We start from the raw sequence: 144179 nt of genomic DNA, 5'->3' as shown, positions 1-144179 counted from the left end.
CAAAAGAAAATGGAAAAGTGCATCCCGCTGCAAAAGGGAACATTTGATAAATATCAATTTAATTTTAGGAGATTGTGCTTGCCACGAGAAATACCAGCTTACAGGCACACATTGCTAAACCCCATCTGTTCAGTCAGCATTTTCCTCCTGTTCTTTAAGAGGAAGCATGATGCTTAAATAGGTGCAGTTGGCCACTGGGCCATTAGAGGGTACCATCGTTCCATAGAAACCTGTGCTAAGCAGTTCTGATCAGCAGGCCTGAGGCTTGCTACCAGTAAAGGCATTTGAACTGATGGTGGAGCACTTGCTCTGCCTGTAGCGATGGCAGACTTTCTCTGCAGAGGCTGGCAATTTGTGCCTTTGCATGCATCTCTCTCTCTCTCCCCTTCTCTCCCCTTCTCTCCCCTTCTCTCCCCTTCTCTCTCTCTCTCTCTCTCTCTCTCTCTCTCTCTCTCTCTCTCTCTCTCTCTCTCTAATTGTGACAATAAACCAGCAAAAGACAAAAAGCAATTTATCAATGACAAAAACATGACATACATTTCATTGGATAGCATCCAATTATTGTTCCCAATACCGGAGATAAAATAAATATTCTGGTGTGTGTGTGTGTGTGTTTTTTATTTGGGCATTTATAGCTTGTTATTTATTGCTCAGGAGTATATATGCACACGGGCACACACACACACACACACACACACACCAAACAAACAAACAAACAAACAAACATATATGGCTTAAATCAGAAACACTCCTGCATTAAAGACATGCATTGAAATGAGAGATTACCATACCTTAATGGCTTTGGCCATGGCTATTTTTCAACAGGAACTCACTGGAACTCAGGTCCAGCACCTCTCAGGGGGGCACCATTGCCATTCTAAGAGAACAAGGGAGGTGTTCAGTTGTGAGTTCCGGCACCTCTTTTTCTAGAAAAATAGAGCTGATTAATAGCACCTTAAATCCTCATAAAGAATTTTATAACCTGGGCTTGTGGGAATGTGCTTTAAATACATAGTGCGTATGCAGCCTAATAACACGTTAACTCAAAGACTGGTCCACCACCATCTTTCCCTAACCTGGTGCAGCTCTGCCAGTTGCTGGAAACCATAGATAAGTTCTTATGCTCGAATCCTGCTTGCTGGTTTCCCACAGACATCTGGTCAGCCACTGTGAGAACAGAATGCTAGATGAGATGGGTCATTGGCCTGATCCAGAAGGCCCTTCCCATGTTATTATGTTCTCTACCTAAGAAGAGCTAGTAAGTGAGCTGAATAGACCCCCACCGCTTGGGAATGGAGATAAACCAGTGTCTGGCTGGAGCCAATGAATCTTTAAGCAACCAAGTTCAGTACCCAACCTGGAGATGCTGACATCTTCTGATTTCTTTACTTGTGCTCTTTTCTAATTAAGACACAAATAACAACACATTTTCTGCCTTGCAAGACAGGCACACTGTACTAGGTTGGTACGAATGCCTACTCTTATCTGTCTGCTCAGCCCCCGTAATTTCAGCAGTGGAGAAGATCAAGCAGCTTCTCCAAGCCAAATCATTAAGGGAGATTAGAATTTTGCTTTCAAAGGAAATAGCAGAAGAGCTCAGTGGTTGCATCCAGAAATTCTGTTGCCTAAACTTGTCAGCTAGAGGGGACGTATATTCCTCCCCTTTCTCCCTACTAAATAGAAGCTGTCAGTTTTCACAAAGGTTTTTTTTTGGGGGGGGGGGAAGCTAGGAATGGCGGGGAGCAAGGTTCACACCTCCAGATCCTAGCCCACCTCAGCAACCACTTGCTCGTGGGAAAAATGTGTTCCTTGTGCTTTGGCAGTTGCATTGCTGCCACCTTAACTAGAATACAAAAACCTGGCCTCCTCATGTATCTTTAAATGCTAGCTTGATCTGTAGAAATCAGTAGGGGAACCTTCCATACAATAGACAGAAGCTAACTGAGGAAGCTGCTTTTATAGCTTCAGGAACAATGCTGTTAATGGGGCAGGAGGGAGGGAGCTATACAATATACAGAAAACCAGATCAGAATAATGATCACGATGGATGGGGGAGAAGTGCAGCTGAGTTCACATTTAAATGTGGAACTCACTTCATTTGCATTTTCCAACACGAAAACACAGCCGTCCTTCAAAGTTTGCACCTCTACAAATTTCGCAATCAGTTCTTCAGCCATGTAAAAAAACACATATACTTAAGTAACAGTTGCATAAAAATGCATATATTCGTGTAAATAACACACAAAACTGCATTAGATTAGGGGAAATTGCTGTGCAAAAATGTGCATATTAGGGTAAGTTCATCCTAAAGTGCTGATGAATTTTCTAAATGACTTGTTTTAATTCAAACTGATGTGGACTGAAGTTAAGATCGGATAAATCTGAAACTGAGAAAAATGAAAATTGGCAGTTGGGATACCAGAGATGTTTCCTTAAAGGGGAGGGTCTGCTATATAAGTCCGGGACATGGGTGGTGCTATGGATTAAACCACAGAGCCTAGGGCTTGCCGATCAGAAGGTCGGCGGTTTGAATCCCTGCAATGGGATGGGCTCCCATTGCTCGGTCCCAGCTCCTGCCAAACTAGCAGTTCAAAAGCACGTCAAAGTGCAAGTAGATAAATAGATACCGCTACAACAGCGTTTCAGTGTGCTGCTCTGGTTCGCCAGAAGTGGCTTAGTCATGCTGGCCACGTGACCTGGAAGCTGTACGCCAGCTCCCTCGGCCAGTAAAGCGAGATGAGCGCCACAACCCCAGAGTCGTCCGCGACTGGACCTAATGGTCAGGGGTCCCTTTACCTTTTGCCTGCTATATAAAAAATGTATTCAGCATGTGAGAGTTTGGGCATTTACTTTTGCAAAAGGTGGCTTCATCACAAGAAATAATTGTTGCTATTGAATTTTACTTATCACAAAAATTGTGTTGGATTTGGAGAGTCCTGCTTCACCCAAACCATGGATTTTGAGGGAAGCAAACAGACTTCTTGATAATGTTAGCCCACTTTTCATCATATTTCTGTTTCTGCACATCTGTAATAGCAAAGTCCACTAAACATACTTTTTTATTCCTGGAGCCTTCAGTTTGATAAGTTCTGTTGCCTCAATGTTTCGACAGCCAAGGGGCCTCCATTAATCTTGGTTGTGTTGTTTTTGATGCTATACTTTTGTTTATTGCATTGCTCTGTGCTGCTCGCTAAAACTTCACGCAGGCTACATTGTAAGGGTTTCTTATTTTCTGCTGCTGATCTGTGCTGCAAGCTAATAATGATTGGTGGCCAAAATTATTTGTACAGATGAGATGTTCGGCATAAGCTTTAGTGCTGACCTGCCATCCTGTCTTTGGCTTCAACTGGGAAAAATAAGCCTTCAAAAAACTGCAGAGATGTTTATTCTAAAGTCTCTGAGACAGAGCTTCCCTTCTGCATTTATTGGCACGTGTTACGTGTTAAGATGAAAGAAAGGCACTCCAAATTCCACCAAGGCTTCGCGAATCGGACTGCTACAATTAATGTGGTTTTAAGGGGAAAATATTTTTCAGACAGGTCAATCTATAATTACTTGTATTGAAACTGGCTACCTTCCCACTCACCATCCCTCCAGAAAAGTAAAGAAAAAAACTTTATTAGCTAGGTTGTAGCTTAAGGCAGTGTGACATTTTGGACTAGTTATTTCTTCAGCAGAAGAAACTGCTGTGGACTAAATATCAACAGAGTGTATATATGTGTGTGTTAATCCATACACACACACACACACACACACACACACACACACACACACAATGATTAATAATGGAACATTGCTCTGTTGATGAAGGAAATCAGACTCTGCTAGCCTAGCCAGCGTCATATGTTGTTGTTGTTGTTGTTGTTTAGTCGTTTAGTTGTGTCCGACTCTTCGTGACCCCATGGACCAGAGCACGGCAGGCACTCCTGTCTTCCACTGCCTCCCGCAGTTTGGTCAAACTCCTGTGTCAATTCCATGTTCCATTTCCCCACCATCAAATGGAACATGCAACATTTCATGACATCACAGTAGCCCAGCCAATAGCTTTAGATGGGGTGAGCTTGTAGGTGATAGGCAGGCAGGCTGCTTTAACTTACAGTGGTACCTCGACTTACGAACGACTCGACAACCGAATTTTTCGACTTACGAATGGGGGTAATGGCAGTGCGCTTACAAATGTCTCGACATCCGAAAGAAAACCGCGGCAGTTTTAGGTAGGGATTTTTCGACTTACGAATTTTTAGATAGGGTTGCTTTGACTTACGAAATTTTCCGTTTCCAATGCATTCCTAAGGGAAATCGCGTTTCCAATGGCGTTTTTCGACTTACGAATTTTTTGACTTACGAAGGTGCCTTCGGAACGGATTAAATTCGTAAGTCAAGGCACCACTGTACTTAACTATTAATAAAATGTATTGTCTTGAAATTGACCGGTAATAAACAGGGATGGACTCATGCCAAGGTCAAAGAATTCTGCACTGCTACTTATTCTTGTGTGATATAAGGAGGCCTTTAGGCCCTTGCTCTTTTCTACAGAACAAAGTCTCTGTAATTTCAGCCTTGCCACAAATCCTCGGATTGTCCAGAATGGCACTTCTGAGCATGTGTATGTGTCATATTTTATCTGTCTCAAACTGAGAAAAGAAAAGAAAAACCCTGCTATTTTTGTTTGTGTTGGCAGCGCCATCATTCGCTGTCCTCATTTCGCACTCCCGTTTGTACCCAGGGCAGCTGACTTGTATGCTCTCATCACCACAAAGCAGCCTTATCAGGGTGCACAAATATGCTTGTCTTCCTCCCTCCCGTTCCCCATAACTTCTGTTTTGCAACACATTTGCTTTAGCATTAATGCTTGCTTCAAAGCTGCACTTCATTTTGTAGCTATATTAATAGATCAGTTTAGCTGTCAAAGAGACATAAGCAACCTGAGGCACTCAACAACAAAAGTTGAGAAGACCACAGCACTGCCCTGATGCTCCAATCAGACATTATCAGTAATAGTTGGACATATTGTTGTGTTCTAGGATTATTTTGCCACCTTAGGATGAGATTTTATTTTTATTATCTCATACCACCAAGTTTGAAACCCTTGCAATATTCTCATCCTAAATTTTCTTGCAAATTCAAAATGACAGAATAGAACCTATCATTATTATTATTATTTCACTGTTGTTGTTGTTGTTGTTGTTGTTGTTGTTGTTGTCATAGATTATTTTAACAGCAATGGGGCCCCCCCAAAAAAAATATATCTGGGAGTTGTAGTTTGTTAAAGGTGTTGAGATCCGCAAGGAGACTCCTATTCCTGTCATAGAGCTGCAATTCCCAGAGATAAATCAATCAGATGTGCGGAAAAGCAGAAGTGAGATTTTGCTTAACTGAACATCTAATTCAGAAAGTAAGATTGGATTTTCACAAGGCCCAGCCACAGAACAAAGCCTCTCAGACCCAAGAGAATTAATTGGTGCACAATGCAATCAAGATACGGGTCAAGCAAAAATGTGGATGAGCCCCTAGTCTGAAGTCACACAGCCTGCTGGTGAAAAGCAACAGATAAAATTTTGCTCATCAACTTCACTGCAATGGGGTTACTGAGTTAAAGTGAACCTCTTGTTACTTTTACAGCACATTGTAAGTCTGATGTGGATGAGTGCTTTGGAGGAAAACAGAACTGGCGGCCTTTTTTTCTCATTCAAAATGGCATGGGTAAGAATGCTTTATAAGAAAGTGACATTCCCAAGGCCACTAGCAGGTCGAGAACCAAAAGAGTGATAACAAACAGCGGCTGCATCGTTGCTGCTGTTTCTGTTTAATTTTACATGACTTTAACAGGATTTAAAAGTCAGATATGAGATGCCTTCTACTGGCCTGTAGCTTCTGAACTATCCCCATTGTGTTGGCTTCCTTTCTTTCACGTGCTCCTCCATTCCAGGAAATCATGTTGTGATCAGGGCAGCGGTGGTTTTATGGACAGGAGAGTTAGAGCTGTAAAAGAAGGCTGTTGCTGCCTTTGTGTTAGGGAGTCTGGTACTGCTGTGATGAGTGACCTTATAAAATTCTATACAAGCGAAAATATCAACTCTCATATTGCTGAGGGCACCTTCATGAGTGAAGCACTTTGTCCTTTGCTTTAACACACACCAGTCCACCCTTTCCCTGCTTCTGTCCTGTTTCTTAACGTACAAAAAGGTCACAGGCTCAGTGAAGAGAAAGAAAGGGCATTTGTATAAAAACATAAGAGGAGGCCTGCTGGATCAGACCAACAGCATATCTGGTCCAGTATTCGGTTCCCATTCTGGTCAACCTGATGTCTCTGGGAAGCTCCAAGCAGGACATGAAGGCAATAGTGTTGTCATGCTTGTGGCCTCCAGCAAGTGCCATTCATAAGAAGACTGCTTCTAATAATGGAAGCAAAAGAGAGCCATTTTGATCGGTAGCCATTGAGCGACTTGTCCTCCATGAATTTGTCTCATTCCACTTTGAAGATGCTCGCTTCATAGTGGCCCAAGCAGGAGACGCTGCATATCTCTCCCCAATGTGGTGGTGAAAAATGGACCGGGGGGGGGGGATTCACAGGTACGGAGCATTAATAGAACGTCATCAGTCAAACCTTTTACCTGTATTTAGTTTTTTAATCATATTCATAACCTGATTGTCAACCCCAAAATTCCAAGGGCAGAAATAAATAAAATTAAAACTAAAGTCAAACGATAATATCAAACCAGGCCAACATAAATTCCATACAAATGAAACGACAACAGTGATTTAAAAAATCAAAACAAAACATTTTATAGCCATGTTTAGAGTCCTGGGATAGCATTATGGGCGTGAGTCACTGTCCTTGGTGCTGAAATAGTACAGCAAGGCATGGCAACGTCACCCTTCTGAATGCACCCTAGTCAACTGAATCCAGCAGCCCATTGTGCACACAGGATTTCTGGTATGCACATGAATCTCATGCATGCAAGGCTTTCCCCATTCATTTCAAAGGAGGGAAAGGGTTTCCTGTGAAGTTTGTAAGGACATGTTTTCTATGTGCCCCAAGGCAAAGCCAGTAGCTGCATGATTCACTGAAGGTTGATATCAGGCTCTTTGGTTTTGAGTTAGGATTCCATGTGTAGTTTGTTGGTTTGCTTGATTGCATTTGTATGCAATCCTTTTCTCTAAGGAGCTCAAGGCAGCATTCATTTAATCCCCTCTTCCTCATCTTACTGTATCTTCACAGCAAGCCTTTGAAGTAGGTTAGGCTGAGAGAGTGTCTCAAGTTAACCAACTGAGCTTCATGGCTGAGTGGGGATTTGAACCCTGGTCTCATAGGTCCCTGTGTGACACTCTAACCATCTAGCCTGCCCTCTTCTGAGATGGTTGCAAAGTCAATCTGGAGGCACATGAAACATTTGGTTTGTCCGTTTACTGTAAAGTGGATTAAAGCATTCTTCCATTGCCACACAACAAAAAAAGGAGGAAGGAGCACTTGAAACAGACTTTTTGCAGATTGGAAAGTGATGGATAAATGTATTGGAAAGTGTGCAATGCATGAAAGACTCATGAACAAATCAGGATGAATGCCTGATGGATGTCCATTGTCATATAACCTGTAAACAAAGCAGAATGAATGCTCAGTGAAGACTGGATATAGTCTAAAGGTTTGTGAAAGCAAATCGGAATGAAAGCTGGAAAAACATCTCATATGGAGGAGCATTAGAGAGACTACATTAAATGGTGAGAGCACACAAAAGGAGGAGGCGGCAAAACCTACCTAATTTTAGTTCCTCCCCCCCCCCTACTACTTTTGCTGATCAATATACTGATGTTACCGGCTGTAAAAACTCTCACATATTCAGGATGTCTCTTCCTGATTCATGAGCTCCTTTGGGAAGGATTAAAATAATAATAACTAATATTTAATAATAAATATCATTGGTCTTAAACTCCATTTGAAAATTTCCCAGAAGCCTCTGTTTAGAAGAAACAAAATGGAGGATGACATCTTTGGTCAATCAGGAAGAGCAGGCAGCACAATTTGCATCCAGCTCCAAGCCCATTAGACACCTTGGGAATCCCTTGTGGTGTGGATAAGATCCTTCCTGGGGCCGATTTTTGCTTACCTATAGCATCAGACCCTCTGTTCATTGTTCAGCATCTTTCATCCATCCTTCTGAAGCAGCAAGGATATGTGCATCAGGGCAGTGATTGGAAGACAAAGTTTGCCCAGGAAACAGGAAATAGCATCCAGGAAAGAAGATTTTATTTATGAGCCCACTTCTCGGCAGTAGCCCAGCTGAACACATCGCAACTACGAATGAGTTCACCTCACGCCATGGGCTACAAAGCACCACGAGCTCATTTCACAGCTAGAGAAAGTGAGTCATAGTCTGAAGCTTCGATGAGAAGGTTGAAGGAAGTGAACCAAACTTTCCTAAGCACTGAGCTGATGATACGTTAGCCAACAGACAATGTCTCTTGGGGGGCTTGTACATGATAGGATGAAATAAAAGAAGTAGGTTATGCCATAGCTGAGGTAAGCATTACCACAAAAAGGCCTTGTACATGCCAGTCTTCTTAGCAGAATATGGAAATTGCATCAGGTTTCTGGGAGTGGGGTGGAATGGCTGCAGCATCAGAATGTCACGTTTTTCTCTAGAAAGAGACACAAAATTGCTAGCCAGTCTAGCATACTCCAACCACAGGTTTTCTCTCAACATTGGGAGAACAGTAACAGCAGCAGCCTGAATGTGACTTCGTGGAGTACTATGGTTGCTGAATCTGAGTTTTCTGCTAGCAGAGTTATGAATGCAAGGGGTGGTGATGGATGTAGAACTGTGCTGGACTTAATACTGAAATATGACCTGCTTTCCACTTACCCTTGAATCTGAGTTTCTAGTATACTGGCTGGGGTCCCAAATGGATTTCCACACAGCGGTAATTTAGTGAAGGCTCAAATTAATTTAGAAGTCCCAAATTAAAAGTACCGAAAGGTACACTCCTAGTTTGCACTTGTTCTAACACAACTGGCACAGGGAACCTGTGGCATTCTAGATGTTGCCGGGCTGAAACTCACATCTTCCCTGACCACTGGCCATGCTGAGTCCAACAACATTGGGGCACCAAATCCCCAATCCATGCCCAAAATATTGTGGTTTCCCAAGCCATATAGCGAACATGAGCACTGCCGCAAGAGTTACACAGGAACACATTGCAATATTATTTTTTGCAGTAGAAAAATGCATCTCCCTTTTTTTGATATTGGTAAAAAAGCTCTGCTACAGGTGGAAAATCGTTTTGCCCCATTTTCCATCTTTGAAAGTAAAGCAGATTCTCATTTGGTTCATTTCTCTGAAGGACTCAGGTACTATTTGAAAAGGTGTTAAATGCATCTCTGTGCAGCTGAGAAGTTGTTTTGGGTCTAGGAGAAGTAAATTGCACCTCTTTTTTGGTTTTGCCAAAAAGTTATATCTAAAAGCAGCATAATGGTATGCCTTTAAAGGAGGAGGAGGAGGAGGAGGAGGAGGAGGAGGAGGAGGAGGAGGAGGAGGGATGGCCTAACATGCCCCCAATTAAAATAGTACACTGTCATATTTTCAGAGTCTCAAGGGCTCTGACTAAGTAATCTATCTTAAGAAAACTTTTCACTTTTAGCTGGGATGCTTCATGACTGTCAACATATTAACATATTAAACATATTAAATCACTATCACTAACACACACAAAAAATCCAGCTCCATAGGTAATGTGGATGTCATTGCTAAACACTATTGCATGTTTTGCAAATTTCCAAGTTTAAAGGCAATCTCAATGACTTTTCTTGCTCTCCTTACAGTAACAGCATTTTTTAATTTTTGCCTTCTGTTGAAAAAAGCAATATGGTTTGCTTGCTCAAGTCATCTAAATGTTAACGATGTTACTGTTTCACAATCACCTCTTCAACCAGACTTCCCCAACCAGGTATCCTCCAGATGAGGGAAAGTCCTCTGAGCCTTTTGTGGCAGGGAGTTCCACAAGCTGGGAGCTGCAACGGAAAAGGCCCTGTCGACATTTAAAAACAAAACAAAAAACATTTTCTTATTTATAGACTGCATAAATACTTTTAAAATTCCTTTTATGGGTCAGGGAAAGTCCAGGCAAAAAGATAAGTGTTTATAAAACTTCTGAAGCAACTGATGGTTGGCATTCACATATTGGAGAGGGAAGGGGAGTTCCACAGAACAGGGATGACTGCAGAAATTGCCTGTTCAGTTTCCTTGCTCTGTTACTATACATTTGCAGGCTGGACTAAGAGATAGCTGCTTGTGCAGCAGGAAGGGATCTTAGGACAAACCTTACTGTGAAGCAGTGGTGGCCAAACTCGGCCCTTCAGCTGTTTTGGGACTACCATTCCCACCATCCCTGACCACTGGTTAGCTAGGGATGATGGGAGTTGTAGTTCAAAAACAGCTGGAGGGCCACGTTTGGCCACCGCTGTTGTAAAGGTAAGGTAAAGGTAAAGGACCCCTGGATGGTTAAGTCCAGTCAAAGGCGACTATGGGGTTGCAGCGCTCATTTCACTTTCAGGCCAAAGGAGCTGGCATTTGTCCACCAACAGCTTTCTGGGTCATGTGGCCAGCCATGACTAAACTGCTTCTGGCGCAACAGGACACTGTGACAGAAGCCAGAGTGCATGGAAACACCATTTACCTTACCCTCCCACCACAGCAATACCTATTTATCTACTTTCACTGGTGTGCTTTTCAACTTCTAGGTTGGCAGGAACTGGGACAGAGCAACGGGAGCTCACTCCGTTGCAGGGATTTGAACTGCCAGCCTTCTGATCGGCAAGCCCAAGAGGCTTAGGTTTAGACCACAGTGCCACCCACACTGAATACAGTGCCAAATGAACAACATTGTGGTTTAGTGATTTGGTTGTATTCATGGCAAGGACAGTGTGTATGGACACTATGCAGAACCAGGGATTTGACCTATGTGATAAAAGAGGAAGAAACTATAGTTTGCCAAATTAGATATGCAGTGTGATTTTATTACAGACCACTATCTATTTCTGCTGTCAGTCAAAGGATCTCTCTAGGACTAAATGGTTGTGGGTTTCCTCATCAATTTATATTCATGACCCACTAGCATCTCTTTGTGCATCTGTCATTCAAAACCAAGATTCCCCCCTCCCAAGTGTTAGAAGTGGTATATAAATGTTTTATGTTAATAAATGGATTATACACACAGGGCTTCTTGGAAGCTGAGGAAGAGAAACAGAGCATGTAGTTGGAAGCTGAATTTATTATTTACAAGATTGATTAGACAGCTTTCCCAAAAGATCAAGGCAATATATGACAATTCAATAAAACAATCAGATTAGAAACAACCTTTAAAAATTAAAACATGAGAGGTTATGTGCAGCAAATGTCAAAAACATAAGCTTTCAAAGGAAGGACTTGAAAGACTCTAGTATCGTTCGCAGCAAAACAGACACACTGTCAAGTCTTGTTTATTCCTTGTATACAGGATTAATTATACTGGACGTATAGCAAGTCATTTATGAAAGACGGCCTCTTATCCCGAAATGGTGTGTTAGATTTCTATTTCCCCCCTACAAAACTGTTTGTACATAAATAGATACTCATACTGGAAGACATACTGCAACATTAAGTTCAGCAATAAGATGTGAAACAGACTCCCACGAGAGGTGGTGGACTCTCCTTCCTTGGAGGTTTTTAAGCAGGGGTTGGGTGGCCATCCGTCATGTATAATCTAGTTGAGATGCCTGCATTGCAGGGGGTTGGACTGGATGACCCTTGGGGTCCCTCCCAACTATCCAATTCTATGATTCTAGGTGAGGAAATTACACGTTCAAAGTATGATAGGGAAGGTTTTTAATGTTATACTATGTTTTTATATATGTTGGGAACTGCCCAGAGTGGCTGGGGCAACCCAATCAGATGGGCAGGGTACAAATAATAAATTATGGTGATGATAAAAATCTCCCACATTAGCATGACTAGAAGAGGCTCTATCGTAACAGAGTTCTACTGTGAAGTTATTCTGAAGGGCCATAGCTCATTGGTAGAGCTCCTATTTTGCATGCAGAAGGTCCCTCTATGCAGGACTGATAGAAAATCTAGAAAATCACTCGATGTAAGGCAGGTTCTTGAGAATGTGTAAGCTGCCACAAACATTAGATTGCCCAGGAGGAGTTGTTGTGCATTGTTCACAGCTTGCTAGACTTGGAGGTCATGGAAACCAGCAGCAAAGTCCATTTTGTGACCAACACTGTGCAATGTTGGCTGCTGTTTCCATGACATGTAAATACTCAGAATATACATTTCCAAAAAGACACTCTAAGGACTCGGCTACATTAGTAAAAATAAAACATTATAAATATGTTATAACACTGTGACACCAAATGGCGCTGTAGAGCTGAAATTGGAACTCGGTGAAATTTTCCATTGTGAGCTTTAAAACGTTTTTTTTTTCATAGCAATTTTTTATAGCTGTGTAGATGCGGCCTAAATCCTCAGTTGGTCTTCTCTTCTCCTAAACAAGCAGACCCCACAAAGGCTGATAGAAATCCATTCTGCTTGAGAAAGGAGGGAGGTGATATTGGGCTGGATTACAACTCCGTTAGTTGGAATTAGTTCCTATTGAAATCAATCAGAAGAACTTGTGATCCAACAACTAACTTACTCTGGATCAAGCCCACCAGAGGTGCCCACTTGAATAAAATATTGGGGGGGCTAGGTAAGCACCACCTCACATAATTAATCACATGACACAACACACACTATTTGAATGGCAATGCCCGTCAACTTGGGGGAGCTCTCAAATATTTTATGGGGGGTGGGGGTGGCGAAGACACCTGGGCCCCTAGGAGTTGGCTCCTATGCAGCCAATTGTTTCCTTATGATATATCTTTATAATGATTCAGACCAAAAAAGTCACCATCCATCTACCTGAACACGTTTTTCAGCATTTAAAAAAAAAAGATGAAAGTGGAACATCTCCACTTTGCCCATGGAGTTAAATATATTCCATTATATTCAGGCCCATTTAAATGCTCCTCACTCAATTATATATGCATGTGTATTTATATATATGTAAAATATAAATGGTGTTAGTTCTTCTGCATCACTTATCCAGCGAAGTGTTTCCTCACTTGTCCACACATTGCCAAAGGTTCACTCTGCAATTTCTCTGTACTCCAACACTTGGTGTTAAGTAGAGGGGAGGAGGAGATAAATAATGCTGTTATTGACACAGTGCAGAGCTAGAGGATCTTTAGATCTGAACTTTTCTGATGTTTAAATAAGTGTTACAGACACAGAAGCACACCCCCTGTGGCTAAGTTCTGAAGCTTTTAAGAGTTCCCAAAGGAAACAAATTCTAAATAGCTGAACTGCACTTAACTATGAAAAAGAGCATGTGGCTATGGTCATGTAAATGATGCTCTTTGAGTGTGGAGCTAATGTGGATGCCAACTAATTGTGAGAGGGGACCAATCCACATGTCAGGTTCCCTTGCTCCGTTGGACACATGAATACTAAACCCGAGCTATGGTAAAACATGTTGAGAAAAGGCACATCTAACTACACACCTGATGTCTGCGGCTGCTGCAGGGAGGGCCGATAGAATGGACACAGGAGACTTGTATTGGGTTGAATTAGGCCACAACTTTATCGATTACAGGATAGAGCAGGTTTGGCTAAGACATTGAGCATGTATCCTGCATCAAGCTGCCTAATAGCAGGCATAGGCAAACTCCGGCCCTCCAGATGTTTGGGACTAGCAATTCCCATCATCCCTGACCACTGACCCTGTTAGCTAGGGATGATGGGAGTTGTAGTCCCAAACATCTGGAGGGCCAGAGTTTGCTAATAGGAGCCAAGTGAGGTTGACCCTGTACTGGGGAGTCATTCCTGACATGGATTGGGTGCCACGACACCACTGTGGGCCAATACACCTCTCCCAATGGCAACCTGTGTTGCAACCCATGGGGACTCCCAGAGAGTGTCACCCCTCCTGGCCCCTCTAACAGGGTACCCCCACAACTAAGGATCCAGCCCAATGCCTACCAAAGTTGTGGCAGTTGCTACAAGGTAGGTGAAAACCTGCAAGACAGCCAATTTGCTTTCTCCTTGGCCATGCACACACGCACACACACACACACAGACACACACACACAGACACAGTATCACAGGAAGATGGAATGTCTCCTAACATTGTGGTGCAATTCTCTGACCAAAGACATGGACAGAAATATGTGCATTAAGCATGCATATATATTTGTGGAAATAACATACAAAAATATTATGGAGAATTGTGGCTGAACTGTATACTAGGAGAAACTGTGTACAAAAGAATGTGTACATTAGGAGAGATGTGCAGTGAAATGCTGACAAATTTTCACGAGGACTGTTATGGTTTTTCTAAACTACGAACTGGAAATGTGCTGAACTGAATATTGTTTCATTTATCCCTTGTTGGGAGTCAACTGGCTGTTGAGTTAGCAGATGAAATGAATTTAAAAGTGAAGTGTTTAGTAGTTAAAATCACAAGTTGGAACGGATACATATAAATCTGTAATTTATCAAAAAACAAAACAAAACAAGAACCCACAGCTGCATAAACCAGAAGCAAAAGGACAACCTTTAGAGGCAGTAAAGAAAGACATGACTGGCCTTTTTTTTGCTGCAGAACAGGCTTTAAATAATATACCAAGCTGTTGGTTACTGCTGTGGAAGTTAACAAGCCCTATTCTGTCTCCAAATACATTGGAGGGCTTTTCTAAATTCATGCAAATGTGAGAGTATATGCTTGAGAGAATATGCACAAATAAATCCACATGCTTAAGTTGAATATGGTGGATGAACTTTTATCCTATCTGGTCGAACCCTGAGGAACCAGATGGCTGGTCTGAATCGTCCAACAGGGCCAGCTGCTTTTAGATGCAGCTGGGCTTCAGCTAATGCCCTGGACGAGGTTTTCCAGGGAGAGTAAAATAATGGTCTCTCAGGAGGGCATCAGCTGAAAAAAGAACAGTTGGCATGAGAGAGGAGGATGAGAGTAGAAGCAGCAGAGGGAGCGACTCATTCACATTATGCCAGTCAGCCAGAACTATCCTTACAAGGCATTTTCAATGTCAACGCAGCGGTGGGAAGTGTCACAAATTGAGAATAGACTTCAGACAGGATTGGGGATAAAGAAATAGCTTTATTTCCATGGCTGTGACTGTGAGCAATACTAGATCATCCCAGAAAGGAATTATATTGAAAAATAGAATGAACTGGAGCCTCCATAGGCATATTTTTGGCTGTTTCTGCATTGCACATTGACCAGATATATTAAAAAACATTATGGTCTATATTTCTGTGATGGTTGCAGTTGCACGCCCTGCGAAGGCTGAAATAACCAACCAACCAATCTGAAAAGGACTTTTTGTGAAGAATTTCTCTGTCTTCTATTTCTGAAGGACAAGGACCAGCAGGTTGAAGAGGGTCTTGCCTATCCAGTAGCCGGGATGGAATAGAATTGTCAAACTGAATCGTCAAACTGTAGAGTTGGAAGGGACCCCCGAGGGACATCCAGTCCAACCCCCTGCAATACATAGCTATCATCACACATTAGAAATAGCTTGCAGCAAAACGGCACACACATACACACAAACTAGAATCTCTGTTTCTCGTGACATAAATTATCAATTGTCCAATTGGAAATGTTCAGCCGTTCTGATGCAAACCTTTGCAGCTTCTTCCCTGCAGCAAGAGGTGTTGAGCGCCTTTATTGAATAGGAACTGGCAACCTTTTTAAATAAATAAATAAATAAATAAATTGTAATGTTTCTCCCAAATATGTCATACTGATGGTTTTGTAATAGAATGTCAGATTATGTTTACCGCTGTATTTATGGGGGGCTAGAGAATGTGGGTGGGAGAGCCTCTTTAGAAGTGCAATAAAGAATCCATGAACATTATTATATTATAATCCCATATAAGTTAAGCATCAAAATTACTTAAAAGCATACTGAATGCTTTTTGTGTACCTAATAGGGGTTTTGGTGTTTTGTTTTTTTAAAAAAATGTTTAGACAGAACCATCAAACTATAAGCTCCTCATACATAAACATTTCAGGAAACCTGATACACACATACAGTATATACTTAGCCTTAGAGAAGAGATCTGTAAATTTGTATTCAATTTAAAACCTATTCAATGTGATTTCAGCAACTTCCAGTGATAATTTAATCAGTGCCAGAGTGTTTTTTAATATCCCCAAAGCCTTAAATGTAACTTGAATATTTTGCTTTGGGTATTGCAAGAGCTGATTCTCTGTAATGGATCTTTGGGCTTCAAAGCTAACCTGCTTCTATCTGTTTGTAAAAGAAAGTAAATGTTTGCCCGAAATGCTGTAATCATATAGCTGGCATTGAACCTGTAGACACGGACAGCATTTTGTACATATTTAACTCTCAGTCCAAAGAATTACCAGTATCTTCCATTTTGAAGGCAAAATGAGATGCATTTACTGGTAAGTCTCCACTGGATTTCAGCCATACTCTACAGACTTTAGGATACTGTGCAACAATATCGAGCCATTGAAAGTGCCAAGATGGTTTCAGCTTAATTTGTTGACTGTGTTCATTTCACTGATTGGAATATTAGGGCCATATTTATTATTTATTTATTTATTTATTTATTTATTTATTTCGTAAAACGTATACAGCACTTGATTGAAAAGAAAAGAAACCTAAAAGCAGTTCATAAAAAAGAAAAAATTGAAAAAATCAAGAAAAAATTTCAACAGCACTTTAAAACATACAGAAGTTGAAATACTAAAACAGATTAAAATGACCTCAAGTTGCTAAGCACCAGAGTAAAAAGGTAAAGGTAAAGGCCCCCCTGACCATCAGGTCCAGCCGTGTCCGACTCTGGGGTTGCGGCGCTCACCTCGCTTTATAGGCCGAGGGAGCCGGCGTTTGTCCACAGACAGCTTCCGGGTCATGTGGCCAGCATGACAAAGCTGCTTCTGGCGAACCAGAGCAGCGCACGGAAACGCTGTTTACCTTCCCGCTGTAGCGGTACCTATTTATCTACTTGCACTTTGACATGCTTTCGAACTGCTAGGTTGGCAGGAGCTGGGACTGAGCAACGGGAGCTCACCCCATTGCAGGGATTCGAACCGCCGACCTTCTCATCAGCAAGCCCTAGGCTCTGTGGTTTAACCCACAGCGCCACCTGGGTCCCATAAGCACCTGAGTAGGTTTATCTAAATAAGTATGTTTTTAGCAGGCACCAAAAAGGGTACGGCGAAGGTGTCTGCTTGATCTCAATAGGCAGGGAGTTCCAAAGTTTAGTTGCTGCCACACTAAACAATTGAGGTCTTACAAATGCAGATTACTGGGCTTGGTTAAGGAAAACACATGGGCAGACAGATTTCCTGTGTTCTGATGAAATACCTCTTAGAAATGTCTAAAGAAATAAATGACAAATAGGTTAATCTATAATTTTATTTATTAATTTGGGAAATGTTTAAGTTGTTTTGCAGCACAAGGCTGTTAGGGCAGATCACACTTAAAAACTGTTGATTTACAGGCCATAACCCAATGAGAAAATCAGAAGACAGCAGGTTGGCGTGCTAGAATGCATGGGCAAGTAAAGCATTTCTCAACTGGCACCAATATGACATCAGGGTTGGTGCCAAGTGAGTTTCTCTGGGTAGGGCATTCCAGATACAAGTTACCACAAGTGAGAAATCCCTGCCTACTTGACTTCTTGTGCTGAGAGAACTCAGTAAAACCTCTGCTGGTGACCATGAGGTTTGGGCAGGAATATGTGGTAGGAGACAGCGCTTCTGTATCCCAGACATGAGTAGTGGCGGCCAACCCCAAAAATGTCATCGCTCTGTGTGCTTGTAAAGCTGACTGCAGAGCAGAGTTGGAAGGGGCATGATAAAGGGTGACCGTAGGGGGAAAAAAAACCCATTTACAAGGATACCAGGAACATAGCTGCCAGGTTTTCCCTTTTCTCACGAGGAAGCCTATTCAGCATAAGGGAATTTCCCTTAAAAAAAGGGAGAACTTGGCAGCTATGACCAGGAAGGATACCAGGAAAATTGATTGGCAGATAAAGAGGAACCTTGGAAAGCTGCCCCTCCTGAGTGATTAGAAAGCTCAGAAATGGTTATCAATGCCCTTTCTAACAAGACCGAATTGCAGAAATTTGTCTCTTCGTAATGAGGAGATACTACACCAACATGAGGCCACTGATATCCTTTAATTCAGCTCTATTGTGGACTTTTCTACAGCTGAAAAAGCTGCACTGTAATTAATGGTTTGCCTTGGCCCTGATATAGCCAAAATAATAATCACATCCTGTATTTTCTCGAAGGCAACATGAAAGCCTGTTTGGATACCGGTCCCAGACTCCTGGATGCTCAGTACAGGTTAAACGCAGCAGAGTTCCCTGTATCACGTTAGTGGTGTTTCATTTTATTCTCTAAAGTTGAATCTGTATCCTGAGTCATAAGCACAAATATAACCCATTAGCTTTCTCGGCAACACTGATGGCAGCAGCAGCAAAACCATATGTTCTCCATTTGATTTACCATCAGCAGCAACTGCCTGGCTGCCCACAGTTATTCTCTGCTTAATAATATTGGCTCATAATAAGTGAATATCTGCTATTAACTAGCATGTGAAGAATTTTTAATAGGAATCATGATGCCTCCAGTTTTGCGCTTCTACAAATCTCTTCCTCCAGTGCTGCACTGTTGGAAAACTAAAAGAATTTCCCCAGTATGTGAAAACAGAATGGCTTTGACTTCAAGTGATGTCAATTACTGAGCAAGCTTGAGGGTGGGGGGATGAAACGGAGCATCTAACTGCATATACTCTTTGATTTTTGTGCAGTGATCAGTGATAGACTTTGCTAAGCTGCTTCTCTGGATTATTATTTTTTGATGCTGCTACATCAATAAAAACTTCAGCTGTAATTTATCCACTTCATCTCTGTTGCACTGTGGTCAAAATGAATGTGTCATCTATGCCTTAGATTTTACCATCAGTTACTTTATGCTTGTCTTACTGCTATTACAGGCCAGTCTTCTACTTTCCATTCTTTTTGTGTACTCTTCTCCTATCTAGTTCATCTCGTCTCAATACAAGCCTGCATTACCTAAATGTATTGCCTGTCCTGGCAAGCAGGGAACTGTGTACTTCAACAGCATGGCTATGTACCCACAGGAAAGCTAGGCCATATTTTAACTATATATGCATGAACTTTCTCGTGCACTACCCTCTCATCTCTTTTGGCACAGCTGTGAGATAAAAGGCATTTGCTTCCCGTTTCAACTAACCAAGGTTTGTTGTTGCATCCAAACCTAGACAAACTGTGGTTAGTGTTAAAAATGGTTTCTTGAACAAAGCTTTGAATCATGGCCAGTGAAATACTATTGAATAAACTGACTTGTTTGTGAATGTTTCTGTTTTGTGGTTCTAGAAAAGCCTTTGGCGAATGAAAGGCAGAAACCTTGCTCAGTGAGTGACTCCAGGTCTTGAAATGAGATCTGTGTGGGATGGTAGTAGGAAAATGGGGCAAAGAAAAGGCAACAGGAAAAAAGGGAAACATAGACTTAATGTTTCTTTCTTATTTTTTAGGAATGCTGTGGAAGAAAACAAAAAACTCTATGCAATTTATGACACAAGGTAAGTCATAAAAATGTGCAAAAACAAAAAAGTGCAAAAAACAAAAACAAAACTGAAATATAAAAGTTTGAGATTCTTTAGTCACTTAAGAAAAATCAATTCAATCATTTAATAATTCCAACGGTTCCAAATATTTTCAAATTTTGGGGCTCCAATTTGGAAGGTTTTTAATGCTTCTCTTTTTTCAAAAGATAATAAATAGATAATCTGAGGTCTAGAAGAACTGTTTGCATCTTATATACAGGTAGATATAAAAATAAATATTGCCTTGGAAATCTGCATGTCTGGCTAAATAAAACATGGAAGAAGGAGATGATTTACCCTACCAAGGAACTTAAAGTATTTTATTCTGAGCTACTCTCTCCCCCACCCCCCACCCCCCACCGGTAAAATTATGGGTGGAAAAGTTGAAGAAGGAAAAAAAATTGAGCAGAAAACTCAGAGGATAGGGTTAAATAGATCCTGTCCACTTTGATTTTATTTGATTTACTGTATTTCTCACTTACTTTTCATTCAAATGAATCCCAAAGTGGCTTACAAACAATGAATAATAATAACAGAACAGAACATAATAGAACAAACACAGTTAAATCAGATAAAATAACTAACAAATCACCAATGAAACAATCACAATCTATTAAACACTATTAACAACACCACAATTAAAAATAATCTGAACACCACAATTACAGCAACTCTATGATTGAAAAAATCAATACAGATTTTAATATATATCAAACAATATTAACATTAACAAAATAGCAGCTAAAAAAACAGTCTAAGCACTGTTCAGTTCATACACAGACTGTATTTTGAATTACTCAACTTATTTATTCCCTCTTCCTCTTCTCCAGCTCACAAACTCCGAAACTTCTTTCTAAGTTCGAACCAGTTTAAAAGCTGGTTTATTGTTTCGTAGTGCCAAATAACAATAAAACCCACCCACTTTCTCCCGCCACTGTTCCTGCTCAAACTTTCAGACTCCCGAGGCAGCTTTTGATTAAAAACAAAACTGGGGGAAAGAAATGCACAGCTGTATATCATGTCTAGTTTGGCCTTAGGGGGGGTGGGGCGGGAATCTTGAAAATGATGTATGGTTTTTGTTTTTTAATCAGAGCACATGGCTATTCATAGAAGGTGGCACTTTGCTTTCCTGAGAACTTGTATCTGTGACTGATAGGTTTTGGGCAACTTACCAAAATGGGGTTTATAACATATTGGCTTATCAGACATAGCAATGTCTTAAGTCTAAAAGAAGGAGGGGGTGGGTATTGTTGCAGGAGTACCACGCATGTTCTGACGAGATACATTCTTTATTTGACCATAAAGTGCACACCTAGGCATAGTTCAGTTCTACAGGCACAGTAATATTCTACGTAATAAAGTTATGACACTGACACCTGTCATACCATATGCTCTAGAGAATATTAAGACTGCAGTGGAAAATTCCATTTATGATCTGAGTGTACAACTGTACTGATTAATTTCCCAGGCCTGAAAAGCAAATGCAGTCTTCATCAACAGCCATGAAATTACCATAATGTAACAGAGTGCAGGGATGGTGGGGGGGGGGAATGAAACCCAGCAAACTTAAAACAAAACCCCCCACCGCTGGTCAGCAACTGGTTTTCTTGGGGGGGGGTAGGGAGTTTGAGGTAGGAGTAGCTGGTGAGGCAGCATCTCTGCTAGCATCTTTCAAAGCAGAGGTGGAGAACCGCAGGCCTAGTGACAAAATGCGGCCCTCCAAGTCTTTCCATCTGGCCCTCAGAACTCTCACTTTGCCAGGCTCCAGCCCTCCAGATGTTTGGGACTACAATTCCCATCACCCCTGACCACTGGTCCTGTTAGCTAGGGATGATGGGAATTGTAGTCCCAAACATCTGGAGGGCCGGAGTTTGCATATGCCTGCACTAGGTCATTTCCTCTTCCCAGGCCACACCCTTCACTGGCCCCATTCTACACTATACGTGGCCCATGCATTAGCACAGATCAGTGTGTTAGAGCATGGTGCTGATAATGGCAAGGTTGCAGGTTCAATCCCCGTATGGGACACCTGAATTGCAAGGGGTTGGACTAGATGATCCTAAGGATCCCTTACAACTCTATGAATGTTTCTAGCTGGTTGGACTATGTCCTTGAATTTGATACCTTAAGGAACAAACACCAAAGAAATCACAATTCATTTTTTCAGTACTTTTTTCACAGCAGTTTTATTTATTCACTGAAGTAACTTTGTAATGCATTTTTAATTTCGAACGATTTTCAAAAACCGAACGTCTGGTGTGGCTTCCATGGCTTCCGATTGGCTGCAGAGGCTTCCTGCAGCCAATCAGAAGCCATGGTTTGGGTTCAAAACATTTTGGAAGTCGAATGTACTTCTGGAACGGATTCCATTTGACTTCCAAGGTACAACTGTATGTGTTTTTAAAGCATTGCTTTCTCCCCTGCAATTTAATGCTTAGTAAGCTTTTTGTTGATAACCAAGTCTTCTCCCACCCACTAATCAGTACCTCATACCACTTTTCTCCTCACTAGTGAAATCTGTCATGGTGCACACAATGTGTACCTCCTCTTTCACAAATTGTTTTACATTGTTTCCTTGGAGAGAAAAACACACAAGCATGGCAGTTTGCCAAAAGAGAATAGGCAAAGACCTGGAAATGAGAATTAGCCAGCTGAATTGATAAGAGTAACAAGATTCAGTTTCCACCAGAGAAGCAAACAAATGCTACATAGCCATAATAAATTAAACCTCCCCCCCACTATCAGCAAGCAAACAGAAATTTCACAGCAAAGCTAAATGGGAGAAATAACCTTATAATTATAACAGATTTTACACATCTTACACAAGTGTTGATTTGTTCACACCTTACATTTCCTTCCAATTTGCCTATATAGGGCATTACTCAGAAACACAATGTCCGATGATGATGTATATTTCCTTAATAAGAAATCTCATTCTTTTTTTAAACAAGAAAAAAAAATATTTCCAATGCATTATAGATTTTAAAGAGAAAGCTGAATATGCATGAGCTGGAAACTATGCAGAAGCCTGGGCAAGTGGAGCCAAGATAGTCACATCTCAGTTTAGCCTTATTCCAGGTCAGCAGGATAGGGCAGAACAGCTGCTCTAGTAGGCATATGATCCCTGAAGTCAGGCAGATGCGTGATTATTTAATGTTATTGTTATATCTCCGAGAGCTGAGGCCCCAGGTCCCTTTTGGGTTGCCAGAGGAGCTATGGAACAAAACTTGACAGTACCACAGATTATAGTGACCACAAGGAGAACTATCCAGCCTGTTAAGTATTCGACCACTCTTTGTGGGCCAATTCATACACAACAGGCTTGTGGCCAAAGCTCAGTGGTGCCAATGGAAGCTTCCCTGCCTTGCCCAAATAGCAACTTGGAGGGAGGGCTATTTTTTGGGGGGGGGGTATGGTGCAGGAGAAAAGAGTTAAACCCACCTCCCCATGTGGTACAATCCTAATCCTGCCTGGGGCCACAATAGTTGCTATTGACACTTCTGCAAACAAGAAAAATGCAACTTCAAAGTTGTATTTACATGTTAAACATGTGAAGGTGCTTTCTGTAAGTCAGAGCAGAGCAGAGCAGAGCAGAGCAGAGCAGAGCAGAGCAGAGCAGAGCAGAGCAGAGATTCAGGCATGTAGCAGGACCTTGGAGAGCTCCAAGTAGAACCAAAGCCAAATCTAGGCCTGGAGAGGAGCATACTATAAAGGCAATAACCATTGGTTGCTAGAGATGTCTTGTAAAGACAGATCTTTGGCCCAGCCTTTCCATGACTGGACCCTGTTTTATATGTTTGAATCCCCTGAATCCCTGTTTTATTTGGTTTTATATACTTTTATATGTTTTTATGCTATTGTTTCATCGGCTTTATGTTGCAGTTTTGTTTTGATGGTATTGTTTGTTTTGTATTGTATACAAATAAAGAGTTCAAAAAAATATTAAGCAACTTATAAATGCTTTAAAATAAATTAAACTGGCTACAGTAAAAAAACAAAAAACAAAACAAAAAAACCACCCAAAGAGGCCTACCGGTGACACATTGAACACTTTGCTCTCAATGCTGAGAACTAGGGAGTTGTGCCAAGGGCTTCTTGAGGCGGAGAGGGTTTTGAGAGGTGGCACCATCCATAGAAGGAAGTGCCAAGCCTATGGGGCAAGAATGCAGAAAGGACAGAGCAGGCAACCTTTTGAATGCCCAGGATGGTGGAGCTAGAGAAGCAAAAATATCATAAAAAGATCATAAAAAGATCAGAAAGGCCTACAGGGCAAAGCCATGGGAGGGGGTTGAAGGTAAAGTGAAGGCAGGAGTGCCAACTTGGCCCTGTGACCATGGGTGCATGGCCCTGGTACCAAAATTTGTGGGTGCCCAGCCCCTTCATGGGGAGTTTTGTGAGAGCTCGGGCACCCAGGGAGTTGGCACCTATGAGAGAAGAAGCTTGCACTGCATACAGGAAGAGGGCTGCTGAAAGAAGGGTTGCTGCTGGACTCACCTTTGGGCTGCCCTCCCATGGCTGCCATCACCGACCTTTCATGTGGGGAAACCTGTCCCAAGAAAGGACACCTCTGCAGACTTCCTGGACTCAGGAAGGAAGGAGGGAGGGAAATGAAGGGCATGAGGACTGATGGATGGCGCATGAAGTCCTTGCAGGTTCATTTATTGTCAGCCTGTGGGAAAAGCAGGGTATAAAAGCCTAGAACAGAAAGAAATCTTAGCACAGAATCCTAGGCAGAGTTGGTCATCTAGTCCAACCCCCTGCAATGCAGGACCCTCAACTATAGCATCCATTCCCTGGTGGTCTAGTGGTTAGGATTCCGCACTCTCACTGCTGCGGCTCGAGTTTGATTCTCGGTCAGGGGAAAGAAAGAAAAACTATAACATCCATGACAGACAGACAGATGGCCCATCCAACCTCTGCTAGAAAACCTCCAGGCAAGGAAAGTCCCCAACCTCCCAGCAGATGCATAAGAGGAGCAGTTTATGAGGGGGAACTTCCGTAGCCTAGCCCCAACCCAGCCCCTGAGAAAGCGACCCAAACTTGGGCTGCTTTCCTAGGCGCTTCAAGACAAGACCCATAGCCACTGGCAGCCATTTGCGCTGAGGGCGGCTCTCCTCCGAGGGCCTAGCTAGCCCCTCGGCTCCCCGCCATGCCCTCGCTCCGTCCGCACACGCCCCTCTAGGTGGCCCCGCGCTGCCATTCTGAGGAGAAGTTGCACCTGTGGCTGCCGCCGCCTGTCCCACGCCTGCTTTGGCGCGCGAGGCTCCACCCGGCTCGCGCCTGAATGCGCGCCCGGCATTGGCGCTGTCGCCAGCCGCCGCCGCCGCCGCCGCCGCCTCAGTGGAGGCAGCAGTAAGCGGAGAAGGGTGGGAAGGCGGCTGCTGCTGGTGGTGGTTCCTACCGAGGTGGCCTCAGCTTGGGCTTGGCCCGAGGTGCCCGGCCACAAGGGCTCTCTGGGGGTGCCTGCGTGGCATGGACGGCGCCCAGAGGAGCCGAGCAGAGTCTCCTCGCGGGAGAAGGCGGCGGCGGCGCCCGTCCGAGCTCGGCGCCCGCAGTTCGCCGGTGCCCTGAGCGCCAAGTCCCAGCCGCGGCGCTCCCTCCCTGGGCTAGGCGTGTGGGGAGGGGGGGAGAGGACCGGGCGACGCGGGGTGGGGGTGTTGGGGGGGCAGTTCTCCTCAGCTGCCTCTCTCTCGCTCTCCTCAAGAGCTTCGCCTCAGCCTCCTGAGCTGGGCGGGAGGGGTGGGCGGGGGGAGCGTCGGAGGGGAGAGAGAGAGAGAGAGGCAGGCGAGGGGACTGTCGCCTCCGCCTCTTCCTCGGCGGCTCTCGGGCAGCCGGAACCGCACGCGGTCGCGGCGGCAGCTGCTGCTGCTGCTGCTGCGGCGGGAAGGGAGCCCGGAGCGGAGGGATGTGGGGCTTGGGACGAGGCAGGATCTTCGGCGTCTTCTCCGCTCCGGTCCTGGTGGCCGTGGTCTGCTGCGCCCAGAGGTAGGAGCGGCTCCTGGCGGGGAGGGGAGGGGAGGGAGGGGACGCCGCGAGGGGGGGGGAGAGGGCTGCGGCTCGACCAGCCACCCGAACTGACCAGAGCTTCTTTTTCTGCCCCCCTTGCCGACCTCTCTCTCCTCCTTCGCCTTTCTTTCCCTCGTCCATCCTTGTCGCCGATTTATATCTCTTCTCCTTTATCGCTTCACTTTTCCTCACCCCTTTTTAAAAAAAACAAAAACCCTCACATCTTTTCGGACTTTTCTTATCCCTCTCACCCTTTTCAATCCCCCCCCCTTCAAACATCTCCTCAAACTCCTCCTTTCCCCACAGTGTGAGCGATCATGGGAACATGTCCTTCGTGAAAGAAACGGTGGATAAATTGCTGAAAGGCTACGACATTCGCCTCAGACCGGATTTTGGAGGTGAGACTCTGGTTTGGTGTCTCTGTTCTTGTCTGTCTCGGATTCTGTACGGGGTTTTTTTTTTTTCCCTTGGTTGGTGGGGGGGATATTTTTGAGAGAGGAGGAAAAAGAAACATGTTTCTACCAAGTGTGGGGCCAAGTGACACCGTCTCCTGTTCTCCATTAGGCCCCCCAGTGAACGTCGGGATGAACATAGACATTGCCAGCATCGACATGGTGTCAGAAGTCAACATGGTGAGTAGGTCTCGGTGACTTCGGCATGGACATGGCTGGCAACTTACTGTGTTGGGTGTAAGGCTTTTTCAATGGTCCTGAATCTCAGTTTTGGTGATCACGCTCAGAGGCAGAGGAATCATGGAATTGTAGAGTTGGAAGGGACCCCAGGGTCACCTATTCTAGTCTGCGTCCCCCTCCAGGAAGCTGGAGTGTGCTTAGGAGGGGCAGTAGGTGGAAGGGTGTTGAATAAGAGGCCCTTTCAGCCAGAGAGCACCTGGGCTGAAAGTTTCCACAAGTGCCAGAAACAAGCAGTTGCTAATCTTCAGCATTTTCTGTCGGTGACCCTGGCCCCTGTTATAACTATAGCCTACACTGAGCCTTCCTATAATGGTTTGTGAGGCTACTCTTTGCTGCTTGGCAAGGACCGCTTGTTGATTTGAGAAGTTGTAATGCAGCAAAAGCCGGTCTAATGGCTGGCTTGGGTGTGTCATATGCAGTTAGTACTTGCATGTGGGGGTGTTCAGTTGATGGCAGCAGAGTAGACTGCATGCTGAAGGGGATAAAGCAGGATTTCAGAGTGCTGTCTCAGGTGCTGAAAGGGAACTTCTGTTGCCCAGATGCATCTGTTGTTCCTGCTGCTTGCTGGGATTGCAGATGTCACCCTAATCAGAGTTTTAAAACTGCACTGCTTGTATTGTGTGTGAAGGAGGCATTGCACTGTCTAAATCATGACCTGGTTCCACTTAAAAAACCCATGCTGCTTGTCACCGCTGTAGAGCATGTAACATTTCAAATAATAAGTGCAAATAACATTGAACCAAGTAACAAATGTGTGGCTTTGCCATGCGGCAAACGTTTTTGGCACATGAGAACTTACGCTGCATCCTATTCCCACTTTCCTAGGAGTAAACCTCAATGACGTTAATGGGGCTTACTTCCATGTGTACGTTTGCACTGTTAAATATCACAATAGAGCTGGGATCTCACTAATGACCTGGGTAGGGAAACTTTCCCCCCAATATTAAATAGGATATATGTACAAGCACTTTATCGTATTTTACACTCCTAAATATACCTTGTTGAAATGCTTCATTTACAAAAAGATATCTAGAAGACTTATTGTAAAAACTATGGCATAAATATCAAACCTATCTAAAAGTCTCAAGTTGGGTATTAATATATTATACTAATGGGGGTTTTGCTTTTATTTATACAGATAGTAGAAATAGTAATACTATCTGTATAAATAGTAATAATATCTTTAGTAATAAACATGTTGGTTGCTATGCTATTTTAAAATAAATAAAAGACAATGTATCGACAATGTTTTAAAGAATAAACAGAATAGAGGAAATATTAGAGAGAAACAATTTTAAGATGCTTCCTAATCCTCTACAAAACTGGATAATGTTGTTTTCTAAAATCCCATTTGTTGTGCTTCATTGTATGTTTAGAATGCGTTGTATAGATTGAGTTTATTTGACCCAATAGATTACTGTATTCTTAATACAATTATGAACAGAATACTGTAAAATACTTTTTGTGTTTGGTTGTTTGGAAAATCTTAAAAGGTGTGGCTTCTACAGAAGAAACAGCTTGATTAAAATATGTTGACATATTAGAAGTTAAAAAAATCACAGTTATTTACTATTGAACCCAATACCTTTACAGTCGCTAAATGATTTTGATTGTCAGATTTATTAAGTTTGGAAGTTATTTGTGTTTCTATAGTTCTTTGGTGATTCATGATGGTCTGAAATAATACAAGAGGCAGGTGATTCTGTTTCCTGTTCTCAGATGGGACACTGGTTCTTAACACAATATTGAACACATTACTTATCTGCCCTGGAAAATATCAAATGTGGTTTTTCCTTTTTTCCTCTTATGCTGTTTTCTATTTAGTACTCCAATCCTAACCAAATTTTCTGGGGAATAAGATTCCTTTTGGATGTGATAGAGAAGTGCAGTGAACAGGAAACACAAATTAAATGTACTTCCTGTCTTTCTGTATATTATCAAATTAGAAACAGCTTCGCATTCCAATGGGTACTTTCCAGTATTAATCATGCTTAGATAAGACCTATTGAAATTATCTACTGTGAGTATGACTTATTTGGAGTACCACCCATTGATTTTAATGGGCCTTGTTTCTAAGTACAGTGGTACCTCGGGTTACAGACGCTTCAGGTTACAGACGCTTCAGGTTACAGATTCCGCTAACCCAGAAATAGTACCTCGGGTTAAGAACTTTGCTTCAGGATGAGAACAGAAATTGTGCAGTGGCGGCGCAGTGGCAGCGGGAGGCCCCATTAGCTAAAGTGGTACCTCAGGTTAAGAACAGTTTCAGGTTAAGAATGGACCTCCAGAACGAATTAAGTTCTTAACCCAAGGTACCACTGTACTTCTGTGTAGGACTGTATCCTAATGCTTTCACAGCTTAACCTGTTATCTACACTTCTTTTTGAGTAGGTGTTTACTGTTTTTCAACTTCAGGAAACGCTGGTGGATATTTTCAGAGTTTTTTTCTTCAAAGGGTGTTAGCGAAAAATAGCTGAGGAAGCTGCAAATGAAATTAGAAGGAAACAGAACACACGAGTCATTGTTTTGTGATACAATGCAAACTTAAAACACGTGTTCTGTACCCTCAGTTACTGTCAACTCAGGGCAGAGAGCTGGCTGTTATCTCAGCAGACACGTGGTCCCAACTCTGTGTTTTGAGATAATGAGGATTCTGGAGGAAGAACATCCAGAAGGTTAGCCAGGTTTGTCTTATGGCACCTTGAAGACTAACCATTTTATGATGGCATAAACTTTTGTGGACTACAGTACATTATCTGGAGTTACAGTATGTTATCGAGAGTTGCAGATACAGGTATACATAGTGGCGAGGGTGATGATTGTAAACAGTGAGGTCAGAAGGAAATTAAACTCAGGAAAGTTCTGCAGTCCATTTCCTTAATTCTTAAGGTTTTATGGTGCCACAAGTCTCTTTGTTGTTTCTGGAGCAAGAAGCCACTTGGAGCAACACCTTCCTAAGTACACCAATTCATAGCTGCAGATGTCTTGTCCAAAGTTTTCCCCCCACTCTCACAACTGGGGAAATAATGGGAAGCTGTTAGGGCCAGGGTGATATTTTCAGGGAAGACACTAGCTGCTCCTGCTAAATTCATAAGCAGGATGTGATGAAAACATATATTGTATATCCTCAGCATCTACTCCAATAAAAGTAGTCAGGACTAGAGATTTTTTCAGGCTGGCAAATTGGAATAGCCATAAGTTGAATTGGCCTTAAGTTGCCTAAACTCTGCTGCTGCAACTAGTTATAATAAAATGTCTATACTGCCTTCCCTGCCTCCAGTATTTGCAGAGAGTGCATGGAAGAAAAGACCTCATTGCTCAATTATGGCCCTTCCCCATAGTAATTGGTAAACAACTCTGGAATCTACTGCTGTTTTATATAGTCTGCCGCAAAGTGCCTATAATTGGAAGAATATATTTAGTTTTAAATCTGTACCTTCGTATGCCCAGTACTTAATCACATTTATTCCTCAGTGGGTCCTGAAATATTGCAGGGTTCTGATTTATTAGGCCTCGTCACATGATGAATGGGATGTTTAAAATAAACAGCTTAAGTAATGAATACAAGCATGACAGGGACAGAACATATATTCCATCTAGTCTGGTACCCAGTTAATTGATTATCCTAAGAATCCCTTGACAGCTACAGATGTAGGTTGAAACGTCTCGCGCAAATGGCTATCTACTTCATGTTATATGTCCTGATTCTTGAGACACAGATTTGAGCTCAGGGACTGACTTCATAGCAGGGCTTATGGTAATGTCCCCAAAGAAGCAATTGGTGGCATTTAATTTCTGCGGTTGTGCACTCTGTTCTACATACATACAAGTGAGGTTAGTAATTTGTTAAGAAAATAGGAAAATGCCAGTCATGGTTGAGGGGTGGTTCTGCTGTTGCTGGGTGAGAAGTGGATCTGAGCAATGCAATACAGGGTGTTGGGGTCTTCAAACCCATTCTGCTGTTAAAACCACCATATTAGGTTGTGGAAAGGGGGTACAGTGAGAGTTCCCCAGCCTATGTCCTGTTAAAGGTGTTGGGGGCCATGGCTTCATAGAGAGAGAATTAAACCATGTGGAAATCTTAATTCACAGCTAGAGTGTGCAAAGAGGGGAGGCAGAAACTGACTTTTATGATAGATGGGATGAATGCTAGGGGTCATTGCAAGGACCCCTAGCAATGAGATGCACAGTACTGTACATCCTTGTGGTATTCCTGTTACCATTTTCGTTCCAACCACAATTGTGCTCCCTTCGCAAGTGTAGTACTTCTCTACACTGGAGTAAATGGTAACTAGGGGTGAAATCCAACAGTGCAATAAGTTTCAGCTGTGCAATGGAACTTCCCTGCACTCTCCTCTACCTGTGTGCCCCCTGTGCCCCCTATAAAATGGGTTGGGGAAACTTCCAGAATAGATTTAGGGGAGGCACAGGGAGGGGAAGTTCCACTGCACAGCTGAAACGCCGTGTGCTAGCGGAACTACTTTCCCATTTGCTTATATGGGAGAAAAATAAACAATACAGATGGTAGCCCATTTCCTTTGTGGCATGGAACTTGATGGAAACTACTGGGAAACAGATCTGCTCCTTTCTGCCTCTTTGTATAATGCATAAGCCACTTGCATTTATTTAAGTGTGTGATGAAACTCTGGGAGCTGTCCTTTTCTATGTCAGGGGTTCCCAAACTTTGGTTGCTGGACCACCAATGGTCTACAAGCTTCATTCCACTGGTCTGCAGCATATCTGTGTATTTGTGGTTGAAGACGGGAGACAACACGGCCATTGCATTAAATATTCATATAGTGGGGTTTCTTTTGTAATTTTATTGCTTCTTTCATTTCTTATATTGTATTTTATTCTATTGCAATTCGAATTCTATGGAATTCAAATTGCGCTGCAATAAAGTACACTGTATATGAAATAAAACAAGCAATTAAAATCATACAGCATCTAGCACAACACATTACAAATGCTACCACAGGCAGTAAAACCATTAAGAAGTCCAACAAGACGATCAGCAATTTTCAGGTGATCTGTGGCAGGAAAAGTTTTTGAACCACCGTTCTGTGGTATCTCTGGCAAATAAAATTTATTAATTACAGGCAATCTGATTTTACCACAAACCTCGTTAAAATGTGCACCACTAATATTTACTGTGGCTTGTATTTGATGAAATCATGGTCATGTTGGACCCTTTGAAATCATTCGTCTTAAACATGGCTAACTTAAATTTGTTGGTTTTAATGTGTCTAGATGAAGCTGTTTTCATAACTAAAGTGTGTTTCATCATCCTGTTGGGACTCTCTGCTTGTCAGACTATATTTTCATACAATTAAGCTTCAGGATACGCCAGAATGTAAAGATTAGTGCTTGATTTAAAACAACATCTTTTTTTTACGTAACATAATTCTGAAATGAATAATATAAGCGGTAGATCAACTATCATATTGGTTGTCCACATTAGAATTATTAATCAGATGCATGTAATATCAAGATGATACTGTGATTTTTAAAATTTTAACCTCAGTAATTATTAAAGCATTTCAGGCACACTCTTTAAACCTGGTAGTGGTAATGATACTAATTTATTTGATTTAAACCTAGACATTGGAATCAGCTTTTTGCATAATTGGTCTATTAAAACCTGAACTCTACCTTAAAGATAGAGGATTAAAATTCAGCGAATGTATTCAAATAAATCAAATTACTAGAACTGTTTTTACCATAGTACCTTAAAGGCAGCACACAATTTGACTGTCAATTATATTATAGGCTTTGTTACAAGTATTGTAGCACAGCATATATAATCAAATCCAATTCTTAGCATATATATATATATCCCAGACTGTTATAAAGCTGCAAATGTAAACTTGAATTAAGTAAAATGCTAGCTTATGGAGTTCTATATGCTCAACAGGATTTTCATTTTAGAAATTTGCCTCCTTATGTTGAAATGGATAAAGATAGGACATTTTCTCTAAGGAATTGTCTGCTACTAGATATGATTTATGGAGTAAGAAAAGAGTGTTTTGAGTGGGCCTGTACTAAGTGTCTTCAATTGAGGTTTCTTGTCCCCAAAAAGATGTCCAGAGTTATATTGAACTTCTGCTAGGGATCAAAAGGTAGCTTTAAATAGCCGCTCTGGCCTTCCAAGCTCCTCTACAACATCTCTCAAGTTTCTATACATCCTAGCATAGCTGCCAAGTTATCCCTTTTTTACAGGGATTTTCCCTTATGCTGAATAGGCTTCCTCGCGAGAAAAGGGAAAACTTGGCAACTATGCATCCTAGTAATACTCCAACTACTGTATTTGTTGTTGTTTAGTCATTTAGTCGTGTCCCACTCTTTGTGACCCCATGGATCAGAGCACACCAGACACTCCTGTCTTCCACTGTCTAATGTGCCATCGAATCTAATGCACACCTCAATTTTCAGAACCTTGAAACCCCCAAAAGTATTTGCTGGTGAATGTAAATGCACCACCAAGTCTAATGTGTTCCTTAATTTTCGCAATGTAATTTGGCCAAAAAAAAGAGGTGAGCATTAGATTCAAGTAAATATGGTCTATGACAATCAGCTGACGGTTAGGAGGTCCAGCAGACTTGGTAAAGCTTTTGTTACATATCTAGCTCCATCATCAAGAAAGAACAGAGTAGCACCTTATTACTTGTGGTTCCATGCCCTGTTTTAACCTCCCCACTGAACCAAAATGATGTTCAGAGATTAGGCTGTGTTTTTTGGGTGTCTCCTTCCTCTTTTCAGATTTGAGGCATTGAGCATGCTAATAACGTATCTGTTTCTGAGTAAATGCAGTCTGATTCGTACATTCAGTAACCAATGTAAAATTGAACGTAATTAGGGTTTGCAAAAGTAAGGTTGATTTGCAGTTGAGAATCAATTCTTAGTAGCTGGCTTAATTTGTCTTAGAATGTCTGTTCAGCTTGCTTAGAATCCTTTGGAGACTGCACTTAGTCTAGAAGATTAATGTGTTTCCTGATCTATACCAGAGCAAGCATATAGGACATACATTTTATACAAGCATCTCTCAGCACACTAAAATGCATTAATAAGGTTATGCTACTAATCTAGGCAATGGTGAAAATTTAAGATAATTTATATGGAAGTTTATCTTCAGCAAAAGAGTCTTAATTTGGTGGGAGGGGAGGCACTATGGGTTTTCCAACATTTGCTAGCTTCTCCCAGGTCAGGTCGACTTGTTGCAAAGCCTGACACTGAAGACTCAGGGGAGCTGTTCACAGCTATCTGAGTACATTTTTGCTGTAAAGTTAGTGAAGATGGTGAGGTTAAGTGTGCTTTGCTGCAGAAACAAAATCTGGCAAATCTAGATCAACCAGACTGTTTGAAACTGGTGTAGCTATGTGTTTCTGAGAAACATATATGAGGAGCTTGCTTATGCACCCCCCATACTGTGCTACAGCACTGGCTTTGCTTGTATTAAAAACAGAAAGAGTGAAGTAGCATGAGCTGTGACCCATGTTATTTATATATTTGTTTTCAGAATTTATATATACTGCCCTTCACCTAGAAGTCACAGAGCAAGCCACAACATAATAAAATCCACTTCTTTAAAATGAAACATGCAGGTCCCACTATACGAAACTAATTCGTTCCTGAAAAATAGTTCATAAGGCAACTGTTTGTAGAGTGACCTGAACATTTCCATTATTTAAGGGGGAAATTCCATTGAGTTTCTGACCCAGAACAGTTTTGCCCCAAAAATAAAAACAAACAAAATAAAAAGCATAGATTGGTGAAGGATGGCAGATCAGATGACAAGCAAACTTCTATTTCTCCCCATGTTGATTTAACTTGTTTCCAAGTTCAGACATGTAATATGAATGTTCTCCTTACAAAGGAACAGTCAGATTGACTTCCTCTTCATTCGAATCACAAAATTGTAGACTTGGAAGGGACCCAGAGGGTCTTCTAGTCCAACCTCCTGCAATGCAGGAATCTCAAGTAGATTATACATGATGGATGACCATCCAACCTCTGCTTAAAAACCTCCAAGGAAGGAGAGTCTATAGCCTCTCATGAGGGTCTGTTCTACTGTCAGACATCTCTTACTGTCAGAAAGTTCTTCCTGGTGTTTAGTTGGAATCTCCTTTCTTGAATCCATTGCTTTGGGTCCTAGCTTCTGGAGCAGGAGAAAACAAGCATTTGGCAGGCCACAGATTGCCCATGTCTGAGTTAAGGAATGCCTTCATTTTGTTACATGGGTCATGGTGTGAATTTACCTCTCTGCCATTTGGCTAGAACCTTAAGAAAAAATTTATCCACCTTCATTTCCCCCCAAACACTTCAAGGTGCCCAGGAATTATTGCCCCAGCCTGAACGCAGCTCATTTCCTAATTACGGAGAGGGTGAGAAAGAGAATATCCAAGGATTAAAGTAAGAAAAGAAAATGTAGGGTTATTTCTAGCTCTCACATCCTTTCCAAATGTTTCAGCTTTAAGGCATCTCCAAAACATGTGAACTAAATTGGCAGAAAGTTCCTAGGCACACACAGGCATCATTATCACTAAGTCCAAAATGGTACAATTTGACAGAGCACCAGTGTATTCTTAACAGAGTGTTTGTGTTCCAGAGCTGCACATGTAAGGTAGTTAAATTAATAGGGGGAAAACAGGGTGGGTTTTTTTGGGAATTTGAATACTTTAAATCTAAATTCCACCTTCCAGTTTATTTATTTACTTTATATATAAGAGTTCGCCAGAAGCAGCTTTGTCATGCTGGCCACATGACCCGGAAGCTGTCTGCGGACAAATGCCGGCTCCCTCGGCCTATAGAGCGAGATGAACGCTGCAACCCCAAAGTCAGACACGACTGGACCTGATGGTCAGGGGCCCCTTTACCTTTATAAGAGTAATTATGAACAGCAAATTGAAGAAAAAAATATCAAGATGGTGTACAGTAAAAGAGAAGTTCCAAGTTTACCAAGCCCTGGGTGTGTAATTCCAATTCCAAATGCTGTAACACTCATAATGTAATCACTTTGGTTCCGATACTGTACATTTTTCCATACAGTTGTATGTTTCCTACCCTGTTTTATTTGGAATGTTAGAAACAGATTTAACCAAAGAAGTTAAACATGGTCTTAATAGAGAAAAGTTCATGTTTGTGAAGTATGTGGTTGGCTTCAAAAGGGATGGGTGAGAAAATTGCCAGATCCACTACTCATAGGATCATAGAATTGTAGAGTTGGAAGGGATTCATGAGGATCATCTAGTCCAACCCCCTGCAGTGCAGGAATAGGCAGCTGAGCCATATGGGGATCAAACCTGCAACCTTGGCATTATCAGCACCACACTCTAACCAGCTGATCTATCATTCCTCTGAAGCATGGAAAGGGGAAGGCAAGCATGGTCCCATTACATACTGTACTTCTCTGTGTATAAGACATTTTTTTTTTACCTTAAAACAATGCTTAAAAATTGGTCATCTTATATATGGGTAGTGCAGAGCGTGGACGGTGGAAATGATTTCTGTCTTGAGTAGTAGATTGTCACTAGCATTATTGCAGGTGATAGGCTGCAGCCTGTGGCAATGTCTGCTTGCGATTGGGCACTGCTATGGCAATGTCTGCTTGTGATCAGTCGCTGCTGTGAGAATGTCCGCTTGCGATTGGGCGTTGCTGCGGCAATGTGCGCTTGCGATTGGTCGCTGCTGCGAGAATGTCCGCTGGCGATTGGTCACTGCTGCAGCAATGGCTGCTGGTGATTGGGCTCTGCTGCAGCAATTGGGTGCATGATTGGGGGCTGCTGGTGTCGATCGGAAATAGGATAGGAGGCTTCTGCGTTGCGTTCGATCGCAAGCGTTTGGAATTTGGGTGAGCTTTTGGGGGGCATTCCTCCCATTCTGGACAATCTCCCCCCATTTTCTTAATATTGAGTCCCCAAAATTAGGGGGCGTCTTATAGATGGAAAAGTATGGTAATGTTAGTTACATCATGTCCATAAAGCATCTTCACCAGCATTTATTGTCACCCTAAGCTAGTATATTCATAAATCAATAGATCACCAGCTATTATTGTTTTAATATTTTAGTGCCAACAGTGTGCTAGATTTGGTACTGCATGTACATCATCATCTAATTGATATGTTAACACTCAACCTTGACAGCAACCTTAGCAATATTTTAGGAGTCTGTCTCCCTGTTGGTACAGCTGCTGAGATCTCTGCTCAAACTCGGTGCCAGCTTAAATGTGTGATGGTGAGAAAATGTTATGCATTTCCCCTTTTAATTTTGTTGTTCCCGCAAAGGTTGATGCTGGATACTGATTCCAGAGGATAGTCTGCTAACAGTTTATATGTTTACTGATAGTTATGGATTCATTTAATTAAACGCCTACATTCCTGCATTTTCAGAAATAGTAAAGTCATTAAGGTTGAGCCAAATATAGAAGATCTAATAACATAGCTTAATAATTAGTATATTAGATATAGCATGGTGATACAACTTTAAGAAAGTTCAGAGTTAATCACATCACACTGATAGATTACCCTGAACATTGGAGGGAATTGGGAGTTACATATGGGAATTAATAGGAGGCTGGTTAGTTTTTTACATTGGAGCAAGCTTACATGTCACTTCTTCTCTTATGATTTTGTTGGCTTTAACTGTATTTTGTATCACTTATTAATCAACACCACAGTAGCCTACACGAGAGGAGGAAAACAGAGTGCTTGATCTGAGAGTTTGAGTCTTGTAGCATTTCTGCTTCAGTAGCCTACCAGAACATCTATGTATTTCTGTACATGAACAATTATTCCAGTGCTCTCATAAGAGAGCTCCACTTTGGGCCTTGGGGTTGTTGTAAATCCCACCAATGGTAGTTCAGCCTGCTTGAATATTTGGCAAATGGACTGGAGCCCCTTCCCATCTCTGCCAAATCCACCTCTCCTTTCCAGTCCAGTGCAAGGGGATTTTAGATTGTGCTGTAAATCTTTTAAATGTTGGTGCCCCTGGGTTACAACATTTTAAAATGTTGGCCCAGGGAACATGATAACAGCCACCCAAAGCAGCAATTTAAAACATTCTCCAAGGATAATGTTCCTTGTATGTTGACAGTTAGCACCAAATTCCTTAGCACCAATTCTCACCTGCATGACTAAACTCTTTAACATATGTCAGGAGTTTCAGTCAGGTGGCAACAAAAGAATGGACTCTTGAAAGTGCATTCTTGCTCTTAAGATATTTGAGCATTACCTGAGCAAAGTTCTTTCAACAATGGAATGAGAGAGCAAAAGAGAACTCTGGATAACTTTGGATAACTCTGGATATGATCTCAGACACAAATCCTGTACATTACGTGAATTTGGGCATATATTTCTTACTAACTCTTTCAAGAATACCTAAGCTATATAGCCATTGTGCATACAGATATAGCTTGTGATAATTTGAAAGGCACTACATTTTTGAAGGTGCTCTATGTTGACGCTTATGTCTGATTGCTGATTTTGGTGTTTCATTGTAGGGTATTGGGTTGTTTTTTTTTTTGGAGGAATCTTTTATCCTTTGAAAACGTAATGATACTAGGAACCACTTAATGCTGCAAATTCTGATTTAGTAAAGATGATTTCTTTTGCTGCAGCTTTTGTATAGGGTATATTTTATGTAGAATCATAAAATTGTAGAGTTAGAAGGGACTCTGTGGGTCATCTAGTCCAGCCCTCTGCAGTACAGGAATCTCAACTCGATCATACATGGTTATCCAAGCTATGCTTAAAAATCTCCAAGGATCTCCAAGGAAGGAGAGTCCACAGCCTCTCATGGGAATCAATTCCACTGTTGAACACCTCTTACTGCCAGAAGGTTCTTCCTGATGTATTTCACATTCACTATTCAGTGCATACAGCAGCCAATCTTTGTTGCAAATGAGGGCTGTGTATAGAGAATGGCACATTATTAATTTGCTGCTTTGTGATCTGAACTATTACAGAAAATGATCAGATCTTGTAAGGGTGAAGGAACACTAACAAAGTATGCCATCTCTGTTTCACTGCCATGTAGTCTGGCTGTCAGCCTGCCTGTCATTTGCCAGAATTATGCAAAAAGGAAAAAGAGAGAGAGATGAGTTAGGTATCCATATAAGAATAGACTGTACAGATGATTGGAAGTTGCTAGTTGCTTTTTCGCCTTGGGATGGGACGCGGGTGGTGCTGTGGTCTAAACCACTGAGCCTAAGGCTTGCCGATCAGAATATCGGCGGTTCGAATCCCTGCGACGGAGTGAGCTCCTGTTGCTCAGTCCCAGCTCCTGCCCACCTAGCAGTTTGAAAGCATGTCAAAGTGCAAGTAGATAAATAGGTACCACTCTGGCGGGAAGGTAAATGGCGTTTCCATGCACTGCTCTGGTTCGCCAGAAGCAGCTTAGTCATGCTGGCCACATGACCTGGAGGCTGTACGCTGGCTCCCTCGGCCAGTAAAGCAAGATGAGTGCCGCAACCCCAGAGTCACCCGCAACTAAACCTTATGGTCAGGGGTCCCTTTATGGGCAGTGGCAGATGTGGCAGTGATTGCGGAAGACACTAGAATCAAACAGGATTTTCTGAAACTCATAGAATTTGCAACACCAGGCAGTTCCAATGTAATATTTAGAACAGAACCGGGGGGGGGGGGAATCCCTAAAATGGTTGTTATCACTCAAAAAGTTACCACCTCAAAAAGGTTTTGCTAGCACTCTTGGTATTTGAATACCTCAGATAAACCCAAACTGTCTGTTCATCCGTAAAAAGGTAGCACCACACAGTGTTTAAGCATGGGTAGGCATAAAGAGTTTTAAATCCCTAGCCACATTATGCAATAGATAAAAATAGACTTATCCATTAGGATATTAGAATCACTAGGCATCCAGACGTAAAAGATAATAATGTATTTCTAAAACTGTCTGAGCTGTCTTTCTTTATCCTAAGAAGGTATGAAAAGACAAGGCATATAAAGGGTGAGTCCTTTAAAAGAGGCCCCGTGGATACAGAGTACACATGTTCCACGGGGCCTCTTTTGAAAGTACTCACCCTGTACTTGCATAGTTACCAATTCTTAGAAGTCCATTTCTTCCAAAGAGGCCTGGGAACCAAGGAATCTCCATGGGGCCTGCGACTGTGGCAGCCAAAGAGAGCAAGAAATTACTCAACAGCAGGAAACTCCATCTCAGTCTGGATTCTGAATCTTCCAGGAAATAGGGGTGCCACCACTTGGCCAAAGGGAGTCCATTGGAACATGAACCAGTCAACGCTATAGTACAAGGCAGCAAGATTCAGGACTTTGTTGAAAAGGGAATAATATATGATAATATATGGCCGCAACTTGGAAAGACTTGGTTAGGGTCAAAGATGCAAAGGTCCTGTCCTGTGTGTGACAAAACACACCCATACTACTTTTCTGACTCCCCCAACTGTTGTACTTGACATTTTAAAATGGAAGACAGAATATTAAACAGGGCAGTAAACACTGGTTACACGGGGGAACAGGGTTTAGCTGCTATAGCCAGCATGTTCTATCATCCGTTTGAAATGCAGTTATTCAGGCAGGACAATTTTGTGTGTGCGTAGTTGTTTATTTATTTTAAATGAGTTCTGTTTGTAGCTACAAGTCATAGGAGCTGGAAATATTATTTTTTTTAAAAAATATTCCCTTCAGTTCTGCTTTGTGAGCAGCAGAGTTCTGTGATTACCATATTTTTCCATGTATAAGACTAGGCTTTTTTTTAACCAAAAAATTAGGTTTAAAATTGGGGCTCATCTTATACATGGGTAGTGCTGAAAAAATACAGTAATTTAAGAACCCAAGTCCTGCTTCGGTTTCCTGTGAAAACAGTTTTGCGGAATTTCCAACATTAATAGATTTCTATTGCTGGCTTCATGAACCCAGTAATGTGGGACTTTTACTTCTCTGGTGCTATGAGAGGTTTTATATTAGGGTTACTTGTATCTGACTGCAAGGGGAAGAATCAAACAGCACCCTCCCTCCTTTGACGGTCTCAGTTCTTGCCCTTTCTTGCCCAGGAGTCACTTAAGCTCATCCTGCAACATGGGCACGCCTCATATCAGCATCCTGTAAGCCAAATACCAGGCCCCATTGGCCCATCAACAGGATTTTTAAAATTATTCCTCCTTTCCAAACCTGGCTGTGGATACTAAGCCATCTATAAATGGACTAAATGTAAATGGACTAGATAAGGACTTCCGGTTTGCCACTAGCAATGGAGGGGGGTGGTGACACTTTGAGGAGTGTGCTGGATGGGGGTTTAAGGGGCATGCATGTGAGCAATGTGCTCCCCAAAGATTCCAGGGTGAACCTGGAGATCCAGAAGATCCATGGTGACTGAAGAGAGCCCCCCAGAGACCAAGTTGCTCCAGAATCCCTCATCGACTAAGCGGCAGGCTTCCCCCCCCCCCCAAGAAAAGCCAAAATCAGAAAGAACCAATTCGAGAATATTGGAGAAAGAAGGGGGGCAACTTTGGAGTTAAAAAAGGGAGTCCACTCCAGAATTGGTCTAAACAAGCTGCATGGGGGGGGGGGATGACTGAGGAAGACAAGGTAAAAAAATTAAGAGCCTGCTATGAAACCAAGTAATAGGGAGAGGTCTGAAAACGGAGACCAAACTGTATAAAGTGAAATCAGGATTTAAAGACCTCTGATCCCTGTAAAAGACTGAAAATTCCAGAGATAAGAAAAATAAACAGTAATAATTTATGGGAAAAAGAAAACTGGCGGTGTGTAACTATCTCTCCTCCTTCTCATTCCTTTCCCTCTTTCCATACTTCTCATTTAGCAGTGGATTAGAATCAGCACACCATGCATAACCACACACTGGAGAAATAACTTGTCCGTTGTAATCTGCATCTCATGTGCCTCATCACACGCTGAGCAAATATTCATTTGAAGAGATGATGGTCCAAAAGAGAACAAGTGTCAGGGAAGTGCCTGTGTTACCTGCAATAGAAATATAAATTAGTTGAGATGGAGGGTCATCAGCAACTGAGGAACGAGGAGGAGCAGGGGAACAGGATGAAGAATTAAAAGTATTTAGCATTATGTAGTTGCTGGCGTCCATAGCATTCCTCCATCCTCGCTTTCTAGCTCCCTGCCTAGCTGCCTGTCTGCAACAGAAACTATGTCTACTGATGGGGCTTGCTCACACCATCCTTTCCCCAGAACCATGTGGAGACGTTACATGAAGAAGCCAAGAGTCGAGTCAACAGCATTCCCTGCAATGAGGCCAGTTAGCAACACTGCTGTTGAAGATGTCTAAAAACATTTAAAAACAAAAAATGAAGAGGGCAACAAATAGCAGCACTAGCACTCATGCAAATCATCTTAAAGTTAAGATGGTGAGGTGACCCATTATGCTTAAATCTCCAGCAGTGATGATAGTTTGTTTGGGTGAAGTGAGTTCTGCATAGTGAAGGACGATGATTTAACATTCTTGTATCCCAACTATGAAAAACAATGAGTAAACCTATGTTCACTCCAGCTGTGTATAGGATTGTCCCAGTCAGTTTCCAATATCATAGTTTGCAGAGGGCATAGGCCAAAAGTCAAAAATACTTCTTTTGCATAAAAATCAAAATAATGCTCAGTAATTAGAAAGTGCATTGAAGTTTAATCAGCTGATCTTTACTTGGGGTGACCAAGCTCTGAGTCTTGGAATGGAATTTCCAGAAAACAGGCACCAGGTCCTTTGATGTTATTGTAAAGTGGCTCCCTCAAAATCCCCCCCCCCCCGGCATGTCTGCCCATGTAGCATTGTAAATTGCTTTTAAAATTACATAAAGGAGCTTATGCTTCAAAATAGAAATCAAGAGCTTGCATAAATAATGTTCTTATCCATTAACAAGAGATGTGTTCTTTATCTTTGCATTTAGAAAAGCTATAGTGCTTCATCTTGAAAGTAGAAGACCCATTTGCAGTCACTCGATGATCTTGCCCTCCTATCTATCACAGGAGGAGAGAGAGTTTTTCTGTAGGGTGGATAGGTGCTGTCCTCCCCCCCCCCCCATTTTAGAATAAAAAAGGGAGATAAAATGCATTGATTCATGGGAAACTGAGAATCACACAGGAACAAGCTAGTTTTCCTTAGAAAGGAGAGAAACATAATAATGTCCCTTGTGGAAGAATGGTGGACCATTTCCAATGCTGTCTCCCCTCTTCTCTCCTTGAGCCTACAAAAGGGCTTCCATGCCTTTGCTGTGGGATATGGGACTGTTTAGGGCATAAAAGCATTAATGGACAATTACTGCTTTAGGAACTCAAAAAATGATGTGGGTTGGACTGAAATGATGAGCAAAATGCTGCCTATGGAATGGGATTTACCTGCCTCTCTCTTTCCTGCTGCATCACACAACCCAACTTCCAAATATTCCAAGGCTTGAGGAACTTTGGGATATGATGTGGGGTATGGTTTGAGGGCGGTGACTGCAGGCAGAGGGGAAGTTGGTGGAAATCACAGACTCCCCATTGCCTAAGTGCAGTGGCGCTCCAGGCACTGCTGGATTCACAGTCCCTATGTTAGGGGGAAGTATTGCCCATCACCAATGCAATAACAGTTCATTAGCAGGGACTTGTCCGAGGACAGATGATGCTATTATATTTTTAAAGCTAAGTAAGCCTTGGTTTGGTCAGTGCCTGAATGTGAAAGTTCCTAGGCGCATAAGGCGCACCGTGGTCCAATGGAGATATACAGTGATTAATAAAACACAGGAAAAAATTTAATGGGGTGAAATAGGCCAGAACATTTTTTGATTACTGATGTAAAGTGGTTTGGCATAGGCATTGGGTAAGTATACAGGATGCCCTCAACCAACCCACTTGCTGGTTGAACCTGGTGATGGGTCAGCGCTGGTACCCCTTGGCATAGATAAAGTGTGACATTCCTGCCAGTGCCATCTCTTGGAAGGGATGTCATGGCCCATTAGCTCCACATAGATCCCTCAACATCAGTGCTTCTCCCTGAACCCTTTTAATGAGGTACCTTTATGATAAAGGATACCACCCAATGCACTATCTGCCAAAGTCATGACATTTGCTATGAGGCACGTGAAAATCTGCTGATGGGAAAATTAGCATCCCAGGGGGAGGGGAATCCTCCCCTGGCCCCTGGAAAGCAGTGGTGAAGTTTTCCACAGTCTTTTAGTTGTGTCCAACTCTTCGTGACCCCATGGACCCGAGCATGCCAGTCACTCCTGTCTTCCACTGCCTCCCGCAGTTTGGTCAGACTCATGTTGGTGGCTTCGAGAACACTGTCCAACCATCTCGTCCTCTGTCGTCCCCTTCTCCTTGTGCCCTCCATCTTTCCCAGCATCAGGGTATTTTCCAGGGAGTCTTCTCTTATCATGAGGTGGCCAAAGTATTGAAGCCTCAGCTTCACAATCTGTCCTTCCAGTGAGCACTCAGGGCTGAATTCCTTAAGAATGGATAGGTTTGATCTTCTTGCCATCCATGGGATTCTCAAGAGTCTCCTCCAGCACCATAATTCAAAAGCATGAATTCTTCGGCGATCAGCCTTCTTTATGGTCCAGCTCTCACTGCCATACATCACTACTGGGAAAACCATAGCTTTAACTATACGGACCTTTGTAGGCAAGGTGATGTCTCTGCTTTTTAAGATGCTGTCTAGGTTTGTCATTACTTTTCTCCCAAGAAGCAGGCGTCTTTTAATTTTGTGACTGCTGTCACCATCTGCAGTGATCAAGGAGCCCAAGAAAGTAAAATCTCTCACCGCCTCCATTTCTTCCCCTTCTATTTGCCAGGAGGTGATGGGACCAGTGGCCATGATCTTGGTTTTTTTGATGTTGAGCTTCAGACCATATTTTGTGCTCTCCTCTTTCACCCTCATTAAAAGGTTCTTCAATTCCTCCTCACTTTCTGCCATCAAGGTTGTGTCATCAGCATATACTACATTGCACTAAATCCCCACAGCAACTGGTCCTTATCTTGCAATTACTGGTAAATCCAGTAATGGCAATACTTCCAGATGTGGTGAGCTTCCAGAAGATGAAATGAAACAGGCTTCCTATGCATCCATATTATGCTGACAACAGTATGGCTGTGACAGCATTGGGGAGAAGGGAACAAAATGGGATGGAGTAGAGGCAAGATTGAGTCTTAAGGAGAAAGAACTGGAGCCGAAGAGGTGTGCAGAGGAAAGGTATGGAGCAAACTATGGACTGGAACGCACCCATCTCCCAACACCAGTGCTTTTCTTTCTGGGGTTACTCAAGGATACGGCGTATCGGCAGCGTTTTTTCTAGAAGACAAGCACTGCCTAGTGGGACAACTGGGCAAAAGTAGATTGGAAAAGAGTGGTGGTGAGTGGATTAGGAGAAATGGGTATGAGGATTATGAGTGGAGAGAGGTTGAGTATACCACATGGGAGAAACAGCAAGAGTTGGAGTTTTCCATCACTCCCCTCTCTTCCAAAATTATGCCAAGTGTGAAATTTCTCTGGTCGATGACTAATAATACACAAAACATTGCTTAGTAATATATCTAATATGATTGCCCAGTAATGCATATTCATTGTCAGTTGTATAGTGCTAGATAGTAATATGTAGTAGAATGGAATTGCTTGCTGGAGGGAGGAAATCACATTTTTCCACTGACAAAATAATGCATTTTGATTTCTGAGATAATGTGATATTGTCGCATTAAAAGCATATTCTCAGGGAAAGATACCAGGATTCCCCGCTGCAACTAACGGTTGTTCATTTATAACCCAGCTACTACAATACACTCCCATTTTCTGAAAGGGGACAAAATTGATTCTGAAGCTAGCAATAGACTCGGATCATATTGTCCTTTTTGTCAGTTAAAATATTTTGTCTTATCTCACCTCAGTTTACTTACTCTTAAAGTTTGAAGTCACTTTAATAATGGGCTTATATATAGATGCCTGGCTTTGCTTTTTTGTTAACTGCAAAGGAAAAAATGCAGTTCAGGCTGGCTACTATTAATCTTAATTTGACCCTTGTTAGCTGAGCACATCTAGTAATAATTCAGATGCATAACTGCTTACTATTGCCTTCTTCACATTGCTGAAATGGACTTTTTAAGAGCTTAAGGAAGCACTTGGATATTTTATTTCAACTGAATTTGACAAATGCAATTATTTTTTTCTGTTGACAATCCATTCCATTTTTTTCTTCCTTTGCAGCATGATGCTGGAGAAACAATTTAGAGCCCTGTGTGCATTCCAAAGCATGCAGACCTTTTGTCTGACTAGGATTTCTCATTTTATTTAGCAGACTGGGCAGTTTCAGATGGAGAAATGAACAGAGAGGTCACTGTAGCTGGGAGAGCTGCTTGGGTCGTTCAATGGAGCTCCTGTGCTCATAAGAGATTACTAGTGTCTGGTGTGTGAGAGGGTATACGCTGAGTGTTGTGAAGCCTCCCATTACACATATGCCATGAATTGTAAAATGAGCTTATGCATATACATCGGCTACACACCTTCTACTTAAGAAAAGGTGTGTCCATATCATGCATATTGGACCAGTGTGTCAAGGAATTGTACGTGCATAGGCCAAATTAACATGTTATGCATATATTAAGTCAGAACACACAATTTCACTGCCCATTTACACATTCAGTATACATTGTTCGGCAAAAATGTAAATAGACCTTGGGCTTGTCAATACATTCATTTTAGTCATTGTCTGCAGAACAATGTGGTTAAAGAAACCTGTTTCTCCTTGCCAGATTTAAAAGTAGAAAATGGTTGATTCTTGTATGTTTTACCACCCCCTGAAATAAATTCAGACAAGACTCAAATTTAAGTTTGGTTTTTGGCAGAATTTAGGCCACAACTTTATTGGTTACAATCAAGTGAGTTGTTGCATAGGCTCTGGTTCGACTAGCTCCTTGCACCCTTGCAGGCAGTGCTGACCCTGGGCACCAACCATAGGTCAGCCTCGGGTGAACACCTGGGACAGACGGCAAGCAGGGGCGTCTGCTAGGCCTCCACCCAGATGTCCCCTAGACTCAGGCTCCGGGCCCTCACAGGGAAGACCAACAATGAGTCCTTGGATTCCTTTTAGAGGAATACCCAACACACAGGGATGGCTAGGCATCCTGCCACCCCTATCCACCTGAACCAGAGCCTATCCGCAACCTTACAAGTTGTGATGATTTGCTACGCAGCAGGCGAAACCCAAGTGGCACCAGCCAATCAGCCAAATGGGGAAAATTCCTGCCATGCCCCTGTCCCAACAACAGGCGACACACGACGGCATAGCAAGGTCAAGCGCAAGCCCTAAATATAGGGAGAGGTGGGCGGGTGTTCTGATGCACAGAACCCAAAAAAGGAAGCTCAGGGACACATGCATCAGCTTAAATAGAGGTCCCTCGATTGCGTTGACTGGCATCCCTCTTGCCCAATTGCTCCCCAGTTCGAGGGACCACCAATAGGGTGTTGTGGCTATCCAAACGTTCCCACCCACAACACAGGGTCTGGTTGCCAGGTCCCACCGCAACACGTGCCCTCTTGTTAGGGAGGACCCAATTTGCCACAGGGACAGTTCTGTCTGATACATTCACTTTGAACTAATCTGATATTTGATAGAAATTGCATTTTAATGTAATGCACTGTGAAGAGTGTGTTTAAAATCCTTCCACTTTTGCTACATAACCTGTATTTAGTCATTCATCATCTTGGACACTATACAGAACCCAGAGAAGACGAACTCTCTGCCTATGAGCTTCTCATATATAGATATCATACTTTGTCAGCTGAGAAGGTTGTAAGCTTGTGTGTGTGTGTTTAGATTGCTGCTTTCCCCTTTAAGAGTACACAGAAGTGCATTTCAAAGAGGAACGTGGCAGATCACACATGTGTGCACTTCATAGTAGTACAGTATGCATGCAGTTTGTTCTTGGGTATCTGCAATGAAATACAAAGCATAGCATAAGAAGCCACCCTTGAAGATTTGTTGTAGTGTTCTTTGTCCACTGTTGCCACTGAACTGTGGGCATCCTCAGCAGACACATAGCACTGAGCTATCTCTTCCAGCGTAAGATAAATAGCGGAACCAAAAATAGAATATTATGATGAAGTATGTAGCTTGTGACAGACCACTTCTGAGGACTACAGTTAATGCTCAGAGACATTATGGTTCCTGTACTGAGAATTTGCAAGATGGATGTTATCAATTAATATTACTGGTACATGCCAACTGAAAAATGGTTTATCTTTCAGAAAAGACAAATCGTTGGGATGATAAATAATTGGATGTGATGTTGATGAAGGCAATCAAAGTACAGAAGAGCTAGCCCAGCAAATAATGATAAAAATGTATAAAACGGTTTTTATTGTGTATAATTACATTTTTGACCATGTTTTCACAAGGATTACATCTTTCACGTTCTTCTTTATTTAGTAATCCTTTTTGTTAAAAAAAAGAAATAAAAATGTTACTGCTGCTTGCAGTGTGAACTTTTTTTTTTTTAGTTTTGCTTTTATCTCCAAGATGCCATTTCAGTTCACACCTCCTTAATTCAGTCAATGTAGCCTTTAGTATTTTTGGAATTCATATGTGAGCATGTGTGCGCACAGCAGCCAGATGTGTAGGTTGTACAAGCATCAGGAATTGCTGTGAACAAAACTAAGGCAGTGAAGTACATTATTCAGATGTAAGATGCTTCTGCTAATGGAAACAGGGGCTGATTCCTACAGAAAATACGACATTTCTTGTGGCTTTAAGGACGCCTGTCAATCATCATATTACAGTTCTGTGGCTACTATGGTTTTGCTTATGTGCATGTTATGTATCGCCTTGCATTTCCTAGCTCCTCACTTTGGCAACAGTCCTAGAACCTCCTATACCAGAACAACTGAATATATCCATCTCTATACGAAATATAAATACATCTCTAGGGAGGCTTAGAGCCTAATAGGGCTGCTTACCCGCATTAACACCTTACTGCCCAAGCCGAGCCTTATTTCGAACCTGTAAGGTTTAAATAGAACTTTGATTCATTGCTTCCCATCCTCTCCTTTTATATCACTATTAGATCCTCTCCAGATGCTGATGGAATCCCATTAGGCATTAGCCCCAGACAGCATGGTCGGTGGCCAGGGATGATGAGAGAGATAGCCCCAAACACCTGAAGGGCACCAGGATGGGGAAGGCTGCTCAATTATGTATGCTTTTCCTTTGTTGTACTGTATATGAATCCTTGTGATTTATCCCTGTGCAGATGTTTAATCTCTGAACAGGTGGGGGTGATATTGGGATTGTCCCTGCTGTGGCCCTACCTCTAACCTAACAACAACAACAACAACAACAACAACAACAACAACAATTAAAAGCCTCCCTAAACAGGGCTGCCTTCAGATGTCTTCTAAAAGTCTGGTAGTTGTTTTTCTCTTTGACATCTGATGGGAGGGCGGCTGCCACTACCGAGAAGGCCCTCTGCCTGGTTCCCTGTAACTTGGCTTCTCACAACGAGGGAACCGCCAGAAGGCCCTCGGTGCTGGGCCTCAGTGTCTGGGCAGAACGATGGGGGTGGAGATGCTCCTTCAGGTATACTGGACCAAGGCCATTTAGGGATTTAAAAGTCAGCACCAACACTTTGAATTGTGCTCAGAAACGTACTGGGAGCCAATGTAGGTCTTTCAAGACCGGTGTTATGTGGTCTTGGTGGCCGCTCCCAGTCATATGTCTGAGATCCTGTTTGCAGAGGACCTTATATGCAGATATCGAAACCTGTGTAAGTTTTGTGCATGTGTCCTGAGCCCCCCACTTTATGCAATCAGAGAGCTGATGTCAGGATCATCCCATCATGGCTGGGGCGGATGGGAGTTGGAGTCAACAATATCTGCAAGGCAACACATTGCCTCTGACTTATACATACTGTACTGGGATGGATATGTGTTGGGTATATTTGAGTAACAGCTGGCACTCAAGCAGGTTGGTGTGGTAGAAATAGCAAGTGCTGTCCTCATCCTTCTCCCCATGTTCATTTGTCCACTGAGTAATTATAAACTTGTGAACAGGATTTATTGAATTAAGTTACAAACTCCTTAAGGGTTGTTGCGTGGGCAAAATGATGTCAAAGACAATGCCAATTTCTGGGTTGTTGTTTTTTCCAGCATTAGCTTTTGGCAAATGTCAACTAAAATAACTCTCACTGATACACTACTTATTATTCTTGAAAAATGTGTTAAACATTTGGTTTGAGTAAATAAGGATTTTCAGAACTTGCTATGTTTGTAGAAGCAACAAGAACCAGCTACTTGCTCCACAGCCTATGGACTTTGCAATGTTGAGTGGTAAAAATAATAATCTGCATTTCTCAGTCATGAGGAGAAAGCACTGTACAAATGACTTCGAGTTATACTCTCCTTTGTTCACTGAGGCAACATTTTATATATAATATCCCTTGTACCTTACCTTCATTTATATTTTATCACTACTGTGTTCTTGAAACCTACCAAAAGCAAGCCAGTGCTCAGGTCTATTACATCCCCTTTTATTTTTACTTCCACTAATTCTTCCTCTCAGCCTTTGGCTTCCATTCATTTCCCCCCCTGATTACGATATTAGCTTCAATTCCCCCTCCCCAATTAAAAAAATTATTCTGCCCAAAGGAGTGTCTAGTCACTTGTTTTGACCACTGGTGCTTATATAAAGATTTCATTTTTTTTTAAACATAATTTTTATTGATTTTACAAATTACAAAAGATGGTACATACATATACACCTTTTCCACCTTCTTCCCACCCCCCTCCATGGGTCCTCCCCTGCCACAGAAGTATCCCACGCAGGTGAACAGTCAGAAGTGGTCCATTTTATGATTGGGTTTCTGTCCTCCTCCCCCTCCCCTGCCCCCGAAGCCCCCCCCTGCCACCAGGGAGCTCCAGTGAACCAGGGCAGTACGCAGGAGTTCATCCATCCAACCATCTATTGTCATACCAAAAAAAAAAGAAAATACAAAAAGAGAAAAAGAGAAAAAAGAGAAGAAAAAAAAAGACAAAAAGGAAAAAAGACAAAAAAAAATTCATCATAATTGTTAAATTCATAATTGTTAAACCATATTTTGTGGGCTTCCCCACCCTCCCCCCTTCCCCGGTTTTCCTCCCTTATTTATCATCTTCAACAGTTTCATAGTTCATATTTTATAACATACACCTTTATATCTTGTACCACTTTTAAACTAACTATTATCATTTTCGCCTATTGTCCAATCACTGAGAAATCAAACTCCCATTTTTTCTTCCCGTGCCTAATTTTTACCCCTCTATAGGCCTCCATATTTTCACCTTTTTCCAGAATCAATTCACTTTTTAAACCTATAATTATTCCCAAACTAACCTTACACCCCCCCGAGTACTGGCTCCACCCCACCAATCCAGCAAGTTCCATAGTCAGCAGTCCAGTTATAGTCCTATTGACCCATCCTTACAATCACAACTTCACTTTCCCTTCACCCCACCCCCTGTTTACAGTCTTTTGCCATCCAGGCCTCCATATCAGACCCCTGAGCTTCTTCTCTTCTCTGCTTAATTTTTCCTTCTTCCCTGTGGTCATTCTGGAGTTCCAGTAAGTCCAATCGTGCCCCCCTCGAAGGGGAGGCACTCCATCCAACTTTTTGTAGAGTAAAATCATCATTTTTTTCGTGATGGGCTTCATTTTGTGTTAAGTCATCACAGTCCTCATCATTGTCATTCTCACATTCGTCTTCTTCAGTTTCAAAAGCTTCATCTTCTAAGAAATCATATTCTGCCATCATCATCTGGAATTGTTGCTGTAACACTTGCCGTTGTGTCTCCTCTTGACATAGTTCTATTCTTGCTTCCCACATTAAGGTCAAAACAGTCCGCTGAAACTCAGGCGGGTACCTTTTTGTTGACATAGTTCAGTCCTGTCAAGGTCAAAACTTGTCACATGGGGTGGAATATAATCGCAGTCTATTTTCTCGACTCCATTTTAACAAGCTGGCTGCATTCTTAAAAATAAAGTTCGAACTCACATTTCAAAAGTATATAAACCAAAAAAGAATTTCCAAAAAGTCCAGAGATAAAGATAGAAATAGAATTTAACTATAAATCCTGATCAACTCACTGGATTGTCTGGGCTGCCGGCTCCCGAGGAACAGAAAGGTCTTTCTTAGTCTTAACTTCTTTCTGCAGGGCAATCACAACCACAGTCTCTCTCCCCTTTTACCCTGCATTTAGGGGAGATTCTCTTTGATGCCTTTGAGGAATCCTTTTAAGTTGAAATCTTCTGTTTACGGCTTCGGGTTTCTGTTTACTGTCTCTTATGTTACCGTAGGGGGGGGGGGTGGCTTCCTCTTTTCCCCTCTCTCCCAGGTCCAAATTGTTGCCTTAATTTACATTCCAAAGAATCCAAATTACTCACAGTCTATTCATTTGCTGAATGTTCTTTGAAGAATTGGCCACCTCCACTTCCCAGACTCGCAGCTTCGCACTCTCAGAGCAGCAATGTCAGCCTGTCCGCCGCGGTTCACCTCCTCGCTCTCGGGGGCTTAAACAAAGCCGATCCGGGGAGGAGAGAGCCCGCTTTTGGCGCCGCCAGGCAAAATCTGTCCCCAAAAAGCTCGATTTGGGGCTTTTAAGGAGGTTTCGCTTCGCTGGAACGATTCCCTCCACCTCTGAAGCGCCGAGGTCCGCTCCGCTGTGCGGACCCCCGTCTGAGCAAGATGGCGTGGTCAACCGGAAGCCCCATTATATAAAGATTTCAAATGAATGGTAAGATTACATATTCTTCACCAAGTAGATGTTACTGCTCAGAGTGATTTCTTGTCATTCTCTCTTAACAGTTGCATGTGCTGAAGCTTGAGGATTAAATACTTTCTGATACAGATGGATTTGTAGCTTTATGTTTGCAACTTCAAAACCAGCAGATCAGTTTGACTTTATGGAAAGCAGATCTCCCAAGGTTCTTCTGTTCCTTTCCCCAAACTTTCTTGTCATTAAAATTTAAACAATTGTTAAAATGCCTAGAGAAATATGAAATTTTTTGACTCGGCACTGGGAGGCACGAAGCAAAGTTGTCAGCCACGAAAGTGAAGCCTGTTCCAGTTTTATTACCACAGTAGAATAATTTGATGTGCAGGGAAGCTCTTGGAGGAGAAAATGCTCCTTGAAGTATTATTTATTCATTAACAGATGTATTTTCAAGAAATATTTCAAGAAAAATTCTTTCCAAAGTGGTTTACAAAACACATCTCAAAGCATCGTGAATAAAATATAAATTAAAACTGTATTTAAAACAACTACTTTAAAATATCCCCGAAAAGCCAAGGTGATACAAATATAATATTCCAATATAACATAAATAAAAATGACCACAGCACCATTACTATGGAAAAGTGAACCACCAATCATTGCAGGCTGTAGCTGAAAAAAACCGAACCAGCCTGTAAGGCTCATTGGATTGAATTTTACAATTGAATGCTGACCCTAAGGTATTTAGCATAATAAAAATGCTCCCCACCGAAAAGCAGCACACTGAAAACCATTTAAATTTTTATTTATTAAATTTATATACCACCCTACACCCAAAGAGCTCAGGGTGATTCACAAGATATAAATACAGAAGCACAAATAAACAATTAAAACAAAAATGTAACAAAATAACTCCCCATCCCACAAACACATTTATAAGGCTGTAGAATCTAAATCAGCCCAAGGCTTGGTGGAAGAAGAACGTTTTTGCCTGGTGCCTAAAGATGTATAATAAAGGCACCAGACGAACCTTCCTGGGGAGAGCATTCCACAAATGGGGAGCTGCTACAGAAAAGGCCTGTTCTCATCTTTTGCTACCCTCCAGACCTCTCATGTATTAGGCACATGAAGGAGGACCTCAGATGAGGATCTCAAAGTCTGGGTCAGTTTATTGGGGAGAGATTTTATATTGCCGAATTTTCAGTTTTAATGCAATAATAGGTGTTACAAGCCATAATTATATCTACAGGTGAGCTGCCACGTGTTTCATGAGTGACAGTTTTCTAACTACTTATCAGTACAGGTGCACATATTGTATGTTACACAGGAATTCAACCCTGGATGTACCAAGGCATGCATTATTTTGTCAAGGTTGTTTTATGTCTCCTGGTAAGAGCACAGTCAGCATATAGGGCAGAAATAAACATCTGGCCACAGCTGCAAACTGGGTCTCTAGAAATAAAACCAGGGGCAAGCCCCAGGCTGTGAGCAATTTCAAAAGATAGAATCATTTCACTGTTGTTGTTGTTTTTTATTTTCACACACACACACACACAATCACTTGGGCACTGTTTAACCCTGGGGTGGGGACCCCCCCCCCCATGTTGCTAGACTCCTACTTCCATAATCCCTGGTTGGAGTTGAAGTCTAACAATGTATGCAAGGCCACAGATTGTCCATCACTGGTTTAGAAAAATGCCTGCCCCCCAAATGCTGTTATTTCACCCACTTTCCTTGACCCATCTCCATTGACTTTACACATTGAAGGTTAGCTACTTCATACTTCTTGTCACTTGAGTCCAGTCACAGGAAAAATAATGGTGTCTACTGTACTGGAAAGTACGTCCTATGTTTTCCTCAACACAGAGCTTCATCAGCTGGCCAAGGCTTCCCTCTTGAGGTGGGAGGTACCTTATTGTCGATAACAGAGCTCTTAACTGCCTCTGGTCTCCTCAGTGAACTTTGTTTAGACTTGGAGACTTATGGTAGGGGTATGGCGTTCAGTGGGTGGATTGGATTGTGTGGTGTTAGATGTGAACCTGAGAAATGTTGAGATGTAAGCAACATGAGCCATGTGAGAGAAATGGGAGGTGGTCACTGTGCTTTACACAGATGCTTTCTATTTCCGGCTTCTGTTTAGAGGTTCAAGAAGGCATAGTTTTCCATTCCACCCTTTTTTCACTGCATGTTTCTGTTCCACTACGGTACAGTTTGTCTTCCATCAAAAACTATGTTATTCATCTTGATGTCCACTGTGGCAAACTTTACGCAATTAAGTTGTGATTATGTTATTCCACCCCATTCATTTTAATAAACAGGAAGCACTATGCAAATAGGAGGAAATTCAATCAATTATGTATTGTTTGTGCGTAGAAAACAACAAAAACAGCAAATACCAGTCCTATCCACTAAACTGATTTCCATTCTGGACATGGGATGAAGAGCCAAACATTGGCAGTTTCCCCACCCGTTTCCATTTTCATCAGGATTCTCCAACATCCTACTTGTGCATCTGTGTCTGCCAGTGGACCAACTGTGTTAGCATCCAAAAGTACATTATAACATTGGTTAGAAGATATTAAGGTAAGGCGGCATTGTCCAATGTTCTCAGTTCTCGTGGATGAAATGTGCAGAGCTCTTTTGAAAAGATAAGGAAGTGAAATCACCTTTAAAGCAACTGCCAAGGATCCCATGCACGCCATGTCATGCTCAAACTCTTTGAAAATCAAGCCACATAGAATAATGATGCATTTTCTTGATGGTCAGTTCTGCAGCTTTATTTTCCAGGAGGGAGACAGATTAAGATTTCTTTAGACTTCTTCTCTGAAGCTTGCGGTAGAACTACAGTACAATACAGCCAGGTGCAAAGAAGCTGCAGCATGCAATTCCTACAGTTGACTTTGTTGCTTCTCCCACTAAGTAACTTTTACTATGCCTGCGGGAGAAGAGCTGGAAAATGCTCCAATAAACACTAACTGTGACAAAATATAGGCTTGTAAAATATGCAGCGACACGGATTTATCAGAAGAGGTGATTTAATACCACATATAATCTGCAGTGCAGTGCTGTATTTTAACAAAAGAGGAATAGTAGCCATTAGGATAACTTGGGTTATAGATAGGTAAGGCTCCACACACCCACACCCCACCCCCAGTTCTTTCTTCCGCTGGACACTTCTTTATAAATTGATGAAACACACATGGCTTCATAACCATTATAAATCTGGAATATGTGCCCCTGGGGTTGAAAGAGGAATTGAAGAGGGCATGATTCTTAAACCGGGATTGAAAGTCAATTATTGAACATTTTCAAAATTAGGTTACAAAATAGTTGGGGTTTTAAGAGGATATTCATTGTTGCTTTTTATTGCCTCAAGGACACACATAAATAGTGCTTCTGCTTAAACTTTTTGTGTGTGTGTGGAAGAGAATTTAGATATGCAACCTTCAGCTGGAGTGCCATTCAAATGTCAGGAAAAAGCCATACCACTTGAATCTCCTGAAATTGTGAAGGACATCCTAATTACTACAAACTGAAATGATTGGTTTGTAGTCCTTGATAGCTTTGAATCCAGCTGTGCATATGAGCATTTTGGGGATGAGAAAGGAGATTTGGTGCCATACAATGTCTCCTGACCGCCGCCCCCCATTCATTTTTCTATGGTTGTTCGTAGTGAATATGTGTTCATTCTCCCTGCTGCTCCCCTTAAACCCTTTTTCTTTTACTGCATGATCACCACCAATCATGAAACATGTACAGACGGGGGTGGCAACATAATGCTATATAGCCACTCAGATCTGGCTACGTAACACATTCCCTGATAGCAAATGAAACAGTTTCCCCTCTTATTCAGGAAGGCAGAAACACATCTCTGCATTGCAAAGGCGGTGATAATGTTCCCTGTGTTTTTTTGTGTGCTGTGCTCTGGTGCTTTCATTGCCTTCCTTAAAGAAGTATGTAGCAAGGCAGGGAGCATCAATAAGTTGGCTTGGAAACGAGGACACATTTCCGAGCTTTTCTTGCACTACACTTCAAATCTGGGCAGTTAAACTACTGTAGTGCATCATGGGAAGAAACAGAACATTCCCTAGGTGCTTTAGCAACACAGGGACATATTCCCTTCCTACACCCCCCCCCCCGCCGCAGAATGGGTAAATCCATGGGCCTCTGTTTGAACTCCTGTCCTAGCACCTTATGAAAAATGACTTCTGTGCCTGAAATTTAAGCTCAAGACATTTTTTCAAATGTAATTAAAGTTCCAAGCATTCCATCACATTCCCCCCCCCCAGCCTAAATCTAGCAAATCTTTGCACGTATGCTTGCAAAATACATGATTTAACTGAATGACTGTAAAAATAAAATAATAAATGTCTTAAAGGTAAAGGTAAACTCTGGGGTTGTGGTGCTCATCTTGCTCTATAGGCCGAGGGAGCCAGCATTTGTCTGCAGACAGCTTCCGGGTCATGTGGCTAGCATGACAAAAGCCGCTTCTGGTGAACCAGAGCAGCGCACGGAAACTTTCCCCTAAACTAAGATTTTGCTACCTTCCAATATCTCTCTGATAAAGTAGAGGGCCGAGTCTTTTTTGGCAATGGCATTCGTAATTCACCACAGTGGAAATAATCTGCGAAATGGGAAAGGATTGCCATGCACTTCTGTAGAAACAGATTGGAAGCCACTTGGGTCTCAGAATGGGAGTCACCTGAGCCCAGTGACGCTCATGACAAATATATAGTGCTTTCCCCTTATTGTCAAGGAATCCTATCCTGTGTTAAATATAGAAGGGTTCTAGGCACAAGTAATACTTTTCATTGAAGCTTACAAATAGAATAATATCTCATTAGAATGGCATATGTGTCTATTTCCTAGTTTGCTCCCTTCTTTTCATCCAACTCGAAAAAGTCTGTACCAGCTTAACCTGAAAGCATATCCTAATCCTTTTATTGTTGGCTCTCTGTCTGCTTTTTCTTCATTTTGAAAATAAAATAAATGTTCATGCTTGATCACCAGGTGATTATATTTCTGTGGTTCGTGATCTGCGTTTCAGAGAAGACATTTTTGGCTTTTGGTTTTCAAGAGTTTTCAGATGTATGTTTGGGATATCCTCTTGTTGCATAGCTGCCAAGTTATCCCTTTTTTACAGGGATTTTCCCTTATGCTGAATAGGCTTCCTCACGAGAAAAGGGAAAACTTGGCAGCTATGTCTTGTTGTTGCTGTAATGTTTTTCTGTTGCTAAGTGTTGCTCTGGTGCAGCTACAGTGTAGTTCTGCTTCAGGATATATATGACGAACAACAACATTATGGCATCATTTAAGGACAGAAAACAACATTAGCCCCTGTAGAATAAAGAAGGCCATTGAGCAATTCAAAGGTCCCAGCATCTACTTTTTCATTATCTATGAAGCAGTGGGTCAAATCCCTACAGTTCCATAGAAGTAGACTACACTAAATATAAATAAACAAATCGTGAGGGACGGAGAGGAAATAAACCACAAGATTAACCAGTAGAAAAGAATTACCTGAAAATGTGGGTTTTCATATGCTTGTGGAATACATTAGGAAAAATGTAAATACATTTCTCCTCATCTGCTGAAAATATTACTGTCTCTGAATCTTTTAATATGACAACTCATTCTTCTTTTAAAAAAGATTCCATCTACTTGATGTGTGACTTTTTTTTCACCTCCAGAGTACAATAACTGCTCTCATGGAGATCCAATTAACAGTTTCAAAGAGCAAGGCTGCCATTAAGTTTCTAACTTTACATGAGCACAGTAATGATAGCTAAGGTAGTTCTACAGCACTCTTTATATACTTGGCTGAATAATTTGTATGTTTATGCTGACACACAATTAAATTTTAATAGGCTGGAGTAAAAGTTCATATTGAAAAGTCTCTAGTGTAAGTGAAGCAGTCTGCCGTTTACTTGTCTGCTTCCTCCCACCACCGGCTGTGTTTACTTTCAAGATTTTAATCTGATCGAAATGTCTTCTTCTTTTTTTCTGCAAAGAATTAAACTTATTCTTTCACCTCAACTCTTACTTCAGGTCTCAAGCTTGATATTATTTCACCATTATAATAGATCAGGCATCCCCAAACTTCGGCCCTCCAGATGTTTTGGCCTACAACTCCCATGATCCCTAGCTAAGAGGACCAGTGGTCAGGGATTATGGGAATTGCAGTCCAAAACATCTGGAGGGCTGAAGTTTGGGGATGCCTGTAATAAATCATACTCAAAAGGAACAGAACTAGCTGAAGCACAAGGGATTTTGTAAGTGCTTTGCATCTATTAACAACATAAAGTTGAAAAACAAGTGTGTGGATTTTTTTGTTATTGAAATGCATCAATGTAATGGCTCTGAAGACCTCCCCACAAATTTTTAAACTGTCTTCTGCTCATGAAAGGACTCACCTCACTCTACAGCCGTATTTCCCAACCTTTTGCCTCCAGCTGTTTTCGGACTACAATTCCCATCATTCCTGACCACTGGTCTTGCTAGCTAGGGATGATGGGAGTTGTAGTCCCAAAACATCTGGAGGCACAAGGTTGGGAAACACTGCTCTAGAGCACTGCCTGAGAATTGCTGCCTTACAAAGTTATCTGGAAAGATGCAGGGCATTATAAGTGTTGTCTGTGTGATAGCACAGCATACAGTATGTCTGGCAGCAGCTATATTTGCATGCAAGCACTGTCTGTGTTTTTGGGCCAATGCATACTGTAAGATCCTTTCAAATGCTGTGTCCACAATGTGCTGTGAATCTGCCAGCCCATGACATACTTTTCAGGGTAATTATGTTTTGGCTGCCTCAAATTGAAACTCATCGGTTTGAGAATAGTGAAAATACAGCAGTGTTCTAGCGAATCCTGCCTTGACTTCTTTACTGCTGGCAGGCTCTCTGTTAAAGAAGAATGCTAAGAGACTACATCGGCCTAATATGTAGTCACAATGCCTTCAGAGCAGTGCAAAGCATACAGGAGAAGACTCCAAATTATGCCAAAGAAGCAATTATACTGTTGGCCTGCATTGGTAATGCAATATATATTTGTGCTCTAGTCTCATTAAAGTCAAAGTCAGTGATATCTAAGTGCATACCTAAAGTCGGAAATAAGATTTCGATCTGCTTCTCTCAAGCTGGATTTGTGGGTCTGGCTGCAGACTTGATGGCGTTTGTGCCAAGAGAACCGATGCCTATGTTTAAAATTCTACTACTCCAGATAAAATGTGTTTAGACCTTGGTCAGCGACTGATTGCTGAATTGAACAAGTGCTGAACGACTAGCAGTGTTTACCCTGTCCACTGATTCACTCCTATGCAAGCAGAATGTCCCTAAATTACAGTCACGACACTGCTACCTCCTCAAAATTTTAATCAAATTGTGCCCCTCTGTATTTGGAATGTAACCTCCACATAAGTTGCAGGCTTACTGCATAGTAAGCATGTTTATTGTACATATGGTTGCAGTAATGTTGAATCATACATATTCTGGAAGACATGCCCAAGTCTCCCTGTCTTACCCACATGTACAGTAGTTTTAGATTGGCCACAGTTTGAATTGCTTCCAGGGGTGTTAGCTTCCAGGGGTGTAACCTAGGGGGTTAGCGAAACAGGCCACTGCCGGGGGCACAGACCCAGGATGGGTGAAAAAAACCACCCCAGATTGCTCCAACCAAGGAGAAAGAGTTAGTTGCATAGGGTGAGACACAGATTGCCTGGATGGCAACTGAGATTGTGGAGTGGGTGGGTTGAAAGGACAGCTGGGGTAACAACTGCCATCTTCTTTGCACTCATTGCCAGCAGGGGATGTTAACTTCTCCCAACTCCTGTGTGTGTGTGCTTGTGCGGCCCTCAAAGCCCCCCTGATTCCCTGGAGATCTAATTAAGCCCTGCCTGCCTGCTTCGTTCCGTGCTTGCCCCTCTTGTGCAGGACTCACTCGTCTGGTGACTATTGTGGTAAAGTGATTTTTGGGGAAGGGAAGGAGGTTGCTGATACAGCTCCCTGCCAAGGGTGCAAGGGACCGTAGGTACACCTCCGACTGGTTATTAAGTTTGGCTTACAAACTCGAATACAGGAGGTCTGTATATGCTGCAACATCGAGCCTATGTACTTACCCATGAGAAGTCCATGTATGTTTCTTTGCCACATGATCTGGGTTCCCATAACAAACACTTTTTGAGATATAGTTGGTTGCACATTAGATCACAGATAAGGTGGGATAGCATGCATGCCTGGACCCATTGCTTCTCGGTATGTTTATATGACTGATGTAGTAATTGGCCCCATTTCTGCATGCAAGCTTGCCCAATGGAACAATCTCCCTCTCCTCCTCCTCCTCCTCCTCCACCACCACCACCACCACCACCACACAGTTCTGGGGAGTTCTCAGGATTCCCTGCAAGCCGATGCAGGGGGTATGCAGTGGGAAAAGGGGACATTCTCATTGTGCAAGTGGAAGTCCTTCCGCAGGGCTTCCGCTGACAGGTTGCATTAGGTGAATCCCACTCATTGTAACTTAATCCATATGAAATATAGCCAAAATGGAAAGAAGCAAATATTTAAAATAAAACCATCTCTCTTTTTGCTGATGTTTGTAAAGGGAGAAATCAGGGTCTGTTTTTTAATGGAGTCAGTACTTGAGTTTCAAATGCAAATATTAGGAAAGATTTCTTACACGAGAAGTTGATAAAATCAAAATTTTGTTGGTTAGATAATTTTATTTATTTCAAAAGGATGGCACACAGTAGGAAGATAGTACAGTCCAGGGGTGGTTGGAAGATAGATTAGTTGCAGGGGTTTCTGACTCCCAGTTGTCTTAAAAAAGGAACAAAAGGATGGCTTTCCCCCGCATCTCAAAGTAGGTTGCTGAAATGTGTGGGGAAGCCAGGAGTGGATTTTTGTGTGAAAATACTTATGAGCTCAGAGCCTACACCATACATTTAAAACACATGGTTCCCACCCCCTGCCAAATCATGGGAACTGCAGCTTACCCTTTACAATCATAGCAACAATTCCCAGCACCCTAACAGTTTTGCATCTGCTGGCAGCTGGCAGACCTCAGTGGTTCTAGTGGAAAAACCAAACCAGATTCCAGAAGCATAAAGCCTGCCCAACCCTGGGATAGTCAAGATATGTTTAGAGCAAAGTATCTAAAGATTTATTAACAAATGCTGCAGTAGCCTTCCAGATGATAGATCTACGTAGGATTAGAGTACCAAAGCCCACTAAAGTAGAGAAAGGGGGGGGGAAACATCATTGGATTACAACAGCTCAGTGCCAGGTATTTAATGTGGAGCACTACATGGAAAAACACACACGAGATAGTTCACTCAAATAGAGTTATTCCTGACTGTAATTTGTAAGGCAATAATACTTTTGAAACCTCATAGATTCCAAAGTGACTGTCTTACTACAATTCTGGAATTTGTGGCTTGCAGTTTGCAGCCCTCTAAATCATATTCACCTAATATAAATATTCACTGTCCTCAGAATACTCTATTAATTTTCTGCTTAAACTGTTTCTTTCCCTTAACATTAATCACTTTAGTGGAATATTTACTCACTGCAAGAGAACAACCAGAGCACAAAAAATAGCATGTGGCATATATGACCATCCATGACCTATCAAACTGCTGAGGTTAAATAAGTAGTTAACAACCTGAGTAGTAGATAATAAATATAATAGATATAAATACAAATTTTCATATAAATCGGGAAAGTGAAAAATTATTATTATTTGTGCATAAAAATGACAAATATAGTGCAGTCATACCATTACCTCGTGTTGCGTTTGCTGTAGGTTGCGGGTTTTTTGTGTTACTGCTGCATGCGCGGAAGCATTCTGCGCATGCGCAGAAGCACTCTATCGTGCTTTCGCGCATTCACAAAAGCGCCGCTCGGGTTGCGGACTTTTCGAGGTGCGAATGGCACCCCGGAACGGATCAGGTCCGCAACCCGAGGTACCACTGTTACCACTGTAGTGGGATTGTGAAATATTAATGCCCATTGATGATGATGATGATAATAATAATAATAATAATAATAATAATAATAATTTATTATTTATACCCCGCCCATCTGGCCAGGTTCCCCCAGCCACTCTGGGCGGCTTCCAACAAAACACTAAAATACAGAAATCCATCAAACATTAAAAGCTTCCCTAAACAGGGCTGCCTTGAGATGCCTTCTAAAGGTCTGGTAATTGTTGTTCTCTTTGACCTCTGGTGGGAGGGCATTCCACAGGGTGGGTGCCACTACCGAGAAGGCCCTCTGCCTGGTTCCCTGTAACTTGGCTTCTCGTAGTGAGGGAACCGCCAGAAGGCCCTCGGAGCAATTCGCTTAGGACAAGTATTGAATTGTCGTTGTGGTGTGGCGGATAGACTAGTGCTTACCTTGGCCCAACAAGACCTTGGTTCAAATCCTTGGGTGATCGTGAAACTCATTGATAGCGTTGTGGACCAGTCACAGTCTTTCAGTCTAATCTGCCCCACATAGGTTGTTGTGACGATGAAATATTGGTGAACCCAGGGGTGCCAACTAGAATAAAATATTTGGGGGTGCAGGTAAGCCCCACCCCCACATAACTGAAGACATGACACGGTGCACGTGTCCCATTTGAATGGCAATACCCATGAACTTTGGGGGTCCTAGCGCTCTCTAATATTTTATTGGGGGAGCCGAAGGGACTTCAGTTGCTAGGAATCTGCTCCTGTGAATGAACCACCAACACCCCCCTCAGCTCTTTGTGGAGCTGCTGCTACGACTACTAAAAAGAATAATTGTCATAAACACTTTTCCTTGACATTATCACCCCTAGAGATGTTTTAGTGATGTGCAAGTATATTTTTGTACTCACCCCACTTCCTCTCATACACATTTAGTTTTTCTGTAGGTTTCATTGTTGGGAAAATGAAGTTTCCTAGAATATTACAGTTTAGTTTTAAGTACCCAAATTAAGCTGTCAAACCCCTTTCCTGCATGTCCTTGTCTTGGATATGCTGAAATCTTTCTGAACTCCGCATTTTGCATTTTCGTGTTTAAAAGTATTGCTCATACCTTAGTTCCTTATTTGATGTACCTTCTGCTCAACTGAACAGTTCACTGCAAAAGGGTCAGAAACCATGTCTCTAGTATTTTTTGATGTAAACAATGTGTGCTGCCTTCAGTTCTGGTAATCCTGCCTGCATATTACTATGAATTCAATAATATTGTTTAAAAGTGTCACTAAAGTAAGTATTCCAGGAACTCCAGTTTTCAAAGAGGAAGTGATTAGTGAGAATGGGTGGTAAAAAGCAGCAGAACCTAAATATCATGGCTGGATAACTATCTGACTACTGAAACAGGCTATCAACATACCGGTACAGTGGTACCTTGGTTTATAAACACAATTGGTTCCGGAAGTCTGTACTTAACCTGAAGCGTACTTAACCTGAAGCGAACTTTCCAATTGAAAGTAATGGAAAGTGGATTAATCTGTTCCAGGCGGTCCGTGGAGTACTTAAACTGAAGTGTTTTTTAACCTGAAGCGAACTTTCCCATTGAAAGTAATGGAAAGTGGATTAATCTGTTCCAGCCAGGTCCACGGAGTACTCAACCTGAAGCGTACTTAACCCAAGGTATGAGTGTAATTGGTTCCGGAAGTCTGTACTTAACCTGAAGCGCACTTAACCTGAAGCAAACTTTCCCATTGAAAGTAATGGAAAGTGAATTAATCCGTTCCAGACGGGTCCGCGGAGTACTTAAACTGAAAATACTCAAACCAAGGCGTACTTAAACGGAGGTATGACCATACTTCAGTGGAATCAGGACTCATCAAAACTTAGTGGCAAATGCCATTTAATTTAAAAACATAGTGCCTGCTGAATCAAGCCAGTAGCCAGTCTAGTCCAGCATCCTGGTCTCACAAAGGCCAACCACATGCTTATGGGAAACCTGCAGGGCAGGCCTGGATAAAAAGGTTTTTTTAAAAAAAGTAAAGGACCCCTGGACGGTTAAGTCCAGTCTAAGGTGACTATGGGGTTGCGGCGCTCATCTCACTTTCAAGCCGAGGGAGCCGGTCATGTGGCCAGTATGACTGAACTGTTTCTGGCACAACAAAACATCTTGATGGAAACCAGAGCACATGGAAATGCTGTTTACCTTCCCGTCACAGCGGTACCTATTTATCTACTTGCACTGGGGTGCTTTCGAATTGCTAGGTTGGCAGGAGCTGGAACAGCACAACCGGAGCTCACCCTGTCACAGGGATTTGAACCGCCGACCATCTAATCAACAAGCCCAAGAGGCTCAGTGGTTTAGACCACAGCGCCACCCTGGGTACAACAGCACTCTCACCTCCAGCCATTTCCAGAAATGCATTCCCAAGCATACTGCCTGTAGGCAGAGTACCATGATAGCTAGTAGCCAATGGATAGTCTTATTCTCCATTTACTTGTCTAACTGCCTTTTAAACCAAGTTCCATAGTTCATGCACTGTATGAACTTGGTTTCGTCTGTTCCTTTCTAACATTCACTGTATGTTCAGTTTCTCCATGCCATTCTTAATTATAATATACTTTATAGTACACTATAATTATAATGTTTGTTTGTTTTATTAGATTTATATACCGCCCTTCATCATAAGATTTCAGGGTAGTTCACAGAATAAAATGCAGGATAAAAACAGGTATAAAATTAAGGGGGGCAGCAATACAATAACCCCCTCTCTCCACAGACACATTTAAAAGGCTTTAGAATATTAATCGCTCAAAGGTCTGGTTGAAGAGAAGTGTTTTTGCCTAAAATATATATAATTAAGGTGCCAGGCGAATCTCTCTGGGGAGAGCATTACACAAATGGGGAGCAACTACAGAGAAGGCCCGTTCTCATGTTGCCACCCTGTGGACCTCTTGCAGAGGAGGCACACGGAGAAGGGTCTCAGATGATGAATGCAGAGTCCGGGATGGTTTATCTGGGGAGAGGTGGTCCATTTAAGGCTTTATAGGTCAAAAACAGCACTTTGAATTGGGCCTGAAAGCTAATTGGCAGCCAGTGCAGTTGGGCCAGGATCGGTGTAATATGCTGCTGAAACTGCATTGTCCCAATGAGCAACCTGGCCACTGAATTCTGCACCAGCTGAATTCTTCCAAACCGTCTTCAGTGGCAGCCTTACCGGTACATATAAAGCATTGCAGTAATCCTACCTAGAGAGGTTAGGCTGCCTCTTACTCACCTTTGCACTAGACTAAAACGCTCCAAATTCTGTAACCTTTCTTCGCAGGGAATTTCTCCAGACTGTTGATCATTTTGGTTGCCCTTGTCTGAACCCATTTCAACTCTACAATCCCTTCTGTGAGGTGAGGTGACTAGAACTGTATGCGGTACTCCAAACATGGTCACACCATAGATATGTATAATGGCATTATTTATATTGGCAGCTTTATTTTCAATTCCTCTCTTAGCTTGGAATTCACCTTTTTCACAGCTGCTGCAAACTGGGTTGATGCTTTCACTATGACCCTACTAAGGTCTTGCTCTTGGTCATTCACTGCCAATTCAGACCCCATGAACAAACAGGAAATTAAGGTATTTTGCCATTACATCCATCACTTGTTTACACTGAATTGCCTTTGTCATTTTAACGCCCATTCACCCTGTTTGTAGAGGACCTTTTGCAGCTCTTTGAGGTGCATCATCCATGAGAACAATCACAATTTAACTCATGCTTATTCACACAAAACTACGTTTTCTATTAAAAAATAAAAGTGCATGTAGTGGATCACATGATGAAAATGCACCCGGTAAAAAGGCATGATCACTTATCAGAAACAACAAACTAGACATAGGATTCACCCAATTTCCTACATGGAAGTGTGAAATTCATCTTGTGTGAAACAGTCCTAAATGACTGTTTAGGTTACAGGGTGAATCTTAAAGTCTTTAGCTCTTTTTTAGCTATTCAGAAGTTCAGGGATAATGAATGTGCATGGGGGAGGAAGCAGCTGACATATGTGACTTTCCAAGGCAATTAGGGACCAATGGAATGTAAGTAAATCTCCAAAGGTTATGCTCATAAGAAAGCACACACTTCATCTAAATTTCCTGAACTTCCTGCTATATGGGGAACAGGGCAAAACAGTGTTGTGTGGTTATCTGTAGTAGTAAAATCCTACGTATTGCCGGCTATCAGAGCACAAACTGTGTAAATCAGTAGGTTCATGTTTGGTGGGACCATCCTCTTTACACTGACATCGCCACATCGTACTTGGTCAAGAATGAGAAAGTGGCAAGGTTGGGGCTGCATGGCTGTGGTGGCAAAGCCAATCTGGTGGTTCGGCTGGTTTGTTCTCAAAGTACCACCCTTACTGCTGCTCTTCCCAATCCCAACCCCAACCAGATAAGCTGCTCCAATGCTAATGTCAGGAGAATGGTTCTGTGGCTCTGTCCAATCATTCTGACCGCTATTTGTAAGAATCATGTGAAGAGCTGTCACCACATTCTACCTAGGACTCAGCTATACAGCTGCAAATAAAATGTTTTAAGTGCAGTATACAATGTTACACTAGATGGCAATGGTGAGCCTTATGGGAAATTCAATGATTTTTTTTTTTAAAAAATGCTTAAAAACATTTTCACAGCTTTTTTAAATATGTGTGTAGATTGCTAGACCTACCTTTTACCTAGTGGGTTTTATTTTATTTTATTTTGTTTTGTTTTAAGAAACATTATGGAAGAGAAGAGACCTTAATTTAGTAAACCCATAAAAATTAAACCCACCTTCCAAAATCCATATTAGGGCAATACCTGTCAAGGACCACATAACACCAGTCCTGAGAGATCTACACTAGCTCCCAGTACATTTCCGAGCACAATTCAAAGTGTTGGTGTTGACCTTTAAAGCCCTAAACGGCCTCGGTCCTATATACCTGAAGGAGTGTCACCACCCCCACCGTTCAGCCCGGACATTGAGATCCAGCACCAAGGGACTTCTGGCGGTTCCCTCGCTACGAGAAGCCAAGTTACAGGGAACCAGGCAGAGGGCCTTCTCGGTAGTGGCACCCACCCTGTGGAATGCCCTCCCACCAGAGGTCAAAGAGAACAACAATTACCAGACCTTTAGAAGGCATCTCAAGGCAGCCCTGTTTAGGGAAGCTTTTAATGTTTGATGGATTTCAGTATTTTAGTATTTTGTTGGAAGCCGCCCAGGAGTGGCTGGGGGAACCCGGCCAGATGGGTGGGGTATAAATAATAAATTATTATTATTATTATTATTATTATTATTATTATTATTATTATTATTATTAGCTGGACAAAGAGGAGTGGTGGGAGGCAGCAGCCGGGGAACCCTCAAGGGAAAACCCAGAGTAGGAAGGCTCAGAACCAAGGGATTGGTGGTGGGACACAGAGGAGTGACCAGAGGGAAAAGATTGGTGGGAGGAGGTGTCAGAAACTGAAGGGTTTAGTGAGCAAGAAGAACCTGTGACAGGGAGCTGTTCAGACTCCAAGGCTGAAGCAGAGGAGGTTGCTCAAGAGGCTGCTGAAGAAGCCAGGGACTCTCCCCCTCCTGCTGTGACAAGCTCCCCTCCCCACCCCTGGCTCCAAGAACGAGCAGAGTAATGCAAAGAGCAGAAAAGAGATCAGAGGTGCACTGACACAATTTGAGACTGCTTGGAAAACATCTGGGAGAGGCGGAGCCTTAAGGCCTCCAGCCCTGACAACTGTTCCAGATAGGCAAGACCTCCTGGGAAGTGTTGCTGAGACCACTGGGCCGAGTTTATGTCTGTTTCCTTGAATAAATAGTTAACTTCACTGAAAATGGACATCTGGTTCTTTAAGTGCTGAACTGTGTCTGACTCCAGACCTGACAATACCTTTCTTTGGCAAGTCAAAATACAGCGCAAGTTTTTGAGTTTTTTATTGGTATGTGGCGTTTGCCTATGAAGAGAGTGATGTCGTCCCCAGTATGTGTGTGAAAGGGTTTAAATGTAAAGCCAATGAGAATCCAGGGGGCGGAGTCAGCGAGAGTATAAGACAAGCTCGGGGGGGGGGAGTTGAGGGGGAGAGATTTAGATGAGAGAAGAGAGAGAGAAGAGCTGAGAGTGGAAAGAGTTGTGGTTGTTGAGCTGAGGGGAGTCTGTGGGTTGGTTTAAGCTGTGTGAGAAAGTAAATCTGAGTCAGTGACAGTCAGCATCTGAAAGGAACAGATAAGAACCTAAGCAGTTCTGGTTGAGAACTGGGAGGAGGTTGGTTGAATTGTGAACTTGAGGGTGGAAGGTATAGGCCGGTATAGGAATTAAGCTAATATTGACTAAACACCATCTTTGAAACCATATGCTTGTTATACTTGTAATAAATAAACTGAAGTTTGTGTTCACTTTAACAACCCTGACTGCACTCAGTGATTATCAGGAAGTACCTGGTTGGTGGCAGCGAGTTACCGTGGTGTCACAGGGATCAATTGACCGTGAAAAGTCTGGGGGTCCCTGTGTGATCGCCACATATGCTAGATAGAAAACAAAACAGGGGGGAAGGGAACAGCTGGCTTATATGTTCCCAAGGATGTGAGGTCAACCATTCTTTGCTGATTCTGCCCAGCAGCCTCTGGTGGTAGCTGTGAAACCTGCATAAAGGTAAAGGGACCCCTGACCATTAGGTCCAGTCGTGACCAACTCTGGGGTTGCGGCGCTCATCTAGCGTTATTGGCCGAGGGAGCCGGCGTACAGCTTCCAGGTCATGTGGCCAGCATGACAAAGCCGCTTCTGGCGAACCAGAGCAGTGCACGGAAACACCGTTTACCTTCCCGCTGTAGCGGTACCTATTTATCTACTTGCACTTTGACGTGCTTTCGAACTGCTGGGTTGGCAGAAGCAGGGACCGAGCAACGGGGCTCACCCCATCGCGGGGATTCGAACCGCTGACCTTCTGATCGGCAAGCCCTATGCTCTGTGGTTTAACCCACAGCGCCACCCGCATGGGTAGCACCTAATAAATCCTCATTTGAATGTCTGCTACATACCCCACCCCGCCAATTCCATACTGAGACCGAGATCCCTTTTCCATGTTCCCCTCCCTTTCTCTGTTTACCATGATGGAGCGTTCTGGAGAACTCAAAAGCATATAATAATAATAATAATAATAATAATAATAATAATAATAATAATAATAAATAATTTATTATTTATACCCCGCCCATCTGGCCGGGTTCCCCCAGCCACTCTGGGCGGCTTCCAAAAAAATACTAAAATACAGAAATCCATCAAACATTAAAAGCTTCCCTAAACAGGGCTGCCTTACTATCTGACATTTTCGTTGGCCTAATATGGTTTGGTGTAGTATTTCATGGTGCATTTTTTAATAGCGAGATTGGCATGCACAAGGTGGAAGAGGGAGTGTGTTAATTTATAGCAAGTCCTACCTCTCCTCAGGGAAGTATGGAGAAAATTGTCTGTTAACAAGCCTTGCCTGCTAGGACTATTGCTATAGGTGATTCAGTTTAATCATTGTTTCTGGCCCTGGGCATTGCCTAAATGCTCATGCCAGTTCTAGAACAGCTCTGCTAAGAATAACTTGCTTTCAGTCAGAAGTGGGAAATTAAACACAGCGAGGGAAGAAGCATCATGGTAAACAGAGCAGCAGAATGCTAATAGGATAGGTCATGTGATAATTATTCCTAAAAACAAAAACACAGCACAGTGCCTTCAGCTTAATCAGAGATTAAAATACCAGAAACCTTGAGGGTTCTCTGTGGTAATCTCTGCAGCGCAGCGCGACTAAAGAAAATGGTTATGTAGCTTCAACAAGCGTTGCATGTAATTGCTGTTTTACTATGCAAGAAATTTTTGCTTATTTTGTGCTGCCTCAACACTTCTCAGAGTAAAGCTTCTATTTAAAATATGAATTGACGTTTTAGAGGATAAACAACATACTAGATACTGTTTAATTAAATGCATTGGCCCAAAGTCGCCCTTCATATAGCTCTGCTGACTGACTTCATAGCAATTTTAGCATGAATTAATTGGGGGTCTTGTTTCTATATCATGATATTGTTATGCATGTTGCTGTTTTACTCTGACTGGCAAAAGCTATTAATGGAAAGAAAAACAGCTTGCCCAGCCCCATACGATAAATGTGTTAGTGGAATAATATTTTTAGCCATTCTGTTAGCACAGCATATTTCCTGGAATACGCAGTCTGAAGAGGATATAATATACAGTAACACTATTGCCATTTATTTTAGCTCATTTCCATAATCTATTGATCATGCTAATTCTCTCTGTTTTCCCAGAGTCAATTGCTAAGTTTGAAAAATTCTATATTTCTGGAAAATTCGGCTGCCTTCCCTTCATAGAATCATAGAGTTGGAAGAGACCACAAGGGCCATCCAGTCCAACCCCCTGCCAAGCAAGAAACACCATCAAAGCATTCCTGACATGTGGCTGTCAAGCCTCTGCTTAAAGACCTCCAAAGAAGGAGACTCCACCACACTCCTTGTCAGCAAATTCCACTGCGGAATGGCTCTTACTGTCAGGAATTTCTTCCGAATGTTTAGGTGGAATCTTCTTTCTTGTAGTTTGAATCCATTGCTCCGTGTCCGCTTCTCTGGAGCAGCAGAAAACAACCTTTCTCCCTCCTCTATATGACATCCTTTTATATATTTGAACATGACTATCATATCACCCCTTAACCTTCTCTTCTCCAGGCTAAACATACCCAGCTCCCTAAGCCGTTCTTCATAAGGCATCATTTGCAACCTCATTTTGGTTGCCCTCCTCTGGACACGTTCCAGCTTGTCAATATCCTTCTTGAACTGTGATGCCCCAAACTGGACACAGTACTCCAGGTGAGGTCTGACCAGTGCAGAATACAGTGGTCCTATTACTTCCCTTGATCTAGATGCTTTACTCCTATTGATGCAGCCCAGAATTTCATTGGCTTTTTTAGCTGCTGCATCACACTGTTGACTCATGTCAAGTTTGTGGTCTACCAAGACTCCTAGATCCTTTTCACATGTACTGCTCTCAGCCAGGTGTCTTCCATCCTGTATTTGTGCCTTTCTTTCTTTCTCTCTCTCTCTCTCTCTCTCTCTCTCTCTCTCTCTCTTTCTTTCTTTCTTTCTTTCTTTCTTTCTTTTGCCCAAGTGTAGTACTTTACATTTCTCCCTGTTAAAATTCATCTTGTTTGCTTTGGCCCAGTTGTCTAATCTGTTAAGTTCATTTTGAAGTGTGATCCTGTCCTCTGGGGTTTTAGCCACCCCTCCCAATCTGGTGTCATCTGCAAACTTGCTCAGGATGCCCTCAAGCCCATCATCTAAGTCATTGATAAAGATGCTGAATAAGACTGGGCCCAAGAGAGAACCCTGTGGCACCCCACTAGTCACTTCTCTCCAGGATGAGAATCTTTTTTCTTTTCTGGTTTGTAAACTTTTACACTTCACTGGTGCAGAAATGTACCAAAGAATTGCAGGGTTCTTACAGCTGTTCACCAAATGTTTTAAGCCAGAATTCATTTCCACTTTAATCTTAAAATCATCATAATCAGGAATGGAATTTGAAGGCAAACATTTACAAGTTGCAAAACCTCAGATTGTGTAGAGTACAGGGAAGAAAGAGGTAACCAATGGTTGGCGATCCTTGTGGTGACTTGATGGTGAGTGGGATTGCCTGTTGATAATGGAACTAACACTCTTCCTAAATTAGCAGGTTTTCAGTCTAAGGTTGCTCTGTACTCTGCTTTTGTTCCTGTCCTATGCCAAGTCCATCTACCTCAGTACTGTCTGCGCCAGGGTTTGCCAATGTTTTTGGACTCATGAGTACATTTTGTTGACATCCATGACTTTCCAGAGTGCTTGTGGGTGCCAGTCACAAAATGGCAGCCAGGCACATGTGGCATAAGCTGTGGCATAAGCTGTATTGGCTGCTGTGGAAGCATTACATGACACAAAATTAGACAATACAGCTATGGTTAAGCTTTCCCCATAATATTGGGCAGTATTCAGTGAAGCTTTACACAGAGTAGACCTATTGAAATTAATAGACCTAACTTAGGTGGAATATACACACATATTAAAAAATTCTGTGAAAATGCTTTTAAAAAACATTATGAAAAATACATTGAATATTGCATAGCTCAGTTTCGCCATCTAGTGTCATATTTGTATATTGTACTTTACAACACATTTAAAATGTTTTATTTGCAGCTGTATAGCTGAGTCCTTAGTCATTAATGTAAATTGGTTTACTCTGAGCAAAAATTACTTTAATGCCACCTTGTATTTCCATGCTAGAAAAGGCGTGCTGTTGAATTCCTGCCTGTCATATAGCTGTTGAAGTCACAAGAACCTTGTTTTTCCACAGTGCCAACTCAAAACCAAAGCCTAGACTGCCCCATAAAACAGGGAGATGCTTACTTCTGAGTGGACATATATGCCATTGTATAAGTTATCTATGCAATGAATTCTTAATGAGTACTTGGTCTTCAGCTCCTGTACAGCATGAAGCCTCTTTGCAAAGTTTTCTCATTTGTCTTTTGGAGGGAGGGGTGATTCTTTAACATCCACCCATAATTAACTGTGTAACAGTCTTTACAGAAAATAATTTCTGAGGACTACCTGATCTCAGGCGAACCCAGCACAGGAAAGCTGCATCCTGGTTGCTAGGGAGAAGGGAAGGGAGATTCCGTGGTCTATTAGATATGGAGATTCCGTGGTCTATTAGAAAATAAAACAGGAGCAGGTAAAGTACAGCAAAAGGGAGAGCAGCTCTTTAGGACTCCAAGCATTCCTATTGCCTGGTGTCCAGACAACTCATTTATCAACCCCAGCTTTGACTGCACTCATTGGCTAAAAGCACAAACAGGTGGAAGCAGCCAGGCTGGCTCATTTCATAGAAACTGTTTAGAAGGGCATTTATACATTTTGTTTCACAGCTTTCTTTCTAGGAGGGCTAGAGACTGCTTTAACAAAATGAAATCTCAGTCTGGAACTACTGCCTGGAGGTGCCAGTGAAGGCCAGCAGGCACCAAGTTGGTGACCCCTGGTGCTTTGGGCTCAGCAGTCTTTCCCAGGAGTCTTTTCCAGGCTCTGTGGAAATAGGAGAGATTGAACCTGGGACCCTCTTCCAAATATTAATTGCAGGCACTATCCCTAGATGCAGTGCTATTTTTCTAGAAAAAGAGGTACTAGAACTCACCACAAACATCTCCCATGTTCTCTTAGAATGCCAATGACACCCACCTGAGCATAACTGTCAAGTTTTCCCTTTCCTCACAAGGAATCCTATTTGGAATAAGGGGATTTCCCTTTAAAAAGGGGGGGGGGGTGTTTGGAATTGACAGCTATGCACCTGAGAGGTGCCGGAACTGAGTTCTGGCGAGTTCCAGCTCAAGAATTTTTTTGCCCAAATCTAGCTCCCTACACCAATTAATTTTGTTTCTGTGTTATATTCTGCAACAGACTGAAGTAACTATCAGATGAGTTACCCACTGGTCTAAAAGCAGAGTGGTAGACTAGCCTCGGGAGAACTAGACTATGCTCTACTGACTTCATTGAAGGTACTCTGGCAACATGTAGTAGCAGATTCAAGAACATGGCCTGGAGGCTGTGGAAGGAAGTTTTAGATAAAAGGGAAGCTTAAGAAGAAATCGTGATATATTCAGCTAAAGTGAAAGGCTGATTATGGGGTGGTTTTTTAAGAAAAAAAGTTTTCGGGTGGAGGAGTCAGAATTAGGTGCATCTGCACGACAGCTGAAATACATTTTGTATTTTTTCTCAGTCAAACCTACGTACCCATTTGTAACTTCCATGCAATTATTTTATGAGGGTTTATTAGTCTTCTTTTTTAAAAACAACAACAACAACAACAACAACAAGACTTTGCCTTTACTAATATAAAATTGTGTAGTTCTGAAGGGAAATTATGTTCCTTTTAGTACAAGCTGCTGTTCTTACGACAGCAGTTGCCAATGAGTTAAAGCCCTTGCTCTCCAAGCCAGGTATCAGGCAGTGTCAGGCGTGGAGAGTCCTTCCCTTGCTTCGGTAACTTCACAGACAAGAATTAACTAATTAATTATTCAGTCATCAGGTTGCAAGCAAAAATTCACAATCCTCCCCCTTCCGTCTCCAGCAACATCCTGGGCGCCAACAGGAAGTTCCTCCTCCTCCTCTCTGCATTCCATGTTCTCTAATACGGACAGACCTCCTAGTTCTTGGGGAGGGAGGGTCCCCTAAACTCTAATGATGTCTCTGCTGGCTGTTCCCTCCCTTCTGTTTCTCTTCCCATTATCTCGTAACTAGGTAACTCCTGTCTAAGCTGTTCAGTGTCTGTGTCTCTCTCTGCTCCTGAAACTGCTGGAAATGGGGGGGGCATCTGTATGAGAATGCATTGCCCAATCAGATCCAGCCCATTCCCTGACAGGCCCCCTGCACTGGTAATTTGTGAAACGGAAATCTTGTACTCAAGAGCAAACCACAGAATTGAAGTGATTAACATAGTGTATCCTTTGGCTGTAAGAGAAGATAGCATGGCTTTAGCTTCCAGCTTGGAAAGCACTACCCCGGGAACTCTTAATACTGGCTGCGATTGTTTCCAACTGTGAGCTGGTTCAGATGTTTAACTCTCTTGTCTTGGTCTGCTTGCATGATCAGTGTTATTGCAATGGAGAGGTCAGTGGGCAGGGATTTGCGGCTTTGAAGTTCTACATCCACAGAGTCCGAATTCTAGATGATTTAAGTCCCTTTCTCTAGGGCTACTGTGCATGCATGCTTGTTGGTAAGATTTAATGTATTAACTTTCTAATATGCTGGGGGTGGGGAGAGAAATTACTGTGTTTGGCACTAGAAAGGTTTCACAGAAGGTGCTAGGCAAGCTTTCTTGGGGGCAAGGGTGAGGATATATTATTAGGTGTGCTTTCTTGTTGCCCTCCTCTGAGCTTGTGATGGAGGGGTACCCTGAAAAAGTTATCCACAATGTATCTTACGGTCCAGGTCAGCTCACATGGTAGAGGCATTCCTTCAGGTGTTGGTGCCCCAAATCCATTTTATAGGTTAATACCAGAACCTGGAAATGGGGGTTAGACTTGCAGGCAAGCAAGGGCCAGCATAATATGTTAAGAATGCCTGACCCCCCTATTAGAAACCTTGCTGATTTTGCACCATCTTCAAGGGCAGCCCAGTGTGTAATGGAGTGGTAACCTAGATGGGAGGTTAACAGAGCGTAGACCACTGATGCGAAGGCAGCAGTTGAGAAACCAGTGTGAGATGCTGAAGCACGCTTTATACCACAGAGGCCACCTTTGCTTCCAGTTGCAACAATGGCTCTAGGAGTAATTCCAAGCTCTGGACCTTTCCCTTCCAGTGAAGTGCAACCGCTTCAGAATGGGACGAACACCAGTCATCCAGGCTGAGCAAACAGCATCCACAAATGGCACCTCTGCCTTGTCTGGATTTAGACTCAGTTTATTGGTCAGGGACCCAGGTGGCGCTGTGGTTAAACCACTGAGCCTAGGGCTTGCTGATCAGAAGGTCGGCGGTTCGAATCCCTGTGACGGGGTGAGCTCCCATTGCTTGGTCCCAGCTCCTGCCAACCTAGCAGTTTGAAAGCACGCCAAAATGCAAGTAGATAAATAGGAACCGCTACAGCGGGAAGGTAAACGGTGTTTCCATGTGCTGCTCTGGTTTGCCAGAAGCAGCTTTGTCATGCTGGCCACATGACCTGGAAGCTATACGCCGGCTCCCTCGGCCAATAATGCGAGATGAGCGCGCAACCCCAGAGTCGGTCACGGCTGGACCTAATGGTCAGGGGTCCCTTTACCTTTACCTTTATTGGCTCTTAACCTGACTGTTACCACGGTTAGGCACTTACCTAACATCTTGTTCACTAATGCGTTTCATGATGCAAGGAAGCCGAGATAAAAACAATGTACGGATAATAAATCAAGCAAGCAAGCATGAGGCTAGGAAAACCTGCTGAAGTCCACACAAACAACTGCCAAAAGGTACACTACTTCTCAGTACACAACAGAAACTTTGAGTGGGTGAACTTGCTTGCCAAAGACAGCTACAGTTGTGTGAGTCACAAGCAAGCAGTGATAACCTTGTTCCCCGTTTGTTCCAATAGGGTAAAAAGTAAGAGTAAATAAGCCCTGCAGTAATAAAGCAATCTCACAAATGCAAAGGAAGCCTGTCAGCCTTTGACTTTCCTTGTGAAAAGTTTTTCTGGAGAGGAAGAGTAACCAGCTCAGAGGAACATTGCATGTGCTTTTAATGAAAGGGCTGGTGTCATGCTGTTTTTATTGTAATTATTTGTATGGTTTTTAATAGATTTTTATATATGTATATAGTTTTGCTTCTAACAATGTTTAATTTTTTTATTGATTTTTTCTCTCTATTAAAACCATACAAATAGTTACAATAAAAACAGCATGGCACCAGCTCTTAAGCAGCCACTTTCCAAAAGCCTTTTGGAACAAAAAAACCTGTCACTTGTTGGCAGAAAGGTGGCAAGGAGGGACCCAGTTTAGCTTCTTTAGGGAGGGAGTTCCAGAATCTGGGAGCAGCCACTGAGAAGGTCCTCTCCCATGTCTTTTATATTATTATTTTATGTCAACTAGTTAGAAAGAGTTTTTAAAAGAAAAGGAGCAGTCTGTAAAGCTTGTTATTAAACCTATATATGTGTGTGTGTGTGTGTGTGTGTGTGTGTGTGTGTGTGTGTAAACTGACCATGTGTGTTAGTATCCATGTTTCACCAAAACCGCTTGACCGGTTGCACTCAAATTTTGACACAATGCCGCGTGCGAATATGAGAGCAAGCCCATACTGTTTTCAAAGACAGACATCACACCTGTGCCAGATAAAACCCCCAAAACCCTGTGTTTCAAAACACACCACTCAGACGAAAATGCATTCTGGGAAAAGAACCAGGTTGCAAACCAACGCCCTCTAGCGGCGGCTACACTAGTACTACACCTATAGAACCTATAGAACCTTCCCTCTCAACAGCACCTCAGCTGCTGTTTACATACTAAGTCGAAGCCTTTACCGAATGGAGGTACTGACTCACCTGGGTGGGGGTTAGAGGGAGGAGGGGGCGGGATACGTCATGGGACGGGACAGGTTGGGGGGAATCACAGGGAAAACCCGGGGGGAGGGGGAGGGATACGTCATTGATCGACACAGGGTTGTGGCAGTCACAGGGATTAGCCTCAGCAACGTGTGGCAGGGCCAGCTAGTAAATAAATAAAATCATGCACCTCAACTACATAAAGTGGAATTTTCTGGCTCTTCTGACCCAGATTCAGATTCTTTCCATCCCATTTCCATTAGATCTCTTTCAAGTATTGTTCTAGAAAACTGCCTAGGTGTGTGTACTAAGTACTAAGCCAGCTAGGCTTTCAAGCTAAGCCAATTATGTGACCCTCATCACATTAATTTACCCTTTGACTACTGTGGTTTGTTTTTAATGTGAGACGTTGCTTGGATCCAATCAAAACCTCACATTCTCTCAGTCAAATACAGTACTGAAATGTGTAGTCTTGGATGATACTAAGTGCTCAATAAAATAGCCTAACATGCTTAATAAAATAGCCCAAAATGACTTTAATTACATGAATTCTGCTGTGATAATTGCATGGGGAGCAAACTCAAACATTAAAACTACCTCTTCAGGCTATGCGAACAGCATTTCCTGAATTCTATTAGAATACTACACAGTTTCTTCCACTCTCAGAAGAAATTGCTGTAATTTCACTTTGAACATCAGTTTAACATATAGCTGTTAAGTTCTCCCTTTTTTAAAGGGAAATACCCTTATGCTGAATAGGCTTCCTCGCAAGAAAAGGGAAAACTTGACAGCTATGGTTTAACATGATGCTTCTTTTAATCGCTTATTTGTATTCATGCTCCATATCAACCTAAAGGTTTTCAGTAATAAGACAATTTCTTTTAAATTACAGTGAAGTGATACAAAAATATAATATAGCAAGCTCTGGAGCTGGGACATATGTTTTACTAGGAATAGAATTTTTAATTTTTAATTTTTTAAAAGTCAGGTAAATATTGAGACTTATACACCTCCTGTAAGTAAGCCGTTCATGTTGTATTAAGTTGTTCAACCATCAGTAATGCCTGAGTATAGTGAAAACTGATGCTTTCCTTGAAACAATTCACTTTTCCTTTTAGAAACTCCCCCTAAAAATAACTTTGGTATTCAGCTAGATTATTCAGGACCATGTCAAGGGAAGGATTTGGCTCACCTATTGTACCAACGTAACTTTCTGAACCCTACTTTCAGGCTAAAGAAGGCAAGGATGTCCCATCTCTGGTTCACTGTTTAGACAGGTCAATTTAACGTCCATGTTTGCACAATTAGATAGCTTAGTAAACTGGCATATACACAAGCTTCAGACACCTGGACACAGTTCCTTTACCCCCACTTTGCTTCTCCCTTTGCAAAAACTGCAATTAACCATACATCCTGTTATGCCCAAACCAGGAAACTGTAGTTAATTGCTTCCAAACAAGCCAGGATCTGGAAGCCAATTTTAAAGCATGGCTTAGTATCTTGGCTTGAGCAGAAGGCATTAGCCATAGTTTCCTGGTTCAGATGTAACTCCTGTTTCCTGGCTATTCCGTTGCTTGCATGCAAGGAGGAGCACAGAGGCTGTATGTCGTTGCCTCAAAAACTCATTCATATATTTGCTTATCAAGCCAAGATTTGATTGTGCAAATACAGCCGATGTCTATCATGGTGACCTAGAAGTTCTGAGTGTATGAAAGGAGTTGCATATAGGCAGAGGCCTATATTCACTTCTTTAAGGAGGAAGCAGGATGCGGGTGGCGCTGTGGGTTAAGCCACAAAGCCTAGGGCTTGCTGATCAGAAGATCGGTGGTTCGAATCCCTGCAATGGAATGAGCTCCTGTTGCTCAGTCCCAGCTTTTGCCAAACTAGCAGTTCAAAAGCACGTCAAAGTGCAAGTAGATAAATAGGTACCACTACAGCGGGAAGGTAAACGGCGTTTCCATGCGCTGCTCTGGTTCTCCAGAAGCGGCTTTGTCATGCTGGCCACATGACCTGGAAGCTGTACACCGGCTCCCTCGGCCAATAATGCGAGATGAGCGCCGCAACCCCAGAGTCAGTCACAACTGGACCTAATGGTCAGGGGTCCCTTTACCTTTACCTAAGGAGGAAGCATCTAATGGAAAATGCTGATGTCTTTGTGGAAAGATTAGCAAGCACTGCACAATAGTATGTGATTTACTTATTAAGATATTTCTATACTGCTCTTTACCATAGCTGCCAAGTTCTCCCTTTTTTTAAGGGAAATTCCTTTATGCTGAATAGGCTTCCTCGCGAGAAAAGGGAAAACTTGGCAGCTATGCTCTTTACCAAAAATGGTCACAAGACAGTTTACAACAATATACCTATTTCACTATAATTCATTTTACTATAGAATCATGTTCATGCATGTACAATCTTAGAGCAAGTTCACATAAAACATTTTCATTTACAACAGAGGACTCTCAAATGCCTGCATAATGTGAAACAGGCTTGGTAAGAAGGATTTCTTTTTGTGGTCACACCGACAGTTTTCTTTTAGGTTATATGAGTATATGTATGCATTCTGGGGTATTAAGAAAATGTTATAATTTCTTAAAATAGGTGGTATTCAGTATAATGAGAATGATTCTACTACTGTATTTATATAACCTTTAAAAAAAATTAAACCATAATTTTGACACATTAGTGTATTTTTTCTACTTTGCAAAAAGATCTGTCCTTATAAAAGATATCAGCTACTGTATGATGTCCAGAATGTTTATGTTGAAATGATTTTTATTCTAACTGACATAAAAAAGAATCTCAAATGGAAGGCAGGCTTGGCCTCTAAATATATCTGATTAATGATATAAAACTGGCAAACAGCTCTGTGGTGTTATAGCTTTAAGCAACAATATTTTCTGTGCCACAGCATTTTCTACTCACCTATTGAGAGGCTGCATGACAATATTGCTATATATAACTATTAGACTTAATTACAATGGCTTTGCTTTGCCTTTTATAATGGCAAAATGTTCGTGGCTACCCTGTTTCTCATATTTTAAGACATACCCATAAAATAAGCCATAGCAGGATTTTTAAGCATTCAAGGAATATAAGCCATACCCCGAAAATAAGACATAGTGATAGGCGCAGCAGCAATGCCGGCCGCGGCAGGTGGAGGAGGGAAAAAATAAGACATCCCTTGAAAATAAGCCATAGTGTGTTTTTTTGAGGAAAAAATAAATATAAGACATGTCTTATAATATGAGAAACACGGTAAATATAGAACCATCCGCTTTCTAATGTGGATGCAGCATCTGTGAAACCTTAGGTTGTGTGCAGCTAGTTATTTAGAAGTAGATCTAGCTTATTTCTGCAGATAAGTTCAGTTCCCTGTGCAGTAAGATGCCTGAAGTATCAGAGCAACATGTTTCCTCCTCGTGTTCCTCCCCTGTTTTTATATTATATTCTATCTGCTATTTTTCTTGGAATGATATTTTGGTCCCAAATCACAGCCCAGCAATCCTCAGTACTAAAGGCAGCACCCATTATTTGGTCATGCTATCCTGCCGTACGCTGTGCTTGCCTATCCAGCGACAGTTGCAGTGGAGCAATATGCTCAAATTATACTGAAGGCATTCTGATTGGCCTGATACCTACATCTTACCTTGCTGCATCTTTGTACCAAAAAAAAAGGACAAATCAAGCTTCTAGTTTTTGGTTTTTGTTTTGTCATTCCTTTTGTCTGAGTTATTTATATCCCGTTTTTCTTTCCCAAAAATCCAAAGCTGCTTTCAGAACAAAATTTAAAACAAAAACATCCTGAGCACCAAAAAACCCCTCCTGTGCAGCTCTACACCTCTTAGCCGCTGGCTGTGGGGGCAAAAAAAAAAAAAGGGGTTTTCCCTCCTCCTTTCATTGTGCCTTTCCCCCAGACATTTTTCACTCCATCTGGAAAGCCATATGGGCCAACCTTCATAAGCCCAGTGGGAGTTGGATACAACTTCTCAGGTGTGCTTCACCTGCCTCCCTTTTTTTCTGGCACCAAGCTCTTTGGTGAGTAGTTAGAGGACCATCTCACTGAATCCATAGAGAAAAGAAAGACTCTGCCTTCAGCCAAGAAGGAGGACTGGAAGAGGTGCAAAACCAGCCTCTTCCCCCCCCCTCCCCAAAGACAGCTCTGGAGCCAAGGGCTTCTCTTCTTACCTGCCTTGGTGGGGTAGGTAAGAAGTCGTGGACATCAGCCTGATGGTTCAGGGGGCAGAGCCTTTGACCCATCAGTGTTCCCCAAGTAGGAGGAAAAGTCCTCTTCTGTCTGGTCTGGAGCTGGTATAGCATTGGTATAGCATGGGGGCATGACTTGGATTGCCCCTGGCATGGATATGGCATAAGTGTGCTGTTGCTCTCTCTGTGTCACTCATGTCCCACCCAGATCTCTACCCAGTTTTATGCATTGAACTAGCATAAAAATATCTGCGGAGGGATCTGGAGTGCTCCACCAATATATTTTTAATGGTAGTCCACTAACATGACAGTGTTCCCACCATATCTCCTTTAATTGTCTTTTTTATTTTTAGTATAGGTTTTTGTTTTGTTTTTCTAGTATAGGGTTGTGCCCTAAAAGTTGCAATGGTTGTCTCCTTCTCTTAGCTAAAACAATGGTGTACGGAAATGTATGTGCTTTAGGATTCAATGCATAAATAAGTATACTTGTATAAAAGCCTTCTTTTGCTCATTTCTCATTATAGTACTTTCAAACTGTCTACCTTTGCAGTGGATTCCAAAACTGTGTACTATTTTCACAGCATTATTCTGTCAATTCGTTGGGGCATCATGTACCTGCTTTGACCTCTACCAAAGTGCATTGAGTCCAATAACCTCCCATGTTACTTTTAGTAAAGTGTGGGTTGATGTAGAGCACGTTCCCCACCCCCCACCCCATACTGAAGATTGCTAAGGGCGAAGCTGAATTTATTACTGGCAAATAGGCTGCTGTCCATTACAATCAATGTGCTATGGTATACCTCTGTACTTTAAAAATTCTGCTTTATATATGGTATCAGTTTGCTCTTACACATTGATGGAGGTACTTCAGCGTCTGTGCATTGTTTTTCAGCTTTTTAACACATCAAACTTACAGTGCTGATGAAACTCCCAAACTGCCTCTCCTGCAATATCATAAACAGGCACAGCTTAATTTTGAGCATCAGTACAGTACTGTTGATAAAGGCAAGCAAGTTTTGATGAGCCAGATTCCCTTGGAAGCATCATGCATGCTTCTTTAGTAAATCAAACTCAGGCAGCATAGGAACAAAGGACAACAGAACTTGCCTCTCACCCCATCCTCATTTGCTAATGAAGTGTGTTTCCCAGCCTACAACTCCTGAACAAAGGTCTTATTTTTCTAGGCATTTTGTGCTGAAACAAGCAATTTGAGTCAATATCATTTTGCCAAACCAGCAAGCTGTCTACTCACAGTGCCTCCATCTTATCAGGATTCATCTTTAGTTTACTGGCTCTTTCCCAGTCCACTACCATTAATTGTAGCCAATAAATATTGATAAGCATTCTGGCCTCCAAATCTTATTTTACATGGTTCTCCGACTGAACTAGGTTCAACGTTCATATACCGTGTTTCTCATATTATAAGACATGTCTTATATTTATTTTTTCCTCAAAAAAACACACTATGGCTTATTTTCAAGGGATGTCTTATTTTTTTCCTCCTCCTCCTGCCACGGTCGGCATTGCTGCTGCGCCTATCACTATGTCTTATTTTCGGGGTATGGCTTATATTCATTGAATGCTTAAAAATCCTGCTATGGCTTATTTTATGGGTATGTCTTAAAATATGAGAAACAGGGTATATATATATATATATATATATATATATATATATATATATATATGAAGACAACCTGGGCTTTTGGCATCCTTTGGGCAAGCAGAATCTTGAAAATGCGAATCTCAGCTACATTTGAGTCTGCATTTAGCCAAGAGTTGCATTTTTTTTAATTTTACTGTAATAATAAAGACCATGTGGATCAGGCTTGTCTTCAGTTCTTTATCTATCTATCTATCTATCTATCTATATTGTATGTATGAATGTACCGTATTTTCCGTCTATAAGATGCCCCCATGTATAAGATGCCCCCTATTTTGGGGAACTCAGATTTAAGAAAATGGGGGGAAGATGGCCCAGAGTATAAGACGCCCCCTAATTTTTGACATTATTTTTTAGGGGGGGGAACTAGTCTTATACACAGAAAAATGCAGTAAGTATGTATATCTGTTTGAACTAAGATTGGGGTTTTTATCAACTGCTCTTGTTCATTTACCAAGCATACTAGCTGTACAGGTGTGCTGTATATAAGTGGAAAGATGGGAATAAATAGTTCTTCCCTCCAGTTGCCTGGGTTAGGATATAGCCTTCATTATAAATGAGCAATCCTCTCCAAACAACAGGTGGGCACTTCCTGGTTCTTCTCACTGCCCATTTGTTTTTCACAGTATACAGCAATCTGTATACTCATCTTTACAGAGTATACAGAGCAACCTTTATTGATACACATGCAGTATTTGCACTGTCTTCAGGTGCCACTGTAATCCTAGTAGCATTATGAAATATCTAATGAAATGCAAGACATCAAACTCGAATAGGAGCCCTGAAAACAACTCATCTTTATTCTGTATGGTAGGGAGGGAAAAATAATTCGATTTCCATAGAAGGACATTGGGTAACTGTCAGTTATCAGAATTCACTAAGGAAGAGAATGCGGTTGGGTTGCACCATCATGCTGCTGCGGGTGAATGCAGAGTTCTTTCTCTTCATTTTGCTCAAATATGACTTTTGCACAGCAGCAAATGGTGCCGCTTGGCTGTCCGGGGCAGCACTCCCTGGGGGTGGGGCGTCACTCCGCAGCGCGAGCGCGTTCTTCTTTGCAGTTGCAAGGATATTAGGCATTTCAGGCTTTGAGGCGAGTCTTCAGCCAATTTTGTTTTGTGGTGTTATTATTATTACCATTATTTTATTCATTAAATTTGTATACCATCCTTCATCTGAAGATCACAGAGCAGTTCACAACACTGTTATTATTTTAAACAATTTTTATTATAGATTTTCTTGGTTTACAAAAGCACATGCATTGTCTCTTTTTTTCAGGTTGTAGAGTGCTTTTTGTACAGATCGTTTACATTTGATGTGAGACGTTAGTGTTGTATACAGAATAAGGTTGGGGAAGAAGAAAAAGGGGGAGAGACCTCTCTCACTACCAAGGAAATATAATAAACAAATAGAAAGAGAACCTACCCGAGAGACGCTGACATAAAACCCCCACGTATACACTAAGTAAAAGAATGTAAGTTCATAACATTATTGAAATACTAAGCTGTGTGTTGACAAGGGACAGTTAGACTTATATGAAGGGCATGGTGATTTTAAACTACCTGTCTTGTAAAGTATATTGCTGATGATGATGTGCTGGTAAGACTGATAGGACAATTGACATTTTTAAAAATGCAGCAATATTGGTTTCAGTGTCAGGGACAAGTGTCTGCATCATCAGGTCAAAAGATCACGTGAAATATTTACTACAGATAAATTTCGAGAATAGGATTCGTGGTCATGAATCGTATAAAAAATTGGTACAGTCTGTGCCTTTGCACATAATAGTTGCTTGAAAACACTAAATCTAATTTATTTATGGACTGATCTAAATTCCACCCCCACCAACCCCCCAAACCCCATGACTAGTGTCTGTGATGATACAAATAAAGGTTATGACCCGTTTCAAATGGATATGTGCTGAAGAATAAGTGAGAAATGCAAGTGCAATTCTGGGCCTGTGCTCCTGGCATATACATGTATATAGTTTCACTTTCCTGTTCCTTAGCTTCTTGAGCAAATATGTGGCTGAAGCCTTCAAGGACCCATTGCATTATTTGGCCACGTGCAAAAATGGGCTACTCGTTTAATCAGAATATTGCACTCTACAGTGCTAGATCCACTTTACATAAAATGGATACTTATGTAATGTTCACAAAAATAGAATACACATTTTAGGGTCATTAAGCCTTAGAATTCTATTATGTTTGACATACTGTACAGCCTTAAGGCTTTGGTAATTTAGATAGGCAGTATTTGTATAACATACCGGTCGTTGTCAAAAAGTAATGTCACTCTTTTTCTATTCAGTGGTACCTCGGTTTATGAACACAATTGATTCCGGAAGTCTGTTCATAAATTGAAGTGTTCATAAACTGAAGCGAACTTTCCCATTGAAAGTAATGGAAAGTGAATTAATCCATTCCAGATGGGTCCACAGCGTTCGTAAACCGAAAATTCATAAACCGAGGGGTTCATAAACCGAGGTTCCACTGTACATATACATAGCATAGACTGCAGGAGCCCTGCATTTCCATACGCACAAAAATATTAACACAAAAGGTTAAATAACTCTGTTTCTTTTTGGCTCACTCTAATACTTTCTTATTAATAGATCAATCTGGTTCTCAAGTTCTCTGCTGTAGAATGGAAGGAAGTCTATCCTATAATATGAGCTAAAAAGTGGCTTCCAACTCCTTAGTTTTAATCAAGCTTGTGTTTGCGCCAGGGCAGCTAAAGCAGCTTTTTAGGATTATTGCTGTACAGTGGTATCTCTGGTTAAGAATTTAATTTGTTCTGGAGGTCCATTCTTAACCTGAAACTGTTCTTAACCTGAGCTTTAGCTAATGGGGCCTCCCGCTGTCGCAGCACCGCCACCACACGATTTCTGTTCTCATCCTGAAGCAAAGTTCTTAACCGAAGGTACTATTTCTGGGTTAGTGGAAGCGTCTGTAACCTGAAGTGTCTGTAACCCGAGGTATCACAGTACTATCAACATGTGAATGAGGGCTTTTTGAAGTATCACGGTTTCTGTCTACAGTAATCCTCAGTCTAGTACTTTATTTTGAATTTGTGGCATGCATGCTTATATACATACCATGATTTTCTGCCAAGGAAGAGAGAGATTACAGTAAATTATCTATTAATGCTTCCACCAATATATTAGGTAATATCTGCTTTCTCGATACGGACTTACATACTTGTATGTCCCCCCCCCCCAAAAAAAAAGGTGTTCCCAAACATGTTTAATGGCCTCTCATCCAAACTAAACATTGTTCACATTCAAATTTTTCTTGGCATTTCTTACAAAAGTTCTTGATCACAAAGCCATCAGTAATAATAGAGTGTTTGCTTCATACATATAAAGCGAGGGCATCTTCCTCTTGGTGGAGGGTATTGCCATTATTTATCAGTGGGCTAGAACCAGTAACATGTGAACTGCTTTCTTGCTTGCAGCTTTGAAATGTGAGCTTTCAAATTGGTAAGCTTTAAGAAAATGATTCTAATAAAAGTTGTTTGACATTGGTCATGGTGATGGATGTTCATCTGCTACCATAGTAATGAAGGGTGACATGTTGGTTTATTTGTTTCATCATGAATAGGACAGAGGACTTCTCCCCACGTCTGTTTGCCCTGCCGCTTTCCCCGATCTTTAGTGCTGAATCGGAACAAAGGCAATTGGCTTTCCTGTGGATTGCCATTTGTTCCGATTCAGCACTAGAGAGCGGGTTTTCCAAGGGAATGTGGCACGGCAAAGGCAAACCACTTGAACCCATGCCCAGAAAGCACAAAAGCGGAAATATGGACGAACCCTGAGTCAAAACATAAGGCTTAACTTTCACAGGTGATCCTGAGGGTGGGAGGGCCATGAAGATGGGTGATATTTACCCACCTTATTTACCCCAATGGCCATATATTAATGAGTGAATTGTTTACATTTGTATACTTGAATAAAATACACACAATGTTTTCCCCTGAATAAAATACACACAAGGTTTGCCTCTTTGGACAAAATATATTTGGCATCTTCATGTAATAAATTACTAATTTTTCTTCCCTTGCTTGCTTGCTTGTTCTACTGGCCTTTTGGTGTCTCTGATCTTGTAGAATGATGGAAAAACTTCAGAACGATACAGGTTAATTAAAGAAAGCCATCCAGTTGCTAAAGCCAGCCTCCTCCATCCTGGTGCCCTCCAGGTGTTTTGGGCTACAGCTCCCATCAATCCTAGCTAGTCTGGCCTTAGTACAAAACATCTGGAGGGCAGCTTCCCATGCAACTTGCAACACAACAGTTTTGCACCCCCCCATTTTGGTGATACAGACCAGTAGAAATGGGGAATGGGAAACACCAACCACTGAAGGATACTGTAAACCTAGTAATTAAGTTGTGTACATAGATTGTCCAAGGGATGTGTCTAAAGACAGTGTAGTGAGAATGCTCCCCCCCCCAAACATGGCATTTAATATCCAGATAAGGGAAGGCATGCAAAAATCTTTCCTAACCTATTCCTTCTGAAAACGTCCAACATTTTGTGCCCTTAACAAGTGAAGTAAATACCATGTTTTACCTTTCTTTGGGAAATTTACATTGTTGTTTTTTTTTGTCCTCACCACTATCTTTTGTGCATCTTCATACATTGAGATTAATTGGAGTTTACAGAGACTTCCCTCTTGTGTGCCGTGGGAGAGTGATAGAATTTGCCATCCATAGTGATTGATTGATTGAATGAATGAATGGTACCACAGAAACAGAATATGGCAGATGTTTCTGTTTAGGAGATCTGCATTTTACTGTGGAAAGTTGGTCTGTGCTGTATTAATGCTGCTATCATTTTATTAGCACCAGGCAAATCCTGTATTTCAATGTATAACATTTATTTAAAGTGACCTATGTAATGTTTTCTTTTAGAGCTTGAAGTCTTATGCCCATTGTATGGGTGTTTCAATCTTATAAAGAAAAAACCTGATTTTCCTTGATACCATACACATCATCCTACATGTGTAGGACTTAGGGGCCAATGTACACCTTACAGCTGCTCTGTGTTCTGGCCAGTAAAATTACGGAACAGTAGATTGCCCCCATTGCAGGAAGAGTTTCCATTCCATTTGCAGTCACCACCAGAATAGCCATAACATGTAAATCTCCCAAACAGGTAAAAGAAGAAGAAGCCTAAAATGTGATTCTCTTTAGATGTGAAATGAATAACTGTAAGGTCTGCAAGGAGGAAATGCTGTTCTCCACCACTCCTAGCTAAGGATAATTTAATCTAGGTTTGGGTGTGAAAAGAAATAAAAGACTGAAACAGCAACTTGAGCCTGCGGGTGAGATAAGCTGTGAGGTACAGATTTTGGCTCTGTAAGCTCTCAAAAAGTGTCTTTTTGATGTGAGGGGAAGAGACTTCCTTTCTCTGGCAATCTGATATTCATCAGTGGCAGGAGAACACTGTCACAACTACCAAAATTCACTACCAAAACAATAGCAGCCAGTAGGAATTCTGCACCAAACTCCTGCTGATATCAGTAATGGCAAATATTCAACTCAAAATAAAATATTTGCCACATGATGAGCTATTTTACTGTGGCAATAGTGTCATGACCTTGCAGTTGCTGGCAAGACTGTTTTGAATACAAATGTACAGGAGCAAGAAGTCTTAGGACCTCTTTCTTGTGTCAAGTAGGTTTCTGGAAAGGACGAAATGATGAATGTAAAGAACAAATGAGGCCATGTGCACCATTGTGAGATTGGTTACCATACCCACACAATCTTCTCTCTGTGCCCGCATGGCAGCACTGGGACCTTTTTAAAAAGTAATATTGATTAACACCATAACAGAACATGGAAGCACAAGATCTAGTTATCCCCGCTTTAAGAAACAGGTATAACATTTTAGCACATAAAGGAGATAATTAACACCCAACCTGTTATACTAGCATGGATTATTCATCAGTATTAAATAGCAATGGCAATGCAGAAATGCAGAAGAGAAGACTGCAAGTTCTAGAAGGTGTACAATATATATTAAAAACTAATTTTAAAATATAAACGAAATAAATACATGCACAACAGTATTACGAAACTAATGCCTTTGGTTGTTTCACACACACCTTCCCTGCTCTAACCAATTTGTATCATTGCAGCTAGACAGGAGTGAATTGTTTCATGGGACATTGATAGCTTTCTTCAGCTTGAGATGTTTGTTTCTAATGCCTTAAGAAATAGGTGTTGTCACCTACAACCTGCAGCAACTACTATCAGGGCTGGGGGATGTTCTTGTTTCTGTTCAAACAACCGCTGAAGCATTTCATGTTAGCATTTAGAAAGAAGTCATCATTATCCCTGTGAGACTAATCAGTTTCATGTATATTTCACAGCATGAAGTCCTATTTGCACTATCATTATCCTGAGATAGTAACTCCTGAGTTCACGACATTCTAAGATTTGTTCACATGCTCATATGAAGGGAGAAGAAAGCTGAATGTTTATTTCTATTAGGTGATGGTTTACTATTTAAATGAGAGAAACAAAGACCTGAAAATGACCCAAGATTTAAAACAGGCATAGGCAAACTCGGCCCTCCAGATGTTTTGGGACTGCAACTCCCATCATCCCTGACTACTGGTCCTGATAGCTGGGGATGATGGGACTTGTAGTGCGAAAACATCTGTAGGGCTAAGTTTGCCTCTGCCTGATTTAAAAGGCCTTGAATCAAGCTTGTGTTGCTTGGGTCCTCAATGGACTGCTAGTAAGCTGGTACACAGCTGCTGGGTATTGAAGGTCTAGGCTGGCTGCAAAATGAATAGACGTGTACAATACCACAAATATGTGTTGGATTTTAATTGGGTGGCACTACTAACTTAATAAACTATCCCCATAACTTTAAGATGGCGATGATTTAAGCCAGTGTAAAGCTACCTGCTAACTCCATTTGTCATACGAGTCAATACCAAGAGGTAGGCTGACGGAGTCCACTCCTATAAAAACACTGGGATGGGGCTCCATCAGCAGTAGGCAGCAAGACTGCAAACCAAAATGGCTGTAGATGTATTCATTCTCTGGATTTAGCCCATTAAATCAACAGAGGAACACTGAGCTGGGATGTCTTGATGTTTGTTGCTTGAACAGTGGACCTCCTGCAAAAAGTTAGTCATCTCTGCAGATAAGATTGGGAACAACTTTTTAAAAAATCCAGCCCACATCCATCTTCAGAAGTTTGGAACATGCTCCTGTCTTCTTCATAATGACCATATCTCTCCCAACCGCTTTCCTTGACTTCTTAGAGCATATTTTCTAATCTTATGTAGGGACTACAAGATTGGAAAGCATGCCAAGTTCAGTAATTAAGGCATTTAACAGTCACTAGGTACCATCACATTTATGGCTCTCATTCTGGGACATACTGAATATTTTAGTGACCTTGAAAGATCAAGCCCAGAGTCCTTAGTCTTAAAAAAGAAATAATCACATTAGGCAACCAGTTAATTAGATCTCACTTAATTAGCAGACATACTCCTAATATTTTTTGTACTTCTAATTAGCTTCTACTGGCTAAGTCTCATTTAATATCTTATTCCAGTTTAATTAGAATTTTTCCATAAATGGGATTGATTTGGTGCTTACTAGGAAAGTTAAGATAATACCTTGCCCATAATACTGTCAGTTATGTAACTTTATCCTGCTAGTTTAATATTTTTTTCAGTGTTAGCTGCTCTGAATCTTAAAGCTGTACTGGGTTCAGAATCAGAATGTTTTGGATTGTGTTCAGCTTACTTGAACAGAGTAGATCCATTGAAATTAATGGACTTAGTCATATTCATTAATTTTAATTGGCATACTCTATGTAAAACTTTGCTGAATACCTCCTATTCAAAAGAGATTATTACTGTTAATGCTTAAGTAACAGTAATTTAAACAAGACTTCAGCAAAGAAGAAATGAATGTTTTGTGTATGATATACAAGATGTGAATCAGAAAGTCTAAAACATGATATTAACATAAGTGAATGCCAGCTGCTGGAGAATGTAACAAGTGCAACAAAACAGCAGCATAAACATACTGTTTGCAAGCCCTCTTGATTTTAATTGTAATCTCCAGCAAGAACACACTTGCTTCTTAGCAGATTTTGTCTTACTATAAAAAATCTGACTAAAACTGGTCATTTCTTAAATTTTATTTAAAAGGCTTAAGCACAAGCCTATGAAACAAACAAAACTTTCAGAAGCTTGGGTGGTTCATTTTCTGTGTTATTAAATGTCCTTTTAAAATGAATGGAATAAAAACTGTGCAGACATGCATAATGGATAGTAAACCCCGCAGTTAACTGGAGCTGACACTGAAAAGGCTTGGGCTATAAGAGTCTGTCTATGTTATTGTTTTTATTGTGCAGTAATTGTGTCATTCCTACTCAATTACTGTGGGCGTTCTAACCATCTCTCTGCCTTGCTAGTACATCAGCTTCAGGGCAATGACATTTTTCCAGCACTCAGGCAGCAGCCTATTCCACACCCACCCAGGTACTCTCGCCTACTGCCATAGCAAATAATAAGTGACATCACTCCAGCTTCCACCATCACCACATGCAGGATCATATTGCCAATTCATGAACCTTTTTAATTTTTAATTTCACTTTTCCTGTTCAGTTAGTTGGCGGCTGCCTGCTTCCCCATGTCCCAAGCACACATCTCAACTAGAAAAGCACCCTAAACAATTATCCAACTTCTACAATGCTATACAGTAGTTATACAAGTACCAAAAAACGCAAGGACCATTGGAGGAGAGAAACTGTAGGCAAGTGTTTATATGCTAATGCTAGAAACCTCCGGGCCAAATGGGTGAATTGGAGCACTTGGGTTTTAGAGGACGACATTGTCCTATAGTGGGCACAAAGAAAACCTGGTGGGATGGAGATACCCAATGGGACACAATTTTCCCTGGATAAAAACTCTATAGGAAGGGCAGAAGTGGAGTCTGTTAAGAGTTGTTCAGCGGAATCCCTGATCTGGACCTTGTGTAGAAATAAATGAGCTTTCCATCCCCAAGAAGGAGTTTCAAAGCTTTACTGCCGAACAGTCTTATATACTAGCTACAAAGGATAAATGTTACAAAGAAACAAAGTTAACATATTGCTCTCAAGTCACAGGCAATGCGGTTCAGTCCTTTATGCAGTGCAGTAAACTTTTCTCTCTCTGGTCACAGAGAGAGATCCTAAGCTTGTTCATCATTGTGGAGCTTACCGTAGCATCATCTGCCACTGCTCCTGCTAGCCATCACTGACTTTTCAAGTTTCCTCTCCTGCTGTGAAAGATGTACAGCTGGGTTTCTGGAGATGAGTGATTTCTGGAGATAAGCCTGTGAAATGAAAAAATGCCAGCCTTTTTCTTTCACCTACAGTAGAACCTCTCAATTAATGTAAACTTCTGTTTTCAATATGCTAACCTCTACAGATGTTTTAACCTCAGCACATAGAGACATTTTATGCACATTAAACTCTTAGCTTTAACAGTATCACTCTGCAGGTCAAAATCCAACAAGCTAGAAATCCCAAAAGGGCAGACTCCACCACAGAATCGTTGTGGGTGATGATATTGGCCCCCAAGTGTTATTTAGTCCTAGGGATGTCCTATTGTCCCCCTGATCAAAATGTTCAGAGAGATCATGAGATGATGAATGAAATCAAGGAAACATTCAAAAGAAGAGATGTTGTCGTGGTAGTCAAAAAAAATTTTTTTGAAGAAGTCTCTTAAGATGAATAAGGAACCAATTCAATTCACACCACAACTAGTTCTCCTTTACTGATTTTTTTAAATTATTGGCTGCATGCCTCTCAGTTGTACAAAAACAGAAAACTTTTTCTGACCTCCATGTTTCTTCTTGGTTGTATAATGTTTGGAATATTGCTCTTCTAGAAAAAAAATAGCACGGCATGTGGGAGCCTCATGTGGTACAGCAAATCCAGATTCTTTCTTTCTTTCTAAATATATTTAAAATAGATTTTAATATTATACAATACAGTCACACACACAAAAAAGAACATAGCATCAAGATTATGGTGACAGCAGTCACGAAATTAAAAAATACCTGCTTCTTGGGAGAAAAGTGATGGCAAACCTAGACAGCATCTTAAAAAGCAGAGACATCACCTTGCTGATAAAGGTCTGTATAGTTAAAGCTATGGTTTTCCCAGTAGTGATGTATGGAAGTGAGAGCTGGACCATAAAGAAGGCTGATCGCCGAAGAATTGATGCTTTTGAATTATGGTGCTGGAGGAGACTCTTGAGAGTCCCATGGACTGCAAGAAGATCAAACCTATCCATTCTTAAGGAAATCAGCCCTGAGTGCTCACTGGAAGGATAGATCCTGAAGCTGAGGCTCCAATACTTTGGCCACTTCATGAGAAGAGAAGACTCCCTGGAAAAGACCCTGATGTTGGGAAAGATTGAGGGCACATGGAGAAGGGGACGACAGAGGACGAGATTGGACAGTGTTCCCGAAGCTACTAACATGAGTTTGACCAAACTGTGGGAGACAGTGGAAGACAGGAGCGCCTGGCGTGCTCTGGTCCATGGGGTCACGAAGAGTCGGACACGACTAAACGACTAAACAACAACAAACAACAAATAAACTTGCTGTCATTTAGACAAATACGCAGCTATTTGGTCAGTATTTTTCTACTCTGTGTCTTTATCCATGGATAGAGAAACCAAAAGGAAGAAATCCAAGAAGATGGGCTGGATGTTTAGAACATAGCAGATGCTTAAATCAGATTCATGCCAGTTGCTTAGATGAGTCCAAAGTAAGCAGCTTGTGCTGTGGAGCCAGATTGCACGACATTGCTTATGTTGAAGCTGTAGCAACTAAGGCCAGAGCGGTTCTGGAGCACTGCTGTCAGTTTCAGTGCTTCACTGACAGGAGACCAAAGGAAGTGGCTTGACAACTGGAGTCTTAGTCATAGAAAGATACTGTGCTCGGACTAGATTTTTAAATGTGAACAGCACAGCAAACGGAACTCGGAATGTGATAGAAATCTTTCTCCCCGCCCTAGAATCTTAAACGAGATGTCTCACCATTTTTTCTTTCAAAGGGGGATGGGGAAAAACCTTAAAAGTTGCTTGGCACACAGTGTGAACTATTAGAGTCTAAAAATCTCGCAGCATAGGAATAAAGTGCTTATGAGTGTAAAGCCTTCAAATATTGTAAAGGCTTGACTGACTCACACAAAACTCCAGCATTTAAGCCTTGATCCTAAATGTATTTATGTGGAGCAAAACAGCATCTCTTACCCACTCCTTGCGGCCCGGGAGGGGGGGGGATGCTTCATGAAATGTAAATTAAAACCTAATACTGGCATAATCAATTTGACTCCAGGCACAGCTGCCCAGAACAATAATAACTTAAGGACAAACTATAGGGAGTAGATAAATGGGAAGATACCAGTACAAGAGGAATTTCCCAGCCTTCCATTCTGCATACAGTCTGTTGTGCTGGGATTTAGGCATGGCTAAAGAGGAAGAAGGAGAGAAGTGTGGTGGTACAAATGGAAGGAGCTGAAATTGAGCCCTATCAACATTCATAATGCAGGTGTAGCACACACTACATCTATAGTGACTACATGTAATTTGCCATCTAACGTTCTTTTGAACGAAAAGCCACCATGTCACAAGCGCCACCATCGAAGAGGATTGGCAACACTACATTGCGATGGATGGAGAAGAGGGCAAGATTTTAAAATACAACAAATATATCAGAATGTGTTTTGGGTGGTCTAATTCCCCAGCAAATGAAAGCATCTGCCTCATTTGTATTAAAATAGCGGCATTTGTTATGGTTTGTTAATCTAGCTTTCAAATGCAAGCATGGGCATTTTAATTAGCTGTATACTGTTTGTGTGTTAACTCATTTCACATTCGTTTCATGCAAGTCTAATTTATCATATGTGTGTTCATATTCTGCATACATAGGCACCGAAAGATAATAATTGGGAACATCTGTTAACATTTACCACAAGCAGATGTTAAACAAATTACATTGTTTATATACTCAGCATCAATTCAGAACAAGGCATATAAGTATTCCTCAGTGTTCAAGGAATTACATGTTATTCATTAGTACAGTTGTACTCTTTCTTTTTTTTAAAGATATATATAATTACTTACAAAACATTTAATATGCTGTTATGATAAAAATGAAAACAGTAAGAGTTTCAGCTGAAATTGCTATATTCTTGAGCCTTCTATAATTAAAAATTAGGTGCAAATTTGGATTATGCTCCTAGACTGCAATCATGAGTTCACAGAGAGGTGATTTAGCAATCTATCTCTCCCAAGACTCCAGGTACAGCCCAGCTCCCAGACTTCACAGCAGGGAATTGAGGTTGACCAGGCTGGCCAGTTGCCCTATGTGTGGTGTGAAAAGCACCCCTGCTTGTGGGAAATTCGTTGCAATGATTCATTCAGTGCAGTGGTGGTACGGTATGTAGAGGTGGAGATGGTACCACTTGGCTCCTATGGGGGGCACTCTGCAACCTGAAACTCTTCACATATGATTGGAGCAGGATTATTACTATTATTATTAATAATATTTATTAACCACTCTTTGCCATGAGGTCCCAAGGCACTCTCTTCGACTGCCAATGTCCAAACTTCTGAGGGCGGTGAAACAGCCGAAAGGACCTTCTTTGATAATCTTAACACCCAGCAGGGTCTTGTAGGGGAGGAGACAGTTTCGTTGGGGCCTAAGTTATTTAGAACTTCAAACACTAATGTGAGGACCTTGAATTGCCCTGGAGATGAACTGGCAACCAATGCAGCTGTTTTAAAACAGAGGTTATGTGAATCTAAAAGGACCGCTAAGCTAGTGATGTGGCCACTGCAGTTTGGAACAGTTGAAGTTTCCAAGTCGTCTGCGAGGGGGGCCCCTTTTGACAATTTTGATACAGGATTCTTTCCCTGAAACTGCAGCATACAAAGATTGGCTGAGAAATGTCTGTCTTCTTTTGAAGTCTATTTGGATGGCAATGAAAAGCTTGAAAAAAACATGGTTTGAGTTTACTTCAAAGATGAGATGACAGCTTCAAGGAATATTCCTCCACCCCACCTCCCACCCCCCGCTGCCACCCCCTCTCGCTAAAGCAAAGCGAGGCCCTCATCTGGCCACTGCTACTTCAGGTTCAGTCACAACTGTCTTTGAACATTTTGTTCCTTTCTTTAAAGTGGTTACAATGATTCTAAATAATCTATCCCCTTGAGTGTGTTAGCTTAAAAACTTTGTGCTGCATAAAGCAATTTCAGTGCTTTGCTGAGCCTGAGGTTATTTGTCTTTTGAATGGTAGTTTTCTTGGGTATTTAGCTTTCTGGTCCTTTAAAAAAAAAGAGCTGTCGTCAACAGTCTCAACCTGCTAGTTGTGTCTTTCTCCTGATGTTTCCAACCTGCATTGACTGGATCCTGAAAAATGCCACCTATCACATCTCAACCCCTTTAGGTTGCATTGCGATACAGAGTCTTTAAATGCAATATTTGATTACCTTTGGGATATCTTTGTGTATCTGTTTTATGTGGGAATCTTGCTTGCGCAAACCTTCCTGCAGCAAACATGTAAATGATAAATGCAAACATGTAAATGATAAATGACAGAGGTGCATCTTTAAATGCTCTTTGATTAGTTGAGAGTAGACCATTCTACTCTTCATTGGCTATCCTTTGCTTGCCACCAGTACAATATCACGCCCCCTTTTGCTACACACTTTGGTGTGCAGGAGAAAGAAAGAGGAAAGGAAATGGACATATTCCTTCAGTCACTGAGTTTGCGGTCATGTGCACAGTTATCTGGAGGTAAGCTCCATCAACCATAGTAGATCTTTCATCTGAGTAAACATGTATACGAATGCATTGTGAATCTTTTGAGATTCATTTGGACCATTTTAATCAGGAAGGGAATGTTGGTGTCCTATCGCTATATTCATAGAGGTAGTGGCTAGGGTGCTGGACTTAGGCTAGGACTGCAATCTTGCATCACCAGGGAGTAAGCCCCATTGAACTCATTGGGACTGACTGCTGAGTAGACGTGTAAAGCATTGTGCTGCGAGAATGAAGAGACTTCTTTTTTTCATTTCTTGTTTATTTAAAAATATTTATGCTGCTTCCTCAGGCAAGGGCCATCCAAAACAACTTACAACAACAAAAGCTGCAATTCCGGGGTGGGGGAGTGGAGAGAGAATCTGAACTGCATAAGACCTAAGAAATTTCCCCATAGGAATCAATGGAAATCTCTTCCTTGTTATGTGAAAGCAAAGGATTTCCTGAGTACACAATGACTTCAGATTGTGAGATCTGTGTGCATTGTCTTCTGTGTGATATCTTCTGAGCTCCAGGTGTATGACCTTATTTCCTAAGTTGAAGGCCACCGACATTGCCTGGCATCAACTAAGGAAGGGCAGTCTATGTATTTCTTCCATAAATAAATCCATTACTCAGGAATTTTCACATCAATTTACAATTTTGTAAATTGTATAAAGAAACTGTACCTTTAAAATAATAGAAACTGTATTATAAGTAAATAAATTTCTTAAATTCCTTACTTATAAGCCTACCTTAAGAACATTCCTTTGAACATGGATTGTTTTTATGTATTTGTTTCCAATAGCTTTTCACAAAACATTTTACACAGCAATAAATAAACATAAAGAACAACTTATTTAGAATGCCTGATGAAATTGAAAGGATTATTTTTAATTATTCAGTCATTAGAACTGTGCTGGAAGCCCCAATAAGCCAAATTATTGATTAGAAATAGTAGGCGTTAAAAAATAATAATGGCCAATTTACATTTTCTCACTAAAGCAATATTCCAGAATGCAATTTATAACTGCAGGAATAGCTCCTTCAGTGAACAAGATTTTATATCATTTGGGCAACAGGAGACTGTGGCACAACAAAAACAATCTCGTGGTATTGCTCTGTCCCTTCTCGTTCCATGCCTGAAAGCCTAGTACTTTGTGGTTAGTTTTTCTTCCCATGCCAAAATGAAGATATTGTGTCTTTTGTTGCTATGCCAACCAACCTTCTGTTGTGTGCAGTATCTCCAACACTGGTTGATATGGCAACCTTTCTCATTACACTTATACTCACCAAAGAGGTTGTTGGTATACTTATTCGCACCAAAAGACATGCACTTTGGGAGGCAGCTTTCGTTGTGCTGGAGACCTGCAAAAATATTGGCATGCCACTTGCACTTCATTTGGAGCCAACACAGTTTCCAACACTAGCTAACAATATGCTCTGAGGTAGGTAAAACAAGTCAAAATTAGTTGTCCTGCTCCTTTACTTAAAGAAGCACAACAGAGATAAGTAACTGATTTGGCACTGACCTGTTACCATTCATAAGAAGCCCTTAACTTTTATTAACTTTCTATTCTTAAAGGACCTGCACACATACACACACACACACACAGAGAGAGAGAGAGAGAGAGAGAGAGAGAGAGAGAGAGAGAGAGAGAGAGAGAGCCTCCTGCCCACTATATAGGTAGCTAGGCAATAATCTGGGAGACTTTGATGGTCATGTCTTGCAACACTGAGACTTTCAAAGTCTCGGGATAAAGAAAGCTGATGGGAATGTTTCCTCTTTAAAAAGGTGTATTCAGTTCAAGAAAGTAGAAAGGAAATATCCTTGTTCCAAAGAGAACAAACCTTGTTTCCACTCATGTTTATGTATAAGATATCCTGTTACATAGGAATAAATGCACAGGCACCTTCAGAATAGAAACACGAACCAAACTTTATTTAATAGACTTAACACTGGAACTCCCTGTTCTCTCCCCCCAAAAAGCAGAATATATGGGGCACCAGTTCTTCCTCATCTAAATAAATGTTATTTTATTCCAAATTGGAAATACCTTTATTAAGTTGATAGGAGTTCCTTTCCAGTTTTTACAATGCTGATTGTAAAATTATTGAGATTGTAGGGGTTTTTTTTCCTATAATGGGAGAGCCATGTTTTCCCTACCAGCTGTGTTATATAATTTTATTACGCTGCAATAAGTGATAAAACAAATATTTTATGGTTTGCATTATGTGTGAAAAACAGTGTGGCAAAGTTTGGAGAGGTAAGCACAAGTGTCTCAGTAATTTTTGTATTTAACTATTTGTTCACAGAGTTGTATGGTTTTGAAGGCTACTAGTTTATGAAGTCAGCATGAAAGCAGCTTCATCTTCAGTTACTGAGCAGAAAACTCTTCTCTCCTCTTTCTCCAGTAAACAGCTTTCCCAAAAATGGGAATTTGATGGAACTTTTGGGAGAGTACAAGATAGCTGTGCCGTGCCTTTCCTGCTATTTATTCTTTTCCCCAGTGACACAGAGTTCTTTTAGACTGCTTCTAGTTTAATCAAATTACTAATATTGCACTATAATATGGTTTTGGTGCTACACATATACCTGTGGGTTTTAGTAATCTAGTTTTTAGTTCCAAATTACTTATTAGAGGCCAATAAAAATACTTTGCAATTTTATTACTACTAAAAACAAACTTTAATTAAGCTATAACTGGTAGAGAATGCATTTGTTCCTATCCTCTACATCAGAAATTGCAGAAAACACCAGGGGGTATATTGTCCTTCTGACGATGCACTAATAGAAATTGTTCATGAGCACTAAGAGCGGAATATAACTGCTGTTTCTCTGAACAGTAGTGACAATCATTCTTCACCAAAGATAGTTTTTCATCTTGCAGTATTGTATCGTATTCCCCTGAGAAATTCACGTCTGATTTGGGATTCTGAAAAATTCAGATGGATGCCCAATTCTACTGTAGGTTCTTTCCCATGCTTCCTTCCATGCAAGTAATTCCAAAAGTGTTCCCATAGAGGCAAATGTTACACCACACAAGGCAGCAGCTCTCCCAATTTTTTTTAGTAATTTATCAGTGCACATTTGAGGAAGAAAACAAAAAGTTGAATCTTTCCCTACATTTTTTTTTAAAAAAACAACAACACCCAGTGACATTTTAATTACACAGAATTGCACGGTGATCAGTGGCGGAGCTTCATGCTCTGGCACTGGGGGGTGGAGAGCAGGCGGGGGTGGGGCTGGCACACGTCCCGGGGGCGTGGCGTGATGCCCACAGGGGTGTGGCGCCCAGCATGGGCGGGGGGCAGCCACAATGGCACCCCACGGGGATCGCGCTGCACTCGCCCCACACTCCTCTTCCTCTGCCAGTGACGGTGATGTGCAACAGAACTCAAATGTTGAACACGAGCTACGCTTAGAATGAAGTGTATCAGACAAAGAAAATGTACAAAATTGATTTCAGAAGTGTGATATACAGTGGTACCTCGGTTTATGAACACAATTGGTTCCGGAAGTCTGTTCATAAACTGAAGCGTTCATAAACTGAAGCGAACTTTCCCATTGAAAGTAATGGAACGTGGATTAATCCGTTCCAGACGGTCTGCGGAGTAACCGTTCATAAACTGAAGCGAACTTTTCCATTGAAAGTAATGGAAAGTGGATTAATCCGTTCCAGACGGGTCCGTGAAGTACTTAAACTGAAGCGTTCATAAACTGAAGCATGGGTGTAATTGGTTCCGGAAGTCTGTTCATAAACTGAAGCGTTCATAAACTGAAGCGAACTTTCCCATTAAAAGTAATGGAAAGTGAATTAATCCGTTCCAGATGGGTCCGCGGTGTTCATAAACCGAAAATTCATAAACCGAGGTGTTCATAAACTGAGGTTCCACTGTATATATATATATATATATATAGGAACATGACTTACTTTTCTTCTCTTCTCTCCACCAGGACTACACACTAACTATGTATTTTCAACAATACTGGAGAGATAAAAGACTAGCCTATGCTGGGATTCCTCTCAACCTTACGCTTGATAACCGAGTAGCAGATCAACTATGGGTGCCTGATACTTACTTCCTAAATGACAAGAAATCATTCGTGCACGGTGTTACTGTTAAGAATCGAATGATTCGCCTTCATCCAGATGGTACAGTGTTGTATGGCCTCAGGTATGTAGCAGCGTGAATCAGATTTTTCCAGTATTGGTTTTGTGCCATTGACGTCTGTTCCCTAGGTGTTAAGTTATCATAGACCCTCTGCAACATATTGTGCGTCCTCTAGCGTTTCTCTAAAAGATTCCCCCAGTGAATAAATGATGTTGTTAATACACTGGTACCTTGGTACTCGAACGGCTTGGCTCCTGAACAAATCGGCTCCCGAACACGGCTTCCAATTGAGTGCAGGAAGCTCCTGCAGCCAATCAGAAGCTGCACCTTGGTTTTTGAACGGTTTCAGGAGTCGAATGGACTCCCGGAACAAATTAAGTTCAAGAACCAAGGTACCAATGTATTTCCTAATTTTGCCAGGTTTTCTTTGCTTCAAAGTTTAAGCTACCAACTCATATCCAAGTATCTATCAAACATTCATTTAAAAGCATGTGGTCTGTTGAGACTTTCACTCCAAGGTTTAGTCATGTGTGAATCTTAACTTCTCATCCTTCCTGCTCTTTTATCTCCCACCTCCCAACATAGCATACATTCCCTCCTATGGCAGTTCCCTCAGACAAGCATGCCTTCCTGGTACCTTAATGCCATTGTGTTAGTGGGACAAGGAAAAGTGTGTAATGTATTTAACGTGGAATATCCAAAGCACTGATAATGAATCACAAGGTAAAACGAAACTCCTATTGAAGTCACCGTGTGGGAGGCTGCTAGCTAGGGCTGCTATCTCACGAATCAGTTCAGTCATATAGAGAGTCTCCATATCAGTGCCAGCAGGGAAGCTTTCAACTGATCACACTGATTCATACGATAAGCAGCATTGCCCAGGAAAGTACATGCCTGTGGCTTGTGAGTATGGTGGAAATAACTCAAACTGGGCACCAGTGTTGGGTGAAATCAGGGCACAAGTTTATTGGCTAAGCAGCATGTCAGAATCTGTCCTTATTCACCTCCCAAGTCAGATCAGAGTTGTTTGTACTAAATGTTCATTGATTCAGTTCACATCAAATGCTTCATTTTCAAAACATTTTTACACTCCACACTCTCCCAAAATCCCCTGGACTTGACATATTGAATCCATGCTGAAGGGTCTCCTCTGTAAACTTCACCCACTTTGGACAAAGAGGATGGAAATTACACAGGGAAACACAGAGCTTCATTTTGTGTACAGAGTGGCACAGAATTCAAAACACAGGTCCAAGTAGACAGAGCGACTCAGAGACAGATTGGGATTTGTTTTTAAAGTCACAGATACTGATACAAGGGGGTGGGTGGGCATGCACACCTTTATTTGAGATTATGAGTCCTAACAGCTGCCCAGCCTTGAAGCAATACAATCCACCACTTCCCTAACATTGAAAGAGGAAGCTGCACAATTCCTGAGCTTTCCAAAAGCATCAAGCCTGAGAAACTACCCAGTCTCAGAAATAAGAAGCTGTGTTGCTTGCTATGGTCTTGTTTGTGAAAAGAGCAAGATATATGAAAAACACATTCCATTTTAGCGAAAACAGGATTCGTTATGTTTTCATTCCTGCTCATTTCCCAGAAAAATATGAGCGAACCAGAGCCTCTCTACTACTGCCTCAGTAGCCAGTGCTATAATACCACGGTGTTGCATGCCACCCCAATATCCAAGCGTTGCAAGATTCAGGGGTTCCATGTTCTTAGCCAGGGTTTGTGTTTCCTTTTGGCAACAAGGCACAGCAGAAACTGTGGTGCCTTTAAGAGCTTATGCTGCAGGGATTCCAAGCATGAACACCCCAAAATGGGTCTTGTTTCTCTCATAACCACAGCCTTAAATTCAAACAGAAATCAAATATTGCTCTGATTCTCTCTCCAGTTTGCTGCTTTACTTCTAGGTCACATCACTACTCCCCAGAATCTCTACTCTCAATTCTGGCTTTATCCATTTGCCATCTTGTACCAAACCCCTTAATCTCCCTTAACACCCTAAATTCCCCTTAATGGCTCATCACCCAGGTTTATCACCTCACCAGGAGCGTAGCCTGGTGTTTCCAAGAATCTGAAGCCTGGATTAAATTCTAACATTTGCTGGATCCACGGAGAAGAGGGGTCTGGCACCCAGTTTAACAATGTCATACTCATAACAATAGCAACATTTTGTATATAGACCAAAGCTCAACAGCTGCAGTAAATAATGACTCAATGTTAAGTTGCTCATACCATGCCAACCTTTAATTCAGTTCAACAAATGAACACAAACTCTGAAGATAAATTGCTGAAAGCAGCAAATCTCTTAAAGAAAGCAAATGCTTACATTATCTCTTCAGATTGTAAGAGTTAGTTTCATTCTATCCGCAATTTAGTCTTGGAATTTTATTAAACGTGTCGAGTAGATGTAAATTACAAAGACTTCTGTGGAAATTAAATCAGCTCAAGGGTATTTACTTCAAACTATTTCCAAGCAGTAGTTTGTTGTATATGTCTAATTATATAACTAATAATATTAATCTAAATGATATGAAACTGTGGCATGTTGTACAGAGTTTAAAATAATAAAAAAAAAACCTTACTAACAGCAGCTTTGAGTGTTAATGCTATCTGCAAATTCCGCCAGTACAGGACTTGTAGGCATGTTGCTCTTCAAACATGGCAAGTCTTGCTACCTGAGTGTGGGAATTCCACTCATTGTGCTGGTGTAAGACAGTTGTGGCACTTCACAGCTTGCTGCTGGTTCCAGACTGATTCAGAGCCTCCCAGCTGCCGATGGGAGACATCCCCCTCAGCCATGGGGAAATCAAATTTTACCCGCTCACAATGTCAGCCCAATTGTGGGCAGGCTTGAGGAGGCATCAGCAGGGGGAGCGGGCAGAGCCAGGTGGAAACTTGGTGTTGTTTCTGCTTGTCCGCTTCTTTAGGATTTAAAGGGGCCTGCCTCCTCGCCCAGCAGTGCTGTCTGCATTGTGAAATAACAATGCATTCAGATGCCTGCACTTCTTTAGCAATTTCTGAAGACAGTCCCAACAATTGCAATTAATGGGTAGTGCCTACTTCTATATGCATGCAGGGCAAGAGATAATTTGGCAAACAGCATTATTGGAAAAAACTGACACAAAAATTCTAAGTGGCAAGAGGTCAAAAGAAACGCAACTATTTCTACACAGTCTGGTGTGGCTTTCACAGAATAACAGAACAGTGTCCATAGTTTATGGCACAGTCTGGTGTGCATGAAGTATGTATTTTAATTTTTCCCTTCCCTTCTTCTGATAAATTCCAGTTGTTATTGATACAAATTACCTTTAACTTATAGTCACCAGTCTAAACAATACATGTTACCATCCATCATTTTGTCGCTGTAATAACTAATTATTTTGGTATATACACTCCAACACAACTTTGTTAATATACTCATAAATGTTTACCTAAGTTTTTGTCATTGTTTTATTTTTTTGTAATTGTTGCATGCCATACACTCTGATGTAAACAAAGATATCTCTCAATGCAGCCATGTTAAGCAGTTTAAAGATGAAAACAAATAAAAACTACATTACCGGGGGGCGGGGGGGGGGAGATGAAATAATCCAAGCTCCGCTGATGTCAACTGTAACACTTCCACTGATGGGATGGTTTGGTCAGAATTCACCCAGGTTAAGTGATTTGCATATTGACAGCACGGTTAGCCTTATGCCGGGCTATAGAGGGTTTGGCTCAAGTCTTCCGCCACTCAGTTCTGCTAAGTGAGCTGCCCGCCCACTGCCAAGACACAAATGTCTTCCCCCTTCCACCCACCTGATGTGCAGGTGAAACCCATTGGCAGGGCCCCCACCAATGGAGTCGAGTGGAAAGCTCCAAAGCAGAGAGGCTGAATTCACTTGGGACCTGCTGGATCCTGAGTGGGTTCCACAGTCATGTTTGGCTGGTATTGAGCCTAGTCCAGGCCTGATCACTGCACCAGCCTCAAGCTGGCCCAAGGATTACTCTCCCCTGCAGCTTCTGCCACTGCTATGAATAGCAGGGCTGCAGATATAGCAGTGTCTCTGTGGTGTCACAGATGCAGAGTGGGGTTGAATTGTGGCCTTGGATTTTTAAACTTTTAGGTAAGTTTTTTTTAAAAATTGTATAGTAATGTATAATCCATATCCTGTTCACTCTCCAGAACCCATTATTTCCAATATTTTCAGGTGAAGACTAAGGGCTGAGCTATGATTACTTGCATTAGATTATTGAGCCTGTGAAGGAGAGAAGGGTTGGATTCTGGTTGAAGACCTGTAGTTTGGCTATGGGTCTGCTTTTCTTTCCAAATGATTAGTTTCTGAAGCCGACTCTTTAGATATACAGCAGTACCTCACTTTAAGAATGGTCCAATTTAAGAACGATTTGGTTTACAAACGCCACAAAACCAGATATAGTGGGAAATAGTGTCTTGGTTTGAGAACTTTAACTCATTCTAAGAACGGAATCCGAATGATGGAAGGGCACCGGCGGGAGGCCTCATTAGGGAAAGCACGCCTCAGTTTTAGAACAGTTTTGGTTTAAGAACAGACTTCTGGAACGGATTAAGTTTGTAAACCGAGGTACCACTGTACTGCACATTTTATGTTCATACAGAAAGAGCTCAGAAAGACAAATTCAGACATAATTGTAGGAGCCACACACATATTTAAAAGTGTGGGGTGTAGATAACAAAAATAACTTTCTGTAGATAACAAAAAATGACTTTCTGAAAACTATCATTGTCTATATATCCTTTTCTTTCCTACCTTCCCCTTCACCCCATTTTAAGGTAGTTGCCATGGTCATGAGCATTGTGCATTATATGTCAAGCCACAGAACACTTAGATTTCCCAAAGTAGAGTCAGCTTGCACATTTTCAAAGAGAAAGGTCACAGTGGCTTAAGAAATGGACAAAATGTGAGATAAACACAAACTGACTGCTAAATGTATTTACTTGTTTATTTATAACATTTATGAAGAGATAAGTATCAAAACCAGGTGGCGCTGTGGGTTAAACCACAGAGCCTAGGGCTTCTGATCAGAAGGTCGGCAGTTCGAATCCCTGCAACGGGGTGAGCTCCCGTTGCTCGGTTCCTGCTCCTGCCAACCTAGCAATTCGAAAGCACCTCAAAGTGCAAGTAGATAAATAGGTAACAGCGAGAAGGTAAATGGCGTTTCCATGTGCTGCTCGCCAGAAGCAGCTTTGTCATGCTGGCCACATGACCTGGAAGCTGTACGCTGGCTCCCTCGTCCAATAATGCGAGATGAGGGCCACAACCCCAGAGTCGGTCATGACTGGACCTAATGGTCAGGGGTCCCTTTACCTTTAAGTATCAAAACCAACCCAATATTCCCAAATGCATTTAGGCAGGCAATGTCTACAACATTTGAAAACAATAATTAGCCACTGTATGTTAAGGTGTCTGCTTTAGTTATATTGCAATAAAGAATTGGGCTTGTATTTGTAGTCTGATATTGCTACATAGTTATGCATTGAAGAAAGAAGAATAACTGTTCCTTCCTTTCCTTGATACATAACTTCCATAAACACTGGCCTAGGTTTTAAGCTGCTTTGGTTGGCTTCCTGTAAAAGATGCTTCCTGTAAACAAGGGGAAAGAACCGTTTAAAGGTCCTTGAATGTGCCGTCAACAAGTGATAGAACATTCCTTTGTGGAGATTTCAGGGAGTAAATCCCATTGAACTTTATTAGAATCAGTTCTGAGTACACAGGAACAGGAATACATTATAAAGTTTACAGTGGTCATATAAGTGTAACTTGGGGCTAAATTTTGTTATACTTACCTATTTTTTTTATTTTAAAAAACAACCTTGAATATGCTGCTTCTTCCAAGTGTGCAAGCTATGCAACATTTTATACAAACAATATAAGGAATACAGGAATATAACTCAAAACCACAGAGAAAAGCATTGTACCATAAGTATTTAAAGTGTGTTTGCCCACATATGACAAACCTAGACAGCATCTTAAAAAGCAGAGACATCACCTTGCTGACAAAGGTGTGTATAGTTAAAGCTATGGTTTTCCCAGTAGCGGTGTATGGAAGTGAGAGCTGGACCATAAAGAAGGCTGATTGCTGAAAATTGATGCTTTTGAATTATGGTGCTGGAGGAGACTCTTGAGAGTCCCATGGACTGCAAGAAGAACAAACCTATCCATTCTGATGGAAATCAGCCCTGAGTGCTCACTGGAAGGACAGATCCTGAAGCTGAGGCTCCAATACTTTGGCCACCTTATGAGAAGAGAAGACTCCCTGGAAAATACCCTGATGTTGGGAAAGATTGAGGGCACAAGGAGAAGGGGACGACAGAGGATGAGATGGTTGGACAGTGTTCTTGAAACTACCAACATGAGTCTGACCAAACTGCGAGAGGCAGTGAAAGACAGGAGTGCCTGGCGTGCTCTGGTCTATGGGGTCACGAAGAGTTGGACACGACTAAACAACAACAACAACAAATATCATTTTAAAAGGCATGCAAATGCACAATAAAGGCTAGGAGCTCCCTTGATTTATTGAAGCAATCATTTTATATTTGTTTGCTTAAAGAACTTGATGCAAGCAGAAAAGCTCAGGTCTTTTATTTGTCCGATGCACTAAACTAGAACTGCTTGCAATACGATTCCATTTCCTTAACAAATAAATAGGATTATATAATTACCAGAATGGTGCATTTTTAAAACAAGCTTGATTGCCCCTTGGCTTAAGGTAGCATGCTTTTCAAAAGGGGGATCATTTGGTGTTACTTGTACATGTTAAGTCACAGCTGCTGCTGTCATACTGGAGAAATACAGTATCCCTGTAGTAAATAGTCTTGAGCACCTTGCCTGGGGAATTAGCTGGGTGCTAGCAGATGTTTGGTAAAAAGGAATTCATCCCTGAAGCCACAGACCAGCTGCAAAGGCACTCTTCAGAAGCTGTTCCAGTCCTTAAGAGTTTTGTTAATATATATTTTTTTTTTATCCTGCACTCTGTAATGTGAACCCTTGAGAAATCTTTCGCAGCTTTTTCTCCATCACCCCAATTCATCTTCCATTTGGCCGCACCGGTGCTGATCAGTCTGTTTTCCCTCATTCAATGAAACTGTTTACTTTGAACTTCATTGGGCAAGTTTGCTGACAAACTCCATAGCAAGCTCACATGATCAAGCCACAGAGTAGCAAAATTTCTAAGTCAATGCATAAAGCATTATGTTTAAGCACTTGTTTAAAAACCACACGTTAAGGTTGCAACTGTGCACCCACTTACCTGTGCACCCACAACTGGGGGGGTGCCCCGTTGAATTCAGTGGGATTTGCCTCTGAGTAGGCATGCTAGCTGAACTTCTACATGATTGTTGGTTATAGTCTTCTGTGTCAAATCAGTTTGATCCTCAACCTGCATGTGTTATATCATTTTTAATCAATGTTTTTATTTGTTGTTAGCTGCCCTGAGCCCAGTTTCTGGACTGGGAAGGGTGGGGTATAGATAAAAATTTATGATTATTTTATTATTATTATTAAATAATGCCTTTGGTTCTAAGTAGCACTGTGTCATGATGGAGATAGCATAGAATGTAGCAGTTTTCTAATCCAACCAAGCTTTGCCCTCATTGGACCACCTCTTGCAGCAAGTGTCAGTTTATATCTCAGCCATCTGCATATTATTTTAAAAGCTCAATTAATTATATGCAAAATTATACACAACCCCACCATATATAGTAGGTATAAGAGTCAGACCCCATATGGTACTCTATTCCTGCAGCATCATTTTATAAATATCAACATAGAAGTATTTGTATAGAGTTATATACATTGTTGCATGTATCTGTTTATGTATCTGTTTATTTACTTTAGGAGCATATATATGTGTGTGATATACATGTAAAAGAAAAAAATCATGTTTTTAGTGGAACTGGTAAAAAAAATAATTTGCTTCACATTGAGATTAAGGAATAAGGAATTAGAAAAGGAAAATGGTTGTAGATAAACTTGAAATAAAGGTTTGCAGAAAATTCCAGGCCTAATACTTTGTTCAAATCTATGTTCCAATTTTTCAAAAGTGTTCTTCCCCTGATAAAGAGGTTTCCATCTTTCTGCCCCACATTTTAGAATTTCAATGGGTGCATCATTTTGAGCTTACCTCTTCGTTTTGAGGGGCAATGTTCCTAAACTAACAAGGATAGTCTTTTGTTAGCATTGTACCTTGTGCTTTGGAAATTACCGTGAATGTTTTGGATATGGCAGAATAAAGAAATATTTAATAAATAAGTAAAAACAGAGTTTCCATGTATGTGTCTGTGCTGCATTTGGCTGTGCAGAAATAGAGGCATTAAGCTGGGGTACAGTACTGGATCCAACTAGTGAGCCGGATCCTTATCTTCTCCACCCCTCATGGTCCAACTGGGACGGGTGGGTGCAACCACCCCTTATCAAACTCCTGAAGTCACAGTGATGTCAGAAGATTGACACTTGTGAAACATTAAAGGGGGTGGGGTGCTCCTCTGCAGAGAAAGTAGTTTGTGTTCATAGTGCATTCTCCAGTTCTTTCAATATGGGTGGCTTTCTGTGGAAAGAAAAGAAAAACACTTTTCAATAGAAGGAAATTGGGTTCAAAGTCCTGGAGGAAGCGCTTCGAATCCTAGCTGCTGCTTCCACCCCTCAACTGTACCAAGGAGTTTCTGAAGGGGAACTCCCTTGTATAACTGATAACTAGGGTTGTCAGACTCAATAGTGGACAGGACTTCTGTGCCTTTAATTGCCCCGCTCTCTTTTGAGTCTGGAAACCTTAAAGAGAAACCAGCAGACCCTTTGTTTAATTCCAAGCCAAGGGTCTGCTGGTTTCTCTTTAAGGTTTCCAGACTCAAAAGAGAGCAGGGCAATTAAAGGCACAGAAGTCCTGTCCACTATTGAGTCTGGCAACCCTACTGATAACTTGCTGATTATCGGGGCTTCAGCTGTGTAGTGTTCTCTTCAAGCAAAGATGAGCAATTGGTGCTTTCAAGGAGCCCTGCTCTGTGCTTTGAAGTCCCAAGAACCGGCTGATAGGTGCCCACAAACTCCTTTTTGTCCCAGCCACACCTACCTGCCCCACATATGATGAAAGGTGCAGGACAGGTGAGCATGGCCTTGCCCAAATGGCCTGGTGAGACAAATGGGGAGCCCAGTGGGCCACAGGTGGCCCACCCATGAGTTTAGTCCTAGTGAAAGAATAGCAAACGATTCCATATCTCTCTCACGCTACTTACCAGTTCCTGTTTTTCTTTTCTTTTTAATGTTTTATTTATTTAAGGGACTGTTGATTTATTGCTCTTATAAAGTTCATATTTTTGCATTTTGTTTCAGAATTACAACCACTGCAGCTTGCATGATGGACTTGCGAAGATACCCATTAGATGAGCAGAATTGTACATTGGAAATAGAAAGCTGTATGTACACATAAAAGTACTTGCTTTACTAGATTCAGTTGTGTGAAGTATTTTAGCACAAATTATAATAATTTTAATTTTGCTGCTCAGTTTTTTTTATTTGGTTTCCCATGCAGATTCATGCCACATACTAAAGCCTCAGGATAGTTCCAGGGCTGACATAAAGGGTCAACATTGTTAGGCATTTATTGAAGGCTGCACCTTAGCTGGGGTCTGTTGGCAAAATGCAGATCCCTCTGCCCTGCTATTCTTCCTCCTCTATGTAACTGCCTAATCAGCTGCCCTCTCCAAAGAAGTGAACAGTGACAGGGGCAAGGAGGAGGAGAAGCGGTCACTTGACCTCTCTCTCTGGGTGGTGGTATGGATTGGGCCCAGAAGGGCAAGGCAAATGAAAGGGCAACAGTATCACAGATGAAGAGGAACAGTTACTGTCAAAGGGAGGCCCCCTGAACACACACACACACGGAAGCTGACACTGGCTAGGAAAACCTGGGGCAAAATACGAGTTTCTTAATATTAAATCTGTTGCATATGATGCAGGCAAAACTATGTACTTTCAGCTTCTGTTTATGCAAATCAGAAGGTTAAGAAAGTGTTTTAAGTTCCCCCCATTGAAATCAGTGCGACTTAAAACTGTTTGGTTTTTGTTTGGATCATGGCCACTGTATTCCCTGTTTATTTATTTATTTTATTTTCAGGGATCCTTTTCATTTTCATATGTAGAAAAATAAATAAGTACATAAATAAAGTAGCTAAGTTTCTATTATTTGTGGGCATTTAAAAAAACCAACCCCAAAGGCATGGAAAATATAATGCCATTCTGATTAGGCAAGAGCAATGACTGGGTGCTTATCTACAACACAAGAGAACTAGTGTTCATGTTTTAATCAGATTCAGTTTGAGGAAAGCAAGCACTGAGATTCAATTTGCTTTCAGTGTGCTTTATTATGGATGAGTGATCTCGCTCCTCCCCCCTCTTGGGCTGTCAGATAGACCTACTTATGATTAGAAATTCAGCTTCATGTAAGAAGTAGAACCTCTCTCTCCCATCCAGTTGTTTTCCATAATTGGAGTGCTCATATCATTTAAATTTGTATTTCAAGAGCCATCGCTTTCTTCTACAATGCAAAGGGTATAGGGAATTTCTACACGCATAAAATATCAATACACGCTAATGAACACTTTTGTGTAAATTACGCTTGGCCTGCTACCACTTTCCTGTTGAAGTTATGGGAGTTTTGCCATGGATTTCAAAGGAAGAATTAGGCCATCTGCCTCAAATTTGTCTCACAGCACTTCTAAAGTCTACTTCTCAACATTTTTCAGTACAGTACAACTCTAGCATATATATATAAAACAACATTTTAGTTCTTCAAATAGTAGTGTTTCAGGATACATCTATGTCATTGTTATTTAAAGGATTGAATATTCTTTTTTAGTGCTTCTACCTTCCCTGGCCCTGGCAGTGGTTACATTGCTGACATTGTAAGGCTGGCATGAAGACTGTGTTATTTTCATCTTGCTTTCAGTGCAGATTGTGCTAATGAAGGGGAAAAACCCTGCTTTTTAATGGTCCATTTCCAGTGCTCCTGATTGTGCTTCAACATAGAACCACAAGTATAAAAATCTGAAGCACAGACCCTCTGGGCTCATTGTTCAAAGGAGATCGGTCTTGATAGAAAGAACATCTCTATATCTAGGGTTGTGCTCAATACTTACAGGGGGGAGCTGCAAAAGTGGCCCCTCAAATCATAAACATTTGTTGTCATCCACTCTTGTTCATTGCTTTTTCATTGTTCAGTCTTTAGTCCTGTAGGTCTTATTATTATAGAGTCTTCTTCATATAGGCTGCATATATGCCATTTATTTAAATCACATTCCCCTGCCCCCCCAAAAGAATCCTGGGAATTGTTATTTTCTGCAAATTGTAGTTCAGTGACAGGTAAAGAACAGTTCCCATGATTATTGGGGTGTGTGTGTGATTTTAATGTATTTTTAATGTATGGTGCATATGTAGTCACAGACCACATGATCCCAGTCAGTCAAGGACTGCATAGTCAGAATGATGACATAATTACCCCATTTAACCAATAAGATTGACCATATGACAACATCACATGGCTAATTCAGAGTTAGGACAATGCTTTCTGTTCTTACTCTGAAGTGTTCCTAAAAAGAACCTCCAGTTTTAAGTCTTTTTTTTTTACTATCTGTAACTTTAAACTTATTACATAAGACGTATTCTTTTTGGAGGCAAGTTCTTCAGGTTGTGCAGGAGCTACCATATAATAAACATGTATTACTATAGCATCAGTTCTTAGCATGAAGCCAAGAATGGGATATATATACCGTGTTTCTCATATTATAAGACACGTCTTATATTTATTTTTTCCTTAAAAAAACACACTATGGCTTATTTTCAAGGGATGTCTTATTTTTTTCCTCCTCCTCCTGCCGCGGCCGGCATTGCTGCTGCGCCTATCACTATGCCTTATTTTCGGGGTATGGCTTATATTCCTTGAATGCTTAAAAATCCTGCTATGGCTTATTTTATGGGTATGTCTTAAAATATGAGAAACAGGGTATTTTTTGTCCCTTTAAATATAAGCAAGAAAATAAGGATAGATGACACATCTGATGGGCAGTTGTTCTCATCCTGGCAGCTGACTGATGTTCAATTGGATCTAACGAAAAGAGACAGAAGTCATGTCTAATAGGCCTATCGCCTGCTTATTGGTTTCTGAGGGATTGACGTCTGTAGTAGCCAGATAGTTGCATCACATTTATTAGTCAACAAAACTTGGTAAGAAATACACAGGTGGCAGCCCCTGCTCTACTTCTTGAGAGGGAGTGAATTGTTTGCTCTTCTGGGGCAATGAAGACTCAGACAAAATTGTGCCTTGGAGGAATGCTGTTTCATTTTTTGAAATTGTTGTTTATGGTTGTTATCTTGTAGTTCTGTATTGTTTGTCCTCTAACAATGGTCAGCTTTACGTTTAAGCACCCATGATTCTAAAGCATTTGTTCTATGTTGACAGATGGATACACAACAGATGACATAGAATTTTACTGGCGAGGTGGGAATAATGCAGTCTCTGGAGTAGAAAGAATTGAACTTCCTCAGTTCTCTATTGTGGAACACAAACTTGTGTCCAGGAATGTTGTCTTTGCCACAGGCAAGTATTTCTCATGTTTTGACTGCTCAGCATTGTTAGCTCTCTTGCATATGCCCATTTTTGTCTCTATAGGGCCATAGGGGTGACAAAAACTGGGTGGCCAGATCATAGTTTTGAAAATAAAGGGCCCTCTGGTATTATAATGACTGGAATAAAAGACAGCCAAGACATTCCATGTTTTTGTCATGGTCTAGAATAAAGGATGGGACGCGGGTGGTGCTGTGGTCTAAACCACTGAGCCTAGGACTTGCTGATCAGAAGGTCGGCGGTTCGAATCCCCGCGACGGGGTGAGCTCGCATTGTTCGGTCCCTGCTCCTGCCAACCAAAGTGCAAGTAGATAAATAGTTACAGTAATATGTGGAAATTATTTTGTAAATGTAAATTAACTTTATCTCTGTTCTTCACAAAATTTCAAAAGGTAACCAGATAGGTGTTCAAGAATCACAACATATTTTCTCTAATATGCATTAGTTTCAATGTGAACTCACAAAGTGATTTTTATTCAAGGTTTTATAGGTAACAAAACAGCCCATCAAATGTGTTTTTGCTTCTGTAGAAGAGGAGCATATTCTGCTTTTACTAAAATCATCAATAGTTATATTGGAGAATATATATATAACTAACCGTTATTTCCCTCATTTTCTAATAGGTGCCTATCCAAGACTGTCACTGAGCTTTAAGTTGAAGAGGAATATTGGATACTTTATTCTTCAGACCTACATGCCCTCAATACTGATTACCATTTTATCGTGGGTGTCCTTCTGGATCAATTATGATGCATCTGCAGCAAGAGTTGCTCTCGGTATGGAATGAGGATGAATGGGGCATTACCCTGTCATATCCGTGTAGGAGGTTGTTACAACAGCCACATATTTAAGCACAGGTGACAAAGGATTGCATGCAGATGAGTGAGTGGACTGGCACAGGAGGGATGGAGCACTTCCCAGAAAATAAACAGGCTGTCAGATGAGGGAAGTCCCCATTTCCACAAACAGCGAAGAAATGCAGTAAGTTGCTACAGCTACAGTCCCCAGCAGGCGAATAAAGACTTTTCACAGGCTGGGCTTTTTTTGCAATCCTGTGTTAGAGCTTGCCTCAGATGAGATGTGGTTTGCCCAGTGGGGTGGAGCCACAGCAGTAGCCTCCCAGCAGCAAGAAAGCGCTGCTTACTGGTAGCAGGAGGCGAAAAACAGTGACAAAGTTGGGGCTGCATAACCAACAGAGCCAATCCATTGCTCACACCACTGTATGTACACAGCCTCAATCTTGCCACTACTTCACTCGTCCTGGTAAGCAGTAGTGGCTCTGCAGCTCTGTTCCCTTTGCTGTTGAAGCAGTTGGGTGGAGCAAGGGGGACCGAGCCAAGAGAAAGTTTCTGAAGTCCAAACCCTTCTCTGATTATTGAGCTGGTTTCGTGGGGGAGGATGAGGAGGGCAAAGGCCACTTTGCTTCCTCTTCTTTCTCCCAATTCATCATGGATTCTCCCTTGTTACTAACGTTTACAGACATGGGGTAACCCAGAATAATATCAGCACTGAATTGCATGCAGTCCCATTGTCCACTCTCAAGTGCAAAACGCCTGCTGTTGAAACATTAATAGTTTTCCTGCTATTATCTGTTCAAGGAAATGTTCCACAGAACACCTGTGCTTTTAAGTGGGTTCTTACAAGGAAACCATGATCCACCCTTTGAAAAGCACTGGGTTAGATCAGTTCTCTAAGCTCAATTGATTTCAGTGAAAATCCCCTTTCTAGCTCTCCTTTATATCTCATTTCATCATTTTAAAGGAATTTGACCATTTGCTTTTAGGTCCGGAAATAGTAGTTTTATAACAAAACATTTATAGGTATTTCAGAAGCAAACTCTTCAGTAAAGAAACTATCTTACTCCAAATCGCTTTGGTTGTAATAAGTCAGGCATCCAATAAATGTTGGATAAGATCTCTTTGTGGACTTCACAGAGCTATGAAACAAAACACGAGGTCCTTGAAGGGAAAGGCAGAATATAAATGTAATAAACAAACAAATAAAACAACAGTGTTCCCTCTCTTTATTTTGCTGTCTCTTTCACAACATCAACAATCACCTGGAAATGGCTTTTAGGGGAAAATGCATGAAATATTTTAATATACTTGCCTTTCTTCCCATTTTTAGGTATTACAACTGTGCTTACTATGACAACGATCAACACTCATCTCAGAGAGACTTTGCCTAAGATTCCCTATGTCAAAGCCATTGACATGTATCTCATGGGCTGCTTTGTATTTGTCTTCTTGGCCTTACTTGAATATGCTTTTGTCAACTACATCTTCTTTGGAAAAGGCCCTCAAAGGCAGAAGAAACTTGCAGAAAAGACAGCCAAAGCAAACAACGATCGCTCTAAGTTCGAAAGCAACCGGGTAGGATTATTCACATCTTCTACTAGCCTGTCTTGTTTTCAGTTCCAAAACACCAGTGTGGATCAGTAGGATTAAGTGTACCTAATCCTCCATGCTAAGCTGTATCATTGGCATCTGTACAAACCACAGCCACCTCCCTCACTCAGTATGAATAGACCCTTATAGTCACATAAAACACTCTCAGTACACAGAGAGTGCAGAAAGGGAAAGAGTGAGCATGGTTCTGGTAGCCTACAGGTTCACATACTTTATTACCATAAACTACCATAAGCTAGTTCCGGATTCACAGACCTGGGAACTTCTCTTCCCATCACTGACACATCCAGGCTTACATAATTTCTTCTCCCTACGTAATTTCATTTTGACTCAATCCGAAACTAGTTTAACTGTCCCAGTGACTTCTGGGAATTGTTTTGTTTTTGTGAGTTGTGTGTGGGGTGTTAAATACCAATGTGCTCTAATACAACAAATACTAGTATGGAATAAATAAAGTTTTAAAAAATGGTAAGTAAGCAAAACTGAAGACTTAGTCATTTAAAAGAGAGATAAATGGTCTATGTAGACCCAGCAGGTAAGAACAACTGACTTATTTTGTAGGCTGTCACACAAACAATTTTGTGACTAATTCTGCAATCTATGGTTTTCCGTCTTCTAGAAGTGAACTGGGCAATTCCAAACTAGGACTTCTGGGCATTCTTCTAAGCAATGGGGCAATAGTCTTTGTACAAGCGTTTTGATCATAGGGGCAGTGTAAAAGGACATGGTCTATGGATGCTTTCTCTTTCCACCATTACAAGGGCAGAGCCTTTTGACAAAGGGGATTTTTCTGAAGCCCCCTATTTAAAACCACAAATGGAAAGACAGCACACCTTGCAAGTGTAAAGACCCTCATAGGACTGTACTATTGTGAGGTTCATGATCTCCTCTGCTCCCCACTCCATTATATTTGTATCGCCCCTTACAACTCACAAGGTTCCTTGGCTGAGAAGCACAATACTTAAATTGTGATATAACCAGGGATATTTATAGGGTTTTTTTTTTATATGAAGCCCCTGAAATTCTGCTGGAACCTATAATAATTCACCAAAAAACTTCTCCGGAACCGTGTGCTACCATACCCCACCCCACTCCAGTGCACTTTCACCCGAATGTGTGCATGCTTTGTTGCTAGAGTTGTGTTTAGAAACGTATGCAAAACTTTACAGCAGTAATTCAGGGAAGTGTTTTATTGAGGCTTTGCACCTGTTCTTTATCAACATTAAGGCTGGTTTGCACATCCCACTATTTTGGTGATGTAATAACTCTCCACACTCGGCTACTATCAGGGTGTAAATCTTTTTCCCCGTTGCTGGTCTGCTTATGTTATTCCCATGCAAGTATCACTATAGTATGAGATGTTGGATGAACAATGCTTAGAAAATATCTTCTCTTAGTTATTAAAGAATTTAAAGAGAAATGTGGTTTCCAGTCTTTCTCTGTTAAGTACGTCCTGCATGGTTAGCTGAAAATCCTGTCCCTGGAAACAGAGTGTTCCAACCAGGAACATTTATTGTACCAATTACTATTAAAAAGCATTGCTCACTTTGTCCAACTTTGGATCTTGGGAGTTGGGGGAGATACGATGCTGCAGGCTGTGTGATACTAGGCCCCCAAGTTAGTTTGAATTTGGCCTGTTGAATGACCATCTGCCATTCTTGTACTTGGGAAAATATTAAATATATTTAAATAATTACAGGCTTTCTTCTGGACTGAGAATATATACCACAGAACAATGTTAATGAGCTCTAAAATTGAGTGGTAGAGAAAACCTGCACATGTTTCGTAAGGTAAAAGTAAAGGGACCCCTGACCATTAGGTCCAGTCGTGACCGACTCTGGGGTTGTGGCGCTCATCTTGCATTATTGGCCGAGGGAGCCGGCGTATAGCTTCCAGGTCATGTGGCCAGCATGACAAAGCCGCTTCTGGCGAACCAGAGCAGCACACGGAAACACCGTTTACCTTCCCGTTGTAGCAGTACCTATTTATCTACTTGCACTTTGACGTGCTTTCGAACTGCTAGGTTGGCAGGAGCTGGGACCGAGCAACGGGAGCTCACCCCACCGCGGGGATTCGTACTGGGGCCTTAATAAGAGCCATTTACTGAAAACAACCCATGTCACCAGTTTTAATAATTCAGTATGCACCTTTTTAAATCGGCAATGAGCCCATCTAATATTTTACAAGTAGAATTCTTAATATTCACAACGGCAAGGAAGAACTAACAGTGCAATTTCTGTAGCATGTGAAAATGAAGTACAAAACTTTCCCCTTTTAATTTGCTGATACACTTCACTATGATCTTTAGCAGCATTTGTTACACTGCTTGCAAGATGTTTATTTGGACTTTAGTGTTTTTAAAAATGTGTGCTAGAGCTAAAGATGTCCATTAAAGTTAGGCTAAGTTAGGTTTATTGAATTTATGAATCGCTTCACGCAGCAAAAGTCCCAAAGCAATTTACAATAAAACAAACAATTATTTGAAAGGCAAGAATGGCTAATCAAGAAAATTAAGTAACTAGACATTTAAAAGCAGCTTCCCTGTAAATTCTAGTTTCCCTCTTTTTAGCATTCAGGAGGTCTGGTTATCCTTCACTAAAAAGAAAACATAGATGGTATCTGTGGATTGCAAAGTAGTTTTCAAATTTTCTCACTAATATAGCCAAGAAAAGGAGAGGAGTCCATTCGAGACAATATTAAAAGTGGCCAAGTGACAGAGAGCCCACAATATTAGCACACACTGGAACTGGCATAGATTGACTTTTGGTGCACAATCCTGTTTCAAGGGGTGATACAACTGAATGTCTAAGGCCACAATCTACACGGAGTTCAAAACACACACAGCCCAGACCATAACAACATAGCACAAGGTTAAAATAGTCTGGTTGAAAAATCCCAGCTGCCATGGGCTAACATTTTCTTAATTTACAATGTTTCGGTCTGATTCTAAAACTGCCTGCTTCCATAACCAAGTGTTTAGAGAAGGTATATTGACTGTTGCATAAGTACAGTGTCAAAACTCATTTTATCCCAAGCCTTGTGGGGATGTTATATCTGCATGAAAGCTAACGTGCAAAGACAAGAGAACTTGCAAATGGAATATTATGTCTGCTAATGACTTGCCTGTTTGTCTTATTCCCTGGCCAGGAAATCAGCCAGTTTCTTCTAGTATTGCTCTCAATCCAAGCAGAAGGATCCCACAGCTAATTTGTGGGATCTGACCTTTTTGTGGGCCACTATATTATAACATCTTCTGTTGATAAAGCCAGGTCAGATATGCTGCACATTCTAATTTTACTAACACAGAGCCCTTGTTTTAAGTTCATGTGCCACTTCAAGAGGGGGGAAAAATGGGAAAATGGTAAAATGTAAAGTAAATAACACTGTGCAATTGTGAACGGTATCAAATACGCTTCAATTCCAGGACCCTTAAAATTAATATCATATTAAATAATTGAATTGGATGGAAATGATTCAGGGAACATGAATTGCTTTCTAGAGCAGTATAAGATAAATAAGATAAATTTCTAGTAAATATGATGAGATATTTTGAGCGTTGTACCAGTCATTCCTTGAATGAGCAGCAATATTCACTTGGGACCGGAATTTGCCCATAGTGTTAATGATTTTCCTGAAGGATCATTATGTAGGTAAAGCACTTTGTGAGTTCTACAGCAGATGAGCAGCCTGCATCTGTACCAAATGCAATTTTGAATATTGATCAGAACTTACAATACAATTCAGTAGTGAAAATGGATTTGCTCTTTAGCCTTTTTATATACTGTTGTGCTCATAGGAGCGTGCAAAGGTCTAGGGGGATTCCTCATCCCACCAGTGGAGACCCATCTGTGTTGAACGCCCTCAGGAGAGAAACCTCTCGAGAGAACCCTCTCTGATCTGCATCATCTGAGGTCCTGAGGTGTGACTACCAGGCTGACTGGATAAAGCCCTGAAAAATAGCACTCCTGTTACAGAACGGGTCTACATTGCAACCTTTTGTTTCAGGCCCTACTTGTTTTATATTTATGTTATTGACAAGATTCCTAACCCTTACCACTTAATATGGCAATTCTGTCCATTTTCATGGGAAACAGTTGCATGCCTAAGGGTATAGTTAAACCTTACTTGCTAAATATTTTATTTGTCTGTTTGTGTGTTTGTTTTAAAAGCATTTGTATGCTACTATTCATTTTAAAAAAACACGAAAGTGGTTTACAACAATAGAACAAAAAACCCCATACAATAAAAAAAACTTAGAAAGTTAAAATCAGATGCCAGTTAACTATTATGGAAAGATGTATTCTTAATTTCCTGCATAGGTCTGATGGAATAGAAGATTTTTCAGCAGGCATTTAAAACATGGCACAGAAGGTGCCCTCTATTGTGAAATAGAATTAAATATTTTTATTTACTGAAAACAATTATGAACCTCCATCATTATGAATTTGTTTCCAACTAGGTGGACATGCATGGGAATATTCTGCTAACGTCCCTCGAAATTCACAATGAAGTTGCAAGCAATGAGGTCACCACAAGCGTCACCGATCCTCAGAATTCAACGATATCCTTTGACAGCTCAGGGATCCAGTACAGAAAACAGAGTTCTCATCGAGAAAACCTTGGAAGGCGTACATTGGACAGAACTGGCGCCCACACAAAGAAGAGTCATTTACGGAGAAGGTCTTCACAGCTAAAGATAAAAATTCCTGACCTAACGGATGTGAACGCCATAGACAGATGGTCAAGAATGGTGTTTCCTTTCACATTTTCTCTTTTCAACTTAATCTACTGGCTATACTATGTCAACTAAATTGACTTTACTTCTTTCTTTTTTTTAAAAAAAAGACTTCAACAAGTTAAATATTAATTTGCCTGTTATTTTGTATGTGTACATAAGAACTTTTACACTATATATATATAAATATAATATATATATATAAATATATTTAAAATCCTGTTTATGTGTGTACATATATTGTGAAAGAATGTGTATTATACCCATTGTGCATACACATATGTACTATATATATACACACACTCTATACTTACGGAAGATAATAGACAGTTTAGCAGAATGCTCATTAAGTGATTTTTTAAAAATAGAATAAAAAGTATGGAGAGGCAAGTGCTCTGAAAACAGTAGGTTTTGGTAAATCTAAAAGTCATTTAAGACCACCCAAATATTTTTCAGACCTCTGCAATTCCATATTTATCAGAATTATGTGATATTGATTGTGGAAACTTGACTGCTCATTAACTGGTAGAGTTAACACTGGTACACTTTCTTTAAGTTATATTTCCTAATCATTGAACTACATCAATTTTTATTTTTGCTAATGGTTCGTGTTTTATATTCTAGCACAGATCAGTTCCCCTATCAAAAATGGGCCTCATCCTTTTAGCGATCACTTGTTTATTCTCATGTAGCAAGTTAAATCTCGATCAAGAGATCAGTTTGCTTCGCGTTCATAGGATTTACGATCCTTAAGAAGCTATTGAACGATGCAAAGCAGCCTCTTCTTATGTGATACAGTGCATTATATAATGTTTTAATTTAATATTCCAATTATAGGATTATTTTGAGGAGAGAATCCCTACAGCGTATTGTTACTGGAATGTTGTTTGAAATGCAACTGCTGCTAACATATTCAGGATCTATTCTGATCTCCACAGGGTTATCAAATCTTCTCCTTTGCAGGGGTACTATAATCTGAGGAGATTATTTCTGAGGAAAATTTTAGCACATACATTGCTCCATGTTCTGCTGTATCTGCTTCCCCTTTGCAAATCTTCTCCCTGTTACAGTGGAGTAGCCAGGCAGAACAAATCAGTTCCACAAAAGAATAGATAAGGTTTTATACAGTATATTCCTGCGTATAAGACTACTTTTTAACCCAGGAAAATCTTCTCAAAAGTCAGGGGTCGTCTTATACGCCGGGTCATATTTCTTATACAGTGAGTATATCCCAAACTCTATATTTTAACTGGAAAAGTTGGGGGTCGTCTTATACGCCCAGTCGTCTTATATGCCGGAATATACGGGTATATAAATAAAAGCTTCTCTGTGCCACAGAGATTTTCAAGTTTCCAGAACACCAGGCAATGGAGGATATGATAATCTTAGCCCATTGTTTCTTTAATTATTAGTATTCCAACAATAAACTAGAAGACACCTCAGGTTAAAAACGAAAAGGGAAAACCATGCATTTACATTACCAAACATTCTTATAACATGATTAATGTAAGATATATTTGCATAATATGCATATATATGAATAATTTACCCAATTTTCTTTCTTGTGCTTGCTACTGTGACTGCATGCTATATCATACTTTTGTTTCTGTGATTTTACAGCTTTCTCTTCTCTAGAATTAAACCAATATAGCACTTCTAGTGTATAAATTCAATAACAGAACGTTTTCACATCTATTTTGTACATATATATGTATATACACACTAAAACCGCTAGTATAGCTGATATGCTGCATTCACAAACCATAAATAATAGAGAACAAATGTCTTGCTTCAGCATTAAATGCATTCAGTTATTTTCCTTATGCAAAATGTTCCACTTTCGTTTTCCTGTAGTTAGAATGCATTCATATCAGTGCTGTTAACTTAGCATACATGAGATGAATGAATATCAAAAGGAGTTTAGAGAAAATTGGATGAGCAGGAATTTGGAAGGTAAAGTTGTAGGTGCAATTCGCCAGTTGTATTCCCCATTCATTTCATTATGGCAGCTTCCACTGGTTGGGTTGCAACTTGAAACATTTTGTAGCCTTCATTGTATGGAAGCAACCTCTGTTTCACCTGCCATACCATTAAAGGACCACTTTCCATGTTACAGGAATGCTTTTTGCATGTCACTCCCACATAAAATAATATACTATAGAAAAGGTTTTTATGTTGAGACTGAGCTAAAACCAGTCATACCTGGTTTCATTTTCACATGTTGGAGAACACCGTATATGGGGGGAGAAATGGTATTTCACTTAACTGGCCTAGTGATTTGGGGGGGGGGAGTTTTACCTTGATATGAAAACAGAAACCTGTAGAATTATATTTAGTCTCAGCTGATACCACATCTGCTATTGAGACAACATAGATATATGCAGTGCTATTTTTCTAGAAAAAGAGGTGCCGGAACTCACCGTGAACATCTCCTGTGTTCTCTTAGAATGGCAATGGCGCCCACATGAGAGGTGCCGGAATTGACTTCCGGTGAGTTCTGGCTGGAAGAAAGCCCTGGATATATGCCAGGAATCCAGGGCAGTTTGCTAGAGACCATGGCTTTCTTGGAAGAATACGTATAAACTAAAATCATGCCAAAATTATTCTTAGTGGACTGGTTCATTTTATTGCCTAACTGAAGCTACCATTGAAATTATAATGTGAGCCTTTAAATCAAAACAGGAATCAAAATTTCAGTACAGCTGTAGTGTTAAAATAATAATAATTTTAAAAATAAGAATGTGGAGGCTTATACTGAAGTTCATAAAGTGATGAAAGATGGGAAGGGTTGTCTTTTTTTCCTTTTTCTTTTTGCTATGAATGTAAATAAAGATAATTTTGTGTGAGGGTATCTTGATTGGTCTATAACGTTGAGATCAAAAGTAACAAGCGAGGAATGACAGCAACCCGTAATTATTTCAGGCTTCAACAACGATTTAGACAATGTGATTCATAAACTAATTGAAATGAACAATACATCTGTAACATTTAATCTGAATCCTAAACATATTAAGCTGAAACAGATCTAAAGAACCTACCATATTTTTCCATGTCTAAGATGATGTTTTTGTAGTACAGTATTTAAAAATGTTAAAAATTTGGGGTCCTCTTATACAGGGATAGTGCAGAGGGGGGACGGGCGATTGGTGGCATCCGTGAGCAGGAGATTGTCAGCGGTGATTGGGTAGGTGATTGGTGGCTGCGGCAAGGCCTGCTTGCGATTGGCTGCTGCTACGGCAATTAGGCGGGTGATTGGTTGCTGGGCAATCTCCCCCTATTTCCTTAATTTGGGGTCCCAAAAAGTAGGGGTTGTCTTATACACGGGGGCATGTTATACACGGAAAAATACGGTACTTTGTTTGTGTGTGCTTAGGATTGCAGCCTTACTAAGCAATCCAACCCTGCCTTTGCACCAAGCAGGTGCAGGGGCACATATTAGATGGAGTTACCCCACTGCTCAACCCTGGTGGCCTCTGCCTGCAGAGTGACAACCACCTTCCTCCACTAGTGTGGAGCTCTACTTCCACCTGCTAGACAAGAAGTGCCACTTGTGGGTTTTCCACCAGCAGCAGTAAGTAGGAACCCTCAAAATGGGGCATTCTGGAGATAGGAGAGGCAGAACCAGCCTGGGATCTGCTGGATCCTAAGCCAATCCTACTGCTATCACATGGGCCCAAACTGGACCTGATTGTTATGCCAGCCTCCAGGCTGGTGCAGCTACATGCCCCTCCTGCTCTTCTGCCCTAGCCATTATGAGTTGTAGATGCTGTGGTGTCTAGCTATGGCTGGAATTAGCAGCCTTAGCGACTCTGGTGATATCAAGAAAATTGAAATACAGCTGGAACAGCTTCGGTGGGTGAGGAACTGCTACCAGAATGAGCCTGCTGAAGAAGCAAGAGTGCAATCTCAAGGCTCATACAATGCTACAGAGCTTCACATGTACATAGCTGCCAAGTCCCCCGTTTTCCCCGGGAAATCCCTGTTTTTCCAGCTGTTCCTAGCTGAAAAAACGGATTTTTTTGTTTTTTCCCAGTTTATTCTGGTGCGGCGGCCATTTTGGAATTGGGCAGAGCATGCTCAGAAGCGACTTTTGATGCTGCTCTGCCCAGTTCCAAAATGGCTGCAGTGTGACTTCTGGCACAGCGGCCATTTTGGAACTGGGCAAAGCAGGATCAAAAGTCACTTCTGAGCATGCTCCGCCCAGTTCCAAAATGGCGGCAGCGCTACTTCTGGTCTGCTATTTCCAGCCCGGTCCCTTATTTCTCTGACAGCAACTTGGCAGGTATGCATGTAGCAAAACATTTGAGGATTTTCTAGGGAAGCCCAGCGGAGAATTTGGATGGGACTAGTGAAATTTCTTGAAAGGTTTTCCCGTTCCTGAACTCAGGCTGCTACTCGAGCAAATATAACCATGTCTTTTATAACTTTTTACATAAAATTCTTATAAATTATTTTCAGGCCAACAAAACATGTTTGTTATGAAAGGCACTGAAAAGAACATAATAAATACCCACCTAGTCCATCATTTTGCCCTCATGTGGGCCAACCACATTCCTCTGAAAAGCCCTAAAGTAGGAGCTGAAGGCAAGTAGGAGCTCTTCCCATTTGTTATTCCCAGCAGCTGGTATTCAAAAGCATTACTTCCTCTTAAGGTGGAGAGGGAATGTAGCGGTGATGACTGGTAGCCATTGAAAGCCTTATTCTCCACGAATTTCTCTAATCCTCTTTCAGAGCCGTTCAAGTTGGTCATTATCATTGCCATTGAAACAGTGTGCAAAGTAAAAAAGAAAAGAAAAAAGAATTAAACACAGGAACACTAGCTCTAGGAACAATAGGATCAAATCAACAAACTCAAAAATGGGTCAGCAAACTTTTTCAGCAGAGGGCCAGTCCACAGTCTCTCAGACCTTGTGGGGGGCCGGACTATATTTTTTTGGGGGGGATTATGAATGAATTCCTATGCCCCACAAATAGCCCAGAGATGCATTTTAAATAAAAGCACACATTCTACTCATGTAAAAACACCAGGCAGGCCCCACAAATAACCCAGAGATGCATTTTAAATAAAAGGACATATTCTACTCATTTAAAAACATGTTGATTCCCGGACCGTCCGTGGGCCGGATTTAGAAGGCAATTGGGCCATATCCGGCCCCCGGGCCTTAGTTTGCCTAAAGGTAAAGGGGCCCCTGAGGTCTAGTCATGACCGACTCTCGGGTTGCGGCATTCATCTCGCTTTACTGGCCAAGGGAGCCGGCATACAGCTTCCAGGTCATGTGGCCATCATGACAAAGCCGCTTCTGGTGAACCAGAGCAGCACACAGAAACACTATTTACCTTCCCACCGGAGCAGTACCTATTTATCTACTTGCACTTTGACATGCTTTTGAACTGCTAGGTTGGCAGGAGCAGGGACCAAGCAATGGGAGCTCAGCCCGTCGCGGGGATTTGAACCGCCGACCTTCTGATCAGCAAGCCCTAGGCTCTGTGGTTTAACCCACAGTGCCACCCACAACCCTTAGTTTGCCTACCCATGCTCTAAAACAGGCATCCCCAAACTGCGGCCCTCCAGATGTTTTGGCCTACAACTCCCATGATCCCTAGCTAACAGGACCAGTGGTCGGGGAAGATGGGAATTGTAGTCCAAAACATCTGGAGGGCCGAAGTTTGGGGATGCCTGCTCTAAAACAACAAAACAATGCAAACTCTTGAAAACAACGGAACGATCTCATCAGAAAATTGATGGGTATCATCAGCATTTAGCACTTTCTCTAAATGCTCAAAGCTCTTCTTCATATGCATCACCCCAGTAATTTTTCTAATGCCACTTTGTAATAAAGGCCAGGATTACAGATTACATTTTTAGTGCTGTGCTGAATGATCACCTAGTTCAATTTTCAATGTCATAAGTGGTCTTTAAAGGGATATAAGCAGTCTTTAAAAATAAAAACCCATGCAGTACTGATCTTTCACATATTTGGTATAAGAGCCTTTGCTGGATCACCCGAAAGCCTATCTAGTATAGCCTGGTGTTCCCACAGTGACCAAGCCTATGGGAAGCCTAGCTCAATGGTACTCTCCTGCTTGTGAATCCCAGCAATTTGTATTGATACTGGAAATTAGTCAATGATAGCAGTATCCTCCATAAATCCCCTTTAAAGCTATCTAAATAGGCCCTTCACCAACCACAAGATTTGGGTCAGACCCTGGTTCAGTACTTTTGAGTAATAGCTCACCTCTGTCCAATATACCTTTTTGTTGTTTTGTTTTGTTTGGTTTAAAAATGTGAGAGGAACATTTTTATTAGGGGACAGAATTTGATGAAATTTGCAGGCAGAATAAACCATTCTGAAGGCATGATTCCTGACACATTTCAGAATGATAACTGCAGTAGTTTTCTTGCAAAGGCAACTGCTACTTAATAACTTAATCTCCCCTACTCATTTGTAGGAGATCTGAAAATTGGAGAAATGAAAGTGACGCCCCAGGTTAAGAAAGAGTTGCTAGGCACAACTGAAGTTATTTTGGAGTGCAAAGAGCTAAATGGCATTCACTTTCTATGTAAAATAATTCCCTCTGATTACAAGCTTGACCTGCCAGTCACAGTGGCGCTCTCTGCCCCCTCCCCTTCCCATCCTGATTTATTCCTTAAGCTTAAAGACATAAGTTGCTCTTACAAAGCTGATCCTTTCCCCCCAAAAAAACCTGGCTGGGCAAGCCCACCCAAGAGGCAAGATGAAGCAACTGCCTCAGGCAGCAGATCCACAGGGTCAACAGATCCTGATGTAGATCTTTATCTCCCTCTTGTTCCTGGTCTAGCGCTTCCCTCCCCCCTTCTTTCCTGGTGGGGAGTGAGGTGCCATTTTATGGTTTGCCTCAGGTGCCAAAATGTCTTGGGCTGGCCCTGAAAACGAGGATTGGGGAGCACTGATAAAACAGTAAAAAGCTTCCTTGCCCTCTCCTGATCCTGGTGTTTGCTTTCAGCTAGTCATAAGTTTTGATTTGGCAAAGCTGCTCCCTTTCCCCCCCCCCCTTGCATTTTCCTTCTTCAGGAAGCTTAGAGAAATAACCTTGCATTTTGTGGAAGCTGGCCTGCACCATTTCTTTAATGTCTGGATCACTGCAGCACCACAACATTCTTCTGTCCAGTCTTGAACAGATCCTACTTTGTCTCAGATTGGTTGAGACCGAATCCATTCAAAGCATCGCACCTCCGTTTGGGGTTCATCCAGATCTGGCAGGGAATTTTCTCTCATGATTCTTCCATCATACAGCTTCATTGGACAGCCTAACTATTATGAGATGAGAAGAAAATCTTATTTCTATGCACTTCTTACACACCATGCATAATTTTATATACTCTATCATGTTCCCACTTACTTGGCTTAAAAAAAACACAACTTAAAATACTGTAACCTTTCCTCCTGGGGGAATTCCCCCAGCTGCTTGATTATTCTATACCTATTTGCAGCCACTGAGCTCTGCAGCTACAATGTCATTTTTGTCTTTCCCCTTTGCACTGTGATCTCAACCAATTGGGGATTACACAATGAATCTGTTAACATGACATACCTAATCAGATTAAATTGATGCCATTGAGGGCAAACGAAGCCCTTCTGTTGCCTGTGGTCTGAACAGGAAAAGCAGGGAATGGAATGTGTCTCCATTGCCCAGGATAATGGGGACACACTTCCTGTCTTGTTACATCATATTCCCACTTCACTTCCTGCATGGTAAATCCCTCTTCAATTCGAGTTGTGTGTGGCTATCTGGGACAGGATGTAGGTGGGGAGGCAGTTTAGGATGTAGAAGCAAAGTAATGCAGTGTGGGTGGGCAATTTTCTTACTCAACTGCCCATACAGATAAATATGTCCTCCATATGTCCTCCACTACTTTAAATGTATCAGGATGCACATGTATTCATATTCTGTATTCATATTCTGCTCCAGCTAGTCAGCTGTGCATGACTGAACTGAAGGTGGGCGAAGTGCATAAAACTTTGTTGCCTTGTCCCCAATTCTCCTTGACACCCCTTTTGGTCCTTCCCTGCTCTTTTCTAAGGGGAGTGAAAACTCAGCAAAATAGGTCATGCTTTGCAGGAGGAGTGGAAACGTTATGAATATTTTCCAAACCCTCCCTCTCCCCAGATTAAGGAGAAGATTAGATGGAGGCTGGAGTACGGGCAACGGATTTGAATCGACAGTTTTTCTTTTCTAAGAAAGATACTGTAACGGAGGAGTTGTTCTTATGGGCAATTTGGGAATCGGTTAAATGAAGCCAATAGAAACAGAGGTACTTCTTCAGCTTGGACAGGTGGGGCTGCACCCTGTCCCTCCCAAACTGCAGAACCAGAGTCTCCTCCCAAAACAACAGCAACAACAACAACCCACTAGTCATAAGAATCAGATCACTCGCCTTTTTGGGGGTTCATCTTCAATCTTTATCTAGGCTGGCTAATCAAGTATAAACTTGTTGTTGTTGTTTAGTCGTTCAGTCGTGTCCGACTCTTCGTGACCCCATGGACCAGAGCACGCCAGGCACTCCTGTCTTCCACTGCCTCCCGCAGTTTGGTCAGACTCATGTTGGTAGCTTCGAGAATTCACTGTCCAACTATCTCATCCTCTGTCGTCCCCTTCTCCTTGTGCCCTCCATCTTGCCCACCATCAGGGTCTTTTCCAGGGAGTCTTCTCTTCTCATGAGGTGGCCAAAGTATTGGAGCCTCAGCTTCAGCATCTGTCCTTCCAGTGAGCACTCGGGGCTGATTTCCTTCAGAATGGATAGGTTTGATCTTCTTGCAGTCCATGGGACTCTCAAGAGTCTCCTCCAGCACAATAATTCAAAAGCATCCATTCTTCGGTGATCAGCCTTCTTTATGGTCCAGTTCTCACTTCCATACATCACTACTGGGGAAACCACAGCTTTAACTATACGGACCTTTGTCGGCAAGGTGATAAACTTACATGCATTTAAATCTTACGTGCCAGGTGTGTGTTGCTCACTACTGTCGGAGCCAGCTCCTAGGGGCCAAGATCCCTTCAGCCCTCTCAGTAAAATATTTGAGGGGGCCAGACCTTGATGGGCATTGCCATTCAAATGGTGTGTGTGCACTGCCTTGTGATTGATTATGTGGGGCGGAGCTTACTTGCAGCTGCCACCCCCCCCCCACAATATTTTATTTAAGTTGGCACCCCTGCTTGGTAACATCCCTGTCTATAGAGGGAAACACCCCCCTCCCAATTTGTCATTCAGTTTCTTCCCTCATAGATAAATATTTTACCAATTCCCACTGAAAATTGCCTGGCAGGACTACGAGTCCCAACAGTACTCCAAACCCCCACCTCTCCTTGCAATGGCTTTGGTGATAGCACAGCAGATGTTGGGAAGTACTTTAGCCCTTGTGAACTTTGTTTTTTTTTTTAAACATACTTTTTATTAATTTTACAAAATACAAAAAAACAAAAAAACGGTACATACTTAAACCCCTTTTCCACCTCCTTCCTACCCACCCACATGGGTCCTCCCCTGCCACAGAAGTATCCCATGTTTGTGAACAGTCAGAAATGGTCCATTTTATGCTTGGATTTCTGTCCTCCTCCCCCTCCCCTGACCCCAAAGCCCCCCCCTGCCACCAGGGAGCTCCAGCAAACCAGGGCAGTACGCAGGAGGACATCCATCCAACCATCTATTGTTATACCAAAAAAAGAGAAAAATAGAAATAGGAAAAAAAGGGGAAAAAGAAAGGGCGAAGAAAAAAAAGAAAAAGAAAAAAACAATACAAAACAGAAAAATTTTTCTTGCATTCATAGTTGAAAAACCATATTTTATGGGCTTCCCCTCCCCCCCCTTCCCCGGTTTTCATCCCTTTTTTATCATCTGCAACAGTTTCTTACTTTATAAAAATACACCTTTGTATCTTATACAACTTATAAATCAATTGTTAACATTTTCATCTAATATTCAAATCACTGAAAATTCAAACTCCCATTTTCTCTTCCCGTGCCTAATTTTTTTTTCTCCCTCTATAAGCCTCCATATTTTCACATTTTCCAAAATCCATTCACTTTTAAAACTATAACTATTCTCAATTTAACCTTACATCCCCGATTACCGGCTCCACCCCCCCCAATCCAGCAAATTCCAAAATCAGCAGACCAGTTATAAACCTGTTAATCCATCCTTATAATCACAACATCACTTTCCCTTCACCCCACCCCCTGTTTACAGTCTCTTGCCATCCAGGTCACCATACAGGACCCCTGAATTTCTTCTCTTCTCTGCATATTTTTTCCTTCTTCCCTGTGGGCGTTCTGGAGTTCCAATAATACCAATCGTGCCCCCCTCAAAGACAGGGCACTCCATCCAACTTTTTGTAGAGTAGAGTCATCATTTTTTTCATGGTGTGTTTCATTTTGTGTTGAATCATCACAGTCCTCATCTTCATCTTTTCCTTCCCCATCATTGTCATTCTCACATTGCTCTTTTTCAGTGTCAAAAGCTTCATCTCCTAGAAAATCATATTCCGCCATCACCTCCTGAAATTTCTGCTGTAACTCCTGTCGTCGTGTCTCCTCTTGACATAACTCTATTCTTGTTTCCCACATTAAGGTCAAAACAGACCGCTGGAACTCAGGGGAACACTTTTTTGTTGACATATTTCAGTCCTGCCAAGGTCAAAACTTATCACGTGGGGTGGAATATGATCACAGTTTATTTTCTCGACTCCATTTTAACAAGCTGGCTGCATTCTTCAAGTCTTGTTAACAATAAAGTTCGAACTCACATTTCACAAGCACTTAAGCCAAAAAAGAAATTCCACAAAGTCCAGAAATACAAAGTGAAGTAAAAATTGACTATAAATCCTGATCAACTCACTGAATTGCCTAGGCTGCCGGCTCCCGAGGGAAAGAAAGGTTTTTCTTAGGCTTTACCTCATTGCTGCAGGGCAGTCATAAACCACAGTCTCTCTCCCCTTTTCACCCTGCATCAAAGGGGATATTCTCTTTGATGCCTTTGAGGGATCCTTTTGAATTACAAATCTTCTGTTTATGGCTTCGGGTTTCTATTTACTGTCTCTTTGTTGCCGTGGGGGGGGGGGTGGCTTCCTCTTTTCTCCCCTCTCTCCCAGACCAAATTGTTTTATAATCCAAATCGTGAGGTTACTTACAGTCTTTTCCAATCGTTTTATTTTCGGAAGAATCCAGCGCTCTCCGCCTTCGGCTTGAAGCTTCTCCCTGCTAGAATAACGTTGCCGCTCAAAATGGCCCCCGCGACTTCTACCCTCCTCGCTCCGGAGCTCTTATTAGAGCTAACCGAAGAGTTGGGGAGTCCGGATTGGGTCTGTGCCGAGCAAATTGCCCTCGGGACGCCCTTCCCGAGGTTCTAAGGGGCGCAGCGTTGCTCTCGCTGCCCTCCCCACTCCTAGCAGAGACGGGCCGTCTCGGAGACGAGACGAAACCCCGCCGATCGACGCTGGCGCTGAATCCGGAAGCCCCTAGCCCTTGTGAACTTTGGCATGTCTTCTTAGGAAAAGATCTACATTAAGGCAAATGCCTTGCAGTATTATTACTTTACTTGTCTTTGAAAAATCCTCAACACGGCAAGGTTGGCTGAGCAAACAATGCGGACTGGGACTGTTTTTGTTATGAATAATTAATAAACTTTTTATTTTTTTTAAAAAAATGACATTGAAGAGCTGAATAATTACAAAGATGCTGCTTTTCGGAAACATATTAGATCATACCTGCATGTAAGCAGTTATAGAAGTGTTTCCCTAACTTGGGCCTTCAGCAGTTCCCATCATGCCTGATCACTGGTCCTGCTAGCTAGGAATGATGGGAGCTGTAGTCCAAAAACAGCTGGAGACCCGAGTTTGGGAAACACTGATTTATAGGATTGCAATCTTAGCTATGGGTTTGCTTTTCTTTCCAAATGATGAGTTTCTGACGCCGACTCTTTAGATATACAGTGGTACTTTAGTTTAAGAACAGTCCAGTTTAAGAACGATTTGGTATACAAACTCCGCAAAACCGGAAATAGTGCCTTGGTTTGAGAACTTTACCTCGGTCTAAGAACGGGATCCGAACGGTGGAAGGTCACCGGCGGCGGGAGGCCTCATTAGGGAAAGCACGCCTTGGTTTAGGAACAGTTCCGGTTTAAGAAGGGACTTCTAGAACGGATTACGTTCGTAACCCGAAGTACCACTGTAGTTGGAATTGGTGTGTGTGTGTGTGTGTGTGTGTGTGTGTGTGTGTGTGTGTTTCCTACCTGTTTCCATTTTCTTTTCTTGTTAACAGCCACGCTGCAATTAGTGCGTATGCCACTATGAAAGTGCAAAAGCTATCATTTGGCATTTTCAAGAATGCAATGGAATATTACCCAACCAACACATGAACAAATTGGGACCCTCCACAAATAACGAAAAGACATATATTTAACAACATGCATGAAATAAAGTGGTGGAAAAACATCACTGTGAATTTTCATTCGTTGTTTTTTTTCTAGAACTATGTGTAAACGGACAGAGAGGAGGAGGAAATGATGGTATCCTGCAGAATGAGCTTATTGTTTTGAAAAAAAAATACAATAAAATATATTTTAAGAAGGAAAGAGAGTATTATGGATTTGCATAGCATTGGATATGTTGTTTCTTTTTTAAAAGAAAAAAGGCATTAGCATCATGCAAGTAAAACCTTGTTTAAAATTCTTGACTAATCTGCTTTCGCCAGTCTCTTAATCAACAGCCTTTTTCTCCAAGTCATTCCTAATGTTAAGCAGAAGTAGAGGATTTGAATTTCAACCTACAGATGCAATATTCTTTTTGTTAGGCATTCAAAACAAATTCCATATTGCATGAAGAAGAATAACCAATGCTATCAAGAGAATTAAAGGAAAACAACAGTAGACTCAAAAAGACTGTTGCCTTCGGGCATCAAGCAAAACTCAAGTAAATAAAATGTTCTTTGCTTTAACATGATTTTTTTTTTCCCAAGGCCTTTCATATATATATAAAAAAATTAATGTAACTTTATTTCACATAGCAAAATAAAGAGGGTTGTGTGTTACTTGTTTTTCTTCTCAATTTGATGCTGCTTCTTTCTGCCCTCTAACCCTACACAGCACTTAAGGAAGAGAGTAAAGGTAAAGGGACCCCTGACCATTGGGTCCAGTCGTGACCGACTCTGGGGTTGCGCGCTCATCTCGCATTATTGGCCGAGGGAGCCGGCGTACAGCTTCCAGGTCATGTGGCCAGCATGACAAAGCCGCTTCTGGCAAACCAGAGCAGCACACGGAAACGCTGTTTACCTTCCCGCTGTAGCGGTTCCTATTTATCTACTTGCACTTTGACGTGCTTTCGAACTGCTAGGTTGGCAGGAGCTGTGACCGAGCAACGGGAGCTCACCCCGTCACAGGGATTCGAACCAACGACCTTCTGATCAGCAAGCCCTAGGCTCAGTGGTTTAACCACAGCGCCACCTGGGTCCCTAAGGAAGAGAGTAGCTTGACTAAAATCCAAGGGGACTACGATGAACATAAGGACCTAAAAAGATCCCTTCTTGATCAGACCAAAGGCCCATATAACTCAGCATCCTGTTTTCCAAGAGGCCAGTCAGATGCCCATGGGAAGTGTGCTGGCAGAGGCTGAATAGGCTTCGTCGCGAGAAAAGGGAAAACTTGACAGCTATGGGTTGAGCCCAGCAGCATTCTCCCCACATGCAATTCACAGAAACTGGCATTCAGGACTTGTCCACATTCCCACTTGTCCAGCGCCCAGAAAGCACAGCTCTGAGTGGTTTTCCACTTAACTCATGCTTTTTAGACATTGGTTCAAGCACGGATGGATCTACTATGAAACTAATGCAGCTTAAGCTTCAGGCCCCTCATCCTGGAGGGGTCCCAGAAGCAAATTTTTGAGTCTAGAAGACCGAATCTGAGTTGCACGACTCAAATTGAATAAAAAATTAAAAAATTCCTTCCAGTAGCACCTTAGAGACCAATTAAGTTTGTCATAGGTATGAGCTTTCGTGTGCATGCACACTTCTTCAGATACACTGAAACAGAAGTCACCAGACCCTTATGAATAGTCGGAGGGTGGGGGTATTACTCAGAAGGGTGGTGAGAAAGGGTGATTGGCTGATAGGAGTGGTAAACCTGTTGACGACTGTTAACGACTGCAATTGGTCTTGCAGGAAAAAGCAAGGGGTGAGATGACTGAAGAAAGCTTCATCATGTATAATGAGATAAGAATCCAATGTTCTTATTCAGACCAGGTCTCTCCATGGTTTTAAGCTTGGTAATGAGTTGCAATTCAGCAACTTCTCTTTCCAGATTGTTTCTGAAAATTTTCTGCAATAAGACAGCTACTTTGAGATCTTGTATAGAATGTTCTGGGAGATTGAAGTGTTCTACTGGTTTCTCTGTTTTGTGATTCCTGATGTCAGATTTATGTCCATTTATCCTTGGGCATAGGGTTTGGCCTGTTTGTTGTATAGTTTTTGTTGTTGTCTACAGTTCAACAAACCCCAAAGTTTGAGATCAGTAGCACAGATCTGTCAGTATTTTCATTCTCTCCTGTTGCTGGATGTGTGATTGTTACATCACATGTCTGTGTTTACATTCCATGCTTGGAAAGTGTGGGAAACGGAAGCTAGTCTTATCTCTTCCATTGTAAAGGTTTGGTGATCTGTCATGGAACAGCCTCACTGAGTAGACAACAGTGGTTACCCAGATATCGTTGCTGGTTGAAAAGGGGGCCCCATAACAGTTTGAGCTTCAGGACCTCAAAAAATGTAGGTTTTCCACTGGGTCCAAGTGGTTTCCTCCTCACCCCACTCCATTCCCAAGGAAAACCTGCTCTTTAGGAGCAAATGCCGATCCGGAGAAAACCAGAATTGCTGTTTGATCTGATTGAACACTAAAGAGCGGTTTTCCCCTGGCGAAAGCAGCAGGGCGTGAAAAAGTGTGGATGAGCCCTCAGAGACACACTGTTTCTGATAGTGGAGGCAAATGACTACTAGCCATTAATAGTCTTATCTTCCATGAATTTCTCTAATCCTGTTTCAAAGACATTCAAGTTAGTGGCCATTGCCACAACTTATGTGTGTGTGGGTATGTGCGCTTGTCATCTGAGGCCCTTCTCTATGTTCCCCATCCCAGAGAGGTTCAGACGGTGGTAACAAGACAACAGGCCTTTTCTGTGGTGGCTCCCCAATTGTGGAATGTTCTCCCCAGAGAGGCCCACTTGGTGCCATCACTACAAGTCTTTAGGCACCAAGCAAAAACATTCCTCTTTACCCAGGCCTATGACTAAATAATCTACAGCCTGTGAAAGGGGGGGGGGGTGGACTGTTACCAGGATGATTATTTTACTGTCTGCCATTATGTTTTTACCATTGATGTTCTGTGATGCATTTTTAGTGTTATACACCACCCTTGGATCTTCTGTTAAAGGGTTGTATATAAACTGAATTAATAATAATAATAATAATAATAATAATAATAATAATAATAATAATAATAATAATAATTTATTTATACCCCGCCCATCTGGCTGGGTTCCCCCAGCCACTCTGGACGGCTTCCAACAAAAGATTAAAATACAGAAATCCATCAAACATTAAAAGCTTCCCTAAACAGGGCTGCCTTAAGATGCCTTCTGGTAATTGTTGTTCTCTTTGACCTCTGGTGGGAGGGCATTCCACAGGGTAGGTGCCACTACCGAGAAGGCCCTCAGCCTGGTTCCATGTAACTTAGATTCTCGTAGCGAGGGAACCGCCAGAAGGCCCTCGGCACTGAACCTCAGTGTCCGGGCAGAATGATGGGGGAGGAGACACTCCTTCAGGTATACTTATAGTTGTGGGCCAAAGATGGAACTTTGTTCATTTGCAGCACCATCCTAGACATGTCTACTCATAAGTAAGTCCATTTGCATGCATGTCCACATATTTAATGTTGGCTAATATAATACAGCAGCAGAAGATGACAATTATTCTGTCAGGATGATCATCACCCAACCACCTGCTTTTACATGTGCAAAGCTGGCCGTCAAAGCCTGATAGAGACTAATGTACATGACATCGTCGGGCGGGGGGGGGGGTTGGCTTGGATGAAGTAGAATCTGAATGCAGGCCCAGCTGTTACAATGTCTGAACAATGGCAGCTTGGTGACTTAAACATCCAAATATTGGACTTTTATATGCAGATTTGAAAATTGCTTCCTGAAAAATCAATTTAAAGAAGGAGTAACTTTATTGAACAATCGGAAGGTCTTGATACTTTATGCTGTTTCTATTTCAGCTGGAAATGATAAATTATTAGATGGCTTAACATGCCAATTCTTCCAGCCCATTGTACTGAATTTAATTCTTCGTTACTGTCATCTTTCAAAAAAAATTATGAGAGAATTGCCCAGTAGAAATGTATTGCACCGAATTCTCATGCCCGATGACAGATTTCCTTACGCATAGAAGTCACAGAGTTTTCAACAGGAGGATTAAGCAGGAGCAAAGTCCTCCTGCACAAACACGGGAGGAAGCTGCCACTCATTCGTACAGGTAATGAAGTAAAAACAATTCGTATTATGCAATTAGGGCAACATCTCTTGCCAGAAGCACTTTAAAGTATATTTGCAAGCAGTGCAAACTAAGGCTGTGCGAGGACAATGGGCTTTGGGTTCACAAATAGGGCAGGGATCAAGTGATGGGATCTGTGAGATGAACTGCTACCCTCCTGCCACCATGTCCCCCCATCACCACGTTTATGCATGCACAAGGCAGGATGCAGAAGCAACCATAGCAGCAAAGTCAGATTGGCCCCATTTGAAAACTCTTGTTTCTCAGCCAGTGTAGTGTAGTGGTTAAGAGTGGTAGACTTGTAATCTGGGGAACCGGGTTCGCGTCTCCGCTCCTCCACATGCAGCTGCTGCTAGACCTTGGGCTAGTCACACTTCCCTGAAGTCTCTCAGCCCCACTCACCTCACAGAGTGTTTGTTGTGGGGGAGGAAGGGAAAAGAGAATGTTAGCCACTTTGAGACTCCTTAGGTAGTGATAAAGCGGGATATCAAATCCAAACTCTTCTTCTTCTTCTTCAGCATCAGTGGGTCAGCCGGAGACTGCATTGTCACTGTTTCTGACAACATACCTTTCTAGGATCTGATCATCTTCAATGAAGGTGGGAGATATTTCAGCACCTACACCATCATTTTATAGTTCTCTTAACAATAAAGACAATCTATGGCCTTTTAAACTTTGCAGGGGGTATTGATTTTGTTTGTTATTATGTGATGTGTTTTTTATGTTTTTATGTTGTCAACTGCCCTGTGATCTAGGGATGAAGGGTGCTCTAGAAATTTAATAAAGGAGAAGGAGAAGCCCTGGGTGAGGAGGTACTGGTGTGAGACCTCCTCCCAGGTTAGGCCCTCCAAGAAAATAATGGCTAGGATACAGTAAATCCAACAGTTGGATTTTTGTCTACCCCGAGTGCTCAACAAGCACAAGTGTTTGTGGTAATCTGCCTTGTGGCTGCCTTTAGCACTTTGTGTTTTAGCAGCTCAGCTAAACATAAGAAAATTGCTCATAAAATGTTATGTTTATTGTTACCAGAGGGAGGTGAGAAGAGAAAGGGAGCAATGCGCTCTACCACGTTTATGACAAAGCCTTGTTGTTATACTACGTGCCCTCTGGGTAAAACTGGCAAAACAAACATCTTAACATAGTTGGCACAAGGGAACGTGGCTTGTCCAAGCATGCTTTGGGTAAGAACGAATCCGTCTTTTCCTTGCTCTCAGAGTTCTCTGATCTATTGGTTTGAAGACAAGCAAATGTCAGCATGATCTCCCCAGATCCCACTCACATCCCAAGCAAGAACTAATTTTCATGTGTGCCTGTAGAGGCAGCTCACACCTTCTGAAGTCAAGTAGTTGTGGTGGGAACAGCAGTAGCAGCACGTAGGAGGAAATAGGACATGAGAAGAGTCCTGCTAGAAAGATCTAGTCCAGCATCCTGTTCTCACAGTGGCCAGCCACTTATGCTTATGGCTAGCCTACAAGCAGGATTTGAGTGCAACAGCCTTCAGCCCAATTGTGATTCCCAGAAACTGGCATTCAGAAACGTGGAACCAACAGTGGAAATAGTATGCAGCCATCATGACTAGTAGTGCAGAGGCCCAATTCTGCTGTCCACCTAACTGGAAGAGTGTATGCAGTGTCACAATAAAAACGAGGCATATCAAAGCCAGTTATTAGTTTCTGTGCCCATGCTAAAGTAGATCCACTGACCATAGGCACACATTTTCTTCGATGCAGCATTTTTAGAAATTTGATTATTTTCCCCCCACAGGCAGGAACTTCTGCAGAGTGGCACTCTTCATGGTATCTTATCAGGAACACACCCGATTACAAAAAGAAATATTAACAGTATGTCAGAGGTGCAAGTGAGTGATCAGCCTACTGGTCCAAGCCTGTACTTTTGCTGATGGTGCAAGCATTTCTTCCAGCTCACACCTTTACAGATATGAGAGGAAAACTTAAGGGCAGTCTCAGAAAAGTGGCCATTGCCCAGTTTGCTTTTTTCTGGACCTGCTGTGCTACTTTATTAATGAAGGAATGACTCAGTCTGTTTCTGCAGAAGCAGAAGCCAGAGGTGTAAATAACAATCAGTTAGGAGAACTTCTTAATCTATCCTGAGAATGTTTGCTTGGAACAACTCGTGTTATTTTTAATGAGCGACATGTGGTAACTGGAGAAATCTCCAGGGGGATGTTAAATGCTTGAAGTGTTGTAATGATGAGGACAAGACTTGCTCATTAAGTTGCGATGATAGCGCTGTGATTCATTATACATGAGCCTCCATGCAACATTTCTAGCAGGGAGTCCCAAAAGGAAGTAGAAGGAAAGAGGAGAACTAGAAAATGGAAGCTGGAAGAGTTTGTCAGCCTCCTTGAAGTTTCCCAGCAAAGAGCCAGGAGATCCTGCTGCAGGTTCAAGGCTGTTGAACATTTGTTGTCAGTGGCACCCTCAGGGCAGGAATTCGGAGCAGATCATATCATATCATATCATAGCTGGAAGGGACCCTGGGGGACATCTAGTCCAACCCCCTGCAATGCAGGGATCCTGCCCACAGCCATCCCTGGGGAAGCTTAAACCACAAACCTTCTGGTTAACAGCCAGACACACTGACCCATTGATGCCTCAGCAGAAGGAGCAATAGAGTCCCAAGTGCAACAGAGCTGTCTTACACATTTTGAAGTAAGTAAAGTAATGTGCATTACAATTTAAAGAGGGGTCCCTCCATTTGAAGTAAGTAATGTAACATACTGTTAAACACCACCCCAATCTCCAAATGGGGAGACACTCCACAGGTTCCAAGTGCTTCCGTTTCCTTGGAATGAAGGTCCTTGGAGATTGTGGACTCCTTTAGAAAATATGGTTTTATATACATATATGCAACCTGAGCATAGGATGGAGGTGCTCACAGCATCAACACTCCAAAAGGTCTTGCTTCTTCATCACTAGTATGGATCCAGCACAGAGTAAGTATGTCTCTGTGTCCAGCTTCCAGCTTGCGTTCTGCTCAGCTCTCACGCTGCCCAATGTTCTACTTACCAGTTAGGTGAAGGTGGGAGAAGGCCCACCCATTTCCTCAGATGATGTCATCACTTAGTGGTAGCTCTTGCTATCTAACTCGTTCTTTTGGGATGCTGATGAGGACAAGTAAGTGGCCAGCTTTGTTTTACATAGAAATCTGTCTGACTAGTTCAGCAACCCCCTCTTGCCAGATTCCAACCTCTCTGGGTATAGGGCTCCAATAATTTGGAGGGACTTGGGGCATCATCCAAACACACACACACACACACCACACACAACCAGTAATCTACAACAATACATTAACATCAAAAGAAGGTAGGTGCAGTGTGTTTGTGTAAGATCATGAAGTCCAGAGTTGGAAATTAACTAGCTGTACTCCGGTTTACTGTGATCTAGGACAAGTCACAAATCCTCATCTTCACTTCCCTTTATTTAAAACAATAACACTGGTGACCTAATACTGGTGTGACATATAATGGCCACAACTCAGCAAAGCACCAGGCACCCTTGATCTCACTGCTTATTTCATCTGTCCCAAGGATGTCTAACCACTTTGGTGCCATGAAACGAAAAGTTCCCAAATTGAAATGTCATCTCTGCCATGATCCATGGTAGGTAGTCATAGGTACATCACAGTGCTCCCCAACCCCTTTTCCCCATCTGCAGGATGAGGCTAATAGGACAGGGTTCATGTAAAGATGACTTAAATCATGTGTGTGATGTGCTTTGGAAGGCCTGGAAAAAAACTATGTAAACAATGATGATTCTTATTAACTTTGTGTGACACTGTTATCAATATTGTTTCCATGTAGATAGACTCCAGAAATACCCTGGAATTGAAATAATTGCATTAAAAAAACCTCTCTATAATACTGTATCTATTTGCATGTGAATGTGAGTGTGTGTGGCTTGCTGTTTATTTAATGGAGGGGAAAGCGAAACATCTTAGAATCATGTACACAGCACTATTCCTTGAGGGTTGGGCTAAATTATAGGTAACTGACTTTAAGTGCTTCCTTTTCCTTAGAGACACTATCTTTTATGTACTCCGACAGAGGCCAGTCAGGGCCAAGCAAAACATTCAGAGAAGTTTATAGTCAGGGCAATAGGATGCTCAAGTCGTTTCTCAGTGAATTTTAGCGTGCGGTGAGCTGTCTGAGAGCAGGGATAGAGCAAAAGATTGCTGTCATGTATTTATTTTTAAAGTCAAATGCGTCTTCACCCATCCCTTTGAGGTTTCTTTTCATTAATGATATATTGCAGAGTTCTCATTCATAGATAAAAGTGGATTTTTCCACCCTGTTAAAGGCGAACTTGTTTGAGAATGAAACATTTGAACCATTGGTGGCACAGGAGAACTGCTAACACTGCTATCTTATGAGAGCAGAAAGGCCATAGCTCAGTGGTAGAGCACTTGATTGGCATGCAGAAGGTCCCAGGTTCATTCCTCTGCATCTCCAGGTAGGGCTGGCCAGAGACCCCACTCTGAAATCCTGAACAGCCACTGGCCAGTCAGTGAGCTTGATCGACCAATGGGCTGACTCTATATAAAGTAGCTTCCGATGTTCTTATGTCTATATTCCTATGTTGATGCTGCCCCGGGCTGTTTTGGGAGGGAGGGCTGGATATAAATGGAATAAATCACCATCAGAAGTAAGCCCCACTGCTTAGAGTGGAGCTTACTCCCACGAATTTGTATGGAGGAGAATGATGAAGATAACAATGGACCTGGAAACCAAGCTTTATTGAGGAATGGTTGACGGCATTAGGTCTATTTAGCCTGGAGAGCAGAAGACTGAGACGTGATATGATAGCCATCTTCAAAAATCTAAAGGGCTGTCACGTGGAAGATGGAGCAAGCTCCAGAGGATAGGACCTCATCCAATGGGTTCGAGTTACAAGAAAGGAAATTCTAACTCAACGTTAGGATGAGCAGTAAGAGTTGTTTGACAGTAGAATGTTTGACCACCTCAGAAGATGGTGGACTCTCCTTCCTTGGAGGTTTTTAAAAAAAAGGTTGGATAGTAATCCATCAGGGATTCTTTAGTTATGATTCCTACATTGGAGGGAGTAGAGCTAGATGATTATTCTATGATAGGTAGGTGTGTTCACTATAGTATAGGACTGCAGCCTTGATGTTACAGTTTCCCATTTGGATAAACATGTTGCAAAATACAGTGGTACCTCAGTTTATGAACACAATTGGTTCCGGAAGTCTGTTCATAAACTGAAGCGTTCATAAACTGAAGCGAACTTTCCCATTGAAAGTAATGGAAAGTGGATTAATCTGTTCCAGACGGTCTGCGGAGTACTTAAACTGAAGCGTTCATAAACTGAAGCAAACTTTCCCATTGAAAGTAATGGAAAGTAGATTAATCCGTTCCAGACGGGTCCGCGGAGTACTCAACCTGAAGCGTACTTAACCCGAAGCATGGGTGTAATTGGTTCCAGAAGTCTGTTCATAAACTGAAGCGTTCATAAACTGAAGCGTTCATAAACTGAAGCGAACTTTCCCATTGAAAGTAATGGAAAGTGAATTAATCTGTTCCAGATGGGTCCACGGCGTTCGTAAACCGAAAATTCGTAAACCGAGGTGTTCATAAACCGAGGTTCCACTGTAGTTCTACTCAGCAGCAAAACTCCGACAAAAGTCGTGCTGGCATGACCACCATTCAAGTACTACCATTCATGGGGAAGGGTAAGTTTCCGGTGGGTCAGTGTATCCGATCTGCTATTCTAAAGTGGAGACAGGCCAAAAGTTATCTAAGATTTCATGGAGGCAGCACAGCTTGCAAGCAGCAGATGTATAAGAAACAACAGCACAAAGCCAGGAGTTAATTGATGTTCTCTTCCCCCCCCCCCCCCATTGCTCAGCCCCTGCAGAGTGCAACCTGCCACCATGTGGCATCTCCAGGAAAAAAACAACAACCCCAAACCCATATGCCTAAGGAAAAGCTGGCTACGTTCTGGCTCAAGGAAGCAGTTCTGAACCCCAAAGAAGCAAATCGTGGTTTGGGTCATAATGCACACACTTTTGTCTTTTGCTTAGTCAACTTGTTTTCTATGCATTGCCCCAGCAGCTCCCGTTGGCTGAGGGACAAACCAGAGGACAGGAATCAGGCAGATAATCGATTCAGTTCACATTTTAAGACCTACCTCTTTTGTACTTTCTGAAACAACACATGAACTGGAAAACAGCCATCATTCGAAATGCACACTTCTCTGAATTTTGCAATGGAGTTCTCCACCCACCCAAACTTTCAGGATGGTGCTATAAATGCATCTAAATATGTGCCAATAACTTAATTGGATTAGAAATGTCCCAGGCAAAGAGCACGCAGTCAACTGAAGCCAAATATGAGTCTGATGATGTTATCTTTGACTGGAGGCCACACTTGAGTGGTAGTGTTCATGCTGTGATACCCAAAAACTTCCAGGCAACCAGTTTATTGATCATTCATTCTGATTTATTTGCAGGGAGATTAGATGATGTTGCATCATCACCATCATCACCATCATCACCATCATCATCATCTAGTTATATGCCACCCATCTGACTGGGTTGCCCCAGCCACTGGGCAGCATCAATACAAGCAGTATCCCTCACTTTCCAGTGCATCTTCTCATCATTTTCCTTATTGCAAAAAGGCATGGGGGTGTTGTGCAAGACCTCCCAATCCACTATAGTTGTGCAAGCTGGATTTGGCAGCCTGAGATGGAATCCTTCCCACCCCAAAAATAGTGACAACCTGGAAGCAGCCCAGGATCCATCCCTCGCATCTCCAGGTAAGGCTGGGAATGATCCCTGCCTCCAACCCTGAGCAATCACTGCCAGTCCCTGAGCTAGATGCAACCACGGTCTGACTTGGTCTAA

The 144179-nt window shown here is 41.7% G+C and overlaps 1 protein-coding gene across 1 annotated transcript; it reads left to right on the top strand.

The window, feature by feature from the left end:
* The first annotated feature begins 25601 nt into the window (after positions 1 to 25601).
* On the top strand, positions 25602 to 120856 carry GABRB3 (gamma-aminobutyric acid type A receptor subunit beta3). Its single transcript, XM_035116193.2, has 9 exons — positions 25602 to 25690; positions 26018 to 26109; positions 26276 to 26343; positions 100789 to 101009; positions 110297 to 110379; positions 113418 to 113555; positions 114206 to 114358; positions 115710 to 115954; positions 120450 to 120856. The coding sequence occupies exons 1-9, from the start codon at positions 25611 to 25613 to the stop codon at positions 120798 to 120800; spliced, it is 1431 nt and encodes a 476-aa protein (XP_034972084.1). The 5' UTR covers positions 25602 to 25610; the 3' UTR covers positions 120801 to 120856.
* The last annotated feature ends 23323 nt before the right edge of the window (positions 120857 to 144179 follow it).

Source organism: Zootoca vivipara, chromosome 4 (genome assembly GCF_963506605.1).
Source record: "Zootoca vivipara chromosome 4, rZooViv1.1, whole genome shotgun sequence".
NCBI lineage: Eukaryota > Metazoa > Chordata > Lepidosauria > Squamata > Lacertidae > Zootoca > Zootoca vivipara.
This window is presented reverse-complemented; position numbering and strand designations above follow the sequence as displayed.

What these genes read in the sequence shown, in the direction of transcription:
- GABRB3 (XM_035116193.2), top strand. Translation starts at nt 25,611, where the DNA reads ATGTGGGGCTTGGGACGAGGCAGGATCTTCGGCGTCTTCTCCGCTCCG. An exon ending in GTGGTCTGCTGCGCCCAGAG is followed by an intron (nt 25,691 to 26,017) that starts GTAGGAGCGGCT and finishes CTTTCCCCACAG; the next exon opens with TGTGAGCGATCATGGGAACA. An exon ending in GAATGTTGTCTTTGCCACAG is followed by an intron (nt 113,556 to 114,205) that starts GCAAGTATTTCT and finishes ATTTTCTAATAG; the next exon opens with GTGCCTATCCAAGACTGTCA.